Source organism: Stenella coeruleoalba, assembly GCF_951394435.1.
Source record: "Stenella coeruleoalba genome assembly, chromosome: 5".
Taxonomy (NCBI): domain Eukaryota; kingdom Metazoa; phylum Chordata; class Mammalia; order Artiodactyla; family Delphinidae; genus Stenella; species Stenella coeruleoalba.
The window spans coordinates 77,100,737-77,221,312 of NC_137150.1; the positions used below are offsets into that span (position 1 = coordinate 77,100,737).

General features: G+C 40.9%; 1 protein-coding gene and 1 pseudogene across 2 annotated transcripts; both read right to left on the bottom strand.

Annotated features, from left to right (window-relative positions):
- Positions 1 to 1,658: 1,658 nt before the first annotated feature.
- Positions 1,659 to 78,712, bottom strand: CASR (calcium sensing receptor; the record flags this gene model as incomplete). Its single annotated transcript, XM_079922361.1, has 7 exons — positions 78,375 to 78,712; positions 29,978 to 30,401; positions 27,340 to 27,646; positions 22,440 to 23,324; positions 9,032 to 9,262; positions 4,484 to 4,607; positions 1,659 to 3,172 (listed from the first exon to the last, which is right to left on the bottom strand). The coding sequence occupies exons 2-7, from the start codon at positions 30,160 to 30,162 to the stop codon at positions 1,659 to 1,661; spliced, it is 3,246 nt and encodes a 1,081-aa protein (XP_079778487.1). The 5' UTR covers positions 30,163 to 30,401; positions 78,375 to 78,712.
- On the bottom strand, positions 72,835 to 73,802 carry LOC307186511 (large ribosomal subunit protein uL22-like; annotated as a pseudogene). The gene has a single exon. The product of its transcript is annotated as a large ribosomal subunit protein uL22-like (transcript).
- Positions 78,713 to 120,576: the final 41,864 nt, after the last annotated feature.

The window sequence follows — 120,576 nt, forward strand, 5'->3', positions numbered from 1 at the left end:
GGGGGAGTGACCTTCTGGCTTCACCATGAGCGGTGTCGCTCAGGACCCCTTGAACTGGGCCCTAGAGTTCTTGGCCTTATTATGGAGAAAGTTATTGTGCTCAGTGAGCTTGTTGTTAAAATCTGAATGGTAAATAAATGTGTTGTTTTGTATTTTAAACACGTGAAAAAATTTACAATATCAGGAATAATATTAACTAATATTTATTGACTGCTTACTATGGGCTAGGCACCATGCTAAAGTACTTTACATGCATTTATCTCATTTAATCCACATAAGAGCTCTGAGGGAAAAGAATGATTATTACCCCCATTTTAGACACAAAGAAGCCGGGGCTGAGTGAGGTCAAGGTTCCCTGCCTACGGTCACGCAACTTGTCAGTGACCAACCCAGTGCTTGAACCCAGGTCTCTCTAGCTCCAGAGCCTGACCGTTCAGCAGCATGCCGTTCAACGTTCAATCCTGTAACTACCTGTGGGCAGACTCCCACTGCTGGAGGGAACGTAGGTACAGCATTTGGGGGGTAGAGTGCCAGGGTAATTCCCCATGAGAGCTCTCTCAGAATCACATTTTCTTACCCCAGCAACTGGTAGGAGGCCAGTGACTGGGAGCTTATTCTTCACAGGGGAAGGCATGGATTTGGCTTCAGGAAGCCTTTGCGGCAGGGAAGCGGGGAGTTTCTGGACCCCTGGGGCCCTGAAAGGACTCACATAGGCCTTAGCTCATGGGGGTGCAGGTGGTGGGATGGGCAAGGAAAATGGAGCTCAATAATACTGCCTTATATAAACCAGACTGGGGCACTTTTTCCCAGTTTATATTGTCCACGGACTATTACGACAGAAGTATTTTCTTAAGGATAAAGCTACATATGGCAATATTAATTACAGATACAGATCATTGGATTCATGCAGTCCCTTCCCAACAATCTGAGGTGATTCTTGTGATCATGGAATCTAAACATGACATCACTAACACATTCTGGACCAAACCAGATGTCCTGGTACAGGAGGGATGCTAACCTTCTCAGTGTCACATGATAGCAGCAGCAAGTAAGAGTCTAAATATTTTATGGTTTTCATAAATAGGAGGGGACACATTCACCTTACAGTTTTGGACATTTCAAGTTCTTTCCATCATCACGGTGTTGGGCAGTGCTGGTGACATTCTGTCTTTCAGACTCAACTCTAGTGGTGGTCAAATCTGATGTTCTGTCACTCTGCACACTTTTGTCTCTGGACCAGGCTGTCTGCAAAGTTCAGGGCAAACATTTCAGTATTAAAACCAAAAACCAGAACCCATAAAACAGGGGGAGTAGGTGGGTAGTTTAAAGCCTTGGTTTCATCTCCGGGCTGTTGAGTGGGATAGAACAGAGGAGGAGAACAGAGGCAGGGACATGAACAGCGAACCTGACTACGGGGATCTCAGCGCTCTGACAAATCCAACCACAGAAGCACACAGCTCTCCTCTTTTTAATTTTAAAGGGAACATTAGTCAATTCACTGTCGTTTGTGGCAGTGCAACTAAGTTCCACGCATTTGGGGTGTCTTATTCCTCCTTCCTGGAGGAAAGGAGTCTGGGGCGATTCCTCATCCCTGTCGGAGACCGTGATCCCAGGAAACCTCTCTGGAATTCCCCCTGGACTGGCCTTCTCCTTCCGTTTTAGGAACGCAGCATGTTTTCTGTGACAGTGCTGCCTCCACCGCTGATGACAAAGCTCCGTGAATTAGACACTACAAGTGCTGGGGACATCTCTTCCGGGTCCTCCATCTCTGGCTGGTGGTCCCCACCCACAGGCCCCTGCAGGCCTGTCTCCTGGGCGGTCAGTTCCGAGTCTGTCTCCCCGCACTGCAGCGGGAGTAACGCCTGGTGTCTGGTCAGGGCGTCGTTGTTTTTCTGGGCCTCCAGGGAGTTCTGGTGCGTGGAATTCCTGTGAGCCATGGCGCTCTTCTGAGGCTCGTCAAAGCTCAGCGAGAAGGTGACTGTGCCACTGCCGAAAATGACCTTCTGCTTGCATCTGGGTTGCTGCTGCGATTGCTGCTGCAGCTGCAGGGTCGAGGGCGGCCGCGGCTGCGGCTGCTGCGCGCACTGGGTCAGGGCCAGCGGCTGCTGCTGCTTCTGCCTCTCGGGCTGCGGGAAGGGGTCCTCGCTGTTGCTCTTGCTGCTGATGGAGGAGGAGGGGGTAGATCCCGTGGAGCCCCCAAGGCTGCTGGACCGCTGGCGGGAGACATTGCTGCGGCGCAGCGTGGCGCGGGCCGCCACCTTGAAGGCGTGAGCCGCGGTGCTGCAGCGCACCTCCTCGATGGTGTTACGGGATGGCTTGAAGAGGATGATGTAGACCTTGTTGAAGAAGATGCAGGCCAGCAAACCAAAGCTGGCTGCCAGGATAGCGATCACCTCCACGGCAGAGACAAACTTGCCGTAGGTGCTGGCGTAGGCGGGAATGAACGAGATCCAGACGATGAAGAAGATGAGCATGCTGAAGGTGATGAACTTGGCTTCGTTGAAGTTCTCCGGCAGCTTCCGGGACTTGAAGGCGAAGAAGAAGCAGATGGCAGCCAGCAGGCAGGTGTAGCCGATCAGGAAGCCCAGTGCCATGAGCGAGCCCTCGTGGCAGGTGATGAAGATGATCTCATCCTCCAGCTCGTGGTTGCGGTAGCTCGAGGGGGGCGCGGTGTTGAGCCAGATGGCACAGATGACGATCTGCATGAAGGTGCAGAGGAAGACCAGCAGGAACTGCAGGTTGAGCCCCCACCACTTGCGGTGGAAGCTGGTGGGAATCTTGGCCTCAAACACCAGGAGGACGCGGTTGGTTTTCACCAGGATGCACGAGATGCAGAGCACGAAGCTGATACCAAAGGCCGGCTGGCGCAGGCGACAGGTCCAGTCCTGGGGCTCCCCAATGAAGAACAGGGAGCTGGAGAAACAGCAGAGCAGGGAGAAGAGGAGGAGGTAAGAGAGCTCTCGGTTGGTGGCCTTGACAATGGGCGTGTTGCGGAACTTGATGAAGACGCCCAGCACGAAGGCAGTGAGGAAAATGCCCAGCACAGCAAAGAGGGTGAGAGCGATCCCAAAGGGCTCAGTCCAGGACAGAAACTCAATCTCCTTGGCAATGCAGGAAGTGTGGTTCTCATTGGACCAGAAGTCATCAGGGCACTTGTCACAGGCACTCGCGTCTGTAAAATGTCCCAGTAAAGGGTTAGTACTGTGTGGCAAAGACTGAACTTTGTGAGTGTGAATGTGGTGGTGAGGGCACTTTAAATTTTCTTTATTGATGAAATAATTGTGATTTTTACGTTATCAAATAATGTATTGAACCCTGACTTATGCTTAATAATATACTTAATTTCATGTGTCTTTGATGGTTCCATTATATTTTTCCTTTGTATATAAGGGGGCTGCTTGTTTCCTTTAACGCTCCTTGCTGATGGTTTGTAGCAGAGAATGATTAGTCTTGCTGGGTAGGTGGCTGCCCTGCACGCTAAGGGTCTGGCACTGGCCACCAAATTTCACAGTGCTTCACGCTCAGCCTGACTCATTTTGGACATAAGGATGGGCTTTGTAGACATGCCAGAGCAGACTTCTTCGTAGATCAAGGCAAAGCTTCCCATGCATGTGACCTGTACCTTCCTCATCCACGGCTTTCTAGTGAGGGAGTCTACAGACTCATTTGACCAACAAATGTTTATTAAGTCTCTGCTATGTCTCATGCAGTGTGCAGTTTTGGGGAGTGAAAGGAGCATGGGCTTTGCAGTCAGAGATCTGGATGGGAATCCTGGCCCTGCCATTTATTAGCTGTGTGACTTTCATCAGGCTACTTAAACATTCTGAGCCTCAGTTTCATCATCTGTGAAATGTAAGCAATAATAACCCCATTATTGTGGTGAGGACGAAATGAATCAAAAACAATGATAAAATAATAATAGTTCATATTTATAGAGTGCTTCCAATATGCTAATCAAGGTTTTTATTTAACAAATATTTATCTATAATTTACCATGTGCTTTACCAATACTAACTCAATGAATCCCCCAAACTCTATAAGATAGGTTTATTATTATTCCTACTTTATAGATGAAGAAACTGAGGCACAGGAAAAACATAAGTAAGACAGTGTAAGTACGGTGCCAATCACTCAGCAGGCCATCTATCATGGCCTATTAACTCTGGAGACGGGAACAGACAGAACTTTGTCTATTCAGGATCATTGAGCTATAAGAAAAAGAAAACAATATTGGAGAGCAGTATTGAAGTAAGAGAAAGATGTGTAACAAGTGTGTTTGTAAGCTTTTATGGTATTACAGAGACTAACATTCCTCTTCTTACCCCCTCAGTGCCCAGCCCAGCATGACGCTCAGACACACCTTGTTAAATGAGAAACCATGCTAAGCACCATCGTAGCCCAGCCCTTCCAGGTACTTTGCTGATCCCAGGGCCCCAAAGTGAACTGAGCTCTGCATGGTGTCCACGAGGGGCTGCTCCTTTACCTGTCTCATCACTATACTCCCCGTCGGGACACTCCACGCACTCAAAGCAGCAGGTGGGTTCCCCCTCAATGATTCCTTTCCTGGTCCCTGCTAGGCAGTCTCGGCTGCAGTTGGAGAAGGGCACCTGGAGGACAGAGATCACAATAGTGAGGGGCTGCAGCCGCAGGATCAGTCTTGCAGCTCCACTGACATGTGTAAAACGGAGGGGCTGGGCACCAGGACCAGTGAGGCAGACTCAGGCCCAATCCAGGCATAGGAAAGTCCAGAGGTCTTTGTTCCTGTTATCTATGAAACGGAGGGATGCCTATGGGCAAGTGCAGGCGCGCGCGCGTGCGCTTGAGCACACACACACACACACACGCACGTGCGTGCACACACACACACCTCAGTGGGATTCTAGAAAGATTAATTGTTGGGAGTCTACACCGTGACAAAATCCTCCTTAAACAGTCTTCCCTTCCATCGTCTCCAAGTCCCATAATGAGACATCTGTTTACTTTCCATAGAAGTAAAAGTTTGAAACAAACTAAAAGACACAGGAACATGGACCTACACAGAGAGGGAGAGTCACAAGGGGAGATGCTGAGACGAAGGGAAATTTATTTGAAAATGAGACTTTGAACTTTGTAGCGAATTGCAATTCCTGCAATTTTCTTTTAGGCTTTATAGGGTGATTTCTGAGATCCTTGCAACAGCTCAGTGAGGCAGGCAGGACAGGCATGGAGGAGTCGGAAGTAAATGGATTAGAAAAATATATCAGGTAATTACTAACCAAAAGAAAGCTTCAGTAGCTACATTAACTTCAGATAACATGGATTTAATTTAATTTATTTATTTCCGTAGTGGACTTCATGTGCACAGAATTTGATTAATCATAATCCTTGTTTCTTTCCATCATGACTTGTCCATGTTTGAACCACTTTGGTTAGTCATTTTTAATGACTACCATCCAAGACAAAAACTAGGACTGGGACAGCAACCTACATCTAACTATACACTCCCCTTTCCACTTACTTCCTCCTCAGCACATAGTCATACCTGAGATGACTGTCATCCTGTGTTCACCACAGGCAAGTAGTACTAAACTCTCAAGGAATAGAGCAACCTAATTTTGTACAAACTCTATCAGAGATCAGGAAAATAATTTTTTTTTTAAAAAGGAGTACCCTCCAACTCAGTCGTGTAAGGCCAGTATAATAACCCTGATTCCAAAACAAGACAAGGACAGCATGAAAAAGAAAAAAAAAAATATTACAGGCCCATCTCACTTATTAAGTTGTCTTCAGAAGCAGAGCTGAGTTGAGGATTTGTGTCCAAGTGATTTATAAGGAAAGTTCTCCCAAGGGAACCAGGAAGAGACTAGAGGAAGTAGGACATAGAAGGGAGGAGAACAAGCAAGGGTGTGATCCCGAGCAACGTCCCTCAGACTTCTGCCTGATCCCCCACGGGAGCTCTGGACTGTAGGTTATACCCCAGAGCTGTCCTGATCTGAAGAAAAGGGCGAGGGCTTTCACACTTCCACACCACTCATAGGTTAAGGGAAATGTAAATTCCTAGGCTCTTCTGAGGTTCTCCTTTGCCTCTCTGAGCCTGTGAGCAAAATGGGTTCCATTAGCCTGCAGGCAGTCTTCTGAAAAACAGCATCAAGTTCTGGTTATTGGAAGTAAAAATGTACAGAAGTCCTGGAGATACATGCAAAGTGTAAGGAGTCTGAAAGGATCTGGGAAGAGTACAACTACTTCCTACTACTTGAAAGTAGATGAAAAATACTAAAACTCAAAGGATATGAAAAAGAAAATACACCATGATCATGCTGAGTTTATGCCAGGAATGCAAACAAGTTTAATATTAGAAAATCTGTGTCATTCACTGCAATAATAAATTAACACAGAAAAATATGATCATCAATGGATGAAAAGTATTTGATGAAATGTAACACAAACTAGTGATAAAAACAATGAAAGAGAGTAGGAAGAAATACCTTTATCTTGAAAAAGACCCCCAAAATTCTTAGGCTCCGGACGCACAGGCTCAGCGGCCATGGCTCACGGGCCCAGCTGCTCCGCAGCATGTGGGATCCTCCCGGACCGGGGCACGAACCCGTGTCCCCTGCATCGGCAGGCAGACTCTCAACCACTGCGCCACCAGGGAAGCCCCCAAAATTCTTAAAAATCATTCTATTCTAATACACAATATTAAAAGCATTTACTTTAAAACAACGGTGCTCAGTATCACCACTATTATTATATATTGCACTGGAGTTCTTGGCTGGTGGAATAAAACAAGAAAAATAAGGGCAAACATATTGGAAAAGGCTAAATAAATCTGTTATTTTAAATAAAACTGCAGATGATATGATTGTCCACATTAGAAACAACTGGAGAGCAGCCCCAGGCTAAAATGCCCAGACTGCCACTATTCTTACCTGAGTTTCATTAGTTTTTCTTAAAAAAAAAATCCTTCACCTTTGATGTATGCTATTGGTTGATATTTAGGTTCTTAAAGGGTTGTTTTTGACAGTTTTGCCCAATTTACCATAGCTTCACCATTTCAGAAGTCCTGCTTCTATCTCGTTCTCTGATCATGCCAGGTAACTGAGTACTTACTCTAGAAATTTATTAGGTATTTACTGCCTAACAGTCTATGTGTATCAGCGATAATAGATGTATCATAAGAATGAAGTATACTTTGCAAAAGCATCTTGAAGGTAGGGAGCAAGTCTTCCTCATTTTTGTAGCCCCAGTTACAAAGCCTTGAATAATGCTTGATACGTGGTAGCGCTCATACTATTTCCAAAATATCTCTTTAATAAGACCTTCCCCATCCCCACGACTGCTTGAACTGGAGACGTCTTACAAAGTTAAACACATGGAAAGCAATAAAATAATTATCATTGCTTCCAGCAAAAAAGAAATAACTGGCTTAACAAGGAATTTCAAAACACTTGAACAGAAGATGATTGACACTATTTTCTAATGAAAGAGGAGTAGAAATGGCAGTATCAGACCTGATGATTGCTAAGATTCTCAGGACCCTGGTTCGAAGGAAAGGAAAGGGAAGGAAAGGATAAACTACATCTACAAACACTACAACGTTGGAATGTTTGGCTATCATTATGTTCCTGTAAATTCACTGCGAACTCTACTGGATCACGATATATTATATATTTTATACATTGGTGGTCCAAGTTCGTTGATATTTTATTTAGGATGTGAGCACATCTATGTTTATAAAGTGGCCTATAATTGTCTTTTCTTGTACTGTTATTGTCTGTTTCTGGTGTTAAGATTATATCAACCTCATAAAATGAGTTTAGTAGCTTTCCCTCTTGGCTTCTGTTAGGCTGTGAGTGACAAAAACCTCAAAAAAACAAAATAAAAATGGTTCAGTCTACACCAATTAGAGACAATCAATTATGTGCATGAATGGAGGTAAAATATAACCTGGATGAGTCAACAGCAGGGAAGACTTGATAATATAGCTGATCAATTTAGACTTCAGTCAGTTGAAACTTGTGATAATTTAGACAAGAGTATAAATAGTGGACAGAGGGATATAACCTCTGGAACCCCAAAAGTTCTGTCTGGAAAAGGTTATGACATGTTTATAATTGAGAATCCACCCTCTGAGTTAGAAGCTAAAAAAGACTTGCACACTGTGGATGATATTAGCTATCTATAGGAGAACTTCTCGTGGGTAACTTATCCTATATATTGGGAAACAGTGAAATTGTAGTATTTCATCAGAAGCCCATCAACCTAAGAAGCATTTGGTAAAAAGATGAAGTTGAATTTTTGGTCATGTTATAAAAAGTGGTTCAAGACACTCAAAGGTAATAATAGAAAGGCAAATGCAAAGAGAAATGTAGTGGGTCTCATCCAGGTTTCTTGGGAGAGTTAAAGAGGATGCCCGGTCCAGGGTCTGTTTCTAGAGAGGATCCGGGTCCTCAGCAGCCTACTATATTCTAGGACGCAACCATCATGGAATAGTTATTATTTCAGCATATTATGCGTCTTTTCCTTAAGGGCATATTCATTGGGTAATGTGCTTCTGGTTATTAATCAAGCTTCTAGATGCAGTGATACTCATGGAAGGGGGTCCTGGTCATGGTCACAAGCATCCTCCTATTTGTTGCAGGTCTCCCATAGCAGGAGAATAAATTGTGCTTTTGACTTATACGTCAGTCCTGAGCTATCTGGATGACAGGGAACTACTTCTGTGTGAATTGTCCATGCCCTGCTTTGAGTGATGTTTTGCTCTGGTTGGGGAAAGTTTTAGCCAAGGAAACTATTATTAGCCAAGGAGTCAGATTTGTAAAGAATAAAATTGTTTCAATATAATAAGTATGGGGCTCAGGTTCTGAAGATTCTCTTCTGTACACTAAACACTCATGGATTTCACAGGGAGCCCTGGCAATGCAGTTAGTGAGTTGAGGGAAGTGGACTCATGATTCTGGAAGTCCAGTGGTGAAGTCCAAGGCCCTCCCAAAGCCCAGCACAGTTTCTGCCTGTGGTGGAGGCATCTGGTATCCTGAGGGACAACACGTACCTCCCTTGAGAATCCACTCCACAGGATTTTCTCCTCATTGATGAAGAGCCTTTCTCCTTTCTTGGCATAGACATTGTAATATCCAACTTCCTTAAACACTATGGAGCCATCCTCTGGGGAGAGGTGCCAGTTGATGATGGAATAGTTCCCTGCCAGGTCTCCACATTCATCGAAAGTTACCTGCTCCCCCATATTGTTGGTAAAGTTTAGGTGCCGTAGGTGCTTCAGGACCTAAAGAATAGAGATGAATATTCTGAATAGAAGCCACAGGCTGCCATGTATGGTCATGTAGGTTGAGCTCTACACAGGACAGTAAACTATCTTGTTCAAACAAAGTGGAAGGAACATGACTTGAAGAAGAGAGGCCTTTTTGCAATTCACACTAAGGTACTTATATGGCAGCCCTGGTAACCCATGAACTTTGATACTCAACTTTATTTGATACTCAAATTGTAACTGGGGTAGGAAACACTTTCTTGAAGTCAGGAAAGGAAAAGGAATATATCTCACCATGGCCACTGGCCAAATCAAGACTTTTGCAGGTGTACCATCACCTGGCGGTGTCCAGGAGGGGGGCAGGGTTTGTAAGCCAGAGCCATCCCTGGTGTCTTCTGAGATGGGCTTTGGAAAGAGTAAGTACTCTTATGCTCTGCACCATCTTTCCCTACGCTACTGCTTCTGTAGAAGTGTCTTGTTGCCAAAGATCACAGAGAGAGGGTGGAAGGAAGAAACAAGGGTGTGAGTGGAGTCTTGGCCATCACTGTTGTAATAATCATGGCCAATCCTTTACTTTTTACAGGGTTTTATGGGTCACAAAGCCCTTGTACAAAAAAAGTAATGATAATAATTACTAAACCCTACTAGTCATTTTATTACCTTTGAGGCACAATGCTAAATACTTTATATTCGTTATCTAATCTTCACAACAAATAGTACTATTACCCCCACTTTATTGATGGAGAAACCGACGTACAGAAAATAGAAGTATCTAGTCAGGGTCACACAGCTAGCAAGTGGTGCCAAGCCTGCGTTTGTAGTGGCTCTGCTCCACTGCAGCATCACTAGGCTCCTGCCTCTGCTTCCTGTGTGCCCCTGACTTTGGTCAAGAGGGAGCAGTGGGCACTTTGCAGCTTATCTTTCATGCGGGACCTGCCCAGGGCCAGGGGGCCATTGAGGCACCAAGAGAGAGTGAAGCACACACAGTCCAGACTGTGAGAGTAGGGGTGCTCACGTCCACTGTACCTCACGACTCATGGGGCTTTCTCACTCTCTGGCTCTGAGTGCGTTTCCTCACCTGCAGGATGAGAGGACTGGGCCAGAGCGGCTGCAGGAATCTCCAGGTTCTAGTATGAACCTCTTGCTGTTCTATGGTTTGGCGTACCCCAGGAGTCCATTTAGAGGTCCCTCTCCCTTTTAGCATAGCTTTATTTTTTTTTTTTGGCCGCGCTACGCGGGATCTTACTTCCCCAACCACGGATCGAACCTGTGCCCCCTGCAGTGGAAGTGCAGAGTCCTAACCGCTGGACCTCCAGGGAATTCCCTAGCATAACTTTTTTTTTTTTTTTTTTGCGGTACACGGGCCTCTCACTGTTGTGGCCTCTTCTGTTGCGGAGCACAGGCTCCGGATGCGCAGGCTCAGCGGCCATGGCTCACGGTCCCAGCCGCTCTGCGGCATGTGGGATCTTCCCGGACCGGGGCACGAACCCGTGTCCCCTGCATCGGCAGGCGGACTCTCAACTACTGTGCCACCAGGGAAGTCCCCCTAGCAAAACTTTTAAGGTGCCTAAAAAAACAGCATCTGATCTGACACTGGGAAACCTTTGGGCCCAGCACCTATTATCCACATGTGTGACAGAGGGAGGCACCTTCCATGTTCCACTCCACTCCAGAGATGACACAGCTTTTAAACAATTTCTATCCGTATTGACTTTATTTTAAAGTAAGCATTTATTGTAAGGAAAATCAAATGAAGAAAAGGAGCCACCTGAATTTGCTCATAAACAGCCCTGGGATGAGCTTGGGGATAGAGTCTGTGGCCGGCCACATGTGTGCACGGGCACAGCACCCAGGGCGCCTGTGTGATTACTGCTGTGTGTGGTTACTCCTTTAGTGCTCTCACTGCTGCCCTGGCAGATGCTGGCTGCCCTGATTTTTGTCCCAGGCCTGTGGGGGAAAGGGGACCCCTTACTCCCTGCTGCCTGGTTCTTCTGTTCTGCAACCAGAGCTGCTGAGTCATCCTCAAAAAAGATGGAGAATGAATCCTACCAAGGATTCATGCCACCCATGTTCTCCCAAGCCTTCCTCAATGGTCATCAATCTTACTTTTTTCCCTTCATTTTTACTGAGTCCTTAAAACATTCCTCAGAGAGGTGGTGCCACTGACATACTCCTTTCTTATACCTCCAACTCTCCTCCCTTTGTCCCCTTGCTCTTGGGATGATCTCCTCCTATGCAGTGGGGTACATCCTTTTGTCTCTGCCCTAACACATCCCTGTCCTGATACATCTCCTTCTCTTAGAGGAACACACGTTCCTTCTCTATAAGGCTGACCTCTCTTGTAGTACTCAGAACCTCATTCTTCCCACCTACTCTGGAACTTTTCTGACATGAACAATCCACCCTTCTCCATTCCATACCCATGCCCCTCCTACTTCCTCCTGGGGACCTACCATGGTTCAGATGAAATATGCTTCAACCTTCTCTAGGTAGCTTCCCAAGCCTTCCATACTTTGGTCCCATGTAACTACCACTACTTGTTAGTGCAAATGTTTTATCCTCACCATATCCTTTCCACATGTCATGCTAACTCTGCCTTTGCCCTGATGTGTGTAAAAGATGAGAAGAGTGGAGAGGTAGGGGACTACCTCTTATTTACACTTCCTATGTGCCAGACATCGTACTAATGCTTTGCACACACTATTTCATCTAATCCTCATAACAAATCTATGGATAGGAACTATTAGTATCTTCATTTTATAGATGAGGAAACTGAGGCATGAAACTTGCCAAAGTCATAAGCTATAAAGTTCTCCAGCTGTGATTTAAACATGTGCTTTTTGCTTCACCCTCCTGCCTCCAATATAAATTGTTGAGAGTGTTGATGGCAGGTATTTGTTAGTAATAGTTCCTCATTAAATATATTTTTAAAAAGCATCATTCTTGTTTGAAGAATACTTTAAAAAGCATATGCAGCAGTAAAGCTAAAGTAGTTAGCATAAATTTTCTTCCTCCTATCCAGGTTTCAATTCCTAGGTTCTTATTCTCCAGGCAACAAACTCCCTCTCTCCTTTTCTCAGTCTACAGCTTCTCTGCAGTGAAACTCTCCAGACAACAGTGGGTGAATTGGAAGGGGAACTGGCATAAGATCATTTCATAATTAAATGGTCATCTTCCACATTTGATTGGACAGAAAAGTGTCTCAAAGATCATCGCTGGCTATAATTCTTCTGTATTGCTATTGGCACAGGCTAGCGATTTCTACCATAACCTACCTTGAAAGAAAATGGAACCAATCAAAATCATTAAAAATTTTTCTATTAAAAAACTCATTGTAAATACAAGGTTAGATTTGTATACTGTTAGAATCAATCAACAAACAAATATTTATAGGTTATCCACTGTGTGTTCTGAACTGGGCTGCAGTAGTACAGGATGTAATAGTAATAAAGTTCTCATGGAGTTTACCTATGGATTAGGGTGATAAGATGTAAGACATTGGATGATAGAGCCAACAGTGCAAGATAAAATACAGTTAATGCCTAACTTATGGGGTATCAACTCTAAGTACAGAGAAACTCAGGGGAGATGGACATTAAAAAGGGCTGAAATGGTCAACACAGGCTTGAGGTATGGTAGGAATTTGTAGTGGTAAAGGACAAGGGGAAGAAAGGTATTAAAGACAGTGGGCACAACATGGGAAAACAAGTATCAATATTATGGAGGCAGTGAAGAGACCAACTTCTCAAAATTTATGTAAGTGCTAGAGAACAAGGGAAAATAAAGTTGAGAGGCAAAGAGCAGTCAAGGCAAAGAGGCTAGATTTCATGTCAAAAGGCATAGGATCAGGTAATAGCAAGTGTTGATAAGAATGTAGAGAAATTGGAGTCTGACATACACTGCTGGTGGAGATGTAAAATGGTGCAGTCATTTCTGAAAACAGTCTGGCACTTCCTCAAAAAGTTAAACATAGAGTTTCCACTCAACCCAACAATTCCACTCTTATGTATATACCCAAGAAAAATGAAAACATAAGTCCACACAACAACTGTATATGAATGTTCATAGCAGCATCATTCATGATACCCAAAAAGTGGAAACAACTTAAAAGCCCATCAATTGGATGAATGGATAAACAAAATGTGTCATACAATGGGACACTATTCAGCCATAAAAAGAAATGAAGTACTGATACATTCTACAACACGGATGAGCCTTGAAAACATGCTAAATGACAGAAGCCAGTCACAAAAGACCACATACTTTATGATTCCATTTATATGAAATGTCCAGAAATGTCCAAATATATAGATACTGAAAGTAGATTTGTAGTTATTTAAGAATTGGGTCATACCAGTCAGAATGGCCATCATCAAAAAATCTACAAACAATAAATGCTGGAGAGGGTGTGGAGAAAAGGGAACACTCCTGCACTGTTGGTGGGAATGTAAATCAATACAGCCACTATGGAGAACAGTATGGAGGTTCCTTAAAAAATTAAAAATAGAACTACCATATGACCCAGCAATCCCACTATTGGGCATATACCCAGAAAAAACCATAATTCAAAAAGACACATGCACCCCAATGTTCATTGCAGCACTATTTACAATAGCCAGGATATGGAAGCAACCTAAATGCCCATCGACAGATGAATGGATAAAGAAGATGTGGTACATATATACAATGGAATATTACTCAGCCATAAAAAGGAATGAAATTGGGTCATTTGTAGAGATGTGGATGGACCTAGAGACTGTCATACAGAGTGAAGTAAGTCAGAAAGAGAAAAACAAACATCGTATATTAACACATTATATGTGAAATCTAGACAAATGGTATAGATGATCTTATTTGCAAAGCAGAAATAGAGACACAGATGTAGAGAACAAACATATGGATACCAAGGGGGAAGGGGGGATGGGATGAACTGGGAGATTGGAATTGACATATATACACTACTATGTATAAAATAGGTAACTAATGAGAACCTACTGTATAGTACAGGGAACTCTACTTGGTGCTCTGTGGTGACCTAAATGGGAAGGAAATCAAAAAAAAGAGGGGATATATGTATACGTATAGCTGGTTCACTTTGCTGTACAGTAGAAACTAAGACAACATTGTAAAGCAACTATACTCCAGCAAAAATTAATTAAAAAAACAGATGAATGGATAAAGAAGATATAGTATACACACACAATGGAATACTACACAGCCATGAAAGAACAAAATGTTGCCATTTGCAGCAACGTGGATGGACTTGGAAGGCATTATGCTAAGTGAAATATGTCAGACAGAGAAAGACAAACACTTATGATATCACTTATATGTGGAATCTAAAATATACAACAAACTAGTGAATATAACAAAAAGAAACAGATTCACAGATATAGAGAACTAGTGGTTACCAGTGGGGAGAGGGAAGGGGGCAGTGGCAGTATAGGGGTAGGGGAGTTAGAGGTACCAACTATTAGCTATAAAATAAGCTACAAAGACATATTGTACAGCACAGGGAATATAGTTAATATTTTATAATAACTATAAATGGGAATATAACCTTTAAAAATTGTGAATCACTGTGTTGTACACATGTAACTTAAATAATATTGTACAGCAACTATGCTTCAATTAAAAAAATAAAATAAATTAAAAAAAGAATTGGGGGAATGAGGTGGTAAGGAGTGACAGCTTTGATATGGCGAAATGTCCTAAAATTGATTGTGGTTGTGGCTGCACAACTCTGTGAATATACTAAAAACCATTGAATTGTGCACTTTAATGAGTGAACTGTATATAGTATATGAATTATATCTCAGTAAAGCTGTTCCAAAAAAAGAAAGTATAGAAAGGGATTTAAAATATACAAATATGACTTCATTGGTGGAGCTGACGTTCAGCTGCAGGTAGAGACCTTGATACCAAGGTGACCTCTAGGATACTTGGTGCTGAGAGTTTACTAATGAGACCTGGTAACTCTAGCCACAAATGGGACAGGAGATAAAGACAGGCAGAAGGTAAGAGTTAGTAGTGCAAACATCTTATCCAGAAAAGAAAGCACCCTGGAATCTTTGTGGCTAGAAAATTTATACCTACAGTTTATTAGACCAAGCTCCTCTAAAGCAGATGTTTTCTTATTCCTTTTTGTATTCCTAATGATTTGTAGAGGGCCTGAATTTTAATGGCTACTCAAACTATGTGTGTTAAAGGTTTTGGTTAATAGAGTAAACATTAAATCAACACTGTTAGGTTTGTCAAATGGTGCCCAGAATGAGGTTTTCACCAGTCTGAGGATAGATGAGAAAAACAAGGTCAACGTGAGATCTGTATTCGTTAAAGAGTAAATAGGAAGAAGGACCGTAAAAATTAAGGCTTTTATATAATTGGTTGCAATTTAAACCTATATATTAAAAAGCAGAATACTTACAATTATACTATGGGGTTAAGGGCCAACACAGTTTCTCCTTTTGAGGTATAAATGTAACCTAAGTTCTTGGTTTCTGATTTAAAAAGAAAAATCAAACTTCTAGATTCAAACAAACAAGCAGGCAAACAAGCAAACAGGGAAATACTAGAATTTGCTTTAAAATGTGCTAGAAGATTTTACTTAAGTGTGATAGGATAGATACATCCTATCACACTTAAGTAAATTACAGTTTTCATAGGATAAAATAACTTTCTCTTCACGAAGGAAAAAGAGGCATCTTGGGTTTTTCTGAGGAAATATTTCCTTTGCGGTCTTTTTAGAAGGCTCGAGCTAAATATTATATTTTGCATGTCATGTTTTCGGTTATAGGCATAATTTAATTCTCAGTAAGCATTCAAGACATAGAATAAACTGATTATAAAACCTCCACCACTTTCTTGAGGGAAAAGAGAGTTGGAATCACCATAGTGTAATAGTGTTGGAGTCACAGCTGGGAGTTGCTTGAGGAGAAGGGTAAGTCCCAAACACAACTGTTCCATATAAGAATGTGACAGGAGGATGCCAGATGAAGGATGAAGAGAGCAACCAACACCTAAAATGTGGGACTGGAAGTCTCTTAATATAGAGAGAACCAGAATTATTCAATTAGCTATGATAAAGTAATTCAGACTAATTGCATGAGGGATGAGGCTTCCCTTTTTTTTCTTTTTGTAAAAAAGGCCAAAATATTACTTAAAAATAGTTTATTATGTATAGGCAGTATCCTAAGCACTGTATGCATATTAACTAATGTCATCCTCATAAAAACCTCATAAGCTTCAGATAGAGATATCTATTCTTCAGGTGAGGAAAGTGAGGCACAGGCACACTAAGTGACTGCTCAAGGCCATAAAGCTGTTACGTTAGGTAGTAACTGGGATTTGGATCCAGTTGGTCTGGCTCTAGAGTCCAAACTCTCAACCATGACACTATATACTTAGATTATATAGCCCATCTACTAGGTTGCCTATCTCTAGTTACAACAGGTTGAACAGTATAAAATTTAGGTTGAGAAGATAGACATATTTTAAAAATGGGATGGTAGAGACATATATAATGCTTGGGGCAACCCAAGAGGCAGTAATAGGAAAAGTGGTCCAAACTGAATGGCATTCAGATCCCCGTGCAAGCCCCCTTCCCTGGGGGCTTTCCATTGTTTTCCATTTTTAATCAGTTTTATTGAGGTACAGTTTACATAGGATAAAATGCACCCATTTTAAGAGTGTAGCTCTGAGTCTTGGCAAATGTATTTGCCTGTGTAACCACCACTACTGTCACCCCAAAAGGTTCCCTAATGTCCCTTTCAAGTCAATCCTCACCCCATTTGCAGCCCTAGGCCACTGCTTGTTTTCTTTCTACCATTAGAGATAGAATATCTCATAAATTGCACAATACTGTCTGTACTTTTTTTTTTCAGTCCAGATTTTTTCACTCAGCATGATGTTTTTGTGATTTGCCTGTGTTGTTGGGAATTGCCTTTGCATTTGATATTTCCTTCAAGGAATAGATCCCTTTCACACATCTGATTCATACTTAAAGGCCTATTCAGATGATATCTTTTACTTTCTTCCTTACTTCAAATCCTAACCTGCATAGTACTGTAGTGTTTCATCCTCACAGCAGGTATGCAAGCAAGATCACACAAGTGTTGCATTTTTCTAGTCAAAATTTGCACCTTGTCCATTAATAATCACTTATCTGTTTACTAAGTCATGTCTTTAAGTCATCTCTTTAGGCATCTTTAATATTTCTTTTGGCATGTTGACTTGCATGTTTTGCACTCGAGCACCTAATTTTCTGCATCATACCTTGCATAACAGGGAAGGTGGAGATGGGAACAATTTCACCCTTAAAAGCAATGATAGGGAATCTTTAAATTGATAACCACTGAACCACAAAAAAGCAACATAAGCTAAAAAATAATTTAGATATTTCCTCCAGAGAAAACACTCTTCTTTTAGAATTTTATTTATTTTTATTTTTTTATTTTTGGCTGCACTGTGAGGCTTGTGGGATCTTAGTTCGCCAACCAGGGACTGAACCTGGGCCCTCAGCAGTGAAAGTGCAGAGTCCTAACCACTGGACCGCCAAGGAACTCCCTTTTTTTTTTTCGCGAATTTTCAAAGAAGGAACTCATAGTTCCATTAAAAAAGAAAATACACAGTTTTGTCGATACTTGAGATTATAATTCTGTATAATACACTTCTAAGTTATTTTATTTGGGGAGAAATATGAGGAGAAAGAAAAAATAAATGAAGGGGAAGAGAAAAGAAAAAAGCTAAAAGAAAGACTTAAACATAGACTATAATATACAGACAGAGACTGACAGGCTCAAAAAGAAAACCAAACACCGAGAAAGACTACTAAAAGAGGGACAGATGCGCGTAACACGCGTCACTTAGATGGTCATGTGTTATCTATTATGTGGTAATATTTCCATCTTGTGGCCTTTTAGGGTATTTCCTCTAAAGGGTTTTAAAGTCAAATTATTGCTCATTATAAGCATAAATGGGAATCACCTCTTGGTATGTACTCTCAAGGTCAATTGAATTAAGCCGAAGACTAGAAACTAGAATTTCCAGAGCTTACATAGGGTATCACTTTTTAGTACAGAGGGAAAATGGGATGGAATGCACGAAGCACCCCATTCACATAGATAATGAGGGACAGTTCACAGAGATAAGGAGCCTATTGCTTCTTGGCCACTTCCTGTGCTATGTGTAGGGAAGCCCAGGACCAATTGCTTTCTCTAACCTCAGTCGTATTTTCTTATCTCCCCTCCATCTCCTCTGGCTCTCACCTCAATTCGTCCCCTTCCCCCAAACTTCCTGGTCAGATCAATTCCATTTGACTTCTGTTATCACCATGGTTCTTTCACCATGCATGCCTTTGTTTTGGAGGGGGGTCACGCTGCACAGCTTGTAGGATCATAGTTCCCCAACCAGGAATTGAACCTGGGCCCCAGCAGTGAAAGCACCAAGTCCTAACCATTGGACCACCAGGAAATTCCCATGCATGCCTATTTTTTGACTAGTGAGTGGTTGGTGTAAGGTGGGGGAAAGTAGGAAGCATGCCTTGTGCACAATTGTCCTGAGAGAAGGAAGCCGGTGGTTCCTTACCTACTTATTTACATGATGTTCCATTCAAATTTGATCATTAGGCATGTGACCCAGGCTCATCTAATCAGAGTCTAGACTACCCTGGCCGGAGTCATTTGATTCAAGCCTGGGTTATTGGGTAGAATAATTCTCTGCAAAGGACTCTATGTCATGTTGTCAGGTCAAATCAACTAGATTGCTACTCATTCATTCATTCATTCACTTATTCTACGCATATTCAGGTGTCAGGTGTTCTGGACACAGCGCTGAACAATACAGACATAGTTCCTGCTCGTATGAAGCTCAGAGTATTGCAGAGGAATCAGAGGGAAGAGAGAGCTGAGGAACCGTGTGAGGAGGGCTTGGGGTCTCTGTGGAGGTCAGGAGGGAATTGGGTGTTGTGTGCTCTTAAGTTACCTGTTGGTTGGTGTTACTTTAAAGGCATATGACTTGATTGATAAATTTTAGGGGGAGAAAAGATCAACAAAAGAAGAAGATTGTGATTGACCTTATTTAATCAGAAGTTTAGTTGATAAGAATCTATTTTGGTTAACTGAAGAGCTGTGGAAGATTAACTTGGGTATACATAAACGGCAAAAGCGAGGAAGCAAGCATGGTCAGCAAGTGTGTGTGGGTAGTATGATTTGAAAAGACTTCCAGGAGAAAGTGAATTTTGAAAAAGAGTTAAAAGTTCGTGGTGGACAATGATAGAGGAGACAAAACTTGATAGCTCTTCAGGTAAAAGTACTGTGCCAAAAACTAATAAGTGCTTGTGGGGAGGTACCAGGCAGATTGGCTTATAAGAGAACTGAAAGAAGGTGGGGCTGGAATTCCAGGCTGAGATACTTGGATTAGATTGTATGAGTGATAGGTTTCCATGGAGGTGTTAGTAATGAGAGTGAAGAATTGTTGGTCCATCTCCTGATAGACAGAGACATGGCCAAGTGCTTAAATTCCAGAATGCCCATCCAACCGCCTGGGTTCCTAAGGCTTAAAGGAGACTTACAGCAAGCACACAGGACACTTTGGGCAATGCCCACATGTTGCTCCTCCCCAGAGCTCTGACCCTATTTTCCTATCTGTCTCCTCTCCTGGATGAATTGTGCCAGACCGCATGTGAGCCAGGAGGACACGAATTTACCTGTCCGAGGGTCAGCTGAGGTGTCTGTGTAGTGGCTACTTTTTATTTTGGCCACTTTGCTACTCTTTCCTCCTCCTTTCGGTAAGAGCATTCTGATTGCCCTTTGGGGATCCAACCCCCCTCTTACTCTCAGTCTAAGTAGTTTGGGAGAATGCCACTCCTAGCTTCAGGGATGGACTTGTGATCTTAGGCTGTCTAATCGACGTGGTTTCTGGGACTTTTCCAAGAAATCCTGGGAAGTAAGCAGAGCCTAGCAGTAAGGATTTTATGAGCCTGAAGCTGCTACAGAGGCTGGAAACTGCTAAGCCCAAGGAAGAGGAACAAAGAGATGAAGATGAGAGCATCTAGTTGTACCTGCGGTATTTCTGAGATTTTTCAGTATTGTGAGCTAATAATGTTCCTTCTTTTGTTTAAGTCACTTTGGTTTGAATTTTCTATTGCATGCAGCGGAGAGTCCCACCCTTGACTATAGCCTAATTCTTGGCTTTTTTTCTCATGTGCCCATGCTTTGACCTTGGCCATCTGGATTTTACTTCCTTGTCTGGGAGAGGAGTCCCTGGAGAGCAGAACTGTCAAACTACCTACTGGAAGCCTCTTTTCCCTTCAATCCCACCCTGGGATTTTTCTTTAGGTTTTTTCCCCCCATAGGCTTTTCAAGAGGGAGAGGAAGAAGGGGAGGGAGACATGGAAGGGAAGAGAGAAAGACACTAGTATTTACTAAAAGACTGTCCCTTTATTCCTCTTTCTTAAAACTCCACTCCATGGCATCATGGCTCCTGAAGTCTTTTTGGTCTTTGACCTTCATTAGAGCTCCCTTTTTTTTGCCAGGCAGTGTGTGGGGTGCAATGTGAGGAAGGAAACTTTCAGTCCCTCATAAAGATTAGAAACTTTAGCCAACGATGATGCCTGAGTGACACGTCCCACGCACGAGAAGGGCTAAGAACTTGTAGGTCCTTTTGGCTCATTCTACCAGCCTAGACAGTCACTCCTCATCCCATGAGAATCTCTAAAGTGACTGACATAGGATGTACGTTCTTTTGTTTCTTGGCATCTTTTCCCAAGGTTTGTGGTGGTTGGGTTCTGTATGCAAAGCTGGTTTCATTATCATGTTTTACTCAGTTGATTGATTAATTTGAGGCATATTGAAATACTACTTAAAATAATCACCACCTGTTTAAGAGTTTGAAAATTTACAAATTGCTTTTACATATATCATCTTACTTCCTCTTCAAAAGAAACTTGGTTGGAAAGTAGGCTGGGTATTAGGGTGATTTTAACAATGAGGAGACTGAGTTGAGCAGAGCAGTGTCTTTCCTGAGATGATGTAGCCAGTAAGTGGGGGAGCCATAGCTGAAGCTGGAGGCTGAGTCATTCAACCCATATTCAGGGATTCACACCCTCCCCTCACGCCCCACCCCGCATCATGCACTCTCTGATAGCTCAGTCTGGGACTGAGGAAAATACAAAAGGAGCGTAAAACACGGTCTTATTGAAAAATCAAGGTACATATGCAAGACATGAACAGCTCCATGGGATATAAGTTGGGCCAGACTTTTATCTTCAGAAGCTCTATGAAATAAAAAAGATTATGATGTCTCTCCTGCATATAATTGAAGAATACAAAACAAGTCTAAACTAAAGTGTAGGGATTCCACTTAATTTTTTTTTTCTTTTTTTTTTTGCGGTACGCGGGCCTCTCACTGTTGTGGCCTTTCCCGTTGCGGAGCACAGGCTCCGGACGCACAGGCTCAGCGGCCATGGCTCACGGGCCCAGCTGCTCCGCGGCACGTGGGATCTTCCTGGACCGGGGCACGAACCCATGTCCCCTGCATCGGCAGGCAGACTCTCAACCACTGCGCCACCAGGGAAGCCCAATCCACTTAAGTTTTGATTATTTTCTATGACAACTACTTCAGTGCTTCTTTTTGAAATATCCAATATCCTTTTAAGAAGAGTTTTTTCTGTGCCCTTGATTTGCTTGTGTCCTAAGCTTAGTTGACTTATGGGGGGGTCCAGCACATTATATTTTGAATAATATAATGGCAAAAGTGGTGGCTAAACATAGTGACACTAGTTTTATGGTTTTATGCCCCTTGGTATATGGAATATAATAGGTACTCAAGAAATACTTGTTAAGTACAAGGGAACAATATATTTAATTTAAGCACTATAAAAACACTCCACTCAGTACTAAATCTGTCCTAGGATATTTAAAAACATTTAGGGACCATACTCCTGATATTTTGAACCACTAGACTAAAGAATAGTTGAGCTCAAGGGTTCAAACAGATAATCAAATTAAATTACTATCAATTTTGCAGAAGTCAGTTGCTCAGATGTTTGAAAAGGCAAGTTGAATCCCAGGCTACATCTAGTGACCTCACTTAGATATTGGCTTCTTGAGGTAACCACTTTAATCTGTCTTGCTTGGATCAGTCTAACTCTGCTTTATTACACAGTGAACTGCTATCTAAGTGAAGGATGTACCTGCCAAGCTTCAACCTTCTTGATATCTGCACAGGAGCCGTTGGTGAAGAGCCCTCTCCCAGGTATGCAGGTGTATATATCTTGCAGGGCATGAGCAATGGAGTAGACGGCTAAGTAGACATTGTAGGATATCCGTAAATGTGTATAATCCATGTAAGGGGTCTCGACACTACTGATGTTCTCATCCCCTGTACAGAGAGGTCGGAAGGCGGTGGAGCTGTTGCTTATCCTGCCACCACCTTCTTCGTGACCTCTCAGGAAGGTGTCCATGGGTAATGGTCCTTTAGCACCTTCTTGGAGGTGGCAGTTAAATGTTTCTTCCCAAAACTCCTTAGCAAAACCGTTGTGGACAGACTTCCTGGGATGGACTTTCTGCAGGAATTCCCGGAAACCTGGGATCTGCCCAGCCTTCAAAGCGAATCCAATGGTGCCTCCGACCACATGGAAGTATTCAGGCATGGCGATCAAGGAAGAGCTGGCCCAGGCCTCGCTGGCCAGCCAGATCCTACCCGTGATATTTCGCCGGACGATTTCCTTGATGAGGGGTTCCAGGTCTGGGCCACTGGAGAAGACGACGATGACTTTGGCTGTGGAATTCTGTATCACCTCCACCACTTGCTGGATCTCTTCCTCATCAGAGTACTGGGAGATGAGTTCGCTGAAGTCGATGCAGATGTCCCTCTCCTCAGCTTCCTCTCGGAACTTCTCGATCCCTGGCCGACCATAGTCATCATCAGCTGCAATTGTGCCCACCCAGTTCCAGCGGAAGTACTCGATGATGTCAGCCATGGCGGTGGCCTGGTGTTCATCATTGGGGATGGTACGGAGGAAGGACTTGAACTGATTTTTGTTGCTGAGGAGTCTGCTGGAAGAGGCATAGCTGACCTGGAAAGAACACAGAATGAGTGAGTGATTGAGGTGCCAGGTGAGCCTCCAGACTGTGTGGAGGAGGCTTTTTGAACATTCACTGATCTAATATATCAAATGCTGGTCACTGCAGACAGGATGAAGGCGTGAAGACAACCAGAATCTACTCCTCTCCAGTGTGAGCACTCAAGCATCTGTCAGTCTATCAAGGAGCATTCTAATTCCCAGCAGGTGATCCTTCACAATGCTACCTTCAAAAATGGGTCTGATCATAAAGTCAACCCAACAACAGTAGGATCTACTTAACCTTTATGCACTGTTCCATAGTTTCTCCTAACTTCCTCCATGCTGCCTCATTGGCTACAATATATCCACGTACATATCTTCTGCCTGTGGGGTCCAGGTTCTCATTTGAACATTTTAGCTTCCCCTTTACTATAATGAACACTTTGTCCATGACTTCTGGAAGGAATCAGGTTCCCTTTGGGTTATGAACCTAAGGCTCTTTAGAGAAGCCTCTGGGGTTCCCCTTTCTTATTCTGCCTAGTTTCTCTCTTCCAGTCTCCAGCTATTCCCTCTCTCCCCTCCCCTATCTCCCCACCTCCTCCATGCCAGAAGTACTTTAGATAAAAGTACCCTCAATTGCAGTCATTTCTAAGAACTGTTTATTATTTAGGCTCAATTAGCCATTTAGGTTCATTAGGCTCAATTCCCCTTCATCACAATCATGATGATGTACATCATTAAATACAGTCAGAAAAACATCCTTTCCTCTCCTGGCTTCTCAGTGAGTTCAACCACCACCGGCAGCCCTTTCCTCTGTGCAATTTCAAGTGGTGGCCGAGGCCTCTTGACAGGCTTTTGTTGTGGGTCTCCAAAACCTAAAGAGGCTGAAAAGGAACCCTGGAGAAGCTGCCTTGATGTGTTTCCACTTTCTAGGACATAGCCAGTACTATATTTGAGCATGGATGTGGGTCACCAAGGGTAGAAAGCCTTACCTTTTGTGGTAAAAGATTCTTGCCTGAAGAAGTATCCAAATATCATGTAAAGCATTCGTTAGTGCAGAGCTTCCCAATTTCTTTTCAAGTTGTGGCAAACATAGAAGGTGGGGTGAATGGAGGAGGCTGACGAGCCCTGATGGGTGTGTTCTGACCACCCTAGACCCCACCCACCATCCCAGACCTGGAGAGGGTCAGTATCTCAGCCTATCTGCAGCACTCCTGTGTGTCTTGGCTCACCAGTTAGGAAGTTCCAAGTTATTGAACCATTTCTTCTGAAGGACAAAGTATTTTTATTTTAATTTAACTTGAGGTTTATTCATATTTCATCCCTGCATTCTTTCAGCATTTTTGCCATTAGCAGTCTTGTCTTTCAACTCTTTTTTTTTAATTTTATTCATTTTTTTATACAGCAGGTTCTTATTAGTTATCCATTTTATACATATTAGTGTATATATGTCAATCCCAATCTCCCAATTCATCACACCACTACCACCCCCCGCCACTTTCCCCCCTTGGTGTCCATACATTTGTTCCCTATGAAGGACAAAACCTTTTTACACTGAATGGAATTTCTTCTTGGTAATGAAAGAACGTTTAATATCTCTTGTTCTCCAGTTTTCTAGAGAGATTTAAAACTTCTTAAGAATACCATGTTGAAGAAATTTGGGGGAATGCCTTTTTAATATTTTTCACTGATTGAAACAATTAGTTTTCAATGTTCAGTGCTTTAAAATGAATTCTTTCTATATATTTCTTCTTATTAATGAATAGTTTCTACATCAAAAACATAAAAGACATTGATACATGAAAGACCTGGTCCAACTTTGCTAATGAGCAGGCATTATTTTTCTGACAAGAGCTTTGATTTTGAGAGTTATAATATGAAAGTGATTTTTTTCCTTTTATTAAAATAAGCTCCTTCTTGCTCTACTGTGACACCTCATGAGGCAGGTAGTTAGATTAAGTAATTGTTGAGATGTTATTGTTTTGAGAGAGCTCTATTTGCAGACCCAAACAACAGGCTTCTTGATCAGGTTTTTGCAAATGAAAAGTCTACTCAGGCCTTTTGTAAATTCATTCAGTATTGCTTACTTCTTGATACTTTTTTGAAAAATGGGCCAAAAAGGGTTTTAAAGATATAAAAATTACAAATAAACATATCCTCCATGGATATGTTTCTCTTAAAGAATGCATTTGTAATATTTGTCCACTTTTTAAAAGGAAAACTATAAAAGTGGGGATAAATGCCAATTCATTACCCACTCCCCCCCCAAAAAAACCCCTTAAAAACACACAAAATTTTTTTATTGTAAGAGGGGAGAGTTTCATGAATGATTCAGAAAACTTCTAACCACAACTTGTTCTAGCTGGTCTGCTTGTTCCATCCACTAGGTGGCGTGAGTGGCATAAGAAGTTCAACTGGGGCCTCTGCCTTCACCCAACAGGGCGTGGTTCCCAGCTCTGCTGCACATTAGACTCATCTAGGGAGCTTTCAGAACTCCTGACGCCCAGGCTGCATCTCATATCAGTTAAACCAGGATCTCTGGGGGGTGAGTCCCAGGCATCAGTATTTTTAAAGCTCTTGAAGTGATTCCAACAGGCAGCCATGACAGAGAACCACTGCTGCGGATACACTTACATTGGTTTGACTGATAATCATTATAGCCTTCTCAGCACTTTTATAATTCAAGCTCAACTTAACCTTATATTTCATCCAAACCACAATGAATTAAAACCCTCCCCTTCGTGTTCTTTATTTACTTGGTGGCAATTACATCTTATGTCTGTTGGCTATGACAACCTGCTTTAACTGTGTATCTAAAATACTACTACGTAATATGCCAAATATAAAGATGCATATTTGCATCTTGCCCAACACATTTACTCTTGTGGGCTTTGTCAGATCATTTTGGCACAAAGATTATAGAGCCAGGGTTTCCCCATGGGAAACACCTTTAATTCCCTGAAGTAAGGATTCGGGAAATGATGACAAGACTTTCTCAGTTGCCACATGTATAGAAAGGGATAATGGCTATCACCAAGGAAACAGAGACCTCCCAGCATAGAAATGTGAATTTATCAAAGGTAGTCTTAAAAATTTTAAATACTAGACACTGAAGAAAATAATTTAAAGTGTGATATATAATTAAATTAAAAAATTGATATATGAGATGCAACACAATTGAGCTGATTCTCCCACCCATGGACATTTAGGTTTTTTCCAATTTTTCACTATTATAAAATGATGTCACAGCCCTATAAATATTAATATGAAAAAAAGGTTTGCTCTATAGTGTTAATGGGAAAAAAATCAGGTTATAAGATGGCATTTAGAGTTTGCTGTCTTTTTTTGGTGAAAAACATATGCAACTTTGAACAAATGTTTATTAAAGCACTTATTTCAGTGAATTGTTAGTATCTGAAAATGTAGACGTCTATTTCCCTGTCTAGGCTGAGTTCCTGCAGGGTGGAAACTGCTTATTCATATACACTCTACAAGTATTTGTTGAATGAAATAGAATATTTTCCATTTCTAGAATGTGCAAGATAATGATTAAGTTCCGATTTTGTGAGAAAATATGCTCTGCTTTCCTCCGAGCTAAACTTTCAACCAGAGGAGAGAGAGGCAGAGACTTTTAAGGGACTAGGATTTGGGGCAGATATTTTGGGTTTGAAAGGTGGGATTTGCATCATTTGGTCTCATTCCTTTTAGTAAAGGCAGAAGAACAGCCATTTACTGATGGAATGGAGTGGAAAATAAATAACTGAACCCTTTGGAATAAAAGACAAAGTTTTATACAAGGTATGTTTAAAAAAATTTTGGAAGAATTGTGAAGGCTCAGTTGACATTGTTGACTCTGGGGTCTCAAAAATCCCCAGTGGTCACGATAGAGATAATTAAAAGATCTTTTGTGCCAAAGTAAAGCCAGAGAAGGGAAAATAGCAAACTGTATGGACACTGGGTGTGGCATCCTCCCAGCCTGCTTTCCTGGCCCCTGCCCACATTGCCCCATCTGAGATGGCACGCGTACCTGGGGGATGTAGAAGAGCCCCAGCAGGTTTGCCACCGCTGTGGAGATGCCTGAGCCAGTTGCTCCCACCACGGCGATAGTAGAGGGGATGTGCTCTGAGCAGTTGCAGAACTCATCAAGGTTCAAAGAATCGATTTTGTTCTGGGCCACAAAACTCAGGGTGGCTTCCAGGGCTTTAGAAACAGTGTTGCAAGTGTCGAATATCCTGTATCCCAGGGTCATGTTGGGAAGAAGGGCTGGGCTGCTGTTTATTTCCTCTATGGCAAATATCATAGCTTGTAGCCAGCGAAATCCTCGGAAATTATACCTGGAAGAAAGAAATGGAAGAAAGCAAGAGGCTTTCTGGTCAACTTCTTTAGAGTACAGACTGGGCAAAGCTGGTTTGAACCTCGTTCCATTACTCTGGTTTCATGACGTTGTGTTTTTTGAGACTCAAAGTCCTCTGTAAAATGGGGATAACACCTACTTCAGAGGGTGGCTGTGAGCATGAGATAATTATGCACAATTCTCAGCATGGTGCCTCACACAGAGTTAGGGACTAATAATAACAAGGATTGTGGTTAGTAATAGAATGAATCATTTGTATCTGCCTTATCCAACAAAGAATTTGAAATAACTGATATGAGGTACTTTAGTAAAAGTAATACAGAGATATTAAAAAAAAAAAAGGACCAGGGAAAATATAAATAGATTAGGATTTGAATACATAAGAAGCTAAAAATAACTTCAGATTTGCAGAGTCACAAATTTAAACTGACATTCCTGGAGGTAGAAGAGGAAAGGGAAATGAGTGATATCTTCATAAACAAACAAGCAAACAAATATTATGCATCGGAAGGCTATTCACAAACAGTGGTCACTTCTGGGTGGTAGAATGATGAGTTTTAAAATTGTGTGATTTTGTCTTTATACTTTCTATTTTAAAAAATAAGCATGCATTGCTGTTCAAAGAACATTATTTTAAATAAAAATCAAGCAAATTAACAAAGCGAAACAGGGTCAGTGACATAGTTTTCACTCTTCCAGGACACAGCACATAGTGAGAGCTTGATAAATGTTCTGAATCAGTGTATCAGCACCCAGAGAAGAAAAGCTAACAAGTCTGCAGTTCCTCTCTTTGTATCGTGGGTTTCCTGACTTGAACTCAAAGGCAGGGGGAAAGAAATACAAGCTGTTATACTTCACTGTATCAGTTAGGGTCCTAAATGTCCTGGTCTAACTTTTAATGTGACATTTTCTCTTAGTCATTTTCTTCATGTTTCCTTCATTTATTTATTTTTTTAAACCTGCAAAGTTATGAAGATCTATTACTGAATTTTTCATTACCTAAAACATCTATACTGCTAAACTGATTTTCCTATCTTTCTTTAATACAATTTATATATATATATATATATATATATATTATTTCAGAACATGCTCTTGCTTGATCTCAGGTATGTATGTGGCACCTGCACGACTCTGTCCAGCAAGGGAACAACAAAAAGGATATTTGTCCACATGGGTTACGTGAAGGATATAAACAGCATCAGTGAAATTCTACACTTAGTTTTTCTGCACTCATAAAAAAATGTGAAAATGTTATCTAATTTGTGAGCCCTCATTAGAACACGAGCAGAAATCCAGTTTTGTTGGAACGATTCTAGTTTTCATTTTCATTTTCTAGGTATCAGGAAGACCAAGGGAAAGTGCTGGATCCCTTCTGGAAGTTGCAAATCTCAAGAGAAAGTGCTCTTCTCTCTCACAAGATGGGTCAAGACTTGAGGTGCAGTAATGGTCTCTGATGTCCAGATTAAGGCAGGTGATATACAGCCCTCTGTACTCTGCAGAAGTCAGATACTATTTGAAGGAATTGTACCTAGTGTTAGACGCCATATTCTAAGAGTCATGATAAATTAGGGAACATCAGAGAGAGGGCATCCAGAATGGTGAGGGTCTGAAAATCATGTCATGAAACAACTATTTAGAAAACTATTTGGTCTGGAAAAGAAATGATTCAAGGGGGCATGTTAGCTGTCTTCAAATGGCCGAAGACAGAGTCCAGTGAGAGAGTTAAGATGGATTCTGTGTTTCTCTATCTATGTAGATGGATTCTGTGTTAGCAGGGGGATTTCAGCTTCCTATAAGAATTCTAATGGGAGTGATTCCAAATGCTACGGGCTGCATTTTGAAGACGCCCAGGTCATGCCAGCCACTGAAGTTTCTTTCAGCTTTAAAATCCTTAAAAAAAATAAGAGTGAGGCAGCCAACACTCAGGTATTATGACCACTGGGGCACTTAAGGTCATTGGGAGATTTTACTACTCAGGTTTGCAAAACCTACAATAAATTTCTTTCTAGGTACTTGGTCTTCCATTAAGTAACACAGCCTCCAGGTGAACAATGATGACTGAGTTACCAAGTGACCAAGCACGGCTCCAACAGGCCATGGATTTTTCTATTCAGTATCTTTGACATTTTATTTTTGGAAAAATTTCTTTTAAAAAAATGAGGGGGGGGGGAATAATAAGCTTCAGCATGGTTACCAGTCACCATTTTTGAAAAGAGAGAACCAACTTTGAAAAAATTATTTCAGGTTTGGTACAGCTTTTCTCCAACCACCAGGAGAAAAGACTCTCCAGGGTGGCTCCTGACCTTACCTGATACATTCCACAGACTCCGGCCTCGACTTTAGATCTTGATCTTTGGCTGCTACTCCAAAATGAATAGGAAAGAGCCCCCCGAGGATAATGTCCCCTTTCTTCTGGGCTCGCTGGTCAGGCCCATAGGCAGAAGTACACCAGGTAAAAGCCAAGAAGATCCAACAGCAGCTATAAAATGCCATAGTTCTGCTTTCTCTCCAGGGGGAGGGACAAGGGTGCTGGTGGTCTGGGGGCCCCTGAGAACTTTCCCCCTTGGTGTGACTTACTCCCTGCGGTGGAGGCACATGTCTACAGAATTAGTAACAGAATGGAACCGTGGTGTTTGAATTTCCACTTCTGCCCTCTCCATCGCAGGCTAGTGAGGCGGGTGGTTCTTGAGTCTTCAGAAGCCACATCATGCAGAGACCGCGGGTAGTACTTTCTAAAAACAAAAGAGAAACAAAATGAATTCAACTAAGCCTAAATCCCATGTTGTTATGATGACTGAAACAGAAGTGGCTCAGAATTTCCACTTAGAGAGGCTGAGGGGTAGCAGGTGGGGAGGGCATGGCTTTGAGCCTCATTTTTATAGCACTTCACATAAGATACAGAACATTTCAATTGCCCATATCAGAGAAGGACCATGTTCATTTTAAAGAGGCCATTGATAAGCTGAGGCCTTCACTGATGTTGCCACTGGATTTTAATCCCTTCATTCTTCCGTGTGAATAATGCACAGAGTTGGCCTAGTGGTAGCAGTTCCTTGTATTATACTACTAGTAATGCTATTTTATTCACCATATATGTTTGTATGGAAAATACAGAATGAGTCATAGTTAAGTTTAAATCTGACTCCAAATCAAACAAAAATGTCAGAGAAGGCCACTTATTTTTATTTATTATTGTACTCCCCCCACCCCACTTTCGGGGCCTCCTCATCCCAGATTTCTGGTTCCATTTATAATATGATACTCCATAAACCTTTGAAGAATAGTTCTTGGAAAGGATGCAGGTAAATCAAGGGTTGGATTATGTTCTACCAAACTCTACAGCTGGATCTAGGGAATGGTCCTTCTGCTTCAGCATCATTATCCTAGTAGGAACTCTCTGCTCTTCTCGCTCCACACACTATCTCACCCACTCTGTGGGTCAATTACTAATTACCAGTTACATGCCAATGTTGACTAACTATACAGCCTCTCCTGAGGTTCAGGCCCAAGCACTGAACTGTCGACTGGACATCGCCACCTGGATGTCCCACAGGTGCTTCCAACTTGACAGACTCTAAACTCACCTTCCTCCTAACCTTGTTCCTCCTTCACTGTCTTCTTCCTCAGCAAACGACATGCCATCCACAAAGACACAAAATAAGGAATCCTCCTTACCCCCTCCCTCTTCTCATCATCATCCTTCATATTCAAACAACCACCACGTCCTGTAGACTCTACTTCCTAAATCTCTTTGGAATGCATCCACACCTTCCCATTTCCAAGGCCATCTTAAGTACCCTGGCATTTCTTATTTGGGTTTATGTAACTATTTCCTAACTGGTCTTCCTGCCTTCAGTCTTGTCCCTTTGCAACCCACCTCTGCAAGTCTTTGGATGCCATGGAACAAGTGGTTTGAAGCACAGGCTCTGGAGTTAAACCTGGCTTTGAATCACAGTTCCACTATTTCCTAACATATGACTTTGGGAAAGTCACTTAACCTCTGATCTCAATAAAATAATTCATGGAGAGCCATTAGCACAGTGTAACTAGTAAACTCACAGGAAATGCCAGCTGTAATGAATACCTTTCCAGCCTCACTCTTGCTAGTCTTCCCTTTGAACTCCATACTGCATGCACACTGAATTTCCTTTAGATCCTCAAGTTAGGCCTTTTAAAAAATTCTCAGACCTCACACATGCTGTTCCACCTCCTTGGTCCCTCTGGAAAACATCTACTTGTCTTTTAGCTTTCAGACATCCATAACTATTGGAGCATGGCTTGGTCAACTGTGGGGTCGTTGTGTGAATGGAGAAAAGGACTCCTATGGGCCAGATACAATCTTGTACCAAGATGTCCAGCTTGGGGAGTGGAGCACAGGTTGGATTTCTACCCACACTAACCCCTCAGTTGTGCAGTGAGCAACTTTGAGGACTCCTTAAGGAGGCCTGCCCTGGACTCTCAGATTAGGTAGGTCCACCTGTTATAGTCTTTTATATCTTGGATTTTGGAGTTCCTCTCTTGGAAGATTGATCATATTTTGTTATAATTAGATGCATAAATGTCTGATTCCAGACCCCAAGCTCTTAACCATTGTCATATGCTGCCCCTGCCCCTTAGGAAGGGGGCTCTTTCTCCTACAGAGTTACAAGTAGAGGGTGCTGGGCCCCAAATGGAAGGAGCACCCCAGCAGACACTCAACAGTCACAGAACTGTCTGAAATAACATCTGAACATCCATGACCATCCTAGTTCTCTGACTCCAGTCCTGCTCTTAGATTTTTGGCTTCATTTCTTAACCTTGGTCATATATTCATTCATACATTTAACAAGTACACGTGCTAAGGACTGGAAATATAAAGGTACCACACACATCATGTTCCCTGCCCTCAGGAGCTCCCCAGCCAGTGGGCAGAATTTACCTCAACATTCAGAAGTGAAAAAAATATATATAGTAACTTTGTTTCCAATGACTAAATTCAACTTTGCTCCCCAGTACTTAGCACAATGTCTGAAATAGTAACTGTTGAATAAATGCTGGTTGAATGCATGCACAAGAAAAGAAAATACTTTGGGAGGAGACAGAAACTAGCATTTATTGAACCAAGCAGAGTGTCAGGTCCTTTAAACATCCAATGTATTTTAAATTTCACAGTGGTAAAGAGGGCCATACAAACTCCACTTTTGAGACGGGGGACTGGATTACTCAAGTGAGAAATTCTGGCACTTGAATTAAGAAGGCCTCAAGAACTCAGAATATTAAGGAGTCCTGTGTGGTGTACTGAATTAGGAAAGGGAACATTATAACTGGCTGGGGGAAGTCACTGAGACCTGTTAGATTTTTCCTGTGAAAGATTAACTACTTGGAGAAGTTTATTAACTTCATTAGTCCATTCAAGAGAAAATTCATGGCAAGAAGTAATAGATGAAGGAGAGATTTCAGGTCAATTTGTAGCAATTAACTCCTCGAGTCTAATGTAGTCTCCAAACCACCCTTTTTAGTCCAATTACCAGGGTCTAATTTGCTTTCAAAGATGAGAATCATTCTAGATCCTCCCTGCCCCTTTCCTCCCATCTCCGATTACCGATTACGTTGTCTTGTTAATTCTACCATCTCTCTCCACTCTGCCTTCCCTTTTCCATTCTTGTTGCCACTGCCTTTGCCAGGCTCCCATCGCCCCCCACCAACATCCTTATCGCAAAAGCTTTCTTTTCTTTCTACCTCACTCCTCCTACCCACTAGATATCGACAATCACAGCAGTACCAAGCATGACCCTAGCACAATGGATTAATTATTGGGTTCATCATTGTGACTTCAGTTTGCAACAATTAGAATACAAAAGTTCTTGAATAATCACTAACATTTCAGTTTTAGGATCTATGGTAGAGATTTTAAATTGTAGCCCTTGTACCATACTCCTTTTATGGCTCAGTAAAATAGTTTTTAGCTGGACAAGGTTGTCCAGAATAAAGACTACTTTCTCCAACTTCTTTTATAATTATATGTGGTTATATGACTATGTTTTGGCCAGTAGGATGTAAGCTGAAGGGCCCTGAGGCAGCTTCTAGGAAACTGTGCTTAAGAGACAGTTGGCGTTTGTTCTTTCATCTGCCTTCTTCCATTCTGCTGCATGGAGGTGGGTGTGACAGCTGGAGCCCATATTGAACCATAAGCCTATCCCAGGGAATGATGGTGCCATGAGCTGAGGATTTCATGGAGCAGAAGCTCTATATCAGACTGTTCCTGGACTTTGGCATGACAGAGGAAAAAAGCTTCTAGCTTGTTTAAGCCACTGTTATATTTTTCTCACTGCAGATATATTAACAGTATCTATCCAAGAGTCACAAATAAACCCATTCGTTCTCTTTATTGTAAGTTCATTTCATTTAAATCATATATAATCATGTTTACCCTCCTGCAAAAAGTATCGCAAATACAAGCTGAAGCTAGTATTCTTTATCTCAATGGCAGATATGTTTGGAAGAAGAAATGACCCGTGGAACAGCTGGTTTTACATTTAGAATGTCCTTGAAATCACGAGGAGTGTTTCAGTACTGACAGGTGATTGATTGATCATTGAGCTCCTCGTCCAAGAGACTTGGAATGGGAGGTCAGAGCAGACTGGTCTATGGTTCCACAGGTTCATGAACTTCTAAATTCATGCAACTATTTATTCACTCAAGAAACATTGATTGAGCTCCTCCATTTGCTAGACACTAGGGAGTACAAGGTACTGAGGAAAGAAAGTTGAGACAGTTGCCTTCAATGTGCTCATGGTTTAAAAGGAGACAGGAAGATGTATTATAATTACAGTGATACAAAACCTAGGAAGAGGCATGAACTAAGCACTGAGAAAGTACAAAGGGAGGAGTGACACTCTTTCTGGTGACTGCCAGGACAGTGAATTAACTCAAGGTGGGGACTGGAAGCTTCATGAGGGTAGGGCCCGTCTCTTTTTCTCATTGTAGCCTGGTACCAAGCACAGTGCCTAGAGCTTAGTAGATTCTCCACAGATATTTGCTGAATGAATGAATAAAGCATAACCAGTAAAAACCAGGGGCTGGTTGGGCAATTCTAGGACAGAACAGGGAAGGGGTCACCCCACAAGACTGAAGGTTCCCAAGGGCAGGGGCCTCATCATGATCACAGTTGCATCCCCAGCATGGAACAAGGAACCTGGTACTGAATGAATGCTCAAAAAAATCTGTTGACCTTGCATTTGTCCAAAAAGCTGGATGGCTCATCCAAGTTTCAGAGTTAAGGACAAATTAACACAGGATAGCAAGGCAAGGTTAGGGTCAACACAGCAACACTCATCAAAGTAAAAACCCTGGCTCTTGCCTCTTGGCTTTAACATTTCTGGAAATTGTGTAACTCTAGAGCAGAATGATTTTGCCCACATTTCAACTAGAGAAAAGAGAGGCATAGATCTTCTGAACATAAAACAACTCTTGTAAATTAGAAGCACAACAAGCTCAGAAGCTACAATTTCTCAACTCCTAGGCTGCAGAAATAAACATTCTAGGTTGCCTAGAAATAAGGTGGAAACCAAAATTGATTTCCAGTAGAGATCGTTTATCATTTATCTTCGTAGGGTGAGTACACTGATTTGTCTCCGGTTTACTGTACTGTGATCTTTGCCCTCTTTCGTCACTCTGATCGTAAAGAATACTAACAGTAGGGCGTGAAGCCACCATTGCAGAAAGGTGAAACGTGTGTGTTTTAATGAGGGTGAACAGGGAAAAACCTGAGGAAGTTCAACCAATAATCATGAAACCCGGCATAGCTGGCTCTGGTTACAGCTTTCTTTACCTCTTGCTGAGGACACATCCACAACGTGGGTTATTCTATGCACCTGGTACACATTTGCCAAAGAATTAGGGACATCTCATCTGTCATCACAAACGTGACCGTCCTCAGTTCTGTGTCAGACTCCATGCTTTCTATATTAAAGCAAGGGGCATCTTGTTTCACAACGAGGGCCCTCTTTCAGCACTGGGGGAACACAAACTACCAGGTCACACTCGGCTGCCTCCCTCCAGCCCTGCTTGCTGCCCGCCCGCCAGCTGCACAGGGTCTTACCCTCCATCTCCCCGACGACAGGTGTGACTTTTGGAGAGTCCATGCCTCATTTAGCTCTGGTAATGGCTTAACTGAGTCGGAAAAATGCAAGGACAGGAGCGTGATAAAAACCAGCTGAGTTGGGTCCCCGTTAGTCATTGGAAAAAGCTATCAGGGGAGGGAGGTGAAAAGATGAACGAGAATGGGGAGGAGCAGCACAGGGGGGCGCCGAGCAAAGTGGGGCAAAGAGCGGAGACAAAGCAAATAAAGAAGACAAATAGGAGAGGAAACGAACATTCATTAATGTTGTACTATGAGCTCCTTGACGCAGGGCCTGGTCTGTCCCTTTCGTGGCCTGGGGACCTGGAGGGGCTCCGTAAAGGACTGAATATGTGTGGAGTGCCCACGGCATGATACACTGTCTTAGAAGTTTATGAAACTATCGCAAGAAGAAAGAAAGTGACAGAAGAAGAAAAAAGAAATAGAATGGGTGTTGAGGGGGGTGAACAATCAAGGTTAAAAAATGACAAGAAATGCTCATTTCTCCGGTCCAGAATCTGGTGAGTTGAAAGTAAGTGGACACTGGCTTTGGGCATTAACATTACTAATGCAGGGTGGTCCAGGACTGAGTGAGTTCCTTGGGACATGGGACACGAGTTACGAAATTCCTTGGCCTGAAACATTTCCCTTAAGTAAGCTCTGCTGACGGATATGTGGATACCCACAGACTTAATGAAACGGTTCAGGTGAAAAGCAAAGACATGCAAGTCATGTTTTTATAAAGAAAAATGCCAGAGCTTCAAGTCCTACGTGAAAGTAATGTTTCTGTGGGATAACATCCTCAGTATTGCCTTTCAAAATCGCAAGGAACCCTGACTACCCAGGCTGGCGTTTTTCAGCCTGGTGTCCCAAGACGTGCCACCGCAAGGTATTCTCGTGTAAGATAAGTTTGGGAATTGATGTGTACTCTGTGCCAAAGGGCACATTCACCTCCCAAAGGCTCTTGTAAGACCTGCAGTAAAGAAAACTGCTTAACTTTAACCCACTCATTCCCAAATTTATTTCGGCCTGGGACACTTTTCTCCCTGCAGGACACTTGTTACAATGCTGTGAAATACAGGCTTGGGAAGTGCTCACCTAGTGGAAAGCATAAAACCCTTCACCTGAGCCTCTCCCAGTCTCTCTGGATGCATTTTTGAATGGAGAGGTATGTCTGCCTCTCACTGGACCTAACATTTTTTGTAACCCCAGCTATGAAATTCCAAAGGGTAGTACCAGAAAGAAGGAAGGACTGAGGTGGGTTAGGTGAATGAGGATGTATTCTGCCATCATTCTCTGGTCTCAGGCATATATGCCCTCTCTCTTCTCTTGAGGGAGTTTCTGCTATACTCAATAAGTTTGCACACTGAGCCCTTCTCTCTCCTACTTGTAGCTCTTCTGGCCTTGCATTGTGTCCCCCTACAAGGACCATTGGAACATGCAGTGGAGTGCTGGCAAACCAGCTCTCTGAAGGCAAAAAGAAAAAACAAAAACAAACAAACCCCTAAATGCCCTGATTTGTAGTGTCTGCTGAATACTCCCACCATGGCTAATTTCAAGCTACCAATGGTTTAACAGCCAACTTGCAAAAATCCTTGATATTTAACCACTGCCTCTTGTGAACTGGTAGAACCTATTGCAGCACACCACTGGGACACATCTCTAAGTAAGTGGAATCCTGGTCTTTGGAAAAACTGCCCAAATTACTTTATAGGCATTGTGAATCTTTTATCTCCTCCTGTTTCCATCTCTGCTCCAACTGTTAGGAAACTGCAAGCCAAATTTGTGGCCCAGCTCTAGCTAAGATAGAAACCAAAAGTGTGCATTTTTGTGTTCTAATATCACTTATAGTATTACTTTTTATTTCTTACTGCTCTTATTTCACTCCAATTTCCTCACCATGTTAAATCTTTCATTTTTATAAACAGTGATAGGGATATAAACACACAAAGGAACAAACAAATGCATAAATCTAGAGTTTTGCTGTAGGCAATTGTGTCCCCAGGTGAAACTCCCTGTGTAATTAGGAGGAAGGGGCCTGGGAAAGTCACTTTTACCTCATTAACTGAGTGGGTGGATTTAAACAGACCATTTGGGACACCAGGTCATTAGTTTAAAATACAGAATTTTAGAGGTAAAAGGGACCTGGGAAGTTTATCTGGTTCACACTGAAGGCTTCTGACACACTGATGTTTGGACTGTGGTGGCCAATTTTATCATAGTAGGAATTGGAACTCAGAACTCATTGAAAAAACTGTGTGAGGTTTGGTGATGAAAAGGAAGTCATTTTCTTTTTTCTTTTTTTTTTCTGATTTGTCAGAGCACCCTAGTGTGTTTTAGTATTATTTTAGGTCTTCAGAAGATTAAACTTACTTTCAATTATAGCCTAAAATCTATTTTGGGAATGCTCGTAGTTTTAATGAACCTCAGGTGCACAAAATTGGATTAATCATAATCCTTGGTTGGTGACATATCTTTATCATTGGCCCATGCCTGGTCCTTTTTTATTTCTTTATTATTATTATTTAAATTTTTTTCTGTTCTTGTAGCTTTCCCATTTTTTCATCAGAGTTTTGGTCCTTTTCCCCTCAAATTTTAAGACTTCTTTATATATTATGGATCAGCCCTTTATCTGTGATACATGCTGTAAACGTTTTCTTCTAATTTGGCGCTCTTCTTTGACTTTACCTTACTATGCAATTTTTAAAAACATTATTATGTAGTCAAATTTATGAATTATTTCTTTTATTTGCCACTGGATTTTGAGTCAGTGTTAGAAAGCTTTTCCTTACAGAGTTTATAGAGGAACTCACCATACTTTCTAGCTTATTAAATTATTTTCTATCTTTTTTTTTTTTACATTTAGTTTCCTAATCAGTGTGGAGTTTACTTTTGTGTATGGTGTGAGGTATGGATCTAATTTTATCTTTTTTCCAAGTGGCTGCCTCGTTGTGCCAGCAACGTTTATTAAAAAGCCCATCTTTGCTTCCATGATTTAAGATGCCACGTTTATTATTTCCATATTTACCCAGATCTAGTTCAGGTCTTTCTATTCTATTCTACTGGTCTGTACATCTATTCTTGTGGCAGTAGCACCCTGTTTTCATTATGGGAACTTAGAGTATGGTTTAATACCTGGTGGACTAGTCCACCTTTGTAGCTTTTATTTCTTAGTGTGTTCCTGGCTCTTCCTGCAGGTTTCTTTTTCCTTATGAACTTGAGCATGAACTTGTCTAGATCCCTAGATATTTTTATTGGAATTGTGTTACATCTTTATGATGAGGAATCTTCCTAAGAACAGAAATTCCTTTCCTTTTGTTCAAGTCTAACTTTGTGTCTTTCGAGAGTGTTTCATCTTTTAGGTTTTGCACATTTTTGTCAAGTTTATTCCTAAGTATTTAATCATCTTCGTTATTATTATAAATGGGGCTTTCTTACCATTATCTCCTCTAGTTGGTCATTGTTTGTGTCTATGAAAGCTATTGAGTTTTGTATGTTAATTATATATCCTGGTACCTTACTGAGTTCTTTTATCATTTAAATTAGCTTTATTATTCATTGATTCTCTAGTATTTTCTAGGAATATTATTTCTTTTTTAATTGAGATATAATTGACATATAATATTATATTAGTTTCAGGTTTACAACATAATGATTCGACATTTGTATATATTGTGAAATGATCACACAATAAGTTTAGTTAACACCGTACATAGTCACAAGCTTTTTTTTCTTGTGATGAAACTTTTAAGATCTACTTTCTTAGCAACTTTCAAATATACAATACAGTATTATTAACTATAGTCACCATGATGTACATTACATCCCCATGACTTATTTATTTTATAACTAGAAGATTGTACCTTTTGACCAACTTCGCCCACTTTTATTTCTCTATTTCTAAGTTATTATTATTTTTTTTTGCGGTACGCAGGCCTCTCACTGCTGTGCCGATGCAGGGGACACGGGTTTGTGCCCCGGTCCGGGAAGATCCCACATACCGCGGAGCAGCTGGGCCCGTGAGCCATGGCCACTGAGCCTGCGTGTCTGGAGCCTGTGCTCCGCAACGGGAGAGGCCATAACAGTGAGAGGCCCGCGTACCGCAAAAAAAAAAATATGGATAACTGCTATTAGCTTCTTGCACATTTGCAAGGTCAAAATGACATGCCCCAGTGTTTTAATCATGCTGTTTTAAAGAATATTGTTTTCCTCAAAGTTAGTGAAAATCACGTATATTGGGTTGGCCAAAAAGTTCTTTCAGGTTTTTCCATAACATCTTACAGAAAAACCTGAATGAACTTTTTGGCCAAACCAATATTTAAAAATTAGGGCCATTTCCTCTTGCTTACTTTACCACTGCAATGAAAGACCAGAGTCAGAAAACTCTCATTCATTTAAAGATAGAATAGAGTGGTCTTCATTTTTTTCCAGGCTTAACAACCCAAATTTCTTTCAAATGTTTCTGCTTAGGGCTATTTCATATTTTCTAGAGATATATGCTAATATCCCATGGACTTTCTCTAACTCCTTTATGTCATTTTTTAGAGTATGCTAACAAAAATTGGTACCATGTTTGAGACTGACCTAAGGTTGGGAGGCATCATGTCCCAGCCCTTCCATGACTGTGTTTTGTTGCCTTTTGCCCGTAACTCCATAATTTGGCTGACTCACATCCACATTCTGGTCATTTAGGTCCTCTTCATTTTTCTAATATACATTTGCTTGAACAGTCCTATCCGAACTTATATTTGTATTTTTTAAATCCCCAAATATATCACAGTGCAATTGTTGAATTTGCATTTTATTACCGAAGAACTATAGCCCCCTGTTAAATTCATTTTGGATTTTGTTCCCATTTTTGAAGGACCATGTCTCCCTGTCAGAAAATGTCAGTGAAAAATTTAAGGATTTATCAACTGGCCTCTCCAGCTTAGCACAGGAGAATCATGAGCCATCATTTAAAAAATAAATCCTGCAATATGCCCCCTTCCATTGTCCCTGTGAGAAGATGCTCCATTGCTAATGATATCTGCAGCTGTTCTGGAGGAAGCCTGTCTCAAAGTAATAAGCCTTTTCCCCAAATAAATCCCATGGATGTTTCTATAAGCCTGACTTTGAAGCTGGATTATCCAACACACCCTCACACATGGTGGAAACCCAACCAATTGATTTTCTGTAATGTGGTACCCCTCAGATAGAAATGTGATGGTATAAAGAGCCTCATATCTGTCAGGCTGGGTACAGGGCAAAGTGAGGTCCCTGGATCAGCAGCAGTACCTGGGAACTTGTTAGAAATGTGAGTTCTTGGTCCTACCCCAACCTACTGAATTAGAAATTCTGGGGGTGGGACTAAGCAACCTGTGTTTTAACAAGCCCTCTGGATAAATCTAATGTACACTCAATTTTGAGAAACACTGCACTAGCTCGGGTTAGTAGTCTGGTCTTGGCCCTGAAAAATCTGTTTCCTAAAAATAATCTTCAAAATGAACGTGTTTTTTTTTTTTTTCCCTAATACTATGACTCTCCCTCCCCCACACCCTTGAGCATAACCTAGCAAAACAGAAATGCACAGCAACACAACAGTTTCCTGTCAATGTCAATTCATTCTTCAGATTCCTTGGAATTTTTCTCATGCAATAATTGCTAACATTTTATGACACTAGTTTTCCAGGAAACACAATTCAGAAATCATTGCTCCACTGCTAGGGTAACTTTCTGAACCTATAATCAGTATGCATGTTCTGTGAACTACAGAAAATGCCCATTTACCATAGACCAGCCACTTCTTGCCTTTTCTCCCAGAGAAATGGAGGGGATTTACCTATCTGGTTACCATTCTCTTCTACCTTTCCCTGTTAGAATCTTGGGACCTCTACTTTTAAACTTAAATCTTTCATTATTAACCATTTTCAGATTTGCAAAATTTGAGGGAATATTCCTCACAGCCAGTGCATTAGCCCCAGAAGCCTGGGAAGGTCTGGGACCCTGTTTACATGGGGCCATTAGAAGTCACCTTCACGAATCCCCTCTGTTCAGCACCATCAGTCTCTTCTGCTCTCTGGGAGTCCTTCCAAGGGCTCAGAAAGGCCTCTTCCTCAGGAGCTGGAACAGTCCTGAATACTCTGCAATCCCTGGCCATCCAGTGCATTCTCAGTGCCTCTCTGCCTGCCCCTGAGCCAGTAAGGGGCTCCTGCAAGAGCTGGCCGGGGTAAGAAGCAGCCACCAGACGCCTTAAAAGAGCTTTCCCCATCTCAGGTCCCCATTCATTTTTTGAAATAAAATCCTATTCTCTTATTTTTGCTTTCTTCTCTCTTCTCTCCCTCTTTTCTTTCCTTTGTCTTCTGGAAGTTTCTAAACTTTAAAAAAAAAGTCTTCTTCCAATCTTTCTGATGAAAAATAAGGCTCTTTTAAAAGTTACATGTAAGGATACACTATTCCTTTCTTATTCAGCTGTGCCCATGTGTGGATTACATTCGACCAGGGGTCAGCAAACCAAGCCAGTGGGCCGAATCTGGTCCACCTGTTTCTGTAGATAGTTTTACTGAAATATAGGCATGCCTATTCATTTGCATATTATCTATGGTTGCTTTCGGGCTAGAAGGGCAGATTTGAGTAGTGATGACAGAGACTGTTTGGCCCACAAAGCCTAAAATGTTAACTGTTTGGTCCTTTACAGAGAAAGTCTGTTGACTCCTGCATTAAACTGAACACAGAGAAAACTCTACTTTTGCCATGACTGTATAATGACAGCTTTGGAAATAGTTATGTGCCGGTGAGAGCACTGGTTTCTGCAGGTAAGAAGGAGCTGACTCCACTAGCTTTCTCAGAGGAGTGAGTCCAACAGTCTGTTTTGTGGCCAAACAGGTCACTTCTTCCCCTTGGTTGCCATCTGATTCAGAAGGCACCAGGCGTGGTGTCTGTTTACCATTCGTTCACATGAACAGAATAGAGTGGGTTGTGCGGTGAGACTCTCCCGCCAGTGAAAAAACTTTAGCTAAGAATGGGAAGTCCAAGCTGAATCACCAGCAGCAGCGCTTTCTGCCCCTTCAACACTGGCAAATGAGTCAGTTCTCTGGGAGCCAGTGACCTTCCTGTGAAGACGACTCTGAGGGAGGGTATGATTGATGTGGTGTGGCTGTACAGAAGTACAACAGAAGTACGGCTACCTCCCAAGTAGCCCAGGCATAATCTGGGTGGGGTGTAGGCCCAAAGGAAAAAGCCCAGGGCTTCAAGTGAGGGAAGAAACGTTCACTCTGGAGGTAGTCTTAATTCCGCTCCCTCATTGCTGGATGGGAGCAAATTCCTGTGTGAAGTCGTCATCTTGCATTTCCCTTCCTCACTCCCCTGCCCCACAACTTCAAGGCTCCACTCCCTAACACCCTGAGGCCCGGAGCTGGGTGAGCATCAGCAGCGGATGCCCTTTGGCCAAGGAACACTAGGACGGGGCTGGAACTAGGGTGAGGAAGGAGAGACAGACAGCGAGGGTGCAAAATGCAAAAGGCGCTGCTTGCTGTAGTGGCCCTAGTCCCACCCTGCTTGAGGAACACCCCTGTGGTTGGACAAGAGGGTTCATTACTCACTGCAGAGAAGTAGACTGTTAGAAAGGACTTACGGGGTTGGGGCTTGTGCACGGTGATTCTGGGGAGGGTTTAAGGAAGCAGAGCTTTGCATGCTGTCAGGAAGCAGGGGTCATTCTATGATTGGGTATCTTAGTAAATCTTGTCTAGAAGGAAGGAAGACTAGCGTGATGCAGAAGCTGTAATCGGTAAAGAAGCAGCAGTCATCTGAGCCAGGATGAGGGGATGTTTGGTCATTTTTGAGGTTTGGACAGTGTTAATTTTGTGTGTGTGTGTGTTCAGGTGTGACTGTGGAGTGGTGACAATGTTAATGTGCTTTTGTCCATGTGCGGATGTGATTGTGGAGTGGCCTTATTTTCGTCTTTATTTATCATGGTCAGAGTGGCCGTGTTTGATAGTGATGTTCTATGAAATTGCTTATGTTCAACAGGAGAACGCCAGGGCCTCACTGACAGTACAACCCTGCTCCTGGCTATCAGGGGCCATTTTTCTCTTTTTCACTAACCACTTCACTTTTTTCAAAGTCACAAAATCACAGGATAGTGGAAACAGAGAGGACTTTAAAAACCACCTAGTTCAGGGCTTCCCTGGTGGTGCAGTGGTTGAGAGTCCGCCTGCCGATGCAGGGGACACGGGTTCGTGCCCCGGTCCAGGAAGATCCCACATGCCGCGGAGCGGCTGGGCCCGTGAGCCATGGCCGCTGAGCCTGCGCGTCTGGAGCCTGTGCTCCGCAACGGGAGAGGCCACAACAGTGAGAGGCCCGTGTACTGCAAAAAACAAAACAAAACAAAACAAAAAAAACCCCACCTAGTTCAAAGCTCTCATGTTTAAGTTTAAGAGATGAAAGCTCAGAGATGTTACCTGCCTTGCCAATATCACACAGCCAGTAAGCATCACAGGTGGCATGTCACAGCCGACTCTGAAAGCCCTGCATACACTGGCTGTACCTCCTCAGCAGCCTCATCCACAGGTGCAGGGAGAGCCTACCTTGCTCTCCCTCTTTCTGTGCTCCAGCCTGCCCATCCCTTCAGTTCCTCCAACAGGTCAGGTTCTTTACTGTTTTAGGCCCTTCCCACAAGCTGTTCCCTCTGCTTGGAACGCTGTTCCACCCCTATGATCTCCACCTCTTGCTCAATCCATTCCTCCTCATCCTTAGGGACTGGCTCAAACACCAGTTCTTAAGCAGGCCCCCTCCTGATTCCCCAGGCCCCACTCTCCTGTGCTCTGTGCATCTTTCTAACACTTCCCTCTGAGTCTCCATGCAGTTGGGGGTCTGGTCTATCTTGTTCACTGATGTATGCTCAGGACACAGCAGATGCTCACTAATGAATGGATGCTTTACCCCAAGCCTGCTGGAGGCTCTACCACTAGAATTTTTTTTATAGTAGAGTAAAAAAAGGATTCTGAAATCTTGGGGCCTCTATATAAACGTACAGTCTGATTGCAAGTAAAGAATACAACGGGCTAAAGTAAAAATGCTGAGGTGTTGCAAGGAGGTGGAGGATTAATTTGATGAGCTTATTCCAACGTCGTCTTTCCTGCGATCGCTATCTGGACATGCGGGTGTGCTTGAAAGAACAGAGTGCAGCCAGGAGCCCTTCACACCCCTAAACCAGAGAAAGGTCCTGGAGTCTGAAGCTGCTATTGCATCATTATCTAAAATGTTAGAAGAGAATATAGAGAAGACTGACATGAAAATGTGTATAAAAGCTAAGATAGTTCAGAGAGTTCTTATACATATATAGTATTCTGGGGCAGGGGGGAGGCAGAGAGGGTGTATGAATCTAGCTGAGATTCAGCTGATGAGAACTATGGAGGCTCGTCCCAGAAAAATGCACATCTGCACATGATTCTAAATGTCTCAGGGGTTTCATGTACCTGAAAAAAAGGTTATGTGACTTGCCCACAGAGGTAGAGCTAGACTAGAAGGCTTGTTTCCTCATTCCTCATGTAGTATCCTTTCCCTTACAACAAAATGTTTATCCCATCACGAGCGGCAACAGGGCATAACCTTTGAAGGTATGGGCTCTGGATGAACCTGGGGTTCAAATCTCTGCTTCGACAACCACTAGCTGCTGACTTGGGGCAAGTTGTTTAATTTCTGTGACTTTGTTTCCTCATCTGTATAACAATACAGGAAGAACAATAGCAGGTTTGCTTATATTAAAATACTTGTAAGAACTTGGCAGAGAGCCTAGCACATAGTAAATGCTCAAGAAACTTAGTTCTTCATATGATGAGGATAGTGATGCCCCACTTGAATTGAGCAGAACTGTCAGTGTGCCATCTCCCTCTGGTCCTAGAACACACCTGGTTTAGTTCACCTGCAGCATGGCTGCCTTCAAACAGCAAGTGTATGACGATGAGACAGGACTGCTTCAGAAAGCCAGGCACGTCACCCGACAGCTAGATTAGAGAAATGGAACCCTCCCAGATGCAGTTAGCATGCTGTCCACAGGGTGGATGAGATTAGCTGTGTGACACACTCTTACATGGGATCATGATCAAAACATTTGCTGACATCTCTAAGGTGACACAGGCCAGATGGTGACATTCAGAAAGCTGCAAAAAGTCTGAACTGATGGCAAGCAGAACAAGCAAGGAAAGACTGCTGTAGATTCCACAGGGAGGGATGGGTTTCAGGTTCCCAGTGTGCAAACCCAACAATCTGACAGGTCAACGCAACAACTTGGAAGCCTGCTAGTGAAGAAACCAAGAGAACGCCCTCGGGCTGAAGAAACCTGGTGGAGGAGACCGTGGTTCTAGGCTCGGCTTTGCCACTGCCCCTTGGGACCAGCTGCTGCCCTTTTCTGGGCGTTGGTCTTTTCATCTGTAAGTGGGCCGGGGTTGAGCAGCGCGGGTTTCGTGGGTCCTGCGAGGACCTTTCTATGCAGGCGGAGCCTCAGTGACTGCTGGGCTTAGAAGTGGCCACTCTTCCTGTCCCCTCCCCTCGGCTCGTGGGTGAGAGGGTCTCCCTCCTCCTTCCTACCCACCGCCCATCTCCTGGGGTCTCAGCCACCGTCCTGCGGCTAGGGGCGCCGTGTGGGGAGAGAAGGGCTCTCCCCGGACGCGGGCTGCTTTCTCCGCCGTCAGCAGCCAGCCGGCCTTTCCGCCTGTGCGTCCATGCCCACATCCGCCGCGGGGCTGGCTGTGCTGGAGCAGAAAGATTGAAGATCGATTTTCAGCCCCAACCCGGCCGTGGCGTCAGCAGGGAAGAGAGATTGTTTTGACTTGTGATGCATGGGGCTAGAGGAGGGGCCCTCTGGCCTTGGGCGCCGGCTCCACGGCGCGGGGATGCTGCCTTTGAGCCTTCCTGGTCCAGGCGGGCCATTCCTCCGAAGGGCCGCCCCTGCGTGCCTCTACTGGGCTCGGAGCATCCCGGCCCAGGGTCCTAGCTCCTCCAGGGGTTATTGATAACTTAAGATCAGCGACATACTCTAAGCAGAATGAATACATAATTAGAATCCAGTAATGCCTGGGCCAGAAGTCATCTCGGAATACTTTTAGCTTAAATCTCCCATTTACAAAAGGGTAAACTGAGGCTCAGAGAGGGGAGGCAGCTTGCCAAGGTCACATGGCCAGCCTCTAGCAGTGCTAGGAGTAGGATGTGAATGTCTCTCACTCCATAGAGCTTACTTAGGTAAGGAATGGAAGGTTTTCAAAATTTTTTAGTGTACAAACTTTTTACAAAAGAAAATAAAACAATGGAAATGATGAAATAATTCATATTTTAAGGCATGACAAGAAAAATGTAAACATAAAAATTTTCTCTGCCCATTTTGGCCTCCCCCCTCCTCTCTATTGTGCATTATGTCTTAACTAGACCTCCCCAATGGCAGAAATACCTGCTCAGCTATAAAAGTTAAGTTTTCTTCTTCTGGTGCCAGCCCTGTAGCTCCCCAGAAGATAACATTCCGGTGCCAGCCCTGTAGCTCCCCAGAAGATAACATTCCTTTCTCAATCCCGTAAGGCTGACCTTACAGGTCACAATGTAACGTCACAATGACTTGCATGTGCAGACATCTTTGGTGAACGTTATGCACAAATGCCAACGTATTATCTCCTTAAAGATATCAGTTGGTGCAGACTGGTCAGCTGACCTGGGAAGATACTGGGCCGCACCTAATGGAAGTTCTTAGCTTAAATACTTATTTATGACCTTATTAATGTTACTAGTTATATTACTTGTATTCTGCCTATTTTATAAGATTGCTGTTTCTTGCATTACCAAATGTGTGACTGAGCCTCCGATAAAATTAACAACAAACAATTGACCAAATATATAGTCCTATAAGATCAATGATTTTAACAGTGTAACTCCAGATATGGGAAGAAGCAATAAGAGGGAAGCATTTCCTGGACCATGAGAGACTAATAAGACAGGCAATCCAGAGGCTTCTGGCTACTGTTAACAGGGCCTAGTCCAATAACAGCACATTGAGTGGCCTAACAACAAAATCCTCACCTGACCTGGGAATGAGCATTCCTAGTGCCCTGGAACAAATTGGTCGCGAAATGCCTCCCAAATCTTGGTCGAAAGTAAGCCTGAAAGGGAAGGGATTATAAAGTAATTGTTGCCTGACCTCTTGTTCTATACGAATCAAGTCATTCGCCACTGCAGTCGCTGACCTACAATACATCCTAAAAGGAACTCAGAGCCAAAGATCAGGATGAGGGACTGTGCCCTGGGAAAACTTACAGAACTGGCTCTCAGATAGATATTTTCAGGAGAAATTTTTTATGAGCCTGGATTCTTGCATCTTCCCATACTTAGAAAGCACTAAAACCGTTAACTAAGATGTCTGTTCCTCATGACCAGCAGCAAGCTTCTACCAAGACGTATGCTTGGTTGCACATACCCTCCTCATCAAAAGCACATATATTCTGACCCCCCACCCTTACTTCTTCAGAACAGTTCTCAGAGCCCTCTGAGAGACTGACTCCCAGGTTATAATCCTCAGTTTGGCTTGAATAAAATTTTCTCTTTCTTTCTTAGATTGACTGTTGGCTAATTTGTTTTTGTCGACAGAAAGATCCATCCCACTGGAACATTTACATATTGTGTCCAAATGATACGGAATTTTAAATTTGGAAAGGATATTAGAGGTCTTCTGGCTCATTCACTCACTTCAGTCACGGACTGCTTAGTGGCAGAGAAGAGCAGAGACTCCCACAGACCCTGCCACTGCTCCAGCTGTTTTTAAATAAGGAAACTCATCTTAATAGAAATGCAAATAAAATCCATACACACAATCCAGTAAGAAAGGAAAAAAGTTTGCTTCTAGTGTGTGTCCTGATTTTGAGGGTAGGGTGGAGTGGGAGGGAAAAGTATGGAGGCTGGTAAGAAGTGTTTAGCAGACTTATGTACATTTAAAATTTAAGACTGTTTACCATAAAACATACACTTAGTATAGAGTATCTTTATAGTGTTGTGGGATCACGAAAATTTAAGCTCAAGGAGTTTGTCTATCTTGTAGGGACGTGATTGCACGCAGGCAGGGCTGTGTAAATCAACTGTGGTAACCCTAAGAATCTGAGGGTTAAGTCATTCATAATAAACTGCTAAATATGCGGTTGAGAATCGCGGAAAAGATAAATCAGCGAGTATCTGAGGGATGTATTTGAAAGGAGTGGGGTGTTGGGGGATGGAAGGTGGGGACAGGAAGCACAGGAGGGGGTGGCACAGTGGTGGTCTGTTCTTAGGGGATAACCTTTACCTCACAGTGTTGCTGTTCTGGCACACGTAAAAGTGTTAGTCCCCAATAAACAGACACAGCTCTGGCTCTGTTCTACTCAGACCCTTCCCCTCTTCAAAGTTACCAGCCCTTCAGTCCCTCGGGTTTTCAGGGTCTTGATTCCAGCCAGAGACAGAGGGGTCTATGTAAGTAGAGCCCAAGAGGTGTGACCTCAATCTGAGGAGCTCAGATTCCTTCCTTTTCTCTGCATCTGGCAACACTATTCATAACAGCAAATAATGGAATTCCATGCCCAACACGTGAGGACTGGCATGCAAAGATGGTACAGTCTCACAACAGAAGACTGTGCAGTCCTAAAAAACACACGGTAAAACTACCTAAAGACATGGGACAACACTTATGATATGCTGTTAAATAAATTTAAAAAACAAATTTACAGAACAGAATGTACAGTCAAACTAATTTGTTCTGAAAATACGAATAGACAAAGGAAGAAAAGATGGAGGAGTATTAACATCCCTGTGAGCTAAATAGGGAAGAGATTACTAGTGTTGGTCCCATGATGCTGAAAACAAACAACAGCAAAAGCAAAATTACTTGAGGTTCACGGGGATTAAGCAACTTATTTGCCCAATATTACATAACTGGTAACTGACAAAGCCTCAGCTGGAGCCAGATTTCGCATTCCTCTTTCAATGTTCTTCCACTGGACCATTCTAAGCCACTCCTCCAGATTGCTGGTGTCCCTCATAGGGATAACATTTCAGGAAGGACATGTTACTTTACGGTAGCCATACTGACATGGTCACAGGGTCATTTAGATGCCTTTAGAAAGACATCCTCCCTGCTTCCTGAATCTCTCATAGGCAAGTCGTATGGGCAAGCTGCCAGGCACGTTATGCACACACTCTCTGCCCCTAGGCTATCAGAGCTGGAGGGGACCCTGGGAAATACTTAGCAAATGAGAACATGAAGGGTCAAGACAAAGTGAATTGTCTTTACCCCCAGCTGGGAATGGACACTCCTGAGGGCCTCTTCCAGTCCCCATTATCTCACTTTGTAGAATCTACTCTGAAATAATGCTGTTGTCTTTTAGAGGCTATCCCAGAAGAAGACCAACCCCACCTCAAACCGGAAAGAAAGTTCTCCTTTTCTGGTAGAATTCTTAGTTGATGTGCCTGGGTCAGGAGGAAGGGGCTTCATAGATGTGGATGCAGGTATTTTGTGTGGAGAATGTGCAGCTTAATGGGATCTCAAAGGAAGTAGGAGAAGATGAGAGCTAATAGACAAATAAGAGAGACGTGAGTAAAAGGTAAAAGTTATCTGCCATAGCTGTTCATTAAACCCTCCCAACGATCTCCACAGATGTTTTCCCCGCTCACAGGATGAATTTTGTGACACTCAGATATGTGAAGCAATGTGGCCAAGTCACACTGTAATAAATGATGGAGAAAGAATTTAAACCTAGGGTGGATTGTTCCCAGAAGACTTCACTGGTGTACTGGAGATTTTTGTTGTTGTTTTTATTGTTACAGTCTTTCTAGCTGTAATAGATCAGTAAAGAGTCTACAACTTTAATAAAAGATTTGAGTTTAAATGGCTTAATAAAAACTGCAGAATTAGAGCCTCTTCTATACCAATTAGGTTCATTCTTAATATTTGTTGAATGAAAGATTAATAAATTCAGAGCTTCCTCCAAACCTCTGTAGATCCTTACTCTACCCCATTGTGGACCATCCAGGTGAAGATCTGCTATGGGCAGGGAGAGGCTGGGGCTGGGGCTGGGACAAGAAAGACTTTAGCACCAAATGGTGAGGAGTGATGATTCTCCAAGGAAGGCAGTAAGGGGAAAAGAAAATGAACGATAGCCTTAAGGTGGAATTTCGCAAAGTGTTCTTGGTCAAATATATATGGAAACACAGTGTCAAATAAAAGTAAACATGTCTCTTTACTGCAGGATTTATACACAGTCTAATGTGCATCGTATAATCTCCAAGAAAAGGACATAGTAAATAAAGTTGAAAGTTAAGACAAACTAATGTCATTTTGTTAATTTTCTTCTTATTTTTTCTCTTCCCTGGATCTCAAGTTCAAAGTGCTGTAAGTCCTTGATGTTCTATGATTTATTTAATTCATTTGTGGTTAACTGTGATTCCCTGATGATGATGAACAGGTATGCTGCTCTGTGTTTCTCTAGAAATTTTCAGTCTATGTCACACTGGATTAGTTAGAAATAATCAGTACTATCTGACATGTCACTGGCTTCTGGCTTATTGTCGTAAGTTGCCAAACTTTCTGTGTGTTGTTTGGTATTTAACGTTGGCTGGGATTGAGATTGGGAGAAGAACAGGAAGGAGTGGTCAGATGCAGCCAAGCTCTGGGAGGAGGTAATTGCTGATCCTTGTGATTGACACGAGAATGGACCATCCTTATTTGTCGTCTGCCTTGGAATCAGGTATCACTTTTCTTTCTTTTATAAAAGCATTTTTACTGAAGTAAAACTAACATACAACAAAGTTCACAAATCATAAAAGTACAACTTGATGAACTTTTACAAATGTATAACATCCATGTAACCACCAATCAGATCAAGACATAGAGCATTCCCAGCACCCCGGAAGACTCCCTCATCCCCCCCTCCTAGTCAATTACACCCCCAACTACTGTTCTGTTTTCTATTACTTGAGATTAGTTTTGCTTATCTTTAACTTCATATGTAACTCAGAGCATGGTGATGCTTGTTACCCTGCAGGTTAATGCACCTTAGTGTAGCCATTACTCGCACCCCAGCTGCCACATGTGTTCATCATGGTTGACACAACGTGTGTATACACCTATGTGCGTGCAGATATACCAGCATGGGAGCACTGGAATGAAACTTGTCACAGAATTCTGAATATTTTACCTTATGTGCAAAATGCTGTTGAAATGGCAGAGAAACAGAATGGAATCATGAAGCCAATTATGTTCCCAGCAAGGGTTCCAAAAGGTCTTATGCTCTAGATCAAACCAAGACTGGGAGGCAGGGACTTCTCCTGTCTAAAGCACAAAGAAATAAAGAACATTGAGATCACACTATGTGTTATTCTACAAAGATCTCAAATGTCTGACTCATCCTCCAAATGTCTCATCAAACTGGTGTGATAGGCGGCACGTCTCCATCCTTCTAACCTTTAACTGGCAGCTTTGCCACTCTAACCTCCATGGTTGGCCCAGCCCTGACCCAGGTTTTGAACCAGTTCCCACTTCTCGTGCCAGGAAGGCAGCTCTTCCTGTTGAGACCTAGCTCAACAGATTTCCCCTTCACTGTGTGACTTTGGCGACCCCAGTCTTGGTGAACTCTGATCCCAGTTACCCTGGTGCCAGGTTTGAGTCTCTGATCCCTGATCCAGGCTGGGTTTCCCTAATGCCAACAACCTGCTCTTCTGGAGCTTGGACTATTGCAGCCCCATCCTTGCCTGGACTCAGGAAATGAGCCCTATATTGTTTCTATAGGTAGGTTACACCAGGCTGTCAACCTCTGCAAATCTGCAAATGAATCATGTCACCACTGCTTTAGGGGCCATTTAGATCTTAAGTGAAGCCAGTTAGATTTATCTACGAAACACAACTATCCACCTCATATCCGTCTACCTCTCCCTGATTCACCAACACCCCACCTAGTCCAAGCCATCATCTTCCATCTCCTGAATGACAGCTTCCTAACTGGTCTCCCTGCTCTCACGCTTCCTTCTAAATAATCCATTCCCCACCCCCCATTTTTCACATAGCAATTAGAGTAATCTTTTAAATACTGACGGATCTGCCTCTCCTAAACGATCTAAATCTAAATGACCTGCTTCTCCAGCTCCATTTTGTACAATTCTCCCTTTGCTCATTATATTCAGCCATCCTAGACTCTTACCCGTTCCTAGAACACACCAAGCTCTTTGGCCTTGCTGTTACCTCTACCTGAAATGCTCTTCTTCTGTCTGCCTCCTTCTTATCCTTCAGGTCTGACCTCACATGTCTTTCCTGACTAATATATCAAAAGTTGCCCTCACCTAGTCTCTGACATCCCTGTATATTTTAAATTCGTAGCACTTATCTGTAGTCACACACTCTGTAACACGGAATTGTAATTTGCAAAGGCAAGCATGTAATTGTTTATCTGTTTACTTACTTATTATCAACCCTCTAAGCTCCAAACCTAGACTGTAACCCCCTGAGGGCAGAGACCTGCCTGTCTTGTTCATAGCTGAATCTTCAGTACTTAGCATATGTTGGAATTTAATACGGGTGCAATAAATATTTGCTGAATGAACAGACTATTCACCCTCCCCTTTCCTACCATCCAATTCATCAGGAGATCCTATAGACTTTTGCTTCTTAGATAACGCTTGATTCTTCCCACTTCTTTCCAGCTTCACCACTATCACCTAGGTCAAGCTGCCATCAGCCCTCATGTGGCATGCTGTGATGGCCTCTCACACTGTCTCCCTGCATTAACTTGGGCTCCCCTCCCCTCCAATCCATGCTTCTTTTTGCAATGGGAGTGATCTTTGAATACAGGAATTTGGTCATTTCATGTTCTTGCTTAAGTCACTTCAATGGCTTCCTTTGCTGTGAGGGTCAAGACCACAACTGTTATCATGGTCTATAAAGCCCTGCCTTTTTCGGTCACCGCCTGCCCCCAACCTCATTTTCTGCTCCACACCCATCATTCTCACTACTCCAAGATGTGACTATGTTCTGTTCTTTCCAGCCTCTGGGCCTTTGCATCTGTCATTCCTTTCACTGGGAATCTGCTTCTCCTCACTCTTCGCTACATTTGTCCTGCTCATTATTTGGATCTCAGCACACCTGTCATGTACTTAAGGAAAATTCCCCTGAATCTTCCTTACCCATTCCCCATTCATCCACACAAGATTGGGTCTACTCAGCTACATGACATCATAGAATTATACTTTCCCATCATTGCACTTAAGTTCTAATAGAATATTCATTTCCGTAATTGTTTACTGCTTGTCTCCTTCACTATGCAGTAAGCTTCATGGGGATGAGGGCTGTTTGGTTCTCTGTTGTATCTCCAGTGGACACACAATGCCTTAGATGTAGTAAACACTCAATGAATATATGATGAATAAAAATTAAAAAGCAGACATTCCAAATGGTGAAATTATATCTATAAATTATGTATGAGTAGTAGAGCTCATTATTGCTGAGGTACTCTTTCATGCATCAAAAGTCACTGATAACATATACACTGACATCTTTCTAACTTACAGAGTCAATAGATTCCAATCTTCGTGTTAATAATAACACCAAAAATAACAGCTAACATTTATTGAGCACGCTTTATGTGCCAGACTGTACTAGTACCTGAAATTTAGCCCACCCAACCACCTGTTAGGATGGTACAGTTTTACTCCCATTTTTCTAGATGAGATAACTGTAGTTTTAAATCTTTCTTCCCTTTTTAAATGCATCATGGGAACTCAGATTCCCTTGTTCTGTGAAAGATGATTTGATGAGTTTCAAATGTCAAAAGAACTTTGAGGTAACTAGTAAATCGATCAGATCCTTTTAAACTTCCAAGATAGACACCCCAAAATGAGATCATTCACACCTGCTGCTGAAAGCTAGAAATGCCAGTGGTGATGTGTGAAACGGTGTCCCACTGGCCTTCTCTGATTTCCCCTGCCCATGCTTGGGTATTGGAAAAATCAGGTAAAATGATCATAAGGTCAAGGGCAAAGCAGCCTCGAAGGGATAATAAACCTGCAGCCCAAGGAGAGCAAAAGGGAAGAGAATGGTCCTACCCACTTATGCTTTGATGATGTGGCCATGGAGTGACTGTGTTTGTAGGAGGTGCACCTACGAAGAAACAAGATTAATTTGACAAACATACTTAAATAATAGTGCCTTACATTTGTATAGGGCTTGACAGTTTGCAAAAGAGCTTTCATGTCCATGACCTAATTTGATTCTCATAACAGCTCATGAAAAGTGGACATTAGGAACATCCCATTAAATATGAGCAAACATAAGCTCTGCGAGGGTAAGGACCTGATCGAAGCCACAGCCCTCAAGTTAGGGCACAAGCCTGGCTCGGTTCCAGAGTTTATGGTTCCCTAGGCTTCTGCCATCCCAGGCACATGTCCTTCAGAGACAGCCCCTCAGAGAGCAGCTCTTGATGGTCAGAACACTTCTGATATGAGTGCCCCTCTTAGAGCCAATTTCTAAGCTGTCCAAGAAAATCAATTACACCTGACTTGGCAACACAATCTTGTTACTTAGCTTAATCATTACCTTCACCAGACTTAGCTGGCTCCTGGCAACTTGGACCTATTTCTGAAAATCAAATCCTCCTTCAAAGGTGGAAACTTGGCCCAAACTGAAGATATTCAAAAGCATGGGAAATACAGAGAAATGCCTGTAATAATGTTCACCAAATATTAATGATGAACTTTCAGGTGTTTATAAAAAATCGTTTAATATTTATTCTTTTCTACCTGACTTGAAATTGCTATAATAAACCATGTTTCATTTTAATGAGAAACAATAGAAAGAGATTTCTTAAATAAACAAAAATGTTGGAAGCAAATATGCCAAAATATTAACAGTATCTAATTCTGAGTTGTAGATGTAGATGGTTGTCATTTGTGTGCATGTGTGTGTTTTCCTTTACCCAGTTCCCCAACAATCTTTTGAGCAACGGAAGCATCATGGAATAAGTGGAAAGCCTTTCGAAAGGCTTTTCTTAAAAGAAGACCACACCCATTTGGCTGTGCACACACCAGTGTGTTGGTGGAAAATAAATTAACAAGTTATTTTATGCTTCATTCGTAGTCCAACTGTCCAGCTGTGCCCTTTGCTCCCACCCGGAGGCAGAGGTAATCATAATATGGCCCACCTTACTCCTATGTGCAGGCAAGGCTCTTTATCCATTTGTTAGATGGTGCGGCATCCATATTTGAGAAAGTAGCAAAGGCAAGGATAAACCTACTTCCTCCTTTCTTCTACCCTCCCCCTTACAGGTCCAGAAAACTCTGGTTTATGTCCTTTCAGTGACACAGATTAGTCTCTTGGTGATGCATTCCACACTCCTGAGGTTAATAAATGACTCTGAAGAAAAGCAAGTCATTTATCATGGGCTTTTGTGTGACCCTCAGTCCAGTCAATGAAAAAGTACTGTGCTATGGGCACTTTCAAATAAGGAATTGGCCTTACTGCCTCGTTGCCACGTGTCCTGTTAGGGAAAATGGTCTTTTTTGGCCATTTTCATTCCAAGGACTCCTTGGCAGCCAAGAAAAATTTTACTTGGCTAAATTTTAGCCATTAGAGTCTAGACCGTAAAGCATTCCTATACAGTCCAAGTACAAAGTGAACGACAACAGAGCTTACTTGAATAGTGGTACACCTCTCCCTGTTGGGCTAGAGCTGGGACTCAGATGTGGCATTAGATGCTCCTGATGTGCCCAGCCCAGCACCCCCACCTCCCACCCACCCCACTATCTCCTGGAGGTTTATAAACATTCTGAACTAAGAAAGAATAAGAAGGTTGTGTCTCCATGCTCTTGTCTGAGACACACAAATGAGAAGCTGGAGAACTGGCTTTTCTTCCAGCTTTGAAACTGCTTGTTCACCACTCCCCTCCCATTTAAGATACCATAAAGCTACTATGGTATATTTTAGAGAGGTTCAGAAGGAAGCTTGTTTTCTTTTTTTCTCTTTTTTTAGAAGACAGCACAAAATAAAGACTTTAATGGGTAAAATGGATATGCTCCATTAAAGGATCTTCAAATGGATAGTGTAGGTAGAAAAAAAGAACAGAGTCATAAAGTCGAATCAACAAGCCTAAAAGAGCAAATGACAGACTCTGGCACAGAGACCAGAGGGACAAAGGGATAAGGAAATAGTATACAAAACAACAGAAATGCAGGCACTTCTAAAAGTCACCTTGGCGTTCTCCAGAAGAGGGGATGACACAGGATCAATGTTGAGGAGCTAAATGTGGGCAGACAATGCACTGATATAGGTCCTGGACAACAGGCAGAATCTGGTCAAGAGGAACAACCACATGGGAGAAATGAGAAAGACAACTTCAAGTGGAGGTCTTGTACCTCTTAGAAACGACAGGTGAAATAGTCAGGAGCCACCCTGAGCAAGTCATCCTAGATTATCCTTGACCTTTCCTTGCTATGGTTGTCAAAATGGCAGATAGGGAATAAGTGATTTCAGTAATTCAGACAGGTGTTTATGAAACTGGCTTAGTCCCTATTTGTAAATAGTTAGAAAAAAAGACAAAAGAGTCTACGATGCCTCATAAAGACAATACATGAGCCTCAGGGTCAGGTGATTACTAAAAGCAATGTATCGTTAGCAAGGACCAGGGGGACCTATCAGTCTCAGCCTTGGCCTAGACTTCATATGCAGTATGGTGTCCAAGTTTGTGTACCTCAGCCGCAGAGAAGGGGACCCAGACAAGCTGGCCTATGTTCAGAGAAGGAGAGCAGGACAGTGAAAGCTTGGAAATGAAGCCATGGGGAGGAAACAATAGTGGGAACTAACCCTGAGAGTCTGCCTGGAGAAAAGAACTCTTACTTGGGACATAGTTTGGACACTCGAGATGCTAAAAGAAGTCTCAGATTTTTTTCTAGGTGGGTATGGAGAATAGGGCTGGACAGACAGGCAGAAATTCCATGGCGATAGATTTTGGTGTGATGTGAGGAAGAATTTTCTAACCTCAGAATTGTACAGCAATGCACTAGGCTTCCAACACAGCACAAGAAAAATTTCCCATTACAACAAGTAGGGCTAGTCAACAATGGAAATAATGCCTCCCAAAGTGAAAGTGAAAACATTTTCAGAAAAAGGCTAGATGATCAGGTGTAAGGGAAGTAGAGAGGACATCGTGCCAGGGTAAGTGTGGACATGAGACGTGTAGGTCCAACTAGAGGAACCTGCAATTCTAAGAATAATCTTGAGTTTATATTGCACTTTTCTTTTTTTTTTTAAGATTTTTTTGATGGGGACCATTTTTTAAAAGTCTTTATTGAATTTGTTACAATACTGCTTCTGTTTTATGTTTTGGATTTTTGGCCCCAAGGCATGTGGGATCTTAGCTCCCTGACCAGGGATAGAACCCGCACCCCCTGCATTGGAAGGTGAGGTCTTAACCACTGGACAGCCAGGGAAGTCCCTGCACTTTTCTTTCTTGGAACTTAAAGTGCCTTTACCTCTAGTCTCACAAGATTCAGTGAATCACAGAACAATGAAGCAACTTGCTTAAAAATTGTTTGCAGCCAATTTGGGATGAAAACCCTTCCTAGGAGCTCCCAGTTCGGGCCTCGTATGAGCCCCAGCAGTGATGCTGCCCACAGGGGCAGCACAGCCCTTCTGTGGGCCTGTCAATCAGCAGCCACCAGGCTCTGGTGGAAACAGTTTCTCTAGGAAATACTAGTGGCCACAGAGAGCTGCAGGTTAAAGCAATGGGTTTTGTTGTTGTTTGTTAGTGGGGATGACAGAAGTGGTGATTTGCAAAAGTAGATTTAATATTCTTAATTTAAAAATCATAACATTTATTTTGACATTTCAAATAACATTGAAGGAGAATGATTTAGGGACTTCTCTGGTGGTCCAGTGGCAAAGACTCTGAGCTCCCAATGCAGGGAGCCCGGGTTCGATCCCTGGTCAGGGAACTAGATCTCACATGCCGCAACTAAGAGGTCACATGCCACAACTAAAAGTCCCGCACGCCACAACTAAAGATCCCGAATGCCACAACTAAAAAAAAAAAAAAAAAAGATTTCACATGCCGCTACTAAAAGATCCCACATGCTGCAACGAATATCCCGTGCGCCGCAACAAAGACCCAGCACAGCCATATAAATAAATAAATAAATCTTTTTTTTTTTTAAAGGAGAGTGATTAAAAATATTTTTTAAGGCATAGCTTTTAAATAATTGAAAAACATTTAGTTTAAGAAGGCTTTTTTGATAGCTTTTTTAAAATGCTTGCATTTTTTCCCTTAATGTCTTAAAAATATAAAAGGTATGAAATGTGCCCTTTTAACACATAGGTACTATTTCAGTTTCTCTCTGGACGTTGGGCATAAGGCCTCACTGCCATTCACTCTGTGATCATAGCAAGAAGAATCTGGGCCCCAGTGAGCCGGTGAGATCTGACGTATCAGTCTGAGAAGCTGAGTTTTATCATTAAAATTAAGTTGAAAACATTGAAAACAAAAAACACCAAAACCCTTCCTAGGAATATAATTCTCAGTGGTTTCTATGCACTTATACCTATGAAGCTACTTGAGTTTACCCAGAGGCAAGATACTACATAAATCCAAGGCAAGCTTTTCAGATTTTATACAGTAAATATGGGGATACTGATTTTTATGTTTTAATATGTCAATAAATTGAATCAAGCAGTCCTAATGATGAATTTGTAAAATAAAATAAATGAATGAATGCAGTTACTCTGGTTGAATTTTGGCAAGTCACTCCTGCTGTCTGGACCCTGCTGGACCAGTGAGGATCACCTCTTCAGATCTTTCCAGCTCTGACATGTTGTACACTATCAAAGCCAGAGGCAGCTTTATGACATGGTGCCCCAGAAAGCCAGCTAGTCCTTGACAGGGAGGTGGCTGGCAGCAGGTATGCAAGGGGAGTGGAGAGCTCATGCCCTTCTTATTTTTATCAGTTGCTTATTCACACTGTTGATGAGTAAAAACCCAGATTCGAAAGCACCATATGATTCCAGTTCTCTGTGTAGAGTTAGCCTTTGGCTCTCTCTGGCACCTCTGGTATTGCCTTCCCTCCAGCAGGGCAAAGCCCCAACCTCCTCTTCTTCGAGTGACTCTCCCTGTCCCACTCCTGCCACCTCGCAGGCCCTGAGCCCAAGTCAAAGCGTCTCTGGCGGGAATTGCAGCTCCTCAAGTGATGAACGTGATTTTAAGCCTTGTTTGCTTATAATACTTCCCCTTTTCTTTTCCACTTTAAGAATAAATCCAATTCATTGTGTGATGAATTGGGAGATTGGGATTGACATATATACACTAATATGTATAAAATGGATAACTAAGAAGAACCTGCTGTATAAAAAAAATAAATAAAATTCTAAAAATCAAAAAAAAAAAAGAATAAATCCAGTTTATCTGCTTAATAGGAAATTTGCATTAAGTTTCATTTCCTGAGGCTTGGGTTTCTGTTTTATATAGCACTTATTGTCTTACTAGGCAGAGGCCTGTCTCTATGTGGAACAGATCTTTACAAGGAACCATGGCTTAAATGGCCATCCTGTTACTTCTCCTTCCTAAAGTTACACAGGTCTCTTGTCGTTCCCCTCAGTGTCCTTTGTGGGATGCAAACTGAATGATCAGCCCTACCTGATGTATTTGCTTATTCATGGTCTCCCTTCATACTTTCCCATGAGTTCCTTCCATTGTTCATTGTCCCAAATCTCCCATTTCCTCCTGCATTTCCCTCTCCTTCCATTCTCCCATGTTTGGAGGTAGCCGTCTGTCATCCTCCAGGGGTGCTACTCATGGTAGCTGCTGTCACTCTCTTGAGTTTTCCTCCTTCCTTCTCAGGCACTTCAATAATTTTGCTTCCTTGTCTCTGTTCTGCCCAGTGTTGGGATGTTTTAAAGAGACAGTATTAGGACAGTGTTTTTCAAAGTGTGATTCCAAAACCAGCAGCATCCGCATCACCCGGGAACTTCTTAGAAATGCAAATTCTCAGGCCCCAACTTAGACCTTTCAAGTCATAAACTCTGGGGTGGGACCCAACGATGTGTAATTCTGATACCCCACCCACTGCATTATAAGGTGGTTTTGGCTGGGGACTCAGAACTACTCAAATCCTGCCCTCAAGGTTTCAGAGGAAAATGCAAGTACAGAGAATATTAGCTGGGCTTTGCCCCCCAACCCCAATGTCAAACTCTAGTAACTGAGGGTGAACAACACGGAGGATCCTCTTTCTCCACTACGTTAGCCTAAATAATCTAGACTAAGGCAAGCAATCGTGCCCCTTTCTCCAAGGCTAACCTTGAGTTGCGCTCTTTCCAATTAAGTATGAGAAAAGTGTACTCCAAAATACACAGAAACTTGGTGCTACACGTGCTGAAAACAACATGTAATGATAAAATGTTAAAAGCCTTCCCTTCAAAATCAGGAAGAAGACAAAGATGCCCCCTCACCACTTCTCTTTAACATTTTCCCAGAGGTTTTAGCCAGTTTAGTAACATAGTGAAAAGATATCATAAGTGTAAGGTTTAGAAAAAAAATAAAATTATCATTAATTATAGACAACATGATAACCTTAGAATCCACATTCAAATAATTAGAATAAGAGAAATGAGCAAAGTTACCAGACATATACTATATAAGTCAACTGCATTTCTATTAATCATCAGTAACAGAAATATATACTTTGTAAACAGATACTATTTATAATAGAAAAAAAGTAAGTTTCTCAAAAATAGAATGAACTAAAGATGTGTAAGAATTGTATGGAAAAATTTCAAACATTATTGAAAAACTTTTTGAAAAAATTGAAATAAATGGAGATCTCCACTGTGTTCATGGATAGTAAGACTCAATATTGTTATGATGTCATTCTCCTCAAACTGATTTATAAATTCACTGCAATCCTAATAAAAATCTCAACAGGTGTGTGTGTGTGTGTGTGCGCATGCGTGTGTGTACTTGACAGCAGGTGTGTGTGTTGCATGTGCACAACTTGACAAACTTCTTCTAAAATTATATGGATGAGCAACAGGCTGATAATAGTCAATACTCCTGAAGAGGAACATGGAAGGAAGCCTCACCCTACCAGCTGCCAAAACAATACTATGCTGGAATAATCAAAACAGTTGATAATGGCAGAGAAGACAGATATTACAGAACAGAGAGCCCAGAAGCAGATTCATGCATACATGAAACCGATTGTTGACAGATGGCATCTGTACTGGTAGGAGAAAGGGCAGACTATGCAATAACAGTATTGGGACAACCGGTTAACCATGTGGGAAAGAAATGAATTGGACCTGTACTCAGATCATACACAAAAATCAATTGCAAATGGCTTGAAGGTTTAAATGTTATAGACAAAAGTTTTTAAAATTTAGGAGAAAATATAGAACGTCTTTATAACCCCGAATATGGAAAGATTTCTTAAACAAGTAAAAGAAGCACAAACAACAAAAGAACAGATGATAAATTCAACTATATTAAACTAAGAACTGCCATTCATAAAAAGACCCTATTAAGTGAAAAGATAAGCTGCAAAAAGGAAGAGGATAGTTGTAACAATATAACTGAAAAAGGAGTGGTATCCAGAATATATAGCATTCCTATTGTAAGAAAAATAGAAACCTCCCAATGGAAAAACAATGGGCAAAAGACATCAACAGACATTTCACAGAGGAAAAAATGAGTAGACAAGGAAAGAAATATATACACATTTGTAAACAAATTAAAACCACAACAATTTGGCAACAACTCAACTCTTGGCAATGACATGAATACATGAGAAGTTGCATACGCTAATGATGGAAGTTTGAATTCATAAAATCACTTTGCAAATCCATTTCACATTATCTCGTAAACATGAAGATGTCCATACTCTAAGCCCAGCCCTTCCTCCCCTAGGTAGAATGCACTAGAGATTTTTGCACATATGCCAAGGAGTCATGTACAAAAATATTTATAACGGGCTTCCCTGGTGGCGCAGTGATGGAGAGTCCGCCTGCTGATGCAGGGGACACGGGTCCGTGCCCCGGTCCGGGAAGATCGCACATGCCGCGGAGCGGCTGGGCCCGTGAGCCATGGCTGCTGAGCCTGTGCGTCCGGAGCCTGTGCTCCGCAACAGGAGAGGCCACAACAGTGAGAGGCCTGTGTACCGCAAAAAAAAAAAAAAAAAAAAAAAAAAAAAAAAATATATATATATATATATATATATATTTATAACAACATTTTTATTTTTACAACAGCAGGAAACTGCAACTACTAGTTGCTGGTCGACAGGAGAATACATAAATTTTAGAACACTTGTACAATGAAATTCTATATAGCAGTGAAAATGAATGAGCCACAGCTATAGTCATTAACATGGATTACTCTCACAAATAAAATATTTAAAAAACTGTACATTGAAGAAGAATGCAAAGAACATGACTCCATTTGTACAAAATTCAAAACAATGCAAATTAAACAATGCATTGTTTAGGGATACATAGGTGTTTCTCACATAAGGTAATATATGTATTTAAAAAAAAACCTCTCTCATCCTACAAAACCATGCATTAAAAGTAACAGACTTAAAAGCTTTTGCACAGCAAAGGAAACCACAAACAAGACCAAAAGACAACCCTCAGAATGGGAGAAAATATTTGCAAATGAAGCAACTGACAAAGGATTATTCTCCAAAATTTACAAGCAGCTCATGAAGTTCAATATCAAAAAAAAAACCCAACCCAATCCAAAAATGGGCAGAAGACCTAAATAAACATTTCTCCAAAGAAGATATACAGATTGCCAACAAACACATGAAAGAATGCTCAACATCATTAATCATTAGAGAAATGCAAATCAAAACTACAGTGAGATATCACCTCACACCAGTCAGAATGGCCATCATCAAAAAATCTACAAACAAATGCTGGAGAGGGTATGGAGAAAAGGGAACCCTCTTGCACTGTTGGTGGGAATGTAAATTGATACAGCCACTATGGAGAACAGTATGGAGGTTCCTTAAAAAACTAAACATAGAACTGCCTATGACCCAGCAATCCCACTACTGGGCATATACCCTGAGAAAAACCATAATTCAAAAAGAGTCATGTACCACAATGTTCATTGCAGCTCTATTTCCAATAGCCAGGACATGGAAGCAATCTAAGTGTCCATCGACAGATGCATGGATAAAGAAGATGTGGCACATACATACAATGGAATATTACCCAGCCATAAAAAGAAATGAAATTGAGTTATTTGTAGTGAGGTGGATGGACCCACAGTCTGTCATACAGAGTGAAGTAAGTCAGAAAGAGAAAAACAAATACCATATGCTAACCCATATATATGGAATCTAAAAAAATAAAAATGGTCATGAAGAACCTAGGGGCAAGATGGAAATAAAGATGCAGACCTACTAGAGAATGGACTTGAGGACACAGGGAGGGGGAATGGTAAGCTGGGACAAAGTGAGAGAGTGGCATGTACATATATACATTACCAAATGTAAAACCAATGGCTAGTGGGAAGCAGCCGCATAGCACAGAGAGATCAGCTCGGTGCTTTGTGACCACCTAGAGGGGTGGGATAGGGAGGGTGGGAGGGAGGGAGATGCAAGAGGGAAGAGAGACGGGGATATATGTATATGTATAGCTGATTCATTTTGTTATAAAGCAGAAACTAACACACCATTGTAAAGCAATTATACTCCAATAAAGATGTTAAAAAAAATTTAAAAAGTAACAGACTATGGACTGTTTTCCTATGGAAAAAATGAAAAAAAATGCTATATCATTTCGTAAACAGAGTATTAATAAAACCAATAAAAACCCTAATAAACACATTAGTATAATCACAACATACATTGCATTCTTAATAAATAAATAATACTGAAAATATGAGAAAAGAGGAAGATAGCTTCTTAGGGGAAGGTTTAAGAAAGGTTGAGGAAGCTGCCTTTGGACAAAACGCCTGATGATCAAGGCATGTGTAACAAGCACTTCCCACACAGGGTATTAGGCCAAAGTGAGCCAAGAGAAAAACTTGGAGTGGATGAGCTTCGGGAACAGAGGTTCACAGCTTGCTGCATTCAGCTGTGTCCGTGTACTCTGTGTCAGCTGCTGCTCCTTGGTGATGCACATTTACATGTGGGTAAAAATACTGTATAAGCAATGTGACTCCTGTGTATATTGACACAATTCCCTTATTTACTTATTGCATATGAATCAATGGGCATTACAGTAACACCAAGTTGTAGCATAATGAACTGAACATATGTATCTCATAAAACTATAAGGCAAGGGAATGTGAAATACAAATTTGGGAGTCGTTACCTCTTTGGAAAAAGGAGTAGGACTTGACTAGAGGCACATACGGGCTCCAAAGAATTAATTTTCTTAAGCTGAATTATAAGTACACAGGTATCCATTTTATTATTATTCTTTAAACTGTAATATAACTTATCTCTGATATGAATGACAGATTTCATAATAAGAAGCCAGGCAAAGGATGTTTGATCTTTTCATTGTAACCAGTAGGAAAATATAAAATAAACAATCAAAAATTGAAGTTATTTATGTAATTTACTAAGAAAAAAACTAAGATTTTTCTTTGTTTAAAAACAAAATTTGCTAACTGTAAAATATGCAAGCAATGTAGAAAAGTATAAAGAAGAAATCAAAAGAAACAGAAAATTAAAAATCATCCAAAAAGTTCATCATCAAGAGACTTCCTTTTGCTGACTCTATACAGACGTACATGTATAACTTTACAGAAATGGGATCCTCTTATACATTCCAGTCTGCAACCCAGTTTATTTATTGCTATAAATACAGAATAATCATATTCAATGATTTTATAGTAGTATATACGAGTCCAAATGTACATAGCCAATCATCTACTGCTGGGCATTTAAGATAGTTCTTATTTTTTTACTATTACAAACAACATTTCAATTAACCTAGTTTCAAATACTTCTTTAAAACTTGCCAGAGATCTTCTTAGGATTCATTCCCAGGGGTGGAAATTAATGCTCTGTCACGAACTCTTGTTTTGGTTAGTCAGGGATAATATATATATATCTTATAGAGGAAATGTTAATTAATGTTTTGTTTTAGTATTTTATTTTTCTGAGGTTAAACTGTTCCTTCTACAACTGATTAGGTCCTAAAGAAAAAGGCACAAGTCAGAAAACTCCACACCCCTCTCAGGACAGGGTGTGGTAGGACTTTTTTTTTTTCCATTAAAGAATTAAATTCATTCTTTTTTTTTTGTTGGAACTTGGTTTTAAAATACCTGAAACAACGCTTCAGGGAAGGCCCAGATCAAAGGCTGAAATGATCAGACCAAGGATTACCAGCTAAATGGAGAATATACAATAAGTCCCCTATCCATGAACGAGTTCCATTCTGAGAGCGTATTCGTTTAAGTCCAACCAAGTTAGCCTAGGTACCCAACTAACACAATCAGCTATATAGTACTGTAGTAGGTTTATAATACTTTTCACACAAATAATACATAAAAAGCAAACACAAAACACAGAGAAATCATTTTTAATCTCACAGTACAGTACCTTGAAAAGTACAGTAGTACAGTACAACAGCTGGCATACAGGGGCTGGCATGGAGTGAATAGGCAAGAAGAATTACTGACTGGAGGAGGGAGAGGAGGTGGGAGATGGTAGAGCTGAAGAATCATCAGCAATAGGGGACTGAGGGCAAGCTGCAATTTCACTCCCACCTGACGTTGATGGAACGCACATTCACATCTTTGAAATTTTGCAACTTGAAGGTTCGTATGTAGGGGACTTACTGTAAATAGATAAGAGACAGACAGGTGGGCCCGACAGAAACAGAAAAGGGGAATACAAAGGGGTTGATGAAGCAAGCAGCAGACAGATGATGAGAGTGGTGAGAGCAGAAAGAAAAGCTGAGGCAAGAATGAGGGCACTTTGCAAAGACGCCTTGAGTCCTGAAAGAAGGAGAGGCAGTGTGATGAGTGCAGGAGATCAGTGTGAGTCAATGGCACAGGCAATTGGGAGGTGACCTGGTCAGGACACCAAAGCACACTGGGCTAATGAGAAAAAAACGAATGAAAACCTACACTAAAAAAAAAATAAATAAAAGAAACTGCAAAGATAAACTCAGTGTCTGGAGAAATGCTTGTTTGTGGGGGAAATTATAAATATAAAATGGGAGCACTAAGTAAATGTGAACAAAGACTGCATGTCCAAACAACGTGCAGCCATTTTTCCAATTAAAAAGTAAATAAATATAAAAAAACCCTCAATGTCAATTAAAAAAGTAATTATTACATATGAAAAAAGATTTTCATATTACATATGAAAATCTGGAGATTTTCTTCTCCAGAAGAAAATAAAAATCAGTCTTAATTCTATCTCCTTTATCTCATGACTCTTCACAGTTTTTATGTATGCTACATACCTGAAATCCTATAGTATGTTATTTATTACATCATGAACACACTTCTATGCCACCAAATATTCTTTTTTGCAAATAATTTATAATGACTGCTTGGTATTTCACTGTTTCTATGTATCATACTTAATTTAGCCAATTCCTTTCTGTTGGACATGGAGCCTGTTTCAAATTTTTCATATTATGAATATTGCTGCCCTGAACTTCCTTAGGGTTAAGTCTTTACACATACTAATGATTATTTCCTTAGCATAAATTCAGGCATGGAAATTGTTAGATTAAAGGATAAGAACATTTTTAAAGCTTTTAATATGTATGGCCAAATTGCCCTCCAGAAAGGGTGTACCCATTTATACTGTCACAGTGATGTACGTGAGAGCTTTTGGCAAAATCATTATATTTTTTGAAGGATGGAAGAAAGCGCCCAGAAACTAAATTTTGACTATGAGCTTTGGAATTATGTGACATAGGTTTGTATTTAGCCTGTTCCACTTACTGGCCACAAGACCTCACGCAAGTCAACCTCCTAAACCTCAGTTTCCCCATCATATTGGGATAATACCTAACTAAAGTTTTTGACAGGATTAAACAAAACAAGGTATAAAAATGCTTGTTCGTGCCCCGGTCTGGGAAGATCCCACATGCCGCGGAGTGGCTAGGCCCGTGAGCCATGGCTGCTGAGCCTGCGTGTCTGAAGCCTGTGCTCCACAACGGGAGAGGCCACAACAGTGAGAGGCCCGCGTACCGCAAAAAAAAAAAAAATGCTTAGCACCATGCCTAATACATTGGAAACACTAAAGAAACAGTAAAGCACAGTCCTCAGAAAGACATTTTTTCCTAGGGTTTCACTCTGAAAGCATCCAAGAAAATGGAATGAGGCCCCAAGGGGAAGGAATTGAGACCCCGGAGACACTGAAGGAGAGTATCAGGATCACCACGGAGCTGGTTCATAACCATGGTCACAAAAAACCATCTGAATGAGAAAACTAATTGAATCTAAAATCATGTACTAGTGCAGGTGTCCGTTTAGCAGTGTAGCTCCACGAGGCGGACACAACCAATACTTTCATCTAATGGACAGGGAGGAAATGAAAGCAACACAGAAATCTCACCCTTTTGCTACGAGGCCCAGTTGCTCTGAAGACCCCTTACAAGTTTTGGGAAAATTACAAAAGGAAGCTTACAAGGCCTGAGATGTGTAAGCTATCAGAGTGGGTTGATAATACCAACCAAGCAATATCAGGAATGATGACCTCAGAAGGAGGAAGGGAGAAATGAAGGGAGGGAGAAGAGGAGGAAGAGGAGGGGAAAGGGGAGGGGAGGAGAAAGGAGAAAAGAACCAAAGTGTACAAACCAGGTGAATGTGTCCCACTGTACTGGCCCTAGGAGGTTTCATTAGGGGGGAAGTAACTCCGAAGATGTACAAGTTAGGAGTGGGCAAGTGAGAACTTCTTGACATATACTTGAATGAAGACAAGGATGGAGAGTGAAACTCTTGTTTTCGTTTTTGTTTTTTTTTTGCGGTACGCGGGCCTCTCACCGTTGTGGCCTCTCCCGTTGTGAAGCACAGGCTCCGGACGCGCAGGCTCAGCGGCCATGGCTCACGGGCCTAGCCGCTCCGCGGCATGTGGGATCCTTCCGGACGGAGGCACGAACCCATGTCCCCTGCATCGGCAGGCGGACTCTCAACCACTGCGCCACCAGGAAGCCCGAAACTCTTGTTTTACTGGGAAGTAAAACAAAGGAAATGGGATTTGAGGAAATATGAAAGGAGGGGAGGGGTGTCTGGAAACCCTCAAGAAGAGCCAAGGGTTAAAGGGCACTGCAGGTACTTTGCTGCCCAGTGCACGGCCGCATGGAAACCTTCCTTCTCATGATACTGTGGAACAACAGGGCAAACACCAGCAAACCACCCACAACTGCACTGCAGGGAAGGGGATTAAGAAGGGTTCAGCCTGGCCTATTTTTCACCTTCTCATTGATGTGGCTTGATTTTACCAAATTAGGAAAGGACAAGGTAGAGACTGGGGGGATAGGAAAGGAGAAGAGTAGAAAGGGTGATAAGGGAGGCAATCAGTCCCCACCATGGCTATTCCAAGGGTGACCGAGAGATGCAAGGGATGGGTCCTTCCTTCGAGGAGTTCCAAGTCCAGTTAGGAAGACAAAATCCCTTGGTATGGAAATGCAAACACATATGATAAATGGCCAGATTATAACAAAAGATGCAGAGGGGTGTGGGCTATGGGCAGGGTATAGTTAGGAAAGCTTCCTGGCGTAGAAGGCCTGGATGGGATCTAGACAGATTCTGAGGTGAGGGGTGTTCCATATTGGGGAGCTAAGCAGCTGGGACAGGAATGAGAAGGCATGTCACTGGAGACTTGGTGACATGTACCACTGTGTGAAAGAGGTAGGGCAGTAAAATGGAAAGTAAATTGTTCTTCCCACATACTGGGAGTCCTAGTACTTCAGTTTTCTCACCTCTAAAACTAGGATAATAATGCCCTCTTTTCAGGGTTGTTTTAAGGGTGAAAAAATGATATGAACAGAGCACTAACACAGTTACTGGTACGTGACAAGTGCTTTGGAAAGTGATAGATAAGTTTATTATGTTACTACTCCTGGACATAAAAGCACAGCATAGAAATAAGAGGACAGGAGAATAAGAATATAAAAAGCAAGTTGAAGATTTCCAGAAATGAAAATGTTCACATTAAAAAGGGACAGGGCTGGGCTTCCCTGGTGGCGCAGTGGTTGGGGGTCCGCCTGCCGATGCAGGGGACGCGGGTTCGTGCCCCGGTCCGGGAGGATCCCACATGCCGCGGAGCGGCTGGGCCCGTGGGCCATGGCCACTGGGCCTGCGCGTCCTGAGCCTGTGCTCCGCAGCGGGAGAGGCCGCAGCAGTGAGAGGCCCGTGTACCGCAAAAAAAAAGGTACAACGTAAGGGGTGTTAAAAATTAAGGCATAAATGTAAAATAGATAGCTAGTGGAAAGCAGCCACATAGCACAGGGAGATCAGCTCGGTGCTTTGTGACAACCTAGACGGGTGGGACAGGGAGGGTGGGAGGGAGATGTAAGAGGGAGGAGATATGGGGATATATGTATATGTATATCTGATTCACTTTGTTATAAAGCAGAAACTAACACACCAATGTAAAGCAATTATATTTCAATCAAGATGTTAAAAAATTAATTAATTAATAATAAAAAAAATTAAGGCGTGACAAGACCTGAATAGGATCTTACTGTAAGTTGAAAGGAGTTTTGCCCTAACTCATGGATTGTGCAAGAATGAACTGCTGTTGGGTTTGACCGATTGTAGATGGGTTGTGGTGTGGTGTGTCTGAAGGCTACTGAATGCAACTTACAATGCTTAATAAAAATCTTTATTCTTTTAGTATATAAAAAAAATTAAAGCGTGGATTACAGCAGGGCTACGTAATGTGTAGTCCATAGATCAGCATCACCAGCATCACCTTGGGAGCTGCAACAACGGCGACTTCTCTCCAGACCTACTTAATCAGAATTTCTGGGGGTGGAGCTCAGCAATCTGCATGTTAATAATATCCCCATCTTAAAGTATGAAAGCCCTGGACTGGAGGATGTGGAAAAGTTTCCTTTATGATTCTCTGTTACTTTCTCACTTTGAAAGAACTTCTGCATTCTCACAAAAAATATCCTCTGCTTTCCTCCCCACACCCCAAAATAGAAACTTTCCAAACTTCAAGTTTTAACTTGAAGTTCGTATTTGAGGATATTTACAGTAAGATTCATTTTTTTCAGAGAGCTAAACAAGTTATGTGTGTTCATTTTTTTCAGGTGGATATTTTTTCAGGTGGATATTCACAAAACCTGTATAGGATCGAGAGTCAGATATTGGGAAGAGCAGAGGGCTAGAGATAGAGTCAGGAGCATTAACCAGGTCTGTCATTTATATCATTTATAGCTGTGTTTCTCTTGCAAGTCACTCTACCTTTCAGTTTGCTGGTTTCCTCATTTGTAAAAGATGACACCTAGCCTGCCCATATCCCTTATGAGTGCTTTGTCAGTCACTTACTGCTATACCAGCCTGTGTATTAGACTTGTTCATTCCGTATGCTCCTCCAACGTACCAGGCACTATGCTGGATTCTGGGGTTTCAGTGTTAAATAAGACATGCTGTCTGTGCCTGACGACCTTGAACAATGTGTATTAGCTCAATGAGTCCTTTAACAATCAATGAGGTAGATAATATTAATAACCCCAGTTTATAGATAAGGAAAGTAGGGCCTAGAGTGATTGAACAACTTGCCCAAGGTCACACAACTGATAAGCTGTAGAGATGGGACATAAGCCCAGGTAATCTAACTACAGAGCCCAGACTTTTAACCAATGTACTGCACTGCCTCTCCTAAGATGAGGCTGAAAATTGGCTGACAATGGCACAGAGCCATACTTTATTTGGAATATTTTCATTTTTAAGAGTGCAGAAAGAAAAGGTCACTTGGCCTCCTCACTCCCTTCTTCTCCTGATCACTTAGCACAGAAGGTGCCCTGTGGACGTAAGGATGAGCAGATCTGGATCCTGACCTGAAGGTGCTCAAGATCTGATGGACTTGTGGTCTGAAGAAGCTCTGAAGCTTGTGGTGGAGAACGTTGGCCTGAGGGTTCCCCTCTCACCAGCTCTTTCAGATCAGCTGGCAACCCTCCTCTCCCTGGCCACCCTATTCCGCAAGGGCTACCAGACTGGAGATCTGGGTACCACAGCTGGCGTCTCTGAGTGAACGGTGCCAACATAATGCCTGACAAGCAGTTGGAACTCAACTGATGCTTGTTGAACTAAACTATGTCAAATTATAGAACATTTAGAGAGACTCTGAGGATAGGATCATTCTTTCAACCATCAACCTCCATTATGAGGTGAAAAACAAAACTTTTTCTCTCCTAAGTACAAACAGTTCACAGTTATTAGGGGGAACAATTACAATCTCTTTGAGCCTGCTGCTTTCTTTCTACATGAAAAACAACAATTTAAACAAGAAACATGCATATTAGGAACTCCACCAACAAAGCAACATGGGTGAAAGAAGTCAAATAATTCCATTTTTCTATTTGATAGTAATTTTGCTTGTGTGTAACTGAAAGATTTGTTGAAAGAAGAATATCTAAAATTAGCTTCCTCTCTGCAGGTATCATATTACCTTTGCCCTCATCACTGATAAGCATTCCCTGAGGGTGGAGGAAAACAGGTTTCCAACCCGGTTCCCAGGGGGCGGGGGTGGGGGGGGTGGGAGGGGGGTGATCAATCATAGATGAGAAATACATAAAAGCCAATTAATTCAGTTTACTTAACCTAAGAAACCTTCATCCTTCCTGTTTTTTCCATGTAAGGATAAACCTCAGAGACAAGCAGGGGCAAAGGATACGGGCCAAGTAAGCAGCTACCATATGCCAAGCACTGTGTTAAGCACTTTCCATATATAGTCCATTTAAACCTGACAACTACCCTTTGGAGGAAACATTACCTCAGATTTATAGATAGCAAAGGGATAGCCACCAGTGAAAACTGAGGCTCACAGAGCTTAGCTATATTGCCGAAGGTCACAGAGATGGAATGTCCACTTTTTTTACTTTTATTTGCATTTATTTTTTGTGGCATTTATTCCCAGGCCATAAGTTTTTGTTTCTTCAGTTTCTTCTAGCATATCTTTTTCTTCTGTGCAACGTCCTCTTCTGGTTTAGGAACAAACTTCTTTTTCTGTAAGGATCATCTCAATGTGGCAGAGAGAGCTCACGTATGGGTTGATCCAACCATGACCTCTGTAAGTCCAGTGCCGCATCTTGGCGGCTTTGTTCACCTGGATGTGCTCAATGACCAGAGAATCTACGTCTAAGCCCTTAAGTTCAGCATTACTCTCTGCATTTTTGAGCATGTGCAGTAAAAATTCAGCACTCTTTTTGGGTCACCGACCCTGCGTCCAGCCCCACTGTTTGGCCTGGGCACACCTACCAGCTCCACCATTGTAACGACGGAATGGCACACATTGCTTCTTTGAAGTGACATCCTTCACATACTTGGTGGCTTTTTGGATATGCATACCCTTAATGGCCTGGGCAGTTTCACGAGTGTTCTTAAAGTGAACATGAAGATTTGAACATCTTGACTTGCATGGTTTTGTGGGGTTTTCTGGGTCAGGTGAATTGCGAACCATTTTTAGAGGTCACCTCAGGCTGCTTATCGGAAAAGGGAAAGTCCACTTTTAATCAAATTCTAGACTGTCCATGGCAGAAACAGACCTTTTTTTCCCCTCGTTTCACATTTTGCCACCTCACTCATTGGCCCTGCCTAATTTAAGGTCTGTTCATTTCTGTGGCTTCAAGTAATTAGACAGTTGTTCAAGCAACTGAATCCAAGAGAACCACATTCAATCAGCATTTCCCAGGATCCACATTTGGGGGATACAGGCATAAAGCTCCCAGCAACTTTTCAGCAGACACTATCCATATGTCTGGATTATTTTCTGTCTTATGAATGGACAAATGTGGTTACCAAGACTACACTGTATTATAAAATAGGGACCACCTAAATTCTCTAATTCTCACTGACTTTAATAAAGGCACCTCGGCCAGAGGTTATTGGACTGTGGGAGGACACTTGAGAAAAAAGAAGGAAAAATTCAGTCATGCTAGTGTCAGGCAAGAATTGAACCAAAAGTACCAGGCATGAGTGAGGGTTATATGTGCCACATTATGACAATGGCAAATGGATGAAGTCTAACGTTCGTCCACCTTGAGCTAAAAGCCTCCCAGAAATGAGAGAGAGAGAGAGAGAGAAAAACAGAGAGACAAGATGAATGAATGAATGAAATTTGTTATGGATGAACTAGACTTTCCTGATCCTATTTAATGTTATGAGATGGAAATTGTCAAGGGGTCTCCTAAATTAGAAAGGCAGCTTTTTTTTGGTACCAATCACTGAGTCCTCAGTATATAAGCACTTCCTAAATATCTGATCCCCAGTTCTGCTTCCTTTTGTTTATCCTAAGAACACTTGCATGACAGTACCAAAGGATGACAGACCAGAATCCCACTTATCACAGCTAATGAGTAATTGAGTTCTGTGGTATTTACCTTGCAGACATCTCAAGCACTTGTCTCCTTTTCTCCATGCCCATGGCCACCATGGTTCAGGCCATCATCACCATCATCTGAATGGTTATAATCTCTTTAAATGGTTGCTCTCCTCCAAACTTACCCCCCCATTAACCCAGCATCCACATGCAGCCAGAATGACAGCGCTCCAAACAAAAATGCTCACTCAGTCACTTCCCTCCAGTGGCTCCCTTTGCCCCAGGATAAAAAATGAAAATAACAGCCAACAACAAGTGGGTGCATAAAGTGCCAGGTACTCCACGACTTAATTCAGTTCTTGCAGCAACTTTATGAGAGAGATACAACCTTCGTTACCATTACTTATTGAGGCTAAGTGACTTGACCAAGGCCCCACAGCTAGAAAATGGCAGAACCATGACTCATACCTGGGACTGTCTGACCTCAGAGCACATACTTTAATCACAATGCTATCGGTGTGATGGCATGCAGGTTCTGTGACCTGGCCTGCCCGCCACTCCAGCCTTATCTCTTCATGAGACCCTCTTTGCTGTTTATGCTTCAGCTCTTTGAGACACTTGCAGGTCCTCGACCTTGACACTCTGTTTCATGCGTGTCTTTGTTTGTTTGGGCACATGGATCCCTCTTCTATAATGCCTTCTCCCCTTTGTCTATCTTGTGGTACGTCTCATCTTTCAAGATTCAGCTCAAGTATTAACTCTTCCATGAACCTTTTCTGGACCCCTCCTCTCCTTTTCTACTAGAATTGACCACTCCCCTTCCTTGTGCATCACTGTACCTTAGTTATGCTTCCATTCTAGCAACCGCAATGCTTTCCTACCCTTACATAGATAAGTATGACTCTCTCCTCTTACACTTCTGGGAATTCCTTAAATGCTGGGACTGAATCTTACTAACCCATTTTACCCACAGTATCTAACAGAGTGCTAGGCATATTGAAAGTTCACTGTAAATATTGTTGAATGAATAAAAATATTTGCACATGAAATATGATGCTTGGTCAAAACTCACCATGCCACTATATTGTGAGATTTATGTTAATTTTACTTACAGCGTCAATGCAATTAGTAATTTTTTTCTTTACCTAACGACTGTATATGAAACTTTGAAGAGGTACATGCAGCTTTAGGGTAACTAAAACTAGAGCAGTGGATAGGGGTGGAGAGAAGACACTGTAGCTGACCTGCCACACCTGTTTTCACCTGGGAAAGTATTCAGTGACAACAATGAGCTATCACCATACAAGCCAAATTTGGTATGGGAGTTATGTACACATCTACCTTAGCAGTGGAAATATGGATGATTCACATTTGAACCACAATGCACACATTTTATTGTGCGCAATAAACTAAACTGACAAGAATAAAATTAATCTAAACATTTAATTTAGAAGCAAGAACAACAATAATGGAAAACCATGACCAACTCAGGGCAGTACAAACAATGCTGTGATAACAAAGCATCCTTGCCCCAAATTCCAGAAATTCCAACTCTACATGTGTGCATATGCAGTATTGCAAACAGTAAACCTGGCTTCTTGATTACTGGCAGCCAAATGGAATTCCTAACTGATACATTCTGGTCCTACCTCAAAGCCATATACATCCCCAACATTCCCACCTACCCTTGAATCTCATCTCAAGGGAAACCTCCTTGAGAAAGCCTTCCCTGATCTCAGAGGACAGTCTGTATACACCCTCAAAGACCTTTATTTCTTTCCTTTAGAAAGCTTATCTTAGGGACTTCCCTGGTGGCGCAGTGGTTGAGAATCTGCCTTCCAACTCAGGGGACGCGGGTCTTGATCCCTGGTCAGGGAACTAGATCCCACATGCATGCTGCAACTAAGAGTTTGCATGCCACTAAGCAGGCCGTGAGCCGCAACTAAGACCTGGCGCAATCAAAATAAATAAATAAAATAAAATAATAATGAAAAAAAGAAGGAAAGCTTAAAAAAAAAAAGAAAGCTTATCTTAGTTTGTAATTACATATTCAATACTCAGTTATTTTACTAATGGTGGCCTCCCCGAACATCTGTAAACTCCAGGAGATCAGAGACCTTGCCTGGTTTTATTCATCATTTTTCTCCCAGTGATTGGTACATAGCCAGGCATTCTGCAAACATTTTGAATGAACGAATGAATGATGAATGAGTCCTTCACGTCTTACTTACTCATTATTGCCTTGTTCTAAGAATTATACCCGATTCCTTACCAGTCTCAAGCTGGTACTCAGTGCATCCCTCTTCATTATTCCCCTACCCTACCACAAGGCTCAGTCCTTATTTTCCAATCCTCTCCTCTCCCAATCCTTCATTTAAAAAGGCTCTTAGAAGTGGCAGCTTCTAACCAACCTGAACTTCCTGAACTGTGTGGGATGCAGGTCAAGGTCATGCAACATGAAAAAATGAACACAGCAAAGGAAAATGTAGTGACTGGAGTAGCTATTAGGTTATTTTAAACAGTCTACACAACTCCTAAAAAACCCTATTAATTCAGGAAAAATAATTTAAACCACTTCTATTTTATCACATAGACAAAAGTGGGTTAATTTGCTGATTTTTTTCCCCACTTCTCAGTATGTTTGGCCTTGCATAGAAAAAGTCTTGGAAAGTAGTTGATTGTGTTGGTTGATGGCAAGAAGTAAGCTGCATGTGTGGTCTGCTAGCCAAATTATCTAGAGGTTGTTCCTAAATGACAGGACCCCGCTTCCAGGATTCTTCTCCTCTTAAGGGTCTTGGCCTGCTCCTCTCTTTCTAATCCCCTGATCCCCTCTAACTCCTTCTTCTGTATCTTCCCCTCCCGCCTTGTCTACTGCAAAGGTATGTCACTGAGCCCCTTCACAAATATAAAACATCCACCCTATGAGATTCCTACTGATGAAAAATCCTATTCCTGTTACTTTGCTGGTCCTAGGTGAAGGCAGCAGAGAAAATGGGAAGTGTGACTGGCAAAGTTCTGCTTTCAGGAATAGGAACTAGTGAAGTGTTAATTTCTGGAAATCTAGAACACTTTAGGAAATTTCCTTCATTAATTTTCCTCAGTACCAGACTCTACTTAAACTGCATTTGCAAAGTCCAGTTTAAGGGAAAGAACAGGTAGTACAGAATTCATCTGGGGCTCTTTCCCAAAGCTCCTTTCTTTGAATCTCTGGGAGAGTTAAGACAAGTAAAAGAAATGTCCTCTCGGGAGTGGGCTCCCTACCCCAAGGGCCACCCGGGTGAAAGACTTTTGAAGAGAGCAGGGGAGGGACCAGCGAGGAACCCAGGAGATTAAGGGATGCGGCCAGTGGCGGTGACGTCATTTTCTTTTGGTACTTTCATTAGGCAGGAGGTGAGATAACGAATCAAAGGGAGGGGACAGAAGAAGTAGAGTTGAAAAAGATATGGGTAAAAAACAAGGAAGGTATAAATAGACACAAATACAAGTATAGGAATATCTCTAGAAGTTAAACTAGCATTGTTTGATTTTTTTAAAAAATCATCTATTTAAACTATAATTTATTGATTAAAAAATAATAAACGATTCCATCAAACTGGTACTTCTTTTTTCTCCCCAAGGAATATAGCGGCTGGTGATAAAGCCCTGGGACTGACACCTTAGTTTGGTGTCACTGAGACAAGGTCCCCAAGGCAGCTGGAGGCTTGGGCCAAGGATCCTGCTAGGGGACTCATGGCCCAGAAGGATGGGTGCTGACGCTGTAGCCTTCCATATGCACACACACTAGAAAACTGCCCGTTCTCTCATTAACACACGGAAAGGGAATACTTTCTGATTGTGTCACGGGCAGAAACAAAGCGGAGGCGCAAGACGCTACCCAGAAGCCGCGTCTTCGTGCGCACTCCCGTTCATCCGCGAGGGCGACCCACTGCCCCTTCTGAGGACCGGTGAGCCCTTGGTCCGGTAAGGTGGACCCTGACTTCCCCCACGCCCCACGCCCAGTGTTCCGAGGCCTGAGCTGCTCCAGCGTGCGCCCTTCGCTTAGCCCCCAGCCCGCGGCCCCCAGCCCCGTCACTGCCCCTCCCCCACTGGGCCCTTTCTGACCGCCCTCGCGGCCGGTGGTCCAGGTTACCTGGCGCCCCGGCCCGGGCTGCCTCACCGCGGGCAGCGCTGGCCCGTCGGCCGTGGGTTTCCACAAGGCGCGCTCAAGACGGCGCGCGGGGTCAGCTCCCGAAGCCAAGGTCACGGTCTCGGAGAGGCGCTCGTCCTCGGATATGTCCAAAGCAGCCCCCACAGACCCTCTGGGCTGCAGCCGCTGCCCCGGCCTCGGAGCTCCGCCCCTCTCCCGCTCCCGCCCCCTCGGGGTCCCCGACTGCCGAGTCCAGCTCCCCTCGGAGCCGCTCGCGGGCTGCTCTTCAGCCCTCCACCCCGGGCAGCTCCGTTTCCCTCACCGGCTTCCCAGGTCGTGCTGAGCTGACTCCGCTGGAGCCAGGCGCCGAGGGCCACGCGTCGGGTCTGGTTCTCGGGGCGGCGGGCCCCGCGCTCGCGTCCTCTCCTGTTCTTTCCGGTGCCGCGCTGGGAGGTCCCGGACCCCAGATCCTGCTCCGGAGGTTGGAGAGACCCCCACTTTCCTCCTCCTCCTTGGAGATGGAAAGAGGCTTAAGAGGTTGGGGGCCTACGACTCCTCCAACGTTCTCTGTGCTCAGTGCTAAGAGTGGGAAACTTTTTTTTCCGATAAAAGGCCAGAAAGTCACCGTAAAATAAATACAAATCGCGTACCAAAATTCTTACTCATTCTGCAAGACTCAGGTCAGGTGCTGCCTACGTTGCGAGATCTCCTCGGTGCTTGCAAACAGCTCCCTCCTTCCACTCTCTTGTGCGAAAGGGCGCTTCGGCCCTCCCTGGTTAGAGGCAGACACCTGTTGCGTGTCGTTTCCTCTGCCCGACCTGACCGTGCTCTCCTTGAAGACCGCGACTCGGCCTGCCCTGCTCATCCCTGTACTCAGTCCCTGGCACGGCACCTGCCACCTATCAGGGGATCGAATACTTTATGAATAAGTGGAAAATTGATTTCTTTTGTAAACAGCCAGTTATTTCTTTTTATCCTCAAATAACACATACTCCTTTGGGTGAGCAATTTGCTAGTCTCTATAAAGAGCCACAAAAGTTGTTATCCTCTTTGATGCATTAATTCCATTCTTGGAGAAATTTCCGGAACAAAATAATACTTATGTGCAGATGTTTGTAGCAGGATCTTTTATTACAGAAAACAATAAAAAAAAACCACAAAAAGCAAAGAAACAAAATCAAACTGTCAACAATAGGAAATTGGTAAAATAAATTATGGTAGGGTAACTTAATGAGATATTATACAATCGTTAAAATGAGAAACATCAAGGCAGGAGTGCCTCAAAATGTTTTTAGAACAAGGAGGGAGTATTTATTTACTTATAAAGCAAAAAAAAAAAAAAGGAAAATATGAAGCAATGTGATAAAGTGTTTACAAAATAATATTAAGCCAAAAGAGTAAGAAATTGCATAGTTACCATACTTAACAACTTCAAGTGAAAATGCAGATTTCTTCTCAGTAAAATGGGGTTAACACCTACCCTAAGGGGTTCTTGGAGCATTAAATAAGTTATTGGAGAAAAGTGCCTGATACCTAATGGGAACTCAGCAAAAAGTTTCCATTTTCCTACTCCAGAAGAACAGATACATCTAGAATCACAAATACATCCTCATCCTAGCCCAGTTCTGCTGACCTCCTTCTCTTCAAATGTAGGGTAAGAGAAGGAGTTGAACAAATGTTGAAGCACCAGGTTAAAGTGAAGGGGAGAATCTAGTTAATAAGAATAAATGCCTGGTCCTCCCTCAGGCCCAAATGCCCAGCAATACAAGTTCACAGTGGGGGATTTGGCTCAGCAGCCGTCCATGTCAAAATATCTTAGAGATTTTAGTTGGCTACCAGCACAGCCTGGTCAGTGCCCAAAGGCTGAATTAATTCAGCCCAAAAGCTGAATGACACTGCAATCTTAGCCTGAATTTATACTCTTCAATCATCAACTTACAACTGGAGCAAAATATTCAAATGTCTTTAAGAAAACATCACTCTGAAGAGCTACTGTTACTTCCACTTTGACGATGAAGAAACTGGTTAAGGTGTATAGGATTGGGCAGCTAGAAAATGGCAGAACAATGACCTGAATCTGATCAGGTTGACCACTGCCAAGCTGCTTTGCCAGTGGGTCCCAGTGTGTACATCTCCCACTAGAAGTATAGGCAGTGCTTTTGAGTGGTACACAGACAATGTTAAATAACAGTGGATCACATGGTGAAAAAAGTTATGCTTTCTTCAATTCTCTTGAACCTATGAATGTTAAGAAAGAAGTATCATTTCTGTGGTGCTTTGTCTTCACACCTCTCAACACTTGCTAATCTCCTGTTCTAACAAAGCGAGAGCCTGCCTCAGGAGCAGCACTCTTGCCAGGCAACAGTTCCTGAGTAGAATTTAACATCATCACTTTCTCTTCCTTCTGATATTATTCCTTATGCTGTTAATTTGTAATTGGTGTGAGGTTTTCACTTACAAGGTGATGTAGTTTCCATTTAAGGCAGAATTACTTGGCTAAGTAAATTGGGTAATTTGAAAGGGAGATGTTAAGGAGCTAATAGGACCAGTGATACTTAGATATGGTAAAAAGGACAAAATGTGGAGGTGGTACACAGGTGTTTGATGTTTGGGAAATACTGCCCTACACTCTGTTATGATCAGTGGGTGCAAGGTATGGTGAGGTGGGTTTCAGTTCAAAATGAATGAGAACTTTCTGACAATCAGAGCTGTCTAGGAAGATGAAAAAGGGCTGCCTTGGGGGTGTTAACCGCATTTCCCTCACTCTGGGGTTGAAACAGAGGTTAGATGCCTGTTTGTCATGAATGATGCCATGAGAGGTCAAACACCAGATAGGCTAGAAGCTTTATAGTTCCTGCAAACCAGAATCTGAGATTTTTGAAAGCAGAGCTTCCCAGGGATCTGACCACCTCAAAGACTGGATTTTGGAGTAAGTTACATTAACTTCCTTTGAGGACAAATCCCAAAGAAGAGTTCCAAGTGAGCTTTGAGCAATAGCTGCACCACTGTGCCAACTGTATAATTTATGGAGCACTTGAAAATGTTAGGATGCTTGTTTACAATTCAATTATCTACTCTCTAATTACACTTTCTTTTGAGTAGCCTGTATTCATAACCATCCCCAAGGGCCAAGAGGATGGAGTTGCTCCTTCCTTCCACACATCAGCATCTCCCAGCTCCAGGCTTTTGTGGTATCTGCTTACCCCAAAGCAGCTGCTTCTGCTGTTCACTGTAACCCGTTTTGACTGGAATAAAAATATGTGTGTGGGGAAAAAGGTAAATAGCAGTTAAAAAGTTACTTTGGTTTAGGAAATTTACTTCGCAACCATTTAGCCTAAAATTGATGATGTATAGACCACGTTCTGACTGCCTTAAAGTTCTAGAATATTTTGCACATGAGCTATTTTAGAGGTCACCTAGGTCCATTGCCTCAAAGGGCAGAGATCCTCTTAGTAGCTTGTTTGGCAGGTAAGCTGGAGGGAGAAGAGCATTCAGAAGGCCCCATGAAGGAATAACTGCTTCCACTCAGATAACTGCATCAAGGGAAAGCTCATCTAACTGTCAGACAGCTCTTTGGGTTAGGAGGTTCTTTGCTGAGGCATTCGTGATACCTTTCTTTCCCTCACACTCCATATCCAGTCCATCTGCAAGTCTTGCTGGCTCTGATTTCCAAATACATCCAGAATCAAACTCTTTTCTCCACCTTCACCACTACCAGTTTCTCTAAGCCAGCATGATCTTACTCTTAGAAAACCTCCTAACTGGTCCTGCATCCACCCTTGCGGATATCTCTATAGTCTATTCTTCACACAGCAACTGGATTGATAGATTTGGAACAACTTGGATATGTAATTTCTCTGCTTAAAACCTTGTCTGTAATGGCTTCCTGTCTCTCTCAGAGTAAAACCTAGTAAAATCCATGCCCCATGGAGACCAGCATTATCTGGCCCCTCGCTATTTCTATGACGTCATCTCCTACAATCTTTCTTGGCCCCATACACACTGGTTCCTTTACTGGTTTTGGGATGTGCCCAGCATATCCTGCCTTGGGGTCTCTGCATTTACTTTTCTCAGTCTGGAGCACTCTTCTCCCTAACTTCTTTTGCTCTCAATTCTAAGTGTTACCTTTTCAGAGAGACCTTCCTTTGGGATTCCTGTCCTCTGATAGCATAGCCTCTCTTTCACCCCTCTTCATCACTGTTTATTTATCCTGCTTTACTATGTTTTAAAGATGTTGTAAAGTTTACTGATGGTTTGAGAGCAGTAAATTTGCTGGGTGTGTGTGTGATGGGGTCATAGAGGGATTAGAGCAAATCACAGCACAGAAAACAACTTAAAAATGAATATTAAATACTCTGTTCTTTAAAAACACTTAAGGAATCCAGCTACTGTGAATTTCTTGTTGGCCGTCTTTCCTCCATGGTTCCCAGTCTCCTGTTTCATTACTGTCGGGTTTTCTCACACTCTCACTTGTAGCCCAAGTGCTCTTTTTATTCTAACCCCGCTCAGGATACTCTAAAAAACTCAAATGGGGCCTATCTCTTTTGTTCATTTTTGTTTTAATTAACTAATTTCATTAAAGTATAACATATGTTTAGAAACATGTACAGTTTGACCAGTGCGTATATCATTTTCCATCCTCTAAACCCTCCAGAGAGTAACCACTAGCCTGACTTCTAATACCATAGATTATTTATATTTATACCAATGGAATCATTCAGTAAACACTCGTTTACGTCTAGCTTCTTTCACCCAGTAATTTGTGAGATTCAACCATACTGTGCAGTAGTTTGTTGCTTTTTCATTTCTGTGTCCTATTCCAATGTGTGACCATGTCATAATTTATTGATTCCTTTTACTATTGATGGGCATTTGAATTGCTCTCAGTTTTGAGCTATTATTAATAATGCTACTGTGAAATTCTTGTATATGTCTCGGTGTACATGTGCTTGCATTTCTGTTGGGCAATATGTAGGAGTAGAATTACTTGGTTAAAAGATATGCATATGTTTAGCACTAGAAGATATTGCCAAAGAATTTTCCAGAATGGTCATACTAATTTATATTTCCACCAGTAGTAAATGAGAATTCTTACTTATCTCCTTACCAACACTTGGTGTAGTCTTTTAAAAAAAATATTACTCTTGCGTGTGTAAAGTGATGTCTCATTGTAGTTTTACTTTGCATTTCCCAGATGACCAGTGAAGTTCAGTGCCTTTTCATATGTTTATTGACTATTTAGATATTCTCTTTAATGAAGTGTCTGTTTATGTCTCTCTCCCCCTTCTCGTTTTAAAAATTGGGTTGTCTCTCTTTTTCCTTATCAATATATGTTTTTTTCTGATATGCTAGGCTTATATTTAGGGGTTTTTTTGGTCAATTCTGTGGTTTGCCTTTTCACTCTTTTTTTAAATTGAAGTATAGTTGATTTACAATATTGTGTTAGTTTCAGCTGAACAGCCTTTTCACTCTCTTGATAGTGCCTTTTCATGAACAGAAGTTCTTATTTTTAATGTAGTCCAGTTTATCTATATTTTCCTTTATGGTTAATGTGTTTTGGTCCTGCTTAAGAAATCTTTGCCTACACCAAGTCATGAATATATTCTCCAATGTTATCTTCTAGAAGCCTTTTTGTTTTGTCTTTTACATTAAGATCTACAATCCTACTGGAATTGATTTTTGTACGGGTCAACTTTCATTTTTTTCCCAATGAATTTCCAATTGACTTGGCACCATTTATTGAAAAGATCAACCTTTCTCTACTGTTCTGTGTGTCACCATTGCTTTGAAGCACCCATATATGTGTGGTTCTGTTTATGAACTCTCAATTGTGTCTGGTTAGTCTATTTATCTATTCTTTTGCCAAAATACCATACTGTCTTATTTATTGTGGCTTTATAGTAAGTTGTAAAATCTGGTACAGTAAGTTCTCTAATTTTATTCTTCTTTAAGATCATCTTGGCTACTCTTGGACCTTTGCATTTCCATATACCTCTTTAGAATCAGCTTGTCAACACACACACACACACACACACACACACACACACACACACACACATACACACACTCACGAATTGTTCATTGGGGTTATGTTAAATCTCTAGAACAATTTTGGAGAAAATTGACATCCTGAAAATATTTAGACTACTAATCCACAAACACAGGATATCCTTCCACTTATTTAAGTCTTCTTTAGTTTCTCTCACCAATAATTTACAGTTTTTTGTGTATGTGTCATGCACATACTTTGCTGGATTATTCCTAGGTATTTGATGCTTTTTGATGCAATTGTATTTGACATCCTTTTAAAATTGTATTCTTAATTGTTTGTTGCTGATACCTTGTTATATTTAACTTCTTAGGATACATCACCTCATCACTTGATATACTATATATTTATGTTATTGTCTATCTCTCTTCCAAAATGTAAACTATGTGAGACTAATTTTGTCTATTTTGATCATTTCTTTATGCCCAGTGCCTTAACCAGTTCCTGACACATAATAGACTTCATATATATTTATTGAATTGGATTGACTTATATTGAGCTGAAATCTTCTTGCAACTCATACTTCCTTCCTCCAGAACAATACAGAATAAGTCTCCTTCTTCTTGTATACTGTGGGTTGTCATCTATCCCCCACCACTATTCCTTTCCCAAAGCCAAGCACTTCAGTTCTTTCAGCAGTTCCTCATGAGGCAGGTTTCAGAATTCTCTCATTATATTGTCTGCTTCCCCTTAGTACATGCTCTGGTTTGCCAATATTCCCTTTCAATCTGGGCTCCCAGAATTGATCTGATCAATGTATATGGTAAATTTAGAATATTAATTGCCTGAGCTGGATCATTTTTATTTGCTGTGTCACAATATTGATGCATAGTAAGATTGTGGTCAAACAATATCCCCCAGCCTGTATTTTTGAAATAAAGTTTAATTATTTTAATATATATGAAGGAGTATTGCCAGAAGTACTTATACCCTGAAGCTAAAAAAGTTTAAGCTTCAGGGTCTTTTATTTGTATGGCCCCTGTGAATGTAGGGAGATGTTGGGAGTTGGATAAAGAGATCTAGCTCCAAGCCTGGGGTGATTTCTTTACCATGCTGATAAATATTCACTTTTGTATTTTCTTTCTTTCTTTTTTTTTCTATTTATAATTTTTTTAAATTAAAGAGGCCCTTCCAAATTCTGTAGGCTTCAGGCCCCACAATTCTTGGATCTGCTCCTGCTAAATTTTAACCTAGCATTACAACTCATTGAGATCATTTTGAGTCTTGAACCTGTCATCAATCATATTATTATTATTTATTTATTTATTTATTTTCGGTATGTGGGCCTTTCACTGTTGTGGCCTCTCCCGTTGTGGAGCACAGGCTCCGGACGCGCAGGCTCAGCGGCCATGGCTCAACGGGCCCAGCCGCTCCGCGGCATGTGGGATCTTCCCAGATCGGGGCACGAACCCGCGTCCCCTGCATCGGCAGGCAGACTCTCAACCACTGCGCCACCAGGGAAGCCCCAATCATATTATTAAACCCTTGTGTATCTAGAAAATTTGATAAGCAGGTCCTCTTATACATTATTTAAGTAACTTAAAACCTACAAACCTAGATAGGGTTAAAGACCAGGCCCTGCAGGTCTTCACTTATTTACACCTCTGGGTAAATACCATTCTCTTTATCAACTCTCTGAAGATACACTTGGTCAATCAGCTGCAGAATTGCTGGCTATATTATCATCTAGCTCTTATATAACCATACAAGTAACATTACTATCACGAGAGACTTGTCCAACTCAAGGAATCTAATAACACTCTTCCTGTTATAATCCTAGTAATTCTGTAAAACAAGAAATGACATTTGCTTGTTTCAACTTGTATTATTGAACTGAATGACCCTTCCTTCTAAATACTAAAAAAAACAAAAGTTTAGTTTTTAAAAAATTTTGTCTGGAATCAACACCTACCTTATTTGTCTTTTGTGTCCAGAATCCATTTGTTGCCCCTTATTTCAAAATAAGGAGAGTATTTGCCTTCTTTATCCATTCTTTACGGTTTCTCAGTGTTGCATACAGGGACTTTTAGACCATACCTTTAACGTTTTCTACCTCATTAGAATGAGGTTTTCTGGAATCTGAGGATTCAAACCCGTTCATAGGGGTTAGGTATCTTTATTATCTCTCCATCTACCTCAGACGTTCTTTCCGATGTTAATTCTCCCCTTTTCTGTTGGAAGGCCACTTTGATTGATTGAGAAGATAGAGGCAAAACAGATCTAGAATAGTTTTGCCTTTTCTGCACTGGTAAACAGCTACCTAGGCGTATGGTTGGAGGAAATTTAGTTTTCCTCTCTTTGCCCCAGTCCCAACACAGTGTCCTCCCTGAGCTACCATCCTTTAGGAATGTTAGGATTGCTAAACTTTTCGTATTTACCAGGTTCTATGGTCCTAACCCAACTTCTTGCCACAGTTTTTCGTGATTCAGCACTGATAGCCTGGTTATAAATTATTTTTGAGCTAGCTATTAAATTCCTTTTCCATAGAGAGTTTTAGTCTCACTGGGAAAAAGAGACCACACTCATGCAAGTGTCAGAGAATTAAAAAAAACACAAAATCCACACAATGAAGTCTTTTGTTTAGGAGAACTGGCAAAAGTCCTGGGACAGACAGACACTACTCTTCGAATGGGTGTAATTTGCAATTTGAGACAGCTCTCTGGATCCAAGCTGTTGACCGTCACCCTTCTCCAGCTTCTATACGCATAAGAACATTCCTTCACCTTCCTAACTCCATGTACCACTCTTGATATCATCTGTAACAATACAGGGGCCAGCTGGGCCAGTGGTAGGTGTGCTGTAGAGAACATACACCCTCTCCTGACCTCTGCTTCTCTTTCCTCCCGTTGATTCCACCTTTGCTTTTGTCTTTTCTCTCAAGTCTCCTCCTTTTCCAACTTGGAGGAGAAGGGGGAGGAGTTGGATCAGCTCCCAGGTACTGGAGAGAAGATGGAGCTTAGCCAAAGAAGCAATTTGCATGTTTTCTTCATCCAATTTTATGGTGGCAACAAAGGAGAGCTAGGAGATAACTTTTTAAAAACCATTAGAGGAAAAAAAGTGAACAAAGGAAACTTGATCAAGGAACAAAAAGCAGGAAATAGAAAAACAAGCCCCAACAAGAAGGCATAATAAATGGAGAACATAAAAGAACATGACTGGAATAGATCCAACACATCACTAATCATAATAAATTATTAAAAGGCAGAAAATCGCAAGGATAGTTTTAAAAGCATCCAGCTATATGCTGTTTCAAAAGACACACCAAAAATAAAATGACATGAGGATATTTAAAATTATAGGAATAAAAATGTAACTGATAAACACTTACAAAAACAATAGTAGTAACAGAAAAGGCTGAATTAAAAGCTAAAAGCATCAAATGGAAAAAAAATTACACTGGTAGAAAGTATGATCCATCTAGAAGATAGGACAGTTGTCAATTCTTTATGCATCTATCAAGTTAATTTTGAAATAGATCTTGTGGGTATTGTTTTACAACCTTAGGTATAAAAATTAAAATGAAACAAATTTTTATGTAAGTGAAATTAAATTTTGTTTCAACTGTTCATGCTGCTAGATGGCAGAAATGTAATCTTACTTGGTTCAGGCGAATCTCAGTTAGTTCAGATTTTCCGTATTCCATTTATACTACCTGACAAATTCTTTGAGTTGAATTTGTGTTCCAGGGGACATACTTAATGCCAGGGGGGCATGATTTTCTGTCTGTTCTTAGCATCTGCTAAAATGCTTATTCCTGATAGGTCTCTAATCATTGGCCCATGTGAATCAGTGAGGCAGTATTCTTCTTGTCCTCATTTCAAGACCTCTTCAAGTCCGACCCTCTCTTGGTTACTTCTATGCCCCTCTTGGGAAAATTTGGAAACCTCTACAACACTGTATGAAATATTTGCCTAGTCAGTGAATGCAGCCACCTCTACTCTACTGCTCCCATTCCATATTTCATGATAGAGAACTCTGAGTATTTGCCACTTCTTCAAGCTTCACTCAGGAAGCAACGTGCAGGTCCTCTATGCTCTTAGATCTTTCAACCCTGTCTGGAGTTTTTAGTGTGTCCTCTAACCAAAGTAAGTTAGCCCACAGTGGGGAGGGGAGAGGGAGCTGGTCACTTTCTCAAGGAGACACACCAGTCTCCAACTCTCTTAATTCCTTTCCAGTCTCCTGATCCTAGCCCAAGGAATACTGATCTAGTCTGAGAAAGTAAAACCTAGCTATTATAACATCAGGAATTCTTGCAAATTTGTTTTATGGCTTTGGGCTTCTAATCCATCATGATTTAGACCTTTGAAAGCCAGGCATGTGCAACTCAAAAGCTTTTGACTGATATCGGACTTTATTTTCTTCTGTTTTTGTGTAGAAGCCTTCCTCTCTCAAAGAAATGAATGATTCAAGGTCTAGTTTGAATGGGGGAAGAAACACTGGGAAAAAAGACATTACCAAGAGCAAAAAGCACATCAGCTGATACACCAAAAATTATCTTGAAACATATAAAAGAATATGTATTAGAAGCACAAAGATAATTGTCAAATTGACATTCATAGAGGGAGAATTGACACCTTTTTTTAAAAAAGATACATTTTTAAAGAAATTAGAAGATCAAGTAAATTAAAAAATGAGTAAGAACATATGCTATGTGAGTAGTACAATTGAGGTTAAACACACACGTGTATGCATAAAATTTTGTGGTCCATAGAGAATATTAATTCCTTTCGCTCACTTCTAGAATATATTTTTTAAATTGTCCATGTATTAGATCACAGAGAAAATCTCAACAAATTCTCCAAAGTAGACGTCATAAAAGCCACATTTCTCAATTATAATAAAATAATGAAATACACAGACATTTAAACTCTCTACAGTTGGATATTTAAAAATCTTTATTTAATTGAAGTATAGTTGATTTACAATTTTCTGTTATTTTCAGGTGTACAGCAAGGTAATTCAGTTATACATACAGTATTCAGTTATACATACATATATATCTAATTTTTTTCAGATTCTTTTCCCTTATATGTTATTACAAAATACTGAGTATAGTTCCCTGTGCTATACAGTAGGTCCTTGTTGGTTATCTATTTTATATTTATTAGTGTCTACAGTTGGATATTAACAAAAATTATTCTAAGTAACACTTAGATTAAAGAAGTAAAAACTGACATTATAGATTGCTTAGCAGTAAGTAGAACATAGAAAAACCTGTTGAATTTAGCCAAAGCATTATTCAGAGAAAAATGTATAGTCTTAAATTTTCTCCTTGGGAAAAAAATAAAGACTAAACAAAAAGTACCTAAACATTTAAGTCCATAAAAGGACAATAAATTGTCTAAAAGTGTAGAAGACAGGAATTAATAGACGTTAAAGACAGAAATTAATGAAATACAAACATACAAAAAAAATCCAGTGCTTCAATTAAATCAGATACTATTTTTTCTTGGGGAAAACCAATAAAATAGATAAATGTTGTCATTCAAAAAAACAAAAAAAATCATAGAGTCATTAGAAACAAAAAAGTACACAGAACTACAATGGTTGAAAGGAAATTCTTTATATCAATATATTAGACAATGTGGATAAAAATGGAAAAATTAATAGGAAATCATAAATGATCAAAATTTAATCAAGCCCTTGACTTCTGGAATGACAGAGTAAGGACTTCTGAAAATCTCCGTAAAAGCAATTAATTAGAACACTGGCAAAAATGGACAGACCAAGATTTTCAGAACTCTGGAAATTCACTAAAGTTTTACAACAATCAGAGGAGTGTTTATTCAAGAAAATCTGCTGAAGCTTACTTGGAATGGCAAATCTTGTGGCATTTTACCTTGCCTTAATCCTATCTCCCTCTCCCCAGTTGTGTGGTAGCCTTGAAAGCCAAGAGTAATGCAGTTATGGTAGCTGTGAAAACCAGCAGGCTAGAAGCTACTGAGTGAACAAAAAGAGTTGGAGCTCCCCAAAGCCCCATCCCCAGAGAATAATCACCATTTTACCTGCCTAGAAACTTGTTTAAAAGCTCCATTCTCGGGGCTTGCCTTTATTAGACCTCACTCAGAGCTCACCGCATGCAAACTGCCCTGCCTTCTGGGTATTCCTTGGAAACAAGCAGCAGTAATTAACATCACAGCTGCCTGATGTGGCATTACCAGTGAGGCTAACAAAAAGTTGAAAAACTTGATAAAACATGGGGAATAAGATGTCCGTAGGGAACTTTAAAAAGCTGTGACATATTCCTTGGACTCTAATGTGCAGGGCTGTGTGGGAAAGTTCTGAGAAGGCTCTAACTTCTCACTTCTGGCCTTGAGATTCTGTGCAAACAGGAAGTGGCGGCTAAAACAGAGTTGTAAACTGCCTGTGGGAGCATTGAAGGCATATCCCAACACACAGAGCCTTTCAGCAAAGGCTGAGGCTATTGGTCCCAGGCATTCAAGGAAATCCCTGTCCAATCATTAGCTGACCACTAAACTAACTAAGCAGAGATTTCAGTGGCTGCACACCACAAAGCATATAGACTTTACAGAATTAGTCCAGGAATGTTACCAAGCAAACAAACAAACAATAAATAACAACAACAGACTTTGCAAGAAGGATCTGATTTCCATAATTGATACACTATGTTATTTTAAATGTCCAGCTCTCAACAAAAAAATTATGAGACATGCAAAGAAACAGGAAAGTATGGTCCATACAAAAGAAAAAAGCAGTCAATAGAAATTGTCCCTGAAGAAGCCCAGACATTGGACTTAATTAGACAAAGACTTTAAATCAGCTATTTTATATGTGGTAAGAGAACTAAAGGAACTGATGTCTAAATAATTAAAGGAAACTTTGAGAACTATAACTCATCAAATAGAGAATATCAATAAAGAAATAAATTATGAAAAGAAACAAATAGAAATTCTGTCACTGAAAGGTAAAATAATTGAAATAAAGTTTTTACTGGATGGACTCAATAGCATATTTAAACTGGCAGAAGAAAAGAATCAGCAAACTCAAAGACTGATTAATTGAAATTATTCAGTTCAAGAGAAAAAAAGAATAAAGAAAAAATAAACAGAGCCTCACAGACCTGTGGGATAATATCAGGAATATCAATATACACATAATGGGAGTCTCAGAAGGAGAGAAGAGACAGAAAAGGGCATAAAGGATGGTTTAAAGAAATAATGGTGGGAAACATCTCAAATTTGATTAAAAAAAAACAACTATTAATCTGCACATTCAAGAAGCTCAATGCATCAAAGTAGAAAAACTCAGATAAACCATATCTAGACATCATAATCAAACTGGCAAAAGACAAAGACAAAGAGAAAATAACTAGAGAAAAGCAACTCATCACATACAAGGGATCCTAAATGAGATCAACTGCTGATAGAATTCTCAGAAACTATACAGGCCTTCAGGTCGCACATGATATAAGGCAGAGGGATGGCATGTTCAAGTACTGAAAGAAAAAAATGTCTAACAAGAATTCTATAATCAGCAAAATCATACTTCAAGACCAAAAGAGAAATTAAGACATTTTCAGATGAACAAAAAGTGAGAGACTGGCCCTACAAGAAATATTAACTGTTATACTTTAGGTTCAAATGAAAGGGCACTAGATGACAACTCAAATCCACTTAAAGAAATAAAGAGCACCAGTAAAGGTAATTACAGAGATAATTATAAGAGAGGATATAAATGTATTTTTGTTTGTAATACTTTTCTTATCCTATCTAATTTATTATTTTTTTTCTACCAAGGAAAAAAATAATGTTTTTTTTCTTCTCCTATCTAATGTAAAAGATAACCATATAAAGAATAATTATAATGTTGTGTTGGTGAGCTTTGAAAGAATTTTATACACTACTGAGATTAAGTTGGTACTAATCTAAATTAGATTGTTTTAAGTTAGGGTATTAATTGCAATCACTAAGAAAATAACTAAAAATTATATACTAAAATAAACAAAAAGGGACTTAAGGTGTTACACTAGAAAATATTTTATCTGATAAAAGGCAGTAATGGAGAAATAGAGGAACAAAAAGACCTAAGATTCACACATAAAACAAACAACAAAATGGCAGACATAAATTCTACTTCTGCAGTAATGTAAGTAAATGTAAATGGATTAAAAACCTCAATCAAAAGGCAGAAACTGGCAGAATGAATTAAAAAAAACACGCTCCAACTATATACTGTAATAAGAGACACAAGATTCAAAGACACACTTAGGTTTAAAATAAAGGGATGGAAAAAGATGTACCTTGCAAACAGTATCCAAAACAGAATTGGAGCAGCTGTAGTAAACCCAGACAAATATGCTTTAGGGCAAAACTTATGACTAGAGATAAAGAATGTTATTTTTTAGTGATAAATGAGTCAATCTATCAGAAAGACATAACAATTCTAAACATATATGTACATAACAAGAGAGCTGCAAGATACATGAAGCAAAGACTGATAGAATTGAAGAGAGAAATAGACAATTCAACAATAATAGTTGGAGATTTCAGTACTGTAGTTTCATCAGCTGAAACAACTAGAACAACTAGGAAGATCAACAAGGAAATAGAAGACTTGAGCAACAGTATAAACCAATTAGACCTAAACAGATAACTGTTTAGAACATTCTACCCCTAAGCAGCAGAATATGCAGTCTTCTCAAGTACACATGGTCATTCTCTAGGATAGATTGTGCTATAGACTAAATGTTTGTATCTCCCCCAAATTCATATATTGAAACCTAATCCCTAATGTGATGTTATTTTCAGGTGGGGCTTTTGGGAGGTGATTAGGTCATGAGTGCTGAGCCCCATAAAAGAGGCCCAGAGAGCTCCCTTGCCTCCTTCCCCATGTGAGGACACAGAAAAAAGACATTCATCTCTAAACCAGGAAGCAAGCCCTCACTAGACACTAAATCTGCTGGTGTCTTGATATTGGAGTTCCCAGCCTCCAGAACTGTGAGAAATAAATTTCTGTTGTTTGCAAGTCATGCAGTTTATGGTATATATTTTTTTAATAGTAGCCTGTACGAACTAAGACAGACCATATGTTAGGCCGTAAAACATACTTCAATTAATTTAAAAAGATTGAAATCACACTAAGTATGTTTTCTGGCCATGATGGAATGAAGTTAGAAGTTAATTACATTTAAAAATTCAGGAAATTCACAAATATGTGGAAATTAAACAGCATTACCCTTAAATAACAAATATAGCAAAGAAGAAATCATAAGGTAGATTAGAAAATTCTTTGAGATGAATAAAAATGAACAACATACCAAAATGTATGAGATGCAGGCAAAGCAGTGCTTAGAGAGAAATGTATAGCTGTAAGCAACTCTATGGGAAAGGAAGAAAGATCCCAAATCAATAATCTAGTTTTCTACAAAACTTTCCATAAGAAACAATCTGCAAAAGCAGGCAAACTAAATCTAGAGCAAGCAGAAGAAAGGAAAAAAGGACTGGAGTGGAAATAAGTGAAACAGAGGCTAGAAAACTAATAAAATCAGTAAAACAAAAATTTGATTCTTTGAAAAGATCAACAAAATTAACAAACGTTTACCTAGGTTAACTAGGAAGAAGAGAGAAGACACAAATTATTAAAATAAAGAATGAAGAGGGGGCATTATTACTGACTTTACAGAAATACAAAGATTATAAGAGAATATTATAAAAAATTATATGCCAACAAATTAGAAAACCCAGGTGAAATGTATAAGTCCCTCAAAAGACACCTACCAAGACTGACTCAGGAAGAAATAGAAAATTGGAATAGGTCTATAATAAGTAGATATTGAATTAGTAATCAAAATTCTTCCTACAAAGAAATGTCCAGGCCCAGATGGCTTCACAGATGTATTACACCAAACATTTAAATAAGAATTAACACCAATCTTTCACCAACTCTTCCCAAATATAGAAGAGGAGAAAGAACTCCCTAACTCATTGTATAAAGTCAATGTTACTCTGATATCAAAACCATTGAAAGAAACCACACAAAAAGAAAACTACAGACCAATATCCCTTATGAACATGGAAACAAAAATTCTCAACAAAATACTAGCAAAGCAATGTTGGGTTAACATCTGAAAATCAATTATTGTAATACACCACATTAATAAAGGACAGTGTTCATCTCAATAGATGCAGAAAAATTATTTGACAAAACCCAACACCCTTTTATGAAGATAAAAACACTGAAAAAACTAGGAATAGAAGAGAATTTCCTTAACCTGAAAAAGGGCATTTTTGAAAAATCCACAACTATCTTCACACATAAAAGTGAAAGACTAGACGCTTTCTCCTTCAGATAAGGAACAAGACAAGTATGTCTGCTCTCACTACTTCTACTCAGTTCTGAAGGTTCTAGTAAGAATAGTTAGGCAAAAAAAAAAAAAAAAGCATTTAGATTGGAAAGAAAGAAGTAAAACCATCTTCATGACATGGTCTTCTATATAGAAAATATTAAGAAATCTACAAAAAACTATAAGACCAAATAAATGAGTCCAACAAGGTTGAAGAATACATGATCAATATAAAAATCAAGTTCCTATACACAATGAGGAAGCTGAAAATGCAATTAAGAACAAAATTCCATTTACAATAGTATTTAAAAAATGAAATACTTAGCAATAAATTTAACAAAACAAATAGAAGATCTATACTTTGAAAATGACAAAACATAGTTGAGAGAAATTTAAGAAAACCTAAATAAATAGAAAAACATATCATATTCATGAATCAGAGGAGCTAATATTATTAAGATGACAATACTCCCTAAATTGGTCTACAGATTCAATGTAATTCCTATCAGAATCTCACCTGAACTTTTGGGTAGAAATTGGTGAGTTGATTCTAAAATTCATATAGAATTGCAAGGCACTCAGAATTGTCAAAACAATCTTGAAAAAGAACAAAGTTAAGAACTCACATTTCTTGATTTCAAAGCTACTATAAAGCTACAATCATCAAGATTATGTGGTACTGGTATAAGGATAGACATATAGATCAATGGAATAGAATGGAGAGTCCAGAAATAAACCCATGAATCTATGGTTAACTGATTTTCAACAAGGGTGCCAAGACCATTCACTGAGAGAAAGAATAGTCTTGTCAACAAATGATGCTGAGAAAACAGGATGGCCACAAGCAGAAGAATGAACATGGATCCTTACTTCAGATCACATACAAAGATCAACTTAAATAGATCATAGACCTAAATATAAGAACTAAAACCAAAAAGCTCTTAGAAAAAAAACATAGGAGTAAATGGAAGACATGAAAAGATGCTCAATATCATCAGTTATTTGGGAAATGAAAATCAAAACCACAATGAAATACAACTTTATTCTCACTAAGATGGCTATAATAAAAAATGGACAGTAATAAGTGTTGACAAGGAGTGGAAGAAATTAGGATTTCCATAAATTGGTGATGGGAATGTAAAATGGTATAATCACTTTGGAAAACAGTTTGGCATTTCCTAAAAGTATAATAAATAGAGTTATCGTATCACCCAGTAATTGCAGATATATATAGGTATAAGTATATATGCCTATATCTATACCCAAGAGAAATGAAATCATACCTCCACCAAAAACTTGTACACAAATATTCATAGCAGTTTTACTGTAACAGCTAAAAGTGGAAACAACCCCAAATCCATCAACTAATAAATGGATAAACAAAATGTGGTATATCCATATAACAGAATATTATTTGGCCATAAAGAGAAGTAAAGTTCTGATAACATTCTACAACATAGATGGACATTAAAATCATTATACAGGGCTTCCCTGGTGGCATAGTGGTTGAGAGTCGGCCCGCTGATGCAGGGGACGTGGGTTGGTGCCCTGGTCCAAGAAGATCCCACATGCTGTGGAGTGGCTGGGCCCGTGAGCCATGGCCGCTGAGCCTGTGCATCCGGAGCTTGTGCTCTGCAACGGGACAGGCCACAACAGTGAGAGGCCCGCGTACCACAAAAAAAAAAAAAAAAAAAAATGATTACACAAAGTGAAAGAAGACATACACAAATGGCCATGTATGATTCAACTTAAATGAAATGTCCAGGATAGGTAAATTCACAGAGACAGAAAATAGATTAGTAGTTGCCAAAAACTAGGGGGAGGAAAGGAATGGGGAGTGACTGTTAATGGGTATGAAGTTTCTATAAGTAATGATAAAAATCTTCTGCAATTAGACAATGGTGATCAATGCACAACTCTATTAAGACACTAAATACCAGTGAATAATGCACTTTATTTTATTTTATTTATTTTTTTACATCTTTATTGGAGTATAATTGCTTTACAATGGTGTGTTAGTTTCTGCTTTATAACAAAGTGAATCAGTTATACATATACATATGTTCCCATATCTCTTCCCTCTTGCATCTCCTTCCCTCCCACCCTCCCTATCCCACCCCTCCAGGTGGTCACAAAACACCGAGCTGATCTCCCTGTGCTATGCAGTTGCTCCCCATTAGCTATCTACCTTACGTTTGGTAGTGTATATATGTCATTGCCTCTCTCTTGCTTTGTCACAGCTTACCCACCCCCCTCCCCATATCCTCAAGTCCATTCTCTAGTAGGTCTGTGTCTTTATTCCTGTCTTACCCCTAGGTTCTTCATGGCATTGAATCTGTAGATTGCTTTGGGTAGTAGAGTCATTTTCATAATGTTGATTCTTCCAATCCAAGAACATGGTATATCTCTCCATCTATTTCTATCATCTTTAATTTCTTTCATCAGTGTCTTATAATTTTCTGCATACAGGTCTTTTGTCTCCTTAGGTAGGTTTATTCCTAGATATTTTATTCTTTTTGTTGCAATGGTAAATGGGAGTGTTTTCTTGATTTCACTTTCAGATTTTTCATCATTAGTGTATAGGAATGCCAGAGATTTCTGTGCATTAATTTTGTATCCTGCTACTTTACTAAATTCATTGATTAGCTCTAGTAGTTTTCTGGTAGCATCTTTAGGATCCTCTGTGTATAGTATCATGTCATCTGTAAACAATGACAGCTTTACTTCTTCTTTTCCGATTTGGATTCCTTTTATTTCCTTTTCTTCTCTGATTGCTGTGGCTAAAACTTCCAAAACTATGTTGAATAAGAGTGGTGAGAGTGGGCAACCTTGTCTTGTTCCTGATCTTAGTGGAAATGCTTTCAGTTTTTCACCATTGAGGACAATGTTGGCTGTGGGTTTGTCATATATGGCCTTTATTATGTTGAGGAAAGTTCCCTCTATGCCTACTTTCTGCAGAGTTTTTATCATAAATGGAGTTGAATTTTGTCAAAAGCTTTCTCTGCATCTATTGAGATGATCATATGGTTTTTCTCCTTAAATTTGTTAATATGGTATATCACGTTGATTGATTTGCGTATATTGAAGAATCCTTGCATTCCTGGAATAAACCCCACTTGATCATGGTGTATGATCCTTTTAATGTGCTGTTGGATTCTGTTTGCTAGTATTTTGTTGAGGATTTTTGCTTCTGTGTTCATCAGTGATATTGTCCTGTAGTTTTCTTTCTTTGTGACATCATTGTCTGGTTTTGGTATCAAGGTGATGTCGGCCTCGTAGAAAGAGTTTGGGTGTGTTCCTCCCTCTGCTATATTTTGGAAGAGTTTGAGAAGGATAGGTGTTAGCTCTTCTCTAAATGTTCGATAGAATTCGCCTGTGAAGCCATCTGGTCCTGGGCTTTTGTTTGTTGGAAGATTTTTAATCACAGTTTCAATTTCAGTGCTTGTGATTGGTCTGTTCATATTTTCTATTTCTTCCTGATTCAGTCTTGGCAGGTTGTGCATTTCTAAGAATTTGTCCATTTCTTCCAGGTTGTCCATTTTATTGGCATATAGTTGCTTGTAGTAATCTCTCATGATCTTTTGTATTTCTACAGTGTCAGTTGTTACTTCTCCTTTTCCATTTCTAATTCTATTGATTTGAGTCTTCTCCCTTTTTTTCTTGATGAGTCTGGCTAATGGTTTATCAATTTTGTTTATCTTCTCAAAGAACCAGCTTTTAGTTTTATTGATCTTTGCTACCGTTTCCTTCATTTCTTTTTCATTTATTTCTGATCTGATTTTTATGATTTCTTTCCTTCTGCTAACTTTGGGGTTTTTTTGTTCTTCTTTCTCTAATTGCTTTAGGTGCAAGGTTAGGTTGTTTATTCGAGATGTTTCCTGTTTCTTAAGGTAGGATTGTATTGCTATAAACTTCCCTCTTAGAACTGCTTTTGCTGCATCCCATAGCTTGTGGGTCGTCGTGTCTCCATTGTCATTTGTTTCTAGGTATTTTTTGATTTCCTCTTTGATTTCTTCAGTGATCACTTCGTTATTAAGTAGTGTATTGTTTAGCCTCCATGTGTTTGTATTTTTTACAGATCTTTTCCTGTAATTGATATCTAGTCTCATAGCATTGTGGTCGGAAAAGATACTTGAAACAATTTCAATTTTTTTAAATTTACCAAGGCTTGACTTGTGACCCAAGATATGATCTATCCTGGAGAATATTCCATGAGCACTTGAGAAAAATGTGTATTCTACTGGTTTTGGATGGAATGTCCTATAAGTATCCATTAAGTCCATCTTGTTTAATGTATCATTTAAAGCTTGTGTTTCCTTATTTATTTTCATTTTGGATGATCTGTCCATTGGTGAAAGTGGGGTGTTAAATTCCCCTACTATGAATGTGTTACTGTCAATTTCCCCTTTTATGGCTGTTAGTATTTGCCTTATGTATTGAGGTGCTCCTATATTGGGTGCATAAATATTTACAATTGTTATATCTTCTTCTTGGATCGATCCCTTGATCATTAGGTAGTGTCCTTCTTTGTCTCTTCTAATAGTCTTTATTTTAAAGTCTATTTTGTCTGATATGAGAATTGCTACTCCAGCTTTCTTTTGGTTTCCATTTGCATGAAATATCTTTTTCCATCCCCTTACTTTCAGTCTGTATGTGTCTCTAGGTCTGAAGTGAGTCTCTTGTAGACAGCAAATATATGGGTCTTGTTTTTGTATCCATTCAGCTAATCTGTTTCTTTTGGTGGGAGCATTTAGTCCATTTACATTTAAGGTAATTATCGATATGTATGTTCCTATTCCCATTTTCTTAATTGTTTTGGGTTCGTTATTGTAGGTCTTTTCCTTCTCTTGTGTTTCTTGCCTAGAGAAGTTCCTTTAGCAGTTGTTGTAAAGCTGGTTTGGTGGTGCTGAACTCTCTCAGCTTTTGCTTGTCTGTAAAGGTTTTAATTTCTCCATCAAATCTGAATGAGATCCTTGCTGGGTAGAGAAATCTTGGTTGCAGGTTTTTCTCCTTCATCACTTTCAATATGTCCTGCCACTCCCTTCTGGCTTGCAGAGTTTCTGCTGAAAGATCAGCTGTTAACTTTATGGGGATTCCCTTGTGTGTTATTTATTGCTTTTCCCTTGCTGCTTTTAATATGTTTTCTTTGTATTTAAGTTTTGACATTTTGATTAATGTGTCTTGGCGTGTTTCTCCGTGGATTTTTCCTGTATGGGACTCTCTGTGTTTCCTGGACTTAACTATTTCCTTTTCCATATTAGGGAAGTTTTCAACTATAATCTCTTCAAATATCTTCTCAGTCCCTTTCTTTGTCTCTTCTTCTTCTGGAACCCCTATAATTCGAATGTTGGTGCATTTAATGTTGTCCCAGAGGTCTCTGAGACTGTCCTCAGTTCTTTTCATTCTTTTTTCTTTATTCTGCTCTGCAGTAGTTATTTCCACTATTTTATCTTCCAGGTCACTTATCTGTTCTTCTGCCTCAGTTATTCTGCTATTGATCCCATCTAGAGTAGTTTTAATTTCATTTATTGTGTTGTTCATCGTTGTTTGTTTCATCTTTAGTTCTTCTAGGTCCTTGTTAAATGTTTCTTGTATTTGTCCATTCTATTTCCAAGATTTTGGATCATCTTCACTATCATTATTCTGAATTCTTTTTCAGATAGACTGCCTATTTCCTCTTCATTTGTTAGGTCTGGTGGGTTTTTATCTTGCTCCTTCATCTGCTGTGTGTTTTTCTGTCTTCTCATTTTGCTTATCTTACTGTGTTTGGGGTCTCCTTTTTGCAGGCTGCAGGCTCATAGTTCCTGTTGTTTTTGCTGTCTGTCCCCAGTGGCTAAGGTTTGTTCAGTGGGTTGTGTAGGCTTCCTGGTGGAGGGGACTAGTGCCTGTGTTCTGGTGGATGAGGCTGGATCTTGTCTTTCTGGTGGGCAGGTCCATGTCTGGTGGTGTGTTTTGGGGTGTCTGTGGACTTATTATGATTTTAGGCAGCCTCTCTGCTAATGGGTGGGGTTGTGTTCCTGTCTTGCTAGTTGTTTGGCATAGGGTGTCCAGCACTGTAGCTTGCTGGTCGTTGAGTGAAGCTGGGTGTTGGTGTTGAGATGGAGATCTCTGGGAGATTTTCACCATTTGATATTACGCGGAGCTGGGAGGTGTCTTGTGGACCAGTGACCTGAACTTGGCTCTCCCACCTCAGAGGCACAGCACTGACTCCTGGCTGCAGCACCAAGAGCCTTTCATCCACACGGCTCAGAATAAAAGGGAGAAAAAGTAGAAAGAAAGAATTAGTAGAAGTAGAAAGAAAGAAAGGAGAGAGGAAGGAAGGAAGAAGGAAGGAAAATAAGAAGATAAAGTAAAATAAAATAAAGTAAGATAAAATACAATAAAGTTATTAAAATAAAAAAATAATTATTAAGAAAAAAATTAAAAAAAAAAAACAACGTATGGATGGAACCCTAGGACAAATGGTGGAAGCAAAGCTATACAGCATAAATCTTGCTCTCAAAGTCCACCTGCTCAGTTGGGGATGATTCGTTGTCTATTCATGTATTCCACAGACATCAAGTTGATTGTGGAGCTTTAATCCGCTGCTTCTGAGGCTGCTGGGAGAGATTTCCCTTTCTCTTCTTTGTTCTCACAGCTCCCAGGGGCTCAGCTTTGGATTTGGCCCCACCTCTGCGTGTAGGTCGCTGGAGGGCGTCTGTTCTTCGCTCAGACAGGACGGGGTTAAAGGAGCCGCTGATTCTGGGGCTCTGGCTCACTCAGGCCGGGGGGAGGGAGGGGCACGGACTGCTGGGTGAGCCTGTGGCGACAGAGGCCGGCGTGACGTTGCACCAGCCTGAGGCGCGCCGTGCGTTCTTCCGGGAGAGTTGTCCCTGGATCCCGGGACCCTGGCAGTGGCGGGCTGCACAGGCTCCCCGGAAGGGGGGTGTGGATAGTAACCTGTGCGAGCACACAGGCTTCTTGGTGGCGGCAGCAGCAACCTTAGCGTCTCATGCCCGTCTCTGGGGTCCGCGCTTTTAGCCGCGGCTCGCGCCTGTCTCTGGAGCTCCTTTAAGCAGCGCTCTTAATCCCCTCTCCTCGTGCACCAGGAAACAAAGAGGGAAGAAAAAGTCTCTTGCCTCTTCGACAGGTCCAGACTTTTCCCCGGACTTCCTCCTGGCTAGCCGTGGCGCACTAACTCCCTGCAGGCTGTGTTCACGCCGCCAACCCCAGTCCTCTTCCGGCGCTCCGACCGAAACCTGAGCCTCAACTCCCAGCCCCGCCCGCCCCGGCGGGTGAGCAGACAAGCCTCTCAAGCTGGTGAGTGCCGGTCGGCCCTGATGCTCTGTGCGGGAATCTCTCCGCTTTTCCCTCCGCACCCCTGTTGCTGTGCTGTCCTCCGCGGCTCTAAAGCTTTCCCCCTCCGCCACCCGCAGTCTCCGCCCGCGAAGGGCCTTCCTAGTGTGTGAAACCTTTCCTCCTTCACAGCGCCCTCCCACTGGTGCAGGTCCCGCCCCTATCCTTTTGTCTCTGTTTATTCTTTTTTCTTTTGCCCTACCCAGGTACGTGGGGAGTTTCTTGCCTTTTGGGAGGTCTGAGGTCTTCTGCCAGCATTCAGTAAGTGTTCTGTAGGAGTTGTTCCACGTGTAGATGTATTTCTGGTGTATCTGTGGGGAGGAAGGTGATCTCAGCGTCTTACTCTTCCGCCATCTTCAATAATGCACTTTAAAAGGATGAACCTTATGATACATGAATTGTATCTCAATAAAGCTGTTATTAAAATTTAATCAAGACAAAGTGAAAAATTTGAAAATACCAATAAAAATAAATTGAAAAGTAGTCCAGTAAATAAATGAATGGAGAGTAATGCCATTTTATGCATAGAAAGATTTAATATTATAGCAAGGTACTATTCATCCCCAAAGTAGTATATAAATTCAGTGTAGTCTCAACAAAAATTAATTGTTTAAAAAAATGCTCTTCAGATGATTCTAAAGTTCATCTGGAAAAGTTAATATACAAGAATTACTCATAAAATTTTAAAACGGGAAAAATATCAAGGAGTAACTTGCTCTAGCAGAACAAAACCTATTATGAAGGTAATAATTAGAGAGTATAACACTAGATCCAAGGGAATTCCCTGGTGGTCCAGTGGTTAGAACTTGGCACTTTCACTGCCAGGGCCCAGGTTCAGGGAACTAAGATTCCCTCAAGCCACGTGGCCCAAAACAAAAAAAGCTAGATACAAGAAGACTATGAATTTATTATGTGATAAATGGACAATTGCTAATTGTTTTTGAAAAATAAAATCACACTTTATTCAAAACTAAATTCCATATAGATTAAATAGCTAACTACAAAAAACAAAAATATTAGAATAAATCTTCTGAGAATATTTTTATAATCTTGGATGGGTAAGACCCTTCTAAGGTAGGTAAAAAGCACAGGTGTTCAAAAGGGAAAGACAGATGGATCTGACTACATACAAATTAAAATTTTCTGTACAATAAAAAGCATTAAAAACAAAGAAGGAAGGAAATATTTGCAATATATGTAATAGGCAATATATTTTTGTAATATTTAGAGCTCTTCTACAATCAGTAAGTAAAAAATGAACAATCTAATAGAATAATGGTCAAGGTATGTGAACAGGCAATTCACAGATGAAAAAAATACAAGTGGCTGATAATATGAAAAGACAGCCCCTCTAGCAGTTGTGGAAATGTAAGTTAAAATAATAATATATCTTTGACCATCAGATTGACCAAAATAGTTTTATGATGAATTTTATAATACCCATGTTTGCAGAAATGTGGAGGAATGAGTATTTGCATACATGGTTGATGAGAGTTTAAGTGGTCTAGGCTTTTTGGAAGGTAATTTGGCATTATCTACCAAAAGTTCAAATATACATATCTTTTGACTTAGCAATTATACCTCTAAGAATACCAATCAATCTTAAGAACATCTCCCTCCAGAGAATAAGTGGAAGTTAACAGAGAGCTTCTTTTGTGTAAAGAAAATGGGATTCCCCTAGTATTGATGGAAGTAGAAACTACTTTACCCATATTAACAAGAGTTCAAAAATTTCATGTCATCTGAACTGGTAAATTCCATTGCTGGCAATTTATCATGAAGAAGTTATCATAACTACGAAAAAGCTTTATACATAAAGATATTCATAGCATCATCCTTAATAGCTAAAATTTTGAATTTATTTAAAAGTCCAAAATAGGGAAATGTTAAGTAATCCATGGTAAAGCTGCTCAGTAGACTATTATGACACCACTGAAAATGATATTCATGAAGATAATATATTATTAACATAGAAAGTGCTACTGAGATTATATTTTGAAAAAAATAGTCAAGGTACTAGATTTTCACGAATTATCATCCCAGATGTGTTAAACAAGTACATGCCTATCACTTGGAAAGCCCCTTTCTATGTAACAGCCCCAAGGCCTTCTAGCCCCGTCTACCTGTTTTCCCTTCCCTGTCCCCTCGACTGCAGGGTTTCTCCTGTGTCTGTCTCTCTTAGTCTGTCCACACTGCAGCCAGCCTCTCTACTGTTTCCTGGCTTCTACCCTGTCTTTCAGCGTCGGTAGCTGTGGTCCTGTCTCCCCCTGCTTCACCCCACACAGGCACCACCTTTCTTCCTTTATTCCCCAACTCTTCAGGAATACAAGGTGGCTGTCTATCCTAGACTCTGATTGAGGAATTAGGGATAACAGAGTGGAATTTGAAAATAGCACTGGAAAGAGCATCAACATGAATGTACATTACTGTTGGGAGAAGTGGTTGTACTCTTCCCTTAGTGGAATTCTGGTGTCAACTATTAAAGTAGTAATGTGTTTTCTTCTCCTAGTGAATAAAAAATATGCATCTTTGAACTGAGGAAATATATGATGGTTTAGATCACACATGCCTCCTGTGGTTGATGCGGCTGCCAAGAGCTCTGTATTCTGAGATTGGAGCGAGGTTCAGTGAGAAGGATCCGCGCTGCATCTGTGGTGGCCCAGGGCTGGCCATCTTAGTAAGGTTAGTGTTAATAGTTTGTGATTAAATAGGCTTATATGCTGAACCCATTTCCACAGGTAAGACAGGAAATCAAATTCTCTCGCCTCAGATTAGGGACAGCTTGTGCTGTCTCAGAACCACATTAGACAAATTAAAACAAAACTGTGCTTTCCTGTGAAATGGTGCTGCCCTCATATCCATATGCTGGAAGAAAGATGACACATGTGGCTCCGTGCCCTGGTCAGCCATGCCCACAGGCTGTAGCCGGTAGTCAAGGACAAGGCAGGAAATGACCTTGAGTTGCTTACCACAATTTGCTGCTGGAGAGGGAAGCGGCTGGTGTCTTCAGGATATTTAAAGGGTCTGCAATCTTATTAAGCTCCTGTTAATAAGCACAACTTCCTTATTTATCAGGATAATACGGTCTGGGATTAGAGAGAGAGCCTGGTCTTTAGCTTTCAGGAAATAAACTTTTCTTTGAGTCTTACCCCACAGCCGTGAACCCAAGATTAATCATTTTACTCTTTCAGTATTGTCCTTAACTGCGATGTACCAAGCTCATATCTGAGTGTTTAATTCTATCTCAGTTCTTGATTTTTAAAATTATTGTCAGCTGATTACTAAGAAAACCATAATTAGAAATATCAAACTTCCTTTCCAAGTAGTGGTTCAGGCTACTTTGAGAAGGAAAATTCTGGCCTTATTTTTCTTTGCGGTAGAAGAAAATCTCCTTGAGTTTCAGATGATCTATTGATTGGGTCCATCAGAATTTCCATCAGAATATCTCGCATGATCCTTCCCCTTTCAGGTGGAGATGTGCAGACTGTCTCTCTACTTCTCTGAGCAAATCCCATGTCACAGACTGGTTTGGGACTGAGTGCGGTTCAGAGGGAGCTGCTTCTGGGCCCCCGTGAGCAGAGTTCCCTGCAGAGCTAAAGCTTCCATTAAACTATCAGGGAAGCAGCCAGAGGTGGTGCCCTTGCAGGCAGGCCCCGAAGCCATCCTCTGACAGTTCATGATTTGGCGTGGGGTGGTGACGAAGCAGATGACAGAATAGAGAAGATAGTTCCTGCTGCTCCACTGGGAAAGTTAAAACATGTGAGCTGACTGAAGACCACCACGGTGTGGGATGGATAGAGCTCTGGTTAGGAAAGAAAGCCCCAGATCCAGGTATGGGGCTTGGGACAGGGTCAGTGTCCAACTAACTTCATACAACCTTATGTGTTGAGCAGGTGGTTGGCAAAGCCTCTGGCCAGCTTGAGATTTCCTTTTAGCTAAACTTGACTAAGAGTGTGCAATATACATTACCCAGTGCTTTTAATTTATTCACTTAAGCAAAGAATATCCATATTGCTGTCTGCTTTTGTGACTAGGTCTGCCTAGGAAGTTGGAAGGTGAATAAGTCCAGCAAGGCACTTGAGCAGGTAAATGGAGGAAGGCTCTTCTTTTCCATCCCTGAGGGCCTTATCTAGGCTCAGCTGTCTTTGAATGCCCCTGAGTCACTCTGTAGACTTATCACCAGGGCTCTGAAAGCCTCTGTGGGGTCACAGAGACCACCTACTCATTTATCTCAGAGATGCAGCCTCACTATTTCAGAGAGCCCCCAGGAATAAAAGCACGGCTAATCAAACAATAAAACGTTTATTGGGTACCTAATATGTGCAGCACTGAGCTGCGTGCTGAAAAAATTAAATATTATAAAAGTGTAATGCCTTTTATATATTAAATATTTAAAAACTCCTAGGATTCTTAATAAAACTGGGGGGTGGGAAACATAGGAGACCCATTATTATTCACATTTTATGCATGAAGAAACTGAGCCCAGGGTGAGTAAGGTTAAACAACCTGCCCAAGACCACGCAGCTGGTGGAGCAGAGATTTGATTGGAAATGCCAGGCCCTGAGTTCAGGGAAGACACTGGAAGGCACTTTCCTGTCATTTTAGGACTTCTAAGATCCTGAAACCCTGAGGCTATAATGGCTTGTTTCCCAGATGATGAACAGAGAAAATGTGGATTCATTGACTGCATGTTCTATTTTCTGTTTTTTTCATAGTCCATATATTTAGGTTTGGTTTTGTGACAAGATCTCCCCTATTATTGTGAGGGCCTCTCTCAAGGTATAGGAGGCATTTACATGCCAGTGCTTCAAACAGTACTCACAATGTACTTTTATTTACTGTACTATCTGTTTGTTCATCTAAGCACAGAGTATGTTATCTGGATCAGGTTCATCTGACAAACTCCAGAGTGATTTTTCCACCCCTACATGCTCCAAATCCCTTACGCTAGGAGTTTTATTTTTCTGTCACCTGTTTGTTGGCTCAGTTTTCTCAGAACTTTGTTTCTCAGAGCCAGAGTGACCCAGGCCATGCTGAGTCAGCAGGGCAGCCAGAGAGAGGGAAGCAGAGTCAAAGTAGAGTCTATCACTGTTAGGGAGGAATGGTGTCAGGCAAAATAATAGCCACAGGGATCAGACAATTAGAATAAATCATGATGAGAGCTGTTGTGGAGGTGAGCCAGGCACAGTGGAAGCTCTAACACTCATTCTCTCTCACAGCACCTTGTTTTTCTCTTGCATCATATTTACTACAATATGAAATGAATGTTCTTGTTTAATTACTTGTTTAATGTATGTTCTTTCCACTAGACTGTGAGCTCCATGAGAGCAGGGGTCTTGTGTGCTTTTCACCACTGTATATCCAAGGCCTAGTACTGTGCCTGGCACATGGAAAGTACTCAGTAAGTATTAATTGAATATATGAATGAATGCATGGTAACCATTACATCCCAAGAAGGACCAGGGATTATATTTCATAGTAGGTACAATGTCAAAATATTTAACAGCAAATTAAATATAGGTAAAGATATATTTAGTGAATTACAAGATAGGACAGAAAAAAATGTCTAGAGAAAAAAAACTGGGGGGAATACAAACGAACAGTTAAGAGACAAGGAGGATAGTATGGGAAGGTCTAAATCAATTCATCAGAGTTGCAGTAGGAGAGGAAAGAGAAATTTGGAGAAATAATATATGAAGAGATAATGGGTAACTCACTGAAAATGAAAAAGACACAGCAATATACCAACTTAAGAAGCTAACCAACATAAATAAAAAGAAATCCATATCTAGGCACATCATAATGAAACATCAGAAAGACAAAGACAAAGAGACTATCTTAAAAGAAGCCAGAGGGGAAAAAATACAGACTGCTTTCAAAGGTGTGACAGCTTGTCAGTTGACTTCTCAACTTAACAAGGAAAGCTAGAAGACAGTGAAGTAGTATCTTCAATGCAAATAATTGCCAAAATAGAATTTTATATCTGTCAAAAATAAGGGTAAATAAACAAGAACTGAGAGAGTTTTTCAACAGCAGAGCATCACTAAAAGAAATTCTAATGTTTGAAGTGATGGTTTGACTGGGGTGTACTTATCTCCAAACTCATTAAGTTGTATATGTTAAATATGTACAGCATTTTGTATATTAATTATATCTCAATAAAAAAATTTTATTAGAAAGAAAAAAATTCTAAAACATGTACTTCAGATAGACAGAAAATTGTCCTACAGGGAAGATCTGCAATGTAAGAAGAAATAAAGGACAGGCTTCCCTGGCAGTCCAGTGGTTAAGAATCCGTGCTTCCACTGCAGGGGGACCAGGTTTGATCCCTGGCCGGGGAGGTAAGATCCTGCATGCTGCATGGTGTGGACAAAAAAAGAAAAAAAACAAGAAATAAAAGGACAATAAACTAATAAATATGTGGGTAAATTGACTATATAAAACAATAATGACATCTTGTGGTATAAAAAAGATATTAAAATGCATCATCAAAACAATAAATGTTGGAGAGGGTGTGGAGAAAGGGGAACCCTCCTACACTGTTGGTGGGAGTGTAAATTGGTACAGCCACTATGGAGAACAGTACGGAGGTTCCTCAAAAAACTAAAAATAGAACTGCCATATGATCCAGCAGTCCCAATCCTGGGCATGTATCCAGAAAAGATGAAAACCATAATTCAAAAAGATACGTGCACCCCAGTGTTCATTGCAGCACTATTTACAATAGCCAGGACATGGAAGCAACCTAAATATCCATCAACAGAGGAATGGATAAAGAAGATGTGGTACATACATACAATGGAATATTACTCAGACATAAAAAAGAATGAAATAGTGCTATTTGCAGAGACATGGATAGACCTAGAGACTGCCATACAGAGTGAAGTAAGTCAGAAAGAGAAAAACAAATATCATATAATATTGCTTATATGTGGAATCTAGAAAAGGGGTACAGATGAACTTATTTGCCAAGCGGAAATAGAGACACAGATGTAGAGAACAAACTTATGGATACCAAGGGGGGAAGGGGGAGTGGGATGAATTGGGAAATTGGGATTGACATATATACACTACTATGTATAAGATAGATAACTAATGAGAACCTACTGTATAGCACACGGAACTCTACTCAGTGCTCCGTGGTGACCTAAATGGGAAGGAAATAAAAGAGGGGATATATGTTCACTTTGTATACAAAGTGAATGTATAACCAATTCACTTTGCTGTACAGTAGAAACGAACACAACATTGTAAAGCAACTATACTCCAGTAAAAATTAATTTAAAAAAATACATAATAAAAACAACATGTAAGTTGGAAGGGGTTTAAATGGTATTAAAAGTGTTCTGTGGGCTTTGTATTGTCCAAGAGGAGATAGTGATTAACTGTACACTTCGGTAAGTTTGGCTGTTTTAATTTCTATAGTAATCATTAAAATAATGGGAAAAAATTGTTTAATTTCACACCTAGTAGAGGAAAAAACTAGAATGTTTGGAAATAATCTAAAAGAAGGCGAGAAATGATAGAAAAATATACACTGAAAAGGTGGGACAAATAAAAATCACAAAATAAAATGATATAAACTGAAATATATCAGCAATTACAATAAATATAATAATAATTGATAAACTGCATTTATCAAAACTAAAAATAAATGTTTAGACACATCTAAAATATAAGGACACTGAGAGGTTAAAAGTGAAAGGACAGAAAAAGATATAGTATACAGATACTAACCAAGAAAAGCTGGTATGTTAATTAACATCATGCAAAAAAGACTTCAAGGCAAAAAGAATTACTGTTAATGAGAATCATTCTATAACAATAAAGGGCTCAATTCACAGGAAGACATTACAATTTAAAATTTATAATGCACCTAATTATATAGCCTCAAAATATACAAAGCAAAAATTGACAGAATTACAAAGAGAAATAGAAAAATGGACAACTATAGTGGGAGATTTTAAGTTTCTCTCAGTAATTGATAGAACAACAGTCCCCCCTAAAATTCAGTAAGGATTTAAATGATTTAATTAACATGATTAAGAGATTTTTACATAATGAACTTATATAGAACACTGCACCCAACAACTACAGAAAGTACTTCCTTTTCAAGCCCAAACGGAACATATTAAAGAATTTGACCACATGCTGAGCCATAAAGAAGTCACAACAAAACCAAAGGCTGGAAATTATGCAGATCATGTTCTCTGACCACAATGTAATTAAGCTAAATTGGTAAAAGCAAAAAGAAATAAAAAAACTAAAAAATCCCTAAATATTTAGATAAGAAACACATTTATAAATGACCCATGTGAAATTTAGAAAATAGTTTGAATTGAACAATAATGAAAATGCTTCATAGCATATTTTGGGGATACAGTTAAGACAGATTTTAAAGGGAAGTTTATAGCCTTAGGTAGATCAGAAAAGAAGAACGAAAAGACAACTTGTGGAATGGGAGAAAATATTTGCAAACAATGCGACTGACAAGGGGTTAATATCCAAAATATACAAACAGCTCATACAGTTCAATATCAAAAAAAACAAACCACCCAATCAAAAAATGGGCAGACTTAAATAGACATCTCTCCAAGGAAGACATACAGATGGCCAACAGGCACATGAAAAGATGCTCAACATTGCTAATTATTAGAGAAACGCAAATCAAAATCACAATGAGGTATTGCCTCACACCTGTCAGAATGGCTATCATCAAAAAGTCTATAAATAATAAATGCTGGAGAGGGTGTGGAGAAAAGGGTACCTTCCTACACTGTTGGTGGGAATGTAAATTGGTGCAGCCACTATGGAAAATAGTATGGAGGTTCCTTAAAAAACTAAACTAGAGCTACCATATGATCCAGGAAGCCCACTCCTGGGCATATACCCAGAAAAGATGAAAACTCTAATTTGGAAAGATACACACACCTCAATGTTCATAGCAGCACTATTTACAATAGCCAAGGCATGGAAACAACCCAGGTGCCAATCAACAGACAATTTGTTTAAGAAGATGTGAGATTATATATATATATATATATATATATATATATATATGTGTGTGTGTGTGTGTGTGTGTGTGTGTGTGTGTGTGTATAAAATGGAATATATATAATGGACTATTAGCCATAAAAAAGAATGAAATATTGCCATTTGCAGGAACATGGATGGACCTAGAGAATATCATACTAAGTGAAGTAAGCTAGGCAGAGAAAGACAAATATCATATGATATCACTTATATGTGGAATCTAAAAATTAACACAAATGAATCTATATACAGAAACAGACTCACAGACACAGAAAACAAACTTATGGTTACTGAAGGAGAAAGGAGGGAGGAGATAAATTAGGAGTATGGGATTGACAGATAGAAACTACTGTACATAAAATAGATAAGCAACAAGGATTTACTCTATAGCACAGGGAACTATATTCAATATCTTACAATAACCTATAATGGAAAATGATTTGAAAAAATATATGTAACTGAATCACTTTGCTGTACACCTAAAACTAACACAATATTGTAAATCAACTATATGTCAAAAAAATAAATAAAAAATTTAAAAGATTTAAAAAAAAGAATAAGTGGATTCTCAAAATTATGCTGAGTGAAAGAAGCCAGTAACCAAGCCAATACACACTGTATGATTTCATTTATGTAAAATTGTTGAAAATCAATTTACTATCTATGAACTTATCTTTAATGACAAAAAGCAGATCAGTAATTGTCTGGGATCAAAAATGAATGAGATGAAAATTGAGGTCAAAAGCCCACCATTCCCCCCAAAGGTAGTCTTCATCCTGCCTTTGTGATAAACCTTTTCTTGTTTGATTTATGGTTTTACAGACTATGTATTCACCCTAATGAATATAGTCTAATTTTCCCAGGACTCCAAATTTTATATAGAGTTATACTGTATGGTTTTTTATGTGTGACTAATTTCTTTAAAATAATATTATGTTTCTGAGACTTATACATATAGTGTGTGTACACCTATAGCATCTTCCTTTTAAATGCTCTATGTTGTTCTATTGTATGAATATTGTATGAATATTTTATGCAGGGTCGGCTTCATGGGGCATACAACTAGGGCAGTCACACAGGACCTCTGATGGCAGCCTACCTCCTTGCCCCCAGGAATACCGTGTTCTATGAGCCATCTCTAGGCATCTCTGAGGCCCCCCTGTCTGCTGTTCCAAACTTGCTGCCCATCACATTAACTATGACCAATACCTCTGATGTTTAAGTGCCACTCCTGGTCTCTGCTATTCCAGAATTTTGTCATCCCCATTGATACTGTAAAGCTCACTTCTGTAGAAGTGTCTTCTACTGTCAGTCCTGGCCTACAGAGAACAGATATTACTGGACTTTTGAAAATGTGTGTCCCTCTCTCACCAGCATGTTTCTTATCGCCTTGGTTAATGAAGTATCTTCCAGGCCCTGCTGAGAAACAGAGACAGTGATAGGTTTTCAGGTTTATAAGCAGGCTTATTCTAGCATTCCAACTTCCCAAAGCCCTTTGAGACTTTCCTCCACAGTTTGCATCTCTACTTCATTTGCTACGTACGTGTCATGTTTTTTTCTAATCTTCAGGCACCATTTCAGTGGTGTATTAGAACTGTCACTCAGAAGCCTTTAATAACCAGATGTTAAATCCCTTTTTTAGATTTTTATTCTTCCTCCCTTGATCCAGCACCCCCAGGATCTACTCCCAGTTCCTGCCAGTACATGTTAGCCCGGTCCTGCAGTTCTTTTGGTGTATTTTCTCTTTCTTCTCTTATCAAGCCTGTATTCCCTCAGTCAGGTTTTACAGAGTCTTGGTCATAACTGTGCATCTCGTGGCCAGATGGAGGTGGGAACAGATCCTGAAGAAGGCAAGGATTGCCTTGAAAGTGTGGGTGCCAGATTTAGCAAATAAAAAAATAGGATACAGGAGATTAGGATACTAAAATATTATTCATTATTTATCTGAAATTTGAATTAACTGCACATCTTGCACATTATCTGGTGACCCTACTGCCTCATTTGAGGCCTCTTTATAGCCTTTAAGCAGCGGAAGTCCTCTCTCTTCCAACAAGGGAGAGTTGGTCACTTCGGTAGGCCGAGAGGGTTCAGGCAATTCAAAGTTCTCATTAAATCCTCAGCCTGATCTTCAGCTGTGCCTCCCCTCCAGCTGTAGGATATGAGTGTCTTTTTAAATGCTGTCAAGGAAATACTCTGACTCTTTCACTGCTTAAAGTTGTTGATGAGTACAGCTGAGCCTGTGATTTTCTCTCTGCAAAGAATCAGTGGTGATTACCAACAGCTATCTGATTCCACGGTTCTTCCTTACAGTTATTATTGCTCCCATACCCCTCAACTGCCTGACACAGTAGTTCCTAAATTGGTCAACACATTGGAATCATCTGGGAGCTTCTAAAAATACTGCTGCCCCTGTCCTACCCCAAGAAATTGCTATGTCATTAGTCTTAGGTATGGTCTTGGTTCGGAATTTTTAAGGGATAACCAGATGACTTTAATGCTAGGACATTGTACCAGTTAGTACATCCCATTGTACCTGTATCCCTCTATAGCTCATTACAGGTAAGTCTTAGTCTACTACCACAGCATCCAGGCAGTCTCAAAATCTAGTCCTCATGGTCATCCAGCTGGTGAGTAATCCAACTACAAAATCTCACACTTAGTGTCTACTTCCTAGGACCTTTTTTGGTATCAACTATCTTAGGTAGGGTTCCCTGAAGACAGGGAATCTTATCCAAGTAACTTGCCATGAATGCTCTTAGAAAAAGAGAGTGAGGAAGGCAGGAACAGGGCAGGAATGAAAACCAGCAGGAATGTGGTCCTAGCTAAAGACTAGCTGTAGAATCTGATCCCATGGGGAGTTCTAGAACAAAGTTCAGCTGCAGAGTTAGTCCTATCTTGAGGCAAGGGGGCTAACCTTTTGTACCGCTACATCAGTTAATCATTGGCTGAGGTCTGCTCCCAGAGGGGATGGCAGAGGGCTGGAGTGCAGCTTCTTAGCCAGGGCTAGGACTAGGGTGAGGTGAGCAGGGTAAAGTTAGAGGAGTGCCAAAATCTCAGTAATCAAGGTGAATACTATTTTAATGCAATATTTTAAATAAATCAAAATTAACCCCCAAAACTCACAACGAACAAAGTCAAATTTTAAATAAAGAGAATTAGGGGAGGAGGTTCCTATTTGGCCAAGGGTAAGTCTCAAAGAGAGGGCAGCTGTGGCTCGTTGTCAGTCAACATTCACAGCATCTGGGGGATCCATGCATATAAAAGGGGCCTGGGCGGGGCACCAGCAACATCCAGTACACCACCTTTCCCCAGTTCCATGTATTTCAGTTTGGGTTGACTCCATTCCCCTAGCATTTTGGAGAGGGAGAAGAGGAGAATAATACTTGGACCTGTTTCATAAGGTCAAAAATCTCTGGCCATGGTGATTACTTTAGGGATGAACATGTGACCCAAACAAGCCCAATCGGCTTCCTCTCAAGGATATTTCTGCTGAAGCTAACAGAAAAGATGCTCTGGACAACATAAGTTAGAGTTGCTTGTGGATGTCTTTTCTAGCTCCACCGAAGGAATATGCCTGTAATAGGAGAAGAGATCAAGATGCAGAGAAAATCTGAGCCAAAACTGAAGCTAGAGAGAGAAAGAGAGTGACCTAAAAATATTGATTGTGCTAGACTCAGGTGAGCCAACGTTTTTCTGTTCTATGATGTTTCAATTAGGAATATATTTGTTGTATAGAACAGAAAGTAGGACTTAAGGAATAAAACCAACTTGAGGAATAAAAAGGGTGGGAGGAGAGGAGAGGGAGAGAGAGAGAGAAAGAAAAACATAACTGGAGAGCCCAGGAGTACATTTGTTTCAGGTGTGGTGGGAACAGTGCCTGCATAACATCACCAGGATCGATCTCCTGGATCTGCTTCTTAGGACTGGCTCCATCTTCAGGCTAAACATGAATCAGACAATAAGCTGAGGGACAGATACTCTGGTTTCCTCAAAATCTACTTACCTCTCGGCAATAGTTCCATGATTCTTGAATCAAACATCTATGCCTGGATTCTCTCTTTTTTTAGGATGAATTATTCCCTAGCATCACCAGTTCTTCCCCACCAGTTCTCTCCTCATGATCACTTATACCTGTCTTAGTGTAGGACAATTTGTGTTTAGACTGCACCTCCCCACTCTGCCCCACTACAGTAACATACTTGCTCACTGTTCTGATGCTCTCATAATTCTTTTTCTTCTCTGAATTCTCATACTATCTCATATCACTACACTTTCCTTTTGGTTCTCCCTTCTCGTCTTAAAATGAGTTCTTAAACTTCTACAAGATGATGCAGCCTTTCTTCCTTCTTCCCAAGATAATATATGCAAACTGTTTAACACAGTGCCTGGCATGTAGTGTGCCCAATAAATAGCTATGATGATGATGATGACGATGACAATGGCAATGAGGCAGCATCGACCCCTTACCTAGTGTTGGGAAGATTTGACAATTGTTTCCAATGCTAAACACCCTGATATGAGATCTTTTTCATATCTTACCTATATTTCCTGCTGCAAATAAACCATTTCTATCAAGTTCTTAATATAAGCAATTACTCAGGGAGAATGAAAATTCTTAAAATTCTCATTGATATGTCATCTTGTTTCTTTGAGTCTTGCTACAATATATTTTTTCCAGGCAGAGTTTAAACCCAGGGGACACTCACCCATGTTAATATGCATGGCTGGTTTGGACACAGGAACAAGATTTATTTTTAATGTTAAAAAAGCATTCCTTCTTTTTCCTTTCTTTTTAAATTGATAATGAGAGTCTCAAATATAACTCTGAAGCTGTGACTCCAAGAGAGTTCAACAAGTAAATTGAAAACTGGAGAAAAAAAAAAAGTAAAGGACTGATTTAATTGTTTGGTTTGGCTTTTTTTTTTTTTAATGGAATGGGCTTGATGTTTTCCCATCAAGTGGACACAGCTCAGCTGTTCTTACAGAGATTGTGAGGCCTGAAGCCTGAGGGTAAATACTTGATGTGTGCAGTTAAAAAGTGGCAGGTGGACTGGTGGAAACAGCATGCAACTAGTTTGTGTTACCAGTTAGCAGAGTGACCATACCCTGGCCTGTTCTAATAATAAGCTTCAGGTATATGCTCTGGGTTGAAAATATGAATTTAAGGGAGGGTTTTAATTATTAGGTAACCAGTGTTCTGGGAGCAAAGAGCCCCTGCTTCCCACTCTGCGTCTCTGGGCTCTCACATCTTTGCCCTAACCCCATGTTGGGTCTATAACATAGAAAAAGTTTTTTTCACTTTGGTGACTAAATCAAAGACTATGATTGATAATACTATTTTCAGTCTGCCGGCTATGCCTGAATCATATAGTTTTTCTAATATCCAGTGTTAGGATTTCTTTCCTCCCATTAAGATTGAGTGCAGAGAACTCCCGTGGTCCATATCTTCTAAAGCAGCTCACTTAAGTTTTCATTTCCCTGTCATTTGCATCTGCTTCTGTAGTGGAGTCTACTTGATCCTGCCTTTGGTCTGATGAGTCTGGGCTCTGGGGTCCAGCCTGGAAATGTCAGGAGGCTTCTCCTAGCTCATCTCCTTAGAAATGCCAAACTTGTAGGGGTTAATTGTGCCAGTTTCCTGTTTTTCCCGTACACCCCTCCCCCAACAAACCATCCTCTGCACGACTTTAAGACTAAGTCCTCCAGAATCTTAGCAGGGAGGCCCTAGCCCTTGAGAGATCCCCTTTTTCCTCTCAGTCCAGCTGCTTAGAATCTCATGGTATACTTAGTAAGGACAGAGCTCTCTGCCACCATGACAGAGAAGTAGATATTATTGCATGTCTGGAAATAATCTTGACAAAGGAAATATAAAGAGGGTCTTAGAAAGATGGCTTTGGCCTCAGTCGGTAAGGATGGAAAAGTCCCATGAGCATAACATGATTGCATGAATCATCTCAGTCGCTGGGTTTAGATGCTGAGAGACTTCTTCAAGTGAGGCTGATGCGGGAGGTATTGTAGGAGCATTTCTGGCTTTCAGCAGGGTGTGGAGGGACTTCTGTGCTGAGTGTTATATGAAAGAACCCACGCCTACCCCTATTACTCCACGATGGCTTCCTGTTCCCATTCTCCTACTTCTAATGCTCCCTCACCACCGCCAGCCCCACCTTGCTGCAACAAGGTACCCAAATTGCTTGTTTGCTGAAGCCCCTTCCCTTCCCTTCTTTAACTGTGTAATCCTTGTATCTTTTGGATTGCCCCTGATTCTATGAGGTACGTAAGGAGGTATTATTAACCCTATTTTACACATAAGAAAACCTAGAATCAGAAAGATTAAGTAATTTGCCTAAGGTTACATGCCAACTATAGCAGTGTCTGGTCTACTTGACCGAAAGTCCACGCTTTTGCTGCGTTATACTCTGTCAATGCCCATTTCCCAGATGGTCTGGGTAACAGGAAGCGTGGAAAGCACCCTTGACTGAAGCTGGGGAACCTGACTTTTGGTCATAGCTCTCTTTAACGATTGGTGAATCCCTCTCCTCTGCCCTTATTTGCCACATAAAATGGAAGGGCTCTACTGGATGCTTTCTATGTTTCTTCCATTTCTAATAGACTGTTAGGACTATTTAGTGGCTCTTTACTCTGTACTCTCTATATTTAGGAAATCCATGAGTTCACAGCATTTAACCTCAGGAACAATGATTTACAATCAGATCATGGGAAGAGATGCCACTTTGCCACATGTGCTGAGTAGTATCAAGCTGGCACTACTGCCAGGGTGGAGAGCTACTTTCTGAAATAAGTTTATGTGTATTTTTAAAAGGCATGTTTTCATAATAACAACACTTAAAAGGTACTAAGCACTCTAATCTTTGTTGAGTTACACTTGCTTATGAAGAATGCTTCATTGTTCTTGTGTACATATGAATAGGGAAGAACATAATTGGTACCAGCATGAGGAAGGCTAGGTATAAGTTTCCTCTGAAAGCGTCATTAGTAGACAGCCTTGACCTAAGGCATAGCATCTGTGGTTCCCTGAACTCTGTGATTCTGATTTAGACTTTACTAAAGTAGAGTACTACTTTAGGACACTATACATACTGAGATGTATTGCCCTTGTCCACTAAAGAAAATTTATTAATCACTCTAATTGAAAGTGTAGATTAATAAGAAATAAGTTGAGCAGTGGGAAATCTTATGTGCTTCTTATAAGATGTGGAAACTACTGATTCTGATCTCTTTTTGTTTCCTTCATTATCATGCCTTTTATCCTTAATGTTTGTTAATGCACTGTCAACAGGAAAGTATTTTCTTAAGAAAGTTATAAGGAACAGATAGATAACTGCCTACATAATTAGAAGCATTTTGTTACATGCTGGCAAACAAAGTGTAGCATGGTTCAGAAATGTTGCTCTAATGGACATTTTTCCTTTTCTAGTCTAATTTAACCTTGCCACCACCCCACCCATCTCTGACTGAATCTTCACTTTCTTTCCCATCTCTCCAGACCCTGCTTCCCAATTCCTGTGGTACCTAGCCTCCATCTCCCATGAGGCCAAGGAATATTTGACTTCTTTTAAGCTCTAGAATTATATGATTTCATGAAATGAGAGGTTTTACTTTAGTTAATAAGGATCTCTACTAAAATTGAGGGGTAGATACAGGGTAGATACCTCTACCTCTTGTATAGAGTCAAGTATGTACTCTGTGATCCTGCTTCCTGTTGGCTGGGAAGAGCTCGTCTGGTGTGAACGCTCTGAAATAATGGATTCTGAAAGCTGAGATGATGGGGGGTTGATTATCCCGGGTGGCCAGAGGCAGCTTTTTTAAGGGAGTAAATCCAAGTCATTCTTAGAGTGGAAACTAGAGTTCTAACCTGGGAGGTGGAGCTGATTGTCAGGTCTGAGTGTTGTGGCAAGGACAGGAGGCAGCTGGGCGGTTGAGAGCTAGGATGGTTGGGGTGAAGATGGCAGGTAGAGCATGAAACTACCCAGACCAAGAAGTTTAGGACTAAGGCTGTGAACAAGAACACTTGCTTATTCAGTGGCTTGAGGTTCCCCTTGGGAAACCTGGAGCTGCTCTATATACTGGCCAGTGACCAGAGTCATGGTGCTTGGTGGGGAAAGGAAGTGTTGGGACAGGAATGAATTATTGCTGGAATGGGTATTCTTGGATCACAAGATACTGTGTCAATTGTGTGCAGCCTGGCTAGTGGTGAGGTATGTGGCCCAACAGAAGCAGTGGTATTTGAGCTGAGCTCTAATGATGAACAAGAGTCCGATAAGCAGAAAGAGATGGTGAGAAATATTCCAGAGACACACAGAATAGCACAAGTGAAAACAACCCAGATAATACAAGCTATATTTTGGAAACTATTAGTAGCTAAATTTGGCAGCATCATGGTTATCCAATATGAGAAGAGGGAAAAATAAGGTTGGTAAAGAGTTGAGTTAGTTTTGAGTCACATTGTTGATGACTTTGGATTTTAGGCTGAAGGCAGTCAATGGTAGAGTCCTTGAAAATTTTGAATAGTGGAGTTCCAGGTAAGAGGGTTGATTAAATACACACATCTAATTCCATTACCTCCTGAAATTCCACTAAAACTAAAGAAAAAATATTTTTTAATTTCAAGTACAAGAATAAGAAAGGAGACAACAGTTTGGAATCTGAAAAATAGATGGATGCCTGGTAACTAACTTAGGAAGGCAGGATAGCCAAATCTTTCCTGTCAGTGTAGAAACCAAGAAACAACCCAATTTGTACCCCAGAGTCATCAAAAGCCTCAGGAAATGGCAGGACTGGGAGCCAATTGACAGTGAGTGTGAGGGCCAAAATAAGGAATACTGGGTAAAAGTTGTTTGAGAAGCTGAACTCTCTTTCCCACTCCATACCACTGGACAACTTTCCTCTCCCACCCTGGCAGAAATCTGGAGTTTTATTATCCGGAGAGGGAAAAGCAGAAAGTTTTTGAAAAGAGGGACATCTCACACATTTGAGGATGGAGTTAACCCTACTGAAAACATAGGGACAGAGTAAATTTGTACATACTGAATAAAGATTGCAGAGACTCCACCACTCGTACACACACACCCCTCTTCTCTCACTTGTCTCCCAAAATTCTGACAGCCAGACTTCTACCTTTCAGGCAAGATACTGGAAAACTACCAGCGCAACAGGAAAGACGTAAAGATGGTTTCCTGACAAAGCGCTCCTGCCAGATCCCTTTACACTAAAGCTAAAGTTAACAAGGCCATCCATAGACTCAGATCCTCCAAACAGATCTTCAGTTCTGCACTTTTAACATGAACAGGCAATCAAGGAATATTAGATATTTAAGGAATCCCCCAACATGGATGGTATATACCAAATCAGGAAGAAACAACTTGGCGTATACAGAGACAATGCAGGAAAAAGAAAGCTTAACCTATCATTAATATCTTCAGAGAGTTGATAGATGATATAGCAACCATGAAGAACAAGGTTCTTCAAGG